Raw genomic sequence first — 144,179 nt, 5'->3', positions numbered from 1 at the left:
TCAGAATGGCTAAAATAAAAAACTCCAATGATAGCCTTTGCTGGAGAGGCTGTGGAGGAAGGGGAACCCTCATCCATTGCTGGTGGGAATGCAATCTTGTGCAACCACTTTGGAAATCGGTGTTTCGGTTTCTCAGGAAATTCGGGATCAACTTACCCATGGACCCAGCAATACCACTCCTGGGAACATACCCAAGAGATGCCCTATCATATGACAAGAGCATTTGTTCAACTATGTTCATAGCAGTATTATTTGTAATAGCCAGAACCTGGAAACAACCTAGATGCCCTTCAATGGAAGAATGGATGAAGAAAGTGTGAAATATCTACACATTAGAGTACTATGCTGCGGTAAAAAACAATGACTTCTCAAATTTTGCATGCAAATGGATGGAAATAGAAAACACTATCCTTAGTGAGGTAACCCAGACCCAAAAAGATGAACATGGGATGTACTCACTCATAATTGGGTTCTAGCCATAATCAAGGGTCACGGAGTCTACAATTGGTGATCCCAATGAAGCTAAGTAAGAAGGTGAACCAAAGGAAATGCATATAGTTTTCCTCTTGGCTAAGGGAAGTAGACCAAATTGCCGGGGAGAAAATTGAGATCTTGGGGGTGGGGTGGGATGGGGGTAAGGGGAGATGGGGAGAGAGGGGGGATAGGGGGAGAATAGGGGGAGCTTGGAGAGGTGGAGTATTGGGATGAAGGAAGGTTGGATGGGGGAGCACGGAAGCACGGTTCTTAGTTAAGGGAGCCACCTTAGGGTTGGCAAGAGACTTGAACCTAAAGTGGCTCCCAGATGCCCAAGCCGAGGTCTCCAGTTAGTTCCTTGGGCAGCTGAGGATGGGGAACCTGAAATGACCCTATCCTATAGCAATACTGACGAATATCTTGCATATCATCATAGAACCTTCATCTGGTTATGGATGGAGACAGAGACAGAGACCCACACTGGAGCACTGGACTGAGCTCCCAAGGTCCCAATGAGGAGCAGAAGGAGGGAGAACATGAGCAAAGAAGTGGATTGGGAGCTCACCAAGGCCAGCTGAACTGTGACTGAAAAAGCATGGGATAAAGCTGGACTCTCTGGGCATGGCGAACAATGAGGGCTGATGAGATTCCAAGGACAATGGCACGGGGTTTTGAACCTACGTAATGTGCTGGCGTTGTGGGAGCCTAGCCAGTTTGGATGTTCACCCTCCTAGAAATGGACGGAGAGGGGAGGACCTAGGACTTAGCACAGGGCAGGGAAATCTGACTGCTCTTTGTGCTGGAGAGGGAGGGGGAGAGGAGTTGGGGGAGGGGGAGAAGGGTGGGAGGAGGGGGAGAAGGGCGGGAGGAGGGGGAGGGAAATGGGAGGCTGGGAGGAGGAGGAAATTTGTTTTTTTTTCTTTTCTCAATAAAAAAAAAGAAAGAAAAAAAAAGAAGATAGATTGGAGAAAAGATGAGACTATGTGATAAAAAATACAAAAATTCATTGTATAAATATATGAAACTGTAAATATATATGAAAAAAAAAGAAAGAAAGTCATTAAGAGTCCGTAGGCAATCTCTCCTAATTTGTGCTTTTTGTGTCTTAATTTTTTGAAAACCTATTTTATAACCTAAATAATTAACAGAATCTCCCTTCTGAATCTTTTCAGGAGCGATTTGCTATCCCCATTTAGGTAAAAGTATCTTTATTTCTTCAAACAGTCTGTTCAAGGTGTCCATGTTTGAATCGGATAGCAAGATGTCGTCCATGTAATGGTATACTATAGATTTGGGAAATTTCTTGTGTATTATTTGCAATGACTGGTTCACAAAATATTGGCACAGGGAGGGGCTATTTAACATACCCTGGGGGAGGACAGTCCAGTGGTACCTCCTCGAAGGTTGAGAATTGTTATAAGTAGGCACTGTGAAGGCAAATTTTTCTCTATCTTCTTTTTGCAAAGGTATAGTGAAAAAACAATCCTTTAAATCAATAACTATGAGAGGCCATCCTTCTGGTAATAAAGAGGGCAAAGGAATTCCAGATTGCAGAGGGCCCATAGGTTGAATAACCTTGTTGATGGCCCTGAGATCTGTCACCATTCTCCATTTACCTGATTTTTTCTTAACCACAAATACAGGAGAATTCCAAGGGCTGGTAGATTCTTCTATATGTCCAGCATCTAATTGTTCTTGTACCAACTGTTCTAAAGCTTGTAACTTTTCCTCAGCTAAAGGCCAATGCTTTGTCCATATTGGTTTCTCAGTCAACCATTTTAGAGGCAAGGCTGTTGGTATCTCTGAAGGGACATGAATTGCTTGTTCTTGTACATCCCGAATGGCCGGTTTTCTCCGTTTGTAATATCTTTTAATATTATTCTCAGAAATATAGGCTCTAGAAGTAGCAGGAATGTTAATTTCAGTATTCCATTGTTGTAATAGGTCACGACCCCATAAATTCATTGTGATATTGGCTACATATGGCCTTAATTTTCCTTTTTGTCCCTCTGGCCCTATACATTCAACCCATCTTGTGCTCTGCCTTACTCGAGACAGGGTTCCAATTCCCAGGAGCTGAACATTTACATTCTGAAGAGGCCAATACGGATGCCAAGATTCTGGGGTATTGATACTTACATCCACACCTGTGTCCAGCAGGCCAGTAATAAAAATGCCATTTACACATACTCTCAGTTTAGGTCTTTGATCATTTATAGAAGTTTGCCAAAACACACATAACTTATCTTTCTGTTCATTATTGCTTGTAACAGTAGGCATGGGGCTTCCTACTTGTCCTGACAAGGCACGTTCTCTGCAGAAACTGGAAATGACTGAACCATGTTTGCCATGGGAGCCTGTGAGGCTCCCCCTCTCACGTTTCCCGTCTGTACCAGGTTGCCTTGTCTATCTCTTGTAGACCTGCATTCATTCGTCCAATGTCTGCATTTTCCACATCTTCTACATAAATCTGAAGGCTGAGTCCTCCTATTTCTGTTATTTCTAGAAGATGCATTATTATTATTATTTCTGAAAGAAACATTATTATTATTATTATTATTATTATTATTATTTCTGAAAATCCGTTGTCTTCAATTCCTTTTCATATGACCCATTTTGCCACAATTAAAACATTTGGTATTCTGGTGTCTCCTTTTACCATTGGAAATTGCTTCTTCTACCCATGCTTCAGTGCCATAATCAAATGTATCAACATTGAGTGTATGCAAGACCCATTCTTCCAAGGGCACTGATCTGAGCTTTAAAGGCCCCCAAATCCTTTTGCATTCCACATTTGCATTTTCATAAGCCAAAGACTCAATCATACGTCTTGCTTCTGGGTCAGATATCCCTATTTGTACAGCCTTAGTTAATCTTTGTAAAAAGTCACTAAAGGGTTCTCTCTGACCCTGTTTAACTATGACAAATGATTCCATTCTCTGTCCTGGGTCTTGTACCCTGTCCCAAGCCCTTAAGGCTGCTGTAGTACACATGGAGAGTATGTTTTCATCCAAATAAGCTTGTTCCTGAGGGTCGGAAAAGAGCCCTTCACCTAGAATTTGATCTAGGGAAATGTCAATTCCCTTCACTTTTTCCTGCTGTTCTAAGAGTCTAGCCTCTTGCCTGAATAAACATTTCCATTTCAATTGCAGTCCACTCTCAAGTACCACAGAGCTCAGCTGGAGCCAGTCCGAGGGGGTTGATCTGCTTGTTGTGGCCCAAGATCTTAGCATCTCTTTAACAAAAGAGGCTTGCATCACAAAAGTCTTGAGAGCCTGTTTTATTTCCTTGAGATCATTCATACGGACAGACTCCCATATATCCTCTTGATGACCCTCGGGTTTCTGCAACCAATCACCTTCTCTGTTGTTATTACTGGAAAGGCAGGTAGAGCTGTAGGTAGAGCTTTGTGGAAATTGTCCCAGAGAGATTTACCCACAGAAGTAGTTAAAATTTGCCTTTCTACCCTTTGCTCTACTTCATCAGAATTTAGAAATTCCTCAATCTTTTCAATTCTGTTCACCATTGCCTTCTGCAATGTCTGAATCTCCTGTCCAGAATTATGTTCCAAAGCCTCCATTGAAGATTCTAAAGTATGAAGTTTGTCCGTTAGAGATAATATCTCATCTTTGGACATAATTTTTATGGCATAAACTGTGCCTTCTTGTATTGACAATCTTTCCGTCAATCTGTCATAAGCTTTAGACAAAATCTGATTGTCACATTCAGCAGTTTTGATTCTCTCAGTTAATGTTTCATTTCCTACAGAAACGGACTGAAGCTTATGATGCAAATCAGCTGTTCCCTCTTCCATAGTAATGAATTTCTCCTTAATATCAGCCACTAATGTTTCAGTTCCTACATAAAGGGACTGAAGCTTACAATCCAGACCAGCTGTTCCCTCTTCCTTAGTAATGAATTTCTCCTTAACATCAGCCTGGAGAACTTCAAACTGATTCTTGAGAAGATTGTTGTCATTCTCAATTGTTTTTAAGCATTCAAGCTCTGCCTTAAGAATCCTGGATTTGTCTCGTAAAGACTTTATCATATTTCTATTATCAAACTATTTTGTGCCAATGAAAACTACGAATCCCAGAAGGATCCATAGATGTGGGGTGATAGACACTTCTTGTAAAATCTCCCACATGATACAATTAAAAAAAAACTGTTAAATTCTTGAACAGTAACGTGTTCAGACATTTTATTTATAAAAGAAAAATTTTTTACCTGCAATGATCGGTTCCTGCCAGTGGTGGTCTCTGTGTTTTTGGAGCCTGTCCTAGAACTAGCTCTTGTAGAACAGGCTGGCCTTGAACTCACAGAGATCTGCCTGTCTCTGCCTCCCAAGTGCTGGGATTAAAGGCGTGCACTACCACCGCCTGGCCAGCCTCAAACTCACAGAGTTCCACCTGCCTCTCCTTCCCAAGTGCTGGTGTCAAAAGCGTACGCCACTACTGCCCGTCCAAATCACTTTGTATCAGACCAAATCTGCCGCTGTGGCAGCTTTTGTTGCAAAACCGCAGGTACTTGAGCATCTGCTAATTCAGGCAGTGGGGTTCTGCTGCAAACTTAGCCAAGTCAGGCAGAATGGGCCTGTGTGGCCGAGTGTGTCTCGGACTCAGCACTGGGGCCGGAGTCACGAACTAAAAAACAGCACCCGGGAGGGTGCTGTGTTAGCTAGCAGGCTACCTGCTTGAGTCGGGGGCAAAATAGCCCCAATGTTGGATGCCAAAATGTAATGGCCTAAACGAATGCAGACAGATTGTAAAAATATATATATACAGCTTTAATGGCGAAATAGACTTATAGAACCACCATTCCCGCAGAGACCAGGAAAGCAGAAGAAGTGGCTGGGAGCACGCTGGCCAAATTTATAGGCAAACATTAGCCCAAGGTGAACACGCCCCCTAAGAGGCAGGACTTATCCCTATACTTGGCCAAAAGACAGTGTCCTGGGTAATGGAGGGGACCTAATTTTATATAATCAGAACAAGGTACAGCTTTACTCTGACTCTTTAATTTCATTGTTAGTAAGCATTTATAGACAGCACATATCCTAGGAAAGCTTATAAAATTCTAGAAATGAATTGTGAATTCTGTATCTGAAATAAATATCAACCACATAGTGGATGTAGAGAGTGCTGTGTATCTTGGCTGGCAAAATGGCTAAGGCCAAAGGAATTTACTACTAAGCCCTACAATTAAGATGAATTTTTGTGTCCCATATGATGGAAGGAGATAACTGATTCTCACCAGTTGTTCACTGACCACTACATACCTGTTATGGCATGCACATGTCTACACACATACACATATACATAGTGAAAATGAATAAATGTAGTAATAGGAGCGGCGGAATACATGGAAACTATATTCATTTAAACACTGCTTGGCCCATTAGTTCCAACCTCTTATTGGCTAACTCTTACATATTGATCTAACCCATTTCTAATATTCTGTGTAGCACCACGAGCTGGCTTACCAGGAAAGATCTTAACCTGTGTCTGTCTGGAGTGGGAGAATCATGGCGACTCACTGACTCGGCTTCTTTCTCCCAGCATTTTGTTCTGTCTACTCCACCTACCTAATTTTCTGTCCTATCAGGCCAAGCAGTTTTCTTTATTAATTAACCAATGAAAGCAACAGACAAATGACCATGACCCTCCTCCATCAAATAAATGCTATCACAAAAATTTGAAAAGCCTTAATATTTTTTGTTTTGTTTGTTTTGTTTGATAGGAACATTGGAACCTTCAGCCCCGCTTTCTGCTCTTACTACCTGGCTGCCACCATGATGTTTTGCTTCCTTGCAACCAAAGTAATGATCCCAACTGACCATGATCTGAAGCCTCTGGAACTGTGAGCCTGAATAAATTTCCTTAAGTGGGTTCTTCCAGATGATGGTCTAATGGTCTAAACCCAATGCATCCTTTCCCGGTCTCTTTCAGAAGAAAAACTCCTGCTGAATTACCATGAACTGAAGACCAAAGATTGATATCACTGAGAAACTCATGACACCAAATCTACTCTAGTCTCCTTGGGACTATGTAACCTCCACAGGCCTAAAACACATTGCCTAGCTTTCATATTTACCAAAGATTGAAATGTTTATTAATACATTGAATATTCTTTAAATTAACTTTAGTAAAGTCTGGAGCGATATCTTAGTCAGTACATGCTTACTACATACCCATGATGGCCTGAGTTAGATCCCAAGCACTCAAATAGAAGCCAGATACAAACACAGGTCTGTAATTCCAGAACTGAGGAGGAAGAAACAGGTGCATCCCAGAGACTTGCTGATCAACCACGATAACTAAATTGGTAACTCCAGATTCAGTGAGAGACCTCCCAAAAATATAAGGTTGACAGCAATTAGAGAAGACATCCAACAGCGACATTTGACCTCTACACAACTGAACATATTTGCATATCTTCTAGCACATGTATACACAAACACTTAAATTCAATATTGTTATGTATTCACTAAACATAGTTGTTTATAAGAGAATGTTTCATTTGGGCAGAAGCTTCTCTTTATCACTGCTACTGCTTCTTTGGCTGAGCTGGCAGAGGTGTAAAAGTATGAAGTTTAAAAAGTAGGGGCAGTTAAACTTCCAATACATCCCTATTGCTGGAAAAGCCTTAATCTTGTGTTACAAGACATATCTGATTATCTATCATATAGCCATTCAGATACATACATATTAGGGGAGATTTCCCAAAAGTACGAAGCATACTTGTGGTAGGATTTCATGGGGAAGTCACTCTGAGATAGAAGTAACCAAACGTTTCTTATGAAAACTATTAGGAATGCCCACTTAAGGAAAACTTCTCCCATGTTAACTGAGGAAGTTCCTACATCCCTTCAGGGCAGATTCCATTGTCTACCTCAGATCTCCCAATTTCCATGAAAAATTTCCTCATTCATTCAGCAAAAGTTTATTGTGTTTGATATTCTGTAAAGTATATTAAGATATAGGATATAGGGATAATCATGTAAAGTTAGCACCAAGAGAACACTGATGGCACCTGATAATTAGAGAAAAGTGTGTGTAATTAGGGCTAGGTCAGCATTAAAACGTCATGCAGACCCTTGCTATGGCAGTTACTCTGGAAGAGCTCATTAAAACTATATAAATTGATTAAATTTAATGAGCCTTACATTTCCATGAGCGTGACATTGTTTTTTTTTTATATGGCCTTATTCTTTGAGAAAGCTGTATACTTTGTTAAGTTCCAACAGAATGAGACCATCTGCACTTGTGCCTGTTGGTGAGCATTGGGCATGATCATGTTTAGCAGACACAGGGTTGGTTCCTCTCTTCAACTAGTGGTTTCTTGACTTCCTACTTTTGTTCTTCTGTCTGAGGTCTACTGCTTAGAGATATAGCTTTGAACTTATGTATAGAAATCTATGTGTCTTTGAAATAAACTTTGCTTGTTGGGGTGATGAATAAAGGTCTGCATATTAGTATCTTTTTTTTTGAAAATATACAATGCCAGGAAAGGGTAACTTGATCCTATGAACTACAATTCATTCAAGGAGATATGGAAAATCAAGAAGCCGAATATCCTCGCGTGATTGGCTCACTAGGTGAATTTCCAGATTTAAATAAAGATCACTTGAATGAGAACATGTGGTGAATTTTAGTTCATTCAGACCTTGCTGTAGCCACTGGATGAGAAAACATTAAGGCAAACAAGGAGAAAGACAACTGTTGTTACACTTTGACTGGAAATTGGTTGGTGAAAGAAAGCTTCAAGTGGAGCAAGTAGAATTGTGCCCCCCTATACTATAAGTTTAGGAGATAAACTTGACTTTTCATGAAATTTATTTGTGTTGAAGATGAGACAAAAGTTAGGTAAGCTACCAGTCACTGACAAAATTTTGATTATTTTGGGCCCTGTAATTACAAGATTGTGATAGACTTCCTTGGGTAGTTACAGCATGGTTGGTGTGTCTGAATTCTATTGTCATCAATGGTCCTGTCATTGCCAATGTATCTAGCCTTAAAGAAGGTATGCAGATTCCCCTGCTACAGGTGAGATGTTCAGTTGTTATCAGTCTCTTTAAAAACTATGTCTAAACCCCTTGGGATACTCTTCAAGGATGAGTTGGCCAGGCTACCCAGCAGATGAGGCATTGCCAGGGTGTCTCAATAATCTAGGAATAACCATGTCACAGATTTCCTGAGCTGTCTGGAACGTCTGCAACTTCTTCGTGTGTATTTCCTCCAAGGTGACTAAAGATGGGAGTGACAATGGAAACACCCATGTGCCATTTCCCACATCATCCAGAAAAGGGACAACTGGGAGTGTCACATCGTTATTTGCATACGTTTACATATAGCAACCCAGAGGGGCAGGAAACATACCTGACTTAAAAGCTGCCTGCATCCTTGGAGCCAGAGCACAGAAAGTAGAAAAGAGGGGACGACAATTGCTATTTGTTGGGGATCTGTTCGATGTCTGGTACTGTGCCTGGAACTTAATAATCACCTCATTTAATCTTCACAAACTAGCTGCAATGGAAGGACTGCTCCCATTTTATGGATGGAGAAAAGGAGACATAAACAGGGCAATTACTTTGGCCAAGTGTAGAGATAGATAGTAGATATGGCAATCTGCTATAGCCTATTGTCCACAGAATAGAAGCTGTGTAGACCTCCTAAAGAAACATGAGCTCTAGAGAAGAACATACCATGAAGCTGTCAACTGTCTAACTGCATTTGAGCTTATCTTTCAAACTTGTCACTTTTGCTGTTTCTACTAATCTTAAATTATTATACCAATATGTCATTCAGCTCCCTTTTTATATCCATACTAAACCAACTGCCTTACACTAGAATTCAAAACCTCAAGAAGTCAGAGCTTACTCACAACCTTTAAGACATTAATTATTACTAACACTGTTATCCACAATACAATTTTTATCTGGTAGATAAATTCACTCAATACTAATACAACACCGGTAGAGTTGAATTTTAGATGTCCCTTTGTGTACTTTATTAATATATACTTTATTGGCATATTTTTTTCCACCTTTTTTGCTCACATTGAAGAAGCTATATGTGCACATTCTTTGCATAGACTAGTGAGAATACACACACACACACACACACACACACACACACACACATTGTCAAATGGAACAGAGCATTTGCCAAGCATAATCAACCTGAGCAGACTATCCAGGTATGCATATAATCTATCATGCCCTGCCTACGATAGAGCAGACCACTACAATATAACCATAACAAATTGCAAAGTAGGATTCATAGATACATATGGTGATTACTTATTTTGATGTTATAATGAATGCAAAAACCTAAGAAGTGGAGGGGTGGAATTAGTGGAATAACAAATTAAATGTGTAAAACTTAGTTGGATGTGAAAGGACCTTATGAAATAGCTTAAGAATGACTGTTTGAAGACCACTCTGTCTAGGATGGGAGAGAACAGAAAGCAAAGAAAACTGTAAGATATTTTACATCCTAACCATTGATCTTTTATAAATATCTCTGGTTCTCTCTTCTAGAACCCCTTACTCTTAATGACAGAATGGGGAGGAAAATGATAACTATGTTGAAAAATATGACAAATATAATGGTACTTACTGGATAATGAACAGGTCTGAAAGGCTTTTGAGGAGGTCAAATGTGTAAACTAAAGTAAACATTTCTATATTTTAACACAGCCTATTATGCCACAGGCTATGTAGCCTTTCCATATTAGACATCTGAGCCAGCCCTTAGGCAACAAGGGTTACTGGTTATGGGAATAATCAGAAAGTTTCTCCCTCTAGAGGCTTTCCTAAAGACCATGACAGATCAGAGAAACTACATCTGAGTTGTAAACCAAGCTTCACAGTGAGAGTGTAGACAAAGCAGCAACACCGAAATTGCTTCATTTGTGCTAAGAAATTAAAGGCAGAAAATTAAATTTTTGGTGAAAGAAAATCTGCAGTAAATACCAGGTCATGAGAGTCTAATGTCACAGTGTCTCAAGGTTGTTTTGAAATCCATTATATATAAAACAATAAATAATGCAAATGAAAGGACAATAAATTAGGTGTTCTGAGGCAGGGCATTTCTCTTGATGATATACAGTTGAGATGGCTAGAGCAGTTTTCTCTAGTGTGTGGTACACAAATACTTGTTTCCTCAGAATGATAAAGTGGGGGACTGGATAGTAAATGACAATCCAGACATCAAATAGAATCTCACAGTTTTTGCACTCTTAGAATTTGCGTCCTTAGAAACTGTAGACTCTGAACTCAGAAGAAGTTATGGCATCAAATTTTTATCTAGTCATCTAGTCAATCAGTATGATGCTATGTGATTTGTGTTGAAAACTTCTTTGCTTTTTTTTTTTTAACCAAGACAGAACATTAGCTATAATGGGATAAAGGTTAGCACAAGATTTTTATACTGCCATAATTTTATGACAATTAATATACAATTTCTGTTATTTTGCTTCTTATCTCAAACACCTTTGTCTTTGAGCTCAACATTATAGGAAAAGGATAATTCAGTAGGCTAAAATATATTTGATAGTAACCAAAAATGAAAGATATTTGAAAAACTGGCATCATGAAGCAATTTACATTTTCATAAGAAAAATAATTTAGGAATATGTGCCTCATTTATATTCCAAATATTCTGATCAGATGAATGATTCTTTTTCATGAAAGAGCTATAAACATTAAACCATCACATGTACTTTCTGTCTCATTCTCATTTTAAGTGCAACAATTATATCATTTGGCAAATTATTAAATCTTCCAAAATAAAATTTGCAGGCCCATCTTGATTAGTTCATGAAAATGGGGTTTACTACAAGATTATGAAAGGGGGAGAGTTCCCTTCAAAACTTGACTTGTATTGAAAAGTTTCTGAGAACAAAATGAGCAAATTTTATGGAATGCAAATATAGCCATATCAGTCTTAGTTTTTCTTAAAGCATGTTTTTCTCCCTTCTGAGGGTTTCTACAGCATTTTGAGGGGTTTGTGGTTGAGTAGTGCACATAAATATAGGGGATGATTATACATCTAATGTCACATTTCATAATTTCCTTTAGCAAAGCAGCAGAAAAATCCAGCTCTAGAAAAGTTGCTTTATGTCCATTTGTTCTAAAATATTCTGTATGTGTTTTCCCAAAGGGAAGGAAAAGAGAGGGAAGATGATGCAATGGATCAATTTAACTAAGCAGTTGAATATAGTATTATTTAATTGAATTGAATTCAAAGCATTTGAAAGCATAGAAATGCATACAATTTGTTCAGAGCTCTAAGAGACCCTCTCCATTGTTTCTTTTCCTGGTAGAACATGGCCTTTCCTTTCCAGATACATGCATTGCTCATTAAGTGACAGATAAATGCCTTGAGACTGACTTAGGTGCAATCTTAAGGATGAACTGAAACTGGTAGAAACGAGGGATTGGAAAACATCTCTGCAAAAGCCCAGAGTGTAAGTACTTTTGGCTTTGTGGAACCATATAATATCTATCACAACTAATCATGTCTATATGTGTAGCAGCTGGGGAGAAAGTATCAACAGATGGGGGTAGTTATGTCCCTATGAGAGATTACAAAACTGAGTAGTGGGCATGATTTTCCCTGTGACTCCTGCTTTAAACTCAAGTGTTAAAATGATTGGGTCAGATATTTGGTGTAGGGATTCTTGGGTGGTACTCTCAGTGAACAGGAAAAGAAAGATATGCAAGAAATTTTTTTTCAATAATTGTGGGATATGGTATCCTGTATCTACCACACAGAAAAGACAAAACAGTGGCAGGTAAGAGATCTACTTGCCTGCCAGCTATACTGTTGCCACAGCCACCACTGGATTCTGTTCCTCTTGAGACCCATTCTTCCACCCAAAATTAGCCACCTCATCATCCTCCCTGTGGTCACCTTTTCCCTGCAACTCCAGGAGATCCCATAGGCAAAGGTACCACCCTTATTAGTCTCAAGAACAGGTAAAAAACTGGCCTCCAAGCTGAGCTGTCCCAATCCTCAGACCCTCAGCCCTAGGGCACAGTGAGTGCCCCTCCTCTTCCCATCTCACTATCAACAGGGAAGCTGGGTCCTGCCCCTAGACCTTGTGGAATTCCACTGTTCTGATACAGTCTCCATTAGCCATGGAGCATATGAGCATATAAGAGACCAGCCAGCTAGCTGAACTGCCACTAACCACTGGATTCTGTTCCCCCAAGACCCAGTCTGCTGCCCAACCACACCCACCTCATCATCTTCCCTGTAGTCAGACCTTTCCCACAATTCTAGCAGACTCCATAGGCAACATTAGTCCAGGATGTATCTAGGCACCCAAATCCCCATAAACCTTAGCTGAGATGTGCTATTGGACCTGAAGACCTTCCAGACACAAGAATTCTTGGCCATTTAGGCCAGAAGACAATAAAGGAAACAGAAAACAAAGGAACAAAACACCCACCCAACAAGCACAAGAATCGGCATCCAGACCTGTAATCATCCCAAATCCAGATGCCTAATCACCAGTGTAACAATGCATTCAATAACTGAAAGGGCAATACAGAACCACTAGAACCCAGAGATACTATGGCTGCAAGACATGAACATTCCAACATAGCTGAAGTGAAATAAAATGATCTAATCAATAACTTTATGAAGATGATATCCGTTTTTAAATAGAAAACGAAAAATTCCCTTAAGGAAAAGACAAACAAAAAATGGGAAAAATCAATAAATCCCTTAAGGAATGCAAAGAAAAGCAAGAAGAAACTACCCAGCAGATAAAGGAAGAGGTCCAAGACCTGAAAATTGATATAGAAGCAATAAAGAAAACACAAACTGATATAGGAGGGTCTAATATCTATCTGTTGCTTTCATTGGTTAACTAATAAAGAAACTGCTTGGCCTGATAGGTCAGAACATAGGTGGGTGGAGTAGACAGAACAGAATGCTGGGAAGAAGGGAAGTGAGGCAGTCGCCATGATTCTCTGACCCGAGACAGATGTAGGCTAGAATCCTTCCCGGTAGGCTACCACCTCGTGGTGCTATACAGATTATTAGAAATGGGTTAATCAAGATGTGAGAGTTAGCCAATAAGAGGCTAGAACTAATGGGCCAGGCAGTATTTAAAAAAATACAGTTTCCATGTAATTATTTTGGGGCATAAACTAGCCAGGTGGCTGGGTGGCAGGAACGCAGCCCGGTGCTCCTTCTACAACAAACAGAGCCAATTCCAGAAAAGAAAAATCTGGATAAGTAAATAAGAACTACAGATGCAAGCATCACCAACATAATACAAAAGATGGAAGGGAGAATCTCAGGCATTTAAGATATGGTAGAAGAAAAGTTTCATCAGTCAGCGAAAATGTTAAATCTAAAAGATTCCTAACACTAAACATCTAGGAAATCTGGAATACCATAAAAAACCCAAACCTGAGAATAATAGGAATAGAAGGATAAGAATCCCCACTCAAAGGCACAGAAAATATATTCAACAAAATCATAGAAGAAAACTTACCCAACCTTAAGAAGGACATGTCTATACAGTTACAAGAAGCTTACAGAACACCAAACAGACTGGATAAACAAAACAAAACAAAATAAAAAAATTCCCCTCACGACATAATAACTAAAACATTAAACATACAGAATAAAGAAAAAATATTTGGACCAGCAAAGGAAAAATACCAAGTAACATATAAAGGCAGGCCTATCAGAAGTATACATGACTACTAAATGAAGGCTTTAAAAGCCAGAAGAGCCTGAACTGATGTCTTGCTGACACCAAGAAACCACAGATGACAGCCCAGACTCCTACACTCAGCAAAACTTTCAATCATTATGATGGAGAAACCAAGATATTTAGACAAAATCAAGTTTGAACAATACCTATCTTACAAAGCCAGCACTATAGAAGGTACTAGAAGGAAAACTCCAACCAAAGGAAGTAAGCTGTACCCACAAAAATACACTCAATAGATAACACCAGTAAAATGCAAAGAAGGGAAACACACACACACACACACACACACACACACACACACACACGCAGATACACTACAACCACCACCACCAACAACAAAAAATAATAGGAATTAACAATCACTGGTAATTAATATCTCTAAATATTAATGGAGCCAACTCACCAATTAAAAGACACAGACTATAATAGAATGGATATGAAAGCAGAATCTATCCTTATGTTGCTTACAAGAAACACATTTCAACTTCAGAGACAAACAGTGCTTCAGAGTAAAGGAAAAGGTTTTTCAATCAAATGTATTGACCGAGGATTCTGTCCCACCAGGTCCTGCAGTTGTTCAGTCCCAAAGAAATACACAGAGGTCTGAACCAATCATAAACTGGTTGGCCTATTTGCTCAGATTTTTATTAACTCTTATAACTTATATTAGCCCATAATTCTTGTCTGTGTTAGCCACATGGCTTGGTACCTTTTTCAGCGAGGCAGTCACATCTTGCTTGCTCTGTGTCTGGCTTCCTCTGTGTCTGGATGACAACTACAGACTGACTCTTTCCTCTACCCAGAATTCTCCTGTTCTCATTGCTTTACTTCTACTTCCTACCTGGTTACTGGTCAATCAGCATTTTATTAAACAAGTACAAAAACCAAATCTTTTCAGGGTAAAACCTTTGTCCAGAGCACTTCCCTCCCTTCTTTTTTTTTTTCACATCGAAAACTCTAAATGGAATCTCCCTTGTTTAGCTTTTGTCCAGACCATTATCCATACAAATTGTAACCAACACTCTAAACAAAGAAAAATATCCATAATCCATTTTTTGGGAATGTGGGTGTAATTTTCTATACTGCTTCCTTTATTGGGGGTGCTGATAATCTTATGGAGACATAAAGAAAATTTTGAATTATGGTCAAGTCTTGACTGGAAGATTCTGTAAGGCTTGATCATCTATCTTAGCCGGCAGTCTTGAAACTGCACTGGATGTAGAACTCAGAGGAACTTCTAACAGAGGTCCACTGAAACGTCAGATCATCTGGGCCATTTGCTCCTATTAGAGATTTCTCAGGGGACATTTCAACCTCTTCTCTAATGCAACATATCTTTTGGCTTAAATTTTGAAGTCAAAGCATTTTTAAAATATGTACGTTAAATTAATTCAGCAACATTTATAATCAAATGTCTTTTAGCAGCTGTTGTTCATTTCTCAGCATTCAAACAATTCAAAGAGAAAATAATAACATACACTATCCAGAGTCTCTATCTATTTTCCATCTTTACATGGCTTTATATTAAACTCTATCTCTTTTATTTTTATTTTTTGGCATTTTGAGACAGGATTTCTCTGCGTATCTTTGGCTGTCCTGAAACTCACTCTGTAGACCAGGTTGTCCTTGAAATCACAGAGATTGGCCCACATCTGCCTCCCAAGTGCTGATATTAAATGTGTGGACCACCACACCTTGAACTCTGCCTCCCAAGTGTTGGGATTAAAGGTGTGTTGTCACCACACCCAACTACTCTCTTTCTTTCTCTTTTATTTTAAGGACTTTATCATTTTTATTTTCTCTCCCAAGCCTACATGTATTTTTAAACACACTGTAAACTCTTTAGAGGTTTTCTTTATCTGAATCTATTTTTACTGTATATCTCTTTTCTTCTAACCACATGAGTCTTTATTTTGCTAAGAAATATGGCTAGGATTAAAGCCGTAGTTTTGACAGCTGGATCTAACCCGTTCCTTAGCTTTCTGAGAGCCTAGCTTAATGGCGGAGGTACTGACTAAAGCCATGTTTATTGCTACAACTCTGTGGAGTTTCAAGGTCCCTAACACCATTAAGAAGCATGCTGTTGGAAATTCATAAACACCATTTAAGTGTTTGGAGGCAGGGACTCTTAAAAGAGCTGCAAAGTTTTGCAGCTAAAGCTGAGTCAGAAAGCCTCTCTTAAATCAGATGCAGTTGCCTCTAGCAAAGAGAGCAAACCCAAAAAATTGCTGCTACCAAGAAGCCATGCTTAATGCTATTATTTTGAGTCAAGAATTACTTCCCAAGCTCTCTCGGGTTTTCTGTGGATGCAATTGTCCACACGTTGAACACCAATTTTTTAGATGTGATGGCATACAAATTTAATCCCAACACAAATGGACCTAAGGATAAAATTGATGTAACTACCCTAATAGCTAATAAAATTGGCTTCAGGTCAAAATTAATCAAAAAATGAAGAACATTTCATATTCATCAAAGGAAAATCCCATCATAATGAAGTCTCAATTCTGAACATCTCTGCCACAAATACAAGGGCACACATATTTGTAAAACAAATATTACTAAAGCCTAAATCACACATAGAACCCTGCACATTAATAGTGCCAGACTTCAACACCCCTCTCACCAATGGACAGGTCTTTTAGACAGAAACTAAACAGAAAAATAATGGAACTAACAGATGCTATAACTCCAATGGTCTAAACAGACATCTATAGAACATTTTACCCAAATACAAAAGAATATACCTTCTTCTCAGCACCTCATGGAAACTTCTCTAAAACTGACCACATACTTTGTCAAGCAAACTTCAATAGAAACACAAGAAGGGAATAACCCCTGTATCTTATCTGATAACCATGTAATTACCATTATAACAACAAAACAAATTACAGAAAGCCCATAACCTCATGGAAACCAAACAGTGTTCAACTGAATCAAGGAAGAAATTAAGAAAGAAATGAAAGACTTCCTAGAATTCAATGAAAATGAATGCACAACATACCCTAACTTATGGAACACAATGAAAGCAGTGATAAAAGGAAATTTCATAGCATTAAATGCCCACATAAAGAATTTGGAAAAATCTCACACTAGGAAGTTAGCAACACACCTGAAATCTCTAGAACAAAAAGAAACAAACATATTCAAGAGGCGTAGATGAAATCAATAAAATAGAAACAAAGAGAACAATATAAAGAATCAATAAAACAGTTTGATGTTTGAGAAATAAAACCCTTATACAAACTAAAGAGCAGAGAGAGAATATTCAAATTAAGAAAATTACAAACAAAAAGGGGGACATAACAACAGACATACTTCAAAAACTCATAAAATATAAAATAAAAATATAATTTTATTGATAGGTACAATATACCAAAATTAAATCAAGAGTAAATTAACAATTTAAGTAGACCTATAGCCCTTAAGGAAATAGAAGCTGTCTTTAAAAGTCCCCCTGCCAAAAGCTTAAGATCAGAAAATTTCAGTGCAGAGTTCTACCAGACTTTCAAAGAAGAATTAATACTCCTCAAATTGTTCCATGCAATAGAAACGGGAGGAACATTGCCAAATTCTTTTTATGAGGCTATTGTCACCCTGATACCCACACCACCAAAAGATGCAACAAAGAAAGAGAATTACAGACAAGTTTCTCCCATGAACATTGATGCAAAAATATTCAATAAAATACTGGTAAACTGAATCCAAGAAAACATAAAAAAAGATTATTTACAGTAATACAGTTTACACCCCGGAGATGCAGGGATAATTTGACATACAAAAAATTTTCAATGTAATCTACCATATAAACAAACTGAAAGAAAAATGATTTTCTCATTGATTGGTGAAAGAGTCTTTGATAAAATCTAACAATTCTTCATGATAAAAATCTTGGAGAGATCATGGATACAGGAATGTCCTAAACATAATAAAAGCAATATACAGCAAGCTGACAGCCAACATTAAACTAAGTGGAGAGAAACTCAAAGCATTTTCCCTAAAATCAGGAACAAGACAAGGCTGTCCATTCTCTCATACCTATTTAATATAGTGCTTGAAGTTCTAACTAAAGCAATAAGACAGCAAAAATAGATAAAGGGGATACAAATTGGAAGAGAAGTCAAGGAATTGTTATTTGCAGATGATATGATACTGTACAACCCCCTCCCCCAAATCCCAAGGAACTCCTACAACTGATAAACACCTTCAATGATGTAGCTGGATACAAGATAAATTCGAAAAATATCAATAGCCCTCCTATATACAAATGGAGGAATGGAACATGGCCTGAGAAAGAAATGAGGGAAACAACGCCCTTTACAATAGCCAGAAATAATATAAAGTGTTTTGGGGTAGTTCTAGCCAAGCAAATAAAAGACCTGTATGACAAGAACTTTAAGTCGTTGAAGAAATACTGTAGAAAGTATCAGAAGATGGGAAGATCTCCCATGCTTATGGATCAGTAGTATTAGCATAGTAAAAATGGCTATTCTTTCTAAAACAGTGTACAGATTCAATGCAATCCCCATAAAACTCTAATACAATATTTTAACGATCTTGAAAGAAAAATATTCAGCTTCATATGGAAAAACCAAACCAAACAAACAAACAAAAAATTCAGGATAGTGTACCAGGCTTTCTTTTGAGAACCAAGCCACTCCCAAATCATGAGGAGATTTAATATTAGTAATAAAAACTCAACTATCTTACGCTCATTTTTTGCTAACTCTTATCACTTAATCTGTCTTGATCTCCATTTCTCCTCGTGGCTTTTTACCTTTCTTTCCTTCTGTATGTTCTACTTTTACTACTTCTCATGTCTGTCTGTCTGACATCTGCCTGGCTTCTGGCCCTGAGTGTCTCCCTCCTTCTCTCCTTTTTCTTCTCTCTGCCTGCCAGTCCTGCAAATCCCTCATGCCTAACTAGTGGCCACTCAACTTTTTTTGTTAGACCAATCAGGAGCCTTAGGTAGGCAAGGTGGAACAAATGCAACATATCTTTACATAATTAAAAAATGCATCACAAACAAATGTAGCACATCTTTTCACTATTAGCAAAGGCAGCAGAAGCAAAAGTGACATACCTTCAAATAGTTAAAGTGATATTCTGCAACATCTACAAAAGTAACACATCTTTACATAATTAAAATAATATTCCATAACAGGAGAGCTAAAGTAATCCTGTACAATAAAGAAACTTTTGGAGGTATCACCATCTCTGATTTCAAGCACTGTTACAGAACTGTAGTAATAAAAGTCATGGTATTGGCATATAAACAGACATGTGGATCAATGGAATTGAATCAAGACCCTGATCTAAATCCACAAAGCTATGAACACCTAATTTTTGACAAGGAGCCAAATTGTACAATGGAAAAAGACAGAATCTTCAACAAATGGTTCTGGTATAACTGGATGTTGGCATGTAGAAGAAAGCAAACATCCATATCTATTGCCCTGAACAAAACTTAAGTCCAAGTGGATCAAAGATCTTAACATAAAGCCAGTTACACTAACCCTGATAAAGAGAAAGTTAGAAGTAGTCTTGAATGCACAGGACACCAGCAACACAGACACTGAGATTGACAATAAATGGGGCCTCATGAAACTGAAAAGCTTCTGTAAGGAAAAGAACACTGTCAACAAGACAAAACAGCAGCCTACAGAGTGGGAAAAGATTCTCACCAACCCTACATCAAACAGAGGGCTGCTATCCAGAATATATAAACAACTCAAGAAACTAGACATCAAAAACCAAGAACCAAATAATCCAATTAAAAATGGCATACAGATCTAAACAGAGAATTCTCAATAGAAGAATCTCAAATGGCTATTAGAGAATTGTTCAACATCCTTAGCCATGAGGGAAATGCAAATCAAAAGGACACTGAGACTCCAACTTACACTTGTTAGAATAGCTAAGATAAAAACACTAATGACAATTTATGCCAGAGAGGATGCGGAGCAAGGGGAACACTTGTCCCCTGATGGTGGGAGTGTTAACTTGCACATCCCCTTTCTGATCAGAAACAGAGGAGTGGGTTGGGGAAGCAAGAGAAATGTGGGGGAAGGATTGGGAGGAGAGCTAAGTGTGGTCAGGATGTAAAATAAATGAATAAATAAATATTTAATTAATAAAAAAGAAATAAAGAAAAAGTGGCTGTTGGCCCCTAACTTTTGCTATTTACCTTTTGCAGTTTTCCTTATTAATCTATATTATAATTTCCTGTCTTTTCTAAATGATTTATGGATAGTCTCCACTTTCTAGTAGTCTGTTTCTGATACTCTAAAGTTAAAATACTATGATAAATTCATGTAGACATTAATTTTATATCGGGTTCTTTTCTCACAGATTATGTGTTTTATTTATGCTTCTTTCAATCTCTTACACTCATTCTAAGAGAAATATTGTCTGCCTGTGAAGACCCATAATAGACAATGTTTTTTAGATTGGTGTTGAGAAAAGTTTGAGGCATATGTTTGAGGCGGCTGAATATTCCTTTTCTGTAACCAATTGAAATGTAGTTACCCAATTTTATATCAGGTTACATCTCAGTAATTTTTGATTTTTAAAAGGTCTTTGTAGACTAGAGAAACTATTTTCCCCATCTTATTGTTTGATCTTCGAGTTGAGACTGTTTTCTCCAGTTTATTATTTGATTTCTGATTTTATTTACATGATTTTTACTTCGCAAAACTTTAGCATGCTCCTCACCAATCCTATCAATCAAAATTCAGAATTTTGCCTCCTAAGTTAATATGACGAAGCCTGGGCTTGCAAGAGGCAGAGGGGGAAGAGTTGAAGAGTCCAACATCAGGGATCTCATTGTTTTCTCCGATGAGTGAGTTTTATGAAGCTTGCAACTGAAAGACCCTAACTATGGCATAACTACATACATGTACACATACATGCATGAGAAAAATAGCAGGAATGCTATAAAAGAGCTGCAAATACCACAGAGGCCCAGAGACAACCAAATCATAATTGGAAAAGTTTTATTGCTTGATGGCATTGAAGCAAATCATTCAGGTTAGATTTTTTTGTAGCAGAGATGTGAGATAAGAACAGCATGACATGATGTTCACAGGTAGAAGATTCTAGGTTCAATTTGTGGATAGTGCAATACTGTAGCAGAGCCACGGGGTTTCCAAGGAAGAACATTGGGGGACTGTATGGAATCAGTGTAAAGAATCTTACTATTCCCTCACAGCAGAAACCTGGAAGGCATAGAAGAGTTCCCGACAGTGCATCTGGCATTTCCACCATCGCGGAAATGTCAGTGTTTGCTGTTCAGTGAAGTGATGGTAGCAGTCAGAAAGTGAATAAGTTGGGAACAGAGACATGCCAGCCACGTGGTAAAAGCTGCTTACCACACAGGCACATCCCTGGAAATGCAAGGAAATGGGAACAGGCATCAAATATCTGCTGTGGTCCTTGGAGGGAATATTGATGTAGTTATAAGGAATATTGATAAGCCACTGGGAGTAGTGGGCATAACACTTCTACCAAGTCTAAATAACAAAAGACATTACTAAAATTACGTTGATTTTGGTGGATCAGTTAACTGTGCATCTTTTTTTCGGCAAGGTTCCACGTTCAAATTTGGTAGGAAAACTCACCTAGATACACACTGATTAAAATCCCTATTATTCTCACCACCTCATCTCTGTTCCTCCTCTTCAGAGCCCTTAGAATTTCTTTTAGATGGGGTCTAACAAACATGTAGAGCAAATAATAATTTTAAGGAACTATAAATGATTTGTCAGCCCCCTGTACCCTCGGGCCTCTATTTGGCCTCATGTGGCAGTACTTACCCAAGGGAGAGTGGCTTCCAACAGGGTCCTTTAAGAACTAGAGTTGTTGGACAAATCCAGACAAGAATAAATGCATTCCAACAATTCAGTCCTGCACACCAGCTGTGTGCACTCAGTGTCACCATATTAAGGGAGGCAGATTCAAAGAAAGACACAGTCCAGGAGCTGAACATGTTCCCACTTTCTGAAGCCCACCATCTTCCAGAATAACTTATTCTATTCCACTCTTTTCAATCTCCTGCAGTTTGTCACTTCACAAATGATAGGAACTGGCTGTGATCTCAAACACTGCAGTAGCACAAAATTCTGGGGTTAATTCTCTATTTCGCTTGTCTTGATTAGATAATAATTAAATGTTTTGTTAGAAAACTATCCTTAATAAGCAACTAGATTAGAATAATTGTCTGCTCCTTGGATTTTGTGGAAAAATAGTGCTCACCCTTAAGAGCATAATACAATTAAAAAGGAGCTCAAAGTACTACTCAGACCAACCCCTATTCTTAGAGATTCTGATTTAATCAGTTGGAATTGAACCTGAGCATGGGTTTGTTTTAAAGTTCCCTTTAGATAGCTCTAAACTTTAGTCATCATGCAGAGAGACTACGCTATACTCTTAAGAAGGCTCAGTGAGTCACTCCGAGAAGACTGTATGTGTAAGGAATGATTTTATCCAACCCTATGGCTCACAGTGCTATCTGCTATTACCTGGTTTCTGCAATAGGTTTCTTGTATAGGGAAATGCTGGGTGAACTTGGGCAATGTGTTAGTTACTTTCCACATTATTGTAATAAAACAGATAACAAGAAGCAGCACAAAGGATGGATAGTTTTTATTGGTTTTTCAGATTGACAAAATATATTATGGTTAGGCAGAAAGGTACAGAATCATGAAAGAGCTTAGCCGTGTTGAGTCTACACTTAGGAGCAGACAGGAAGGAGGCTGGGCTAAGAACTCTCAAGGCCCGCATCTAGTGATGCACAACCATCTAGGCCAGTTGAGGTCTATGTGTCCAAATACAGGAGCCTATCAGAGATGTTTTACTTTCAAATCACAACCGGTGGCATATTGGGAGAAGCAAAAACACTGGGAGAAGTGGCCACTTTCATTATGTTTCTCTCTCTACTCCATGCAACAAAAGGATAATATACTCCATGAACTTAAAGGAAAGTGTATTTATGGAGTATGCAGAAGGATGGTGTAATGTAAAGTAGCTTTTGTAAAAATTACGTGGTTCTTTGGATTTCATGGTAGCAACCCACTTTAGATTCTAAAGGCTATCTATTTTGAATCTCTCTGCACCATGACTAGGGTTTAGAACCATCAAGGTGAACTTTAAAACTCAACCCATATGCAGGTTCAGTCCCAACTAATTAAATCAGAATCTCTAAGCATGGGGATTGGCCTGAGAATTACCTTAAACTCCTTGAGTAATTGTATTATGCACTTAAGCTATTTCCCATGTTTCATCTTTTAAAAAACTAGCCCCATGAAAAGTAAAACTGCTGATGAAAATCATGTCGAGGACAGCATCCCTTTCTGGCACACAGTCTCCTCTTTCATGCTGTTCAGCTTCTTGCTTCCTCCTGTCTGCCATCATTTTCTTTTAATTCTGTGTCCAGGAATTAACACTAGTTTGATTGTATGCTTTCCCTCATTTGCCTAGATCATCTTCCTTCTCTTCTTGTTCCATGAAAACTAATTGTCAGTCTGTGAGTCTGTGAGCATCTTCAATGGTGATTATACAAGGAAAACTGAGGTGCTAATTTTATAATCTCTTGTGATGTCATAATGTTTTATATGACTGAAAACCCAAGTAGGCCAATTTTTTAGCTACCCTTTGTCTGCTTTTGATGCCAATCTCTCTCTTGTTTGTTTTTTGGTTTTTTGAGACAGGGTTTCTCTGAGTAACAGACCTAGCTATCCTGAAACTAGTTCTTATAGACCATACTGGCCTCTAACTCAAAGAGATCCACCTGCCTCTGCTTCCTGAGTGCTGTGTTTAAAGGCATGTGCCACCACCGACCAGCCTGAACACAGTTCTTTACAACAAACACTTTAGAATCCTTCTATAACCCCCTTATAAGACCACAGAATTCAGCCCTCTCCATTAGGTATTTTTTTTTTAGCATATTTTTTTTATTGCGAAAAGAAGAAAAAAAAAACATAAACAAAAAACAAGTTTCCACCTCCTCCCAGCCTCCCATTTCCCTTCCCCTCCTCCCACCCTTCTCCCCCTCCTCCCACCCTTCTCCCCCTCCCCCCACTCCTCTCTCCCTCCCTCTCCAGTCCACAGAGCAGTCCGGGTTCCCTGCCCTGTGGTAAGTCCTAGGTCCTCCCCCCTCCGTCCATATCTAGGAAGGTGAACATCCAAACTGGCTAGGCTCCCACAAAGCCAGCACATTAAGTAGGATCAAAACCCCCTGCCATTGTCCTTGGTGTCTCATCAGCCCTCATTGTTCGCCATGTTCAGAGAGTCCGGTTTTATCCCATGCTTTTTCGGTCACAGTCCAGCTGGCCTTGGTGAGCTCCCCGTAGATCAGCTCCACTGTCTCAGTGGGTGGATGCACGCCTCGGGGTCCCGAATTCTTTGCTCATGTTCTCCCTCCTTCTGCTCCTCCTTGGGACCTTGGGAGCTCAGTCCAGTGCTCCTGTGTGGGTCTCTGTCTCTATCTCTATCCATCACCAGATGAAGATTCTATGATGATATGCAAGATATTCGTCAGTATTGCTCTAGGATAGGGTCATTTCAGGTTCCCAATCCTCAGCTGCCCAAGGAACTAACTGGGAACCTCATCTTGGGCACTAGGGAGCCCCTCTAGGGTCAACTCTCTTGCCCACCCTAAACTGGCTCCCTTAACTCAGAATTGTGGTTCCGTGCTCTCCTATCCACCTTTCCTTTATCCCAATTCTCCTGTTTCCCCAGGTCCCCCCTCCTTCCCTTCTACCTTTTCTCTCCCCATCTCCCCTTACCCCCATCCCACCCCACCCCCAAGATCCCATTTTCTTCCCGGAAATTTGGTCTACTTCCCTTAGCCAAGAGGACAACTATATGTTTTTCCTTGGGTTCACCTTCTTACTTAGCTTCTTTAGGTTCACCTATTGTAGCCTCCGTGGTCCTTATTTATGGCTAGAAACCAATTATGAGTGAGTACATCCCATATTCATCTTTTTGGGTCTGGGACAACTCACTCAGGATAGTGTTTTCTATTTCCATCCATTTGCATGCAAAATTCGAGAAGTCATTGTTTTTTACCGCAGCATAGTACTCTAGCGTGTATATATTCCATACTTTCTTCATCCATTCTTCCATTGAAGGGCATCTAGGTTGTTTCCAGGTTCTGGCTATTACAAATAATACTGCTATGAACATAGTTGAACAAATCTCCAAAATATATAGAGAACTCAAGAAACTAGACTTTAAAATGCTAATTAACCCAATTAAAAAATGGGGCACTGAACTGAACAGAGAATTCTCAACAGAAGAAGTTCAAATGGCCAAAAGACACTTAAGGTCGTGCTCAATTTCCTTAGCAATCAGGGAAATGCAAATCAAAACAACTTTGAGATATCATCTTACACCTGTCAGAATGGCTAAAGTCAAAAACACCAAGGATAACCTTTGCTGGAGAGGCTGTGGAGGAACGGGTACCCTCACCCATTGCTGGTGGGAATGCAATCTTGTGCAACCACGGTGGAAGTCAGTGTTTCGGTTTCTCAGGAAATTCGGGATCAACTTACCCCTGGACCCAGCAATACCACTCTTGGGAATATACCCAAGAGATGCTCTATCAAATGACAAAAGCATTTGTCCATTAGGTATTTTTATGTAAGTGCCTAGAAAGGATTTTTTTTCCATGTTAGGAACTTGAGCTGGATTAACTCCAGTGTAAGCATCAAAGAGAAGGGGTTGAAGCTGTGAAGTATACGGGATGAGATAGGACATATGAGCAAATTCTCACACTTCTGTTTTTAGGATCTTATTGGTCCTGTCCACTTCTTCACACATCCAACCTGTTTCAATTTGTTTACTCCTTGCATTGAAGTACTAAGGATGAATTTAAGGTCTGAAAACACTTAGACTAGACTGTTTTTCAGTTGATTCTCATAGCCAGTATGAATGAAGAGTTTGCAACTAAGTCCCCATTTAATTCATCTTTGTCTGTCTCTCTAGTATTTATCTGTCTATCTGTCATCTATCTGTCTGTCTGTCTGTCTGTCTGTCTGTCTATCTATCTACCTATTATCCATCCACACATCCACATATAGATGCATACACACACACACACACACACACACACACACATACACACACTTTTTTATATTTCTAGTAATGGAATCCAGGGCCTTGAGTATAACTGGGAAATATCTAGCACTGAGCTACATCCATAGCCTTCCATTTTCTTCAATTTTGTTTTGTTGTTTAAGTTCCCTTTGGTTCTAATCTCTTCTATTTCAGTGATTCTAGCTTTAAAGAATATTAGTTCTTCATGAGTGAGTCTTTCATAGTCAGGTGTGTGTGTGTGTGTGTGTGTGTGTGTGTGTGTGTGTGTATCTATAGTATTACCAGAGGATGAGAAAATGCAGAAGACTGTACCTTGATATTTGCCCAGACCTGCATGGTAAGGGACTCTGTAGACTTGGCTGGGTGCTCTGTCCTTGTCACTTCATGTAGTTTTACATTATAATAACTTGCCCTTACTCAAACTCTAAGAAAAATGAAAACAAACTTCATTTTAAGCAGATCATTTTTCCAAGTATTAACAATAGTAATTATCATAACAAGGTTATTTGTGATAAGTAATCACTTATTAATGAGTTGTCTTAGGATTTTCACTATCATTAAATGCTTTTTGAGGATATCCAGTCATGTTGTCATTCACAGGGTGTAAAAACCATGACAGAGAATTTAGTCTGCTGAATTGGAGTAGGGAGGGGCTTGCCATAAGGAGAAAACCTTTTACTTCAAATCTGTTAGAGTGAAGTCATCCTGAAGCCTACCTCTTTCCTATTAAGCTTATATTTATTAACTTTAAAAATATAAATGTTGAATATTCTAAGAATATTAGAAGGTACTCAAGATATTTTTAACATCTATTTGTTTCTTAATTTATGCACTTTATATATGGATTTCCCCATGAGTGTATGTGTTTATACATGCATGTGTGTGTATTCATATAGGTGGGAGATTCTCTTCTTCTACTGTGTAACTTCCAAAGATCAAACCCAATTACCAAGCTTGGTGGCAAGTGCCTTTAACTGCCAAGCCTTCTCTCTGTCCCACAGTATCAAAGAATATTTTTAAAGTAAATGCTAAAGAATATAAACATCCTGTTGTGTATTTTTAAAGACAAAACTTCTAATCAATAAAGTGTATAAGTAATATCAATTAGTTAGTAGTTGGCATATTTACAAGTGTGCTGATATGAGTCATTTTATTTGCTCCTCTCATCTATCTCAGGGCATAAAAAACTTTGTTTTGCTTGTTTGTCATAGAGGCCAAGAACAAATGACTTGAATATCACTATATGGTTCAAAAGGGAGGGATTTGAGCTATAGGGCAAAGTGTTCTAGTGCGACTCTCATGAAATTTTGTGATGCGATGTAAGGAAGTTTTGAGGATTGAGCACCAAGGGCTCTACACACTTCCACATGTACACACATACACACAGATACAAAACTCTCCCAGTAACAGGAAAAAAACACATTTGGAAGTTAACACTGAGACAATCCCAAATGCCTGTCCCTGTGACACCTAGATAAACCACTACATAAAAGAGTAACAGATGCCATCTTGTTTGGCATGAGGTCAAAAGGAAGAAGATATTCCTGATGACCAGGCAGTAGTCTTTAAGTATATACCATTAGTGTGACTGATTTCTCTCTCTCTCTCTCTCTCTCTCTCTCTCTCTCTCTCTCTCTCTTTCTCTCTCTCTTCCTTCTATTTTTTTTGACAGAGGTAGAAATCAGACTAAGTGCTTTGTATCTGCACTACCAATAAGTCGAAGCCCTCTGAAATCTTATCATTGTTAATAAACACAGGTGCTAATCTTCAAGGGCTACAGTATCACTGAGATGTAATGGTGTAATTCCAAGAAGAACAACTGAGGCCCATGGCGAATGTTTAAGTAAAGCTTTAGTGAGAGAGGGACAGAGGGCAGAGAGGTCAGAGACTCTTGACCTTTAGAAGTTGCTTTTCCTTAGGTTTTAGCAGCAATGGGTAACAGTCTGAGGGGCAAGCCTGGCTCAATGCCAGGATGTTTAAGAGTATAACCTAAAAGTAATTTTTGCATTTTAAACAGTTGGAGAAAATTAAAAAGAAGAATAACAATTTGTGACATTCCACATATCTCTCATCTCATCCTCTGTAGCATATTGGATCATTTCCATGCCCATTGGTTTATGTATTTTCTGTGGCCATTTCCAGACTGTGAAGGCAAAGATGAATAGTTATAAGTTGTTTCCATAGCCTAAAATATCTATTTTCTGGACTTCTACAGAAAATGTTTGCTGATCCCTAATATCTGGACTCTTTTTTTTCTCAATTGTAGGTCTACAACATGGAATATTGTCTAAACAATATAGTCTTCTAAGGTTTCCTAATGTTACTATTTGTTTTCAGCCTTCTACATACTTATATATTTCTAATCTTGTAGAGGGGAAAAGGGGATATGGTTCTAGATGCAAAGCTGGAGTGGTGAAGTGAAGAAAAGATGGAATTTAAAAGGCATTAAGGCTGTCCTGATACTGAAAGTGAACATATAAAAATAGTTGTCCAAGCTTGGAACTGAAGTCCTGAGATCAACTACCTATCAATCTTAAATGGGCAATTTTCTGTAGTATTACTCTGTCTTTCCAGGGTGGAAATACCCTGTTATCAGCTAAGATGTCCACCTGTCAAATTGCTATATTAAAATCCTACCCCACACTGTGATCATATTTGAAACAGGACTTAGGAGAGGTAATTAATCTTTTCATAGGGATATTATTCTCACCATAAGGATCCCATGTGATTTATGCCTTTATAAGTTGAGGTAGCTGGGAGCTTGATTTTCCTCTCTGCCATGCGAGGACACAGCAAGAAGCCCCTCCCTCCAAATGAGGCTGACCCCCTGACCCCTCCATCCTGAACTTCCAGATAGTAAACCTCTGTCGTTAAGTCATTCAATCTCTGGTATTTTGTTCTGGCAGCCTGAGCTAAATAATTAGGACCCAAGGCTGAGAAAAGAAAGGAGGGGTGCTTGTATTTATTCCCTTTGTATTTGATATGTTAGGTGGGAAGCCAGGAGAGAGAGCTCAGCACAAGAAGTCCTGCTCTTAGTGGTGGCATTAGAAGAGTAACACTACTTATGGTAGTGACAATAAGTGGTAGCAAAGGAGGATCCTAGCAGTAACAGCCAGGTGCTTGAGTACAAAATACCACACCCAAGTAAAGGTCATCACAAGTGCAGTCCTGGAAAAGCAGAGTATCTACTGAGGATTCAGAAGGCAGAACTCAGAAAGAAGGGATTAAATGGCATCTATTGGGCGAGCATGAGCAAGTTGGACCCTAAGCTAGCCAGTATTGTACCACACCTTTTGAATATGAAGGTATGATAATGGGATTCCCAAGACTAGGGACAGGGGGACTCATAGTCTTTCAGTTTGGGATTTGGGGGGCAGTGTTAGGTGTGGTGTCCTTTCTACAGTGTTTTGTACTGTGGAATGCCAGCCACGAATCTAGTGTTGCACTAATCAAATTACCACACGTGTTGTGGCCTGAAGCAAAACTGATCAGGTGACCACATGTAGGGGTGAAGTCTGGTAGGTTTAGCACAGAATTTGGAAGGCCAAAGCCAAGGTTTCAGACAGTATCAGTTTTGACTGGAAGGTCAAGGGAGGAATTGCTTCTGACCACATTCAGGCTATTTCAAACTCCAGTTCCCTCGGATGGCAGTACAGTGGTCCATCCGTCCACGCAGCTGCATTTCTTCCATCTCATCTTGTGGAGTCCATTTTCATATGACAGGTTAAGAGTAGAGAATGAAGTTTTTCTGCTGCTCCGAAAGTCTTTGAATTTCTTCTTTTCCTCTAAAAACCATAACAATGCCTGTGATTGGGTTGGATCCATCCAACAGTTCTGAAAAATCTATGTCAAAATCAACTTAGTGGTCATTAATTCTGCCCAGGCATGTCAATTGTGTCACACAGGGAGTTCTCAAGCATGATGCTTGGAGTCAGAGGCTTTGGGGATAGACATGTGGAATACAGTATGGGGGAAGGGGACATTTTTGTCTTTACAAAGGAAGAGAAGGACATGCTAAAGGCTACTTCTGAGAGATACAGGTTTCATGTCCCAAGAAAGTGATCAGAGAGTCTATCAGTGAGTGTTCCACTTATCCTGCTGTTGAATTAATGAACCTGAAGTCACTAGAGTCCTCAGGCTCCACCCAGGAACTTTTTCCAATTACAAATTTGAATGACCATAGATACAGTTTACTGATCTTCTTATCAGAAATCATTAGGAGAGCAACATTTAAATGAGGAAAAAGACCAGATTTCTATATGATTTACATAGTTTCTAAAGTATTTGCCATATTCAACGTTTTCCTCAAGACTCCAGGCATACTTGTATTTTCTTTTTAAAGTCATTGTCCATAATAAAAAATAAAACCCCACTGTCTTATCCTGTTAACGACCGGGCATGATTTTCGTAACTGTGGGATCGTTTTTTGTAATTCATTTGATATTTATTTTTTTAATCACTTTTAAATTTGCATGCATTTGATTTTATTCATTTTAGGATTTCTCATTATATTTACTTCATTGGTTTCAACACTTCCTGAAAACCTTTGGTTTATATGTACTTATCTTTAATTAATTTCAATTTCAAGGTTACTTAGAGCTTTGGAACACACTTGTTTCTTACCAACAACCTTCTGTGGTCTTCGATTATTTTTGATTGATTTGTTGTAGCTTTGCCTTCTCCAGTCTCAGTCAGTGTTCCTGCGCTTTGAAGGGGCTCTGCAAACATGGCCACTTTTACAAAAGAAGTCATTTAACTGGGGGCTTGCTTACTGTTTCAGAGGTTACTTCACTATCATCATGGTGGCAGCATGCAGGTGCGGTGCTGTAGGAGTAGGTGAGAATTCTATATCCTTGTCCATAGGCACAGTGAGGGAAGAAGAGAGAAAGAGAGAGGAGAGAGAGAGAGAGAGAGAGAGAGAGAGAGAGAGAGACAGAGAGAGACTGATTTGGGTTTGCCTTCGGCTTTCAAAAACTCAGAGCACACCCAAGTAACACACTTTCTTCCACAAGGCCATGCCTCCTAAGCCTCCTACTCCTTCTAATTCTATTAAAGAATTCTACTTCCTGGTGACAAAGTCTTCAAATATATGAGCCTATAGAAACCATTCTTATTCAACTCTGCAGTATTAATATGCAATATACAGATTGTGCCCTTGGCATCTCCCACTTTATAATGTAAACTTTAGCCTCTCTTTGTCTCTCATGGCTGCTTTGAAGTTGCTTTCTCCCTTCTTGTATTTTAAAAATATATTTCTAATTTAATTTTAGTTGCTCAACTTGAACTTAAAAATTTAAAACAATTGTTTTGACTTATCCATCCACATTTTTCTCTTTCCTTTATAATCAAGCTTTATATATATGTATATATATATACATATAAATATATATATATATATATTTACAGTTTTGCTTATTGTCTGAGTTAGGGTTTCTATTGCCATGAAGAGACACCATAACAGTAGCAACTGGGCAACTGGTAAAAGAAAACATTTCATTGGGCTGGTTTATGGTTTCAGAGGTTAATCCATTATCGTCATGGAGACAGGGAAGCTTGTAGGTGGACATGGCACTGGAGGCAGAGCTGAGAGACCTACATCTTGATCTGCAGGCAAGAGGAAGTGAACTAAGACTCTGGGGTGGCTTGAGCAAACATGAAACATCAAAGTCTGCCTCCTGAGTAACCCACTTCTTCTATCAAGTCCACACCTACTTGATCAAGGCCACCCCTCCTAATAGAGCTATTCCCTACCAGCTAAAGAGGGCCAATTACATTCAAACTACCATACTTATTATTTTATATCATAAATTCCTATCTTTTCTAGCAGGTATTTGAAGATTCTGCACCATTTCAAGGAGTCTGCTTCTGATATTCAAAGGTTAAAATCTCATGATCTAAAGTCATGCAGACATTGGTTATACATCAAATTCAGTTCTCAAAAGACATTTAGCCATCGTTTTTGATTTGTGCCTCTTTTAGCATCTTCTGCTCATTAGAATAGGAACATTGTCTCCTGATCTCCTGGTGAAGACCCATAATAGACAGTTATTCTCTAGATCTGAGGTGAGAAAAAAATGTTCATGTTTTTGAGGTGCCTTCATATAATTTTCTATTAATTTTTAAAGTGTTTTCCCCAATTTTATATCACATTATTTATCTGTTCTGTTTTGATTGTATCCTATAGATGTAGGTTGAATCTATGTTCTCCAGTTTATTATTCGATTTCTGATTTTGTTTACATGATTTTATTGCAGAAAATGCTAATGCACTTTTCATCAATCTTTTCTAAAGAGTTTGAATTTTGAAAGATAGCCTGATAGGTTTTCTTTAAACTCCACTCTAATGCGTGTGTAATTACAATTCATGGTTACTTTAGTGATATTTGATTTTTTCTAATGTAGAATGAATATCACGTCCTATAAGTATTCACAAAACTTTATTGACAATCCTGAGATGCCATGTCCTATCTGTTTGTCTAGCACAGTTATAAAATCTTTAGAGTACATTTTATTAGAAAACATGTAGGTAAATAAACTATGTCACATATATAGTACTTGTAAGAATCTGAACTGGTACAATTATAGTTGATAAATATGAATATCCAAGAATAGTACAAAGATGAAGGTATATATATGCATATGTGTGCATCTGCACATTTATATGTACCATGAATATACACACAATTGTATAGTCATATATGCATATATATTGAACATATGTATATATTGTCATAATTGCACACACATGTATTGAACATACAGTCATGATTATATACTCATATATTGTATACACATATATTCAATATATAATCATAATTGTATTAATATTTTAGTGTATATAGGAACAATTGTATGCATACATTAAACACATACATATATATAGTCATAATTGTACACACAGATATTGAATACATTACAAAGCAGCAGCAGCCATTAGTTTTTAAATTCTAGTTCTCTTTTAAAAGAACTATAACTTATTTGAGACATGGCTAACTCCCAATCTAAGAAAACAAAACTACAGAGTGAGTTTAGATTTTTTTCATGTGTCAGAGAGCAAAAAAAGTGTTAAAAATCAATATAATCATGAGAAAATAGAATGGAAGACATCTTGAAGAAGCAACCAATTGCGATAGTGAAGCAGCAAACTGAATCAAAGCAAATATTGTATGAACATATTGACAGACACATCTATGAGTTGGTAGTGATAAAAGCGAGACAGCATCTGTGGTTGTGCAAATTAAGGCACTTCTGCTCAGAGCTACATCAGCAAATTTAGAAGACACTGCAGAATTAGAAAACTCATCCTGAAATGTAAATACCAAAGCTTTCATATATAACATAGAAAAAATATAAAAATTTATTCAACTTATCTGACTTAATTTTATAAGGGAAAATAAACCTTTATTAATAGTTCCGTCTGGCAGCCAAGTCCTTAATAAAGCACTGAGAAAAACCCTGGAATCTTATCTATTCTTCAAGGTAACTTGCACGAACCCGTACAAAGAAACCAGTGTCTCAAAAAAAAAAAGACTGCAAGCACAAAGATTATAAGACTTCCAAATTATCAGAGATTAAAATAGTGTAACAATCAAAGGAAATATTTTGACATTCATTGAACCACATGATCTAAGAAATTGTGAAATACATTTTAGAACCACTATGGACATTTAGAAGATAGATGATAATGATAATTTTCTTTTATAGAATAATGCTTTTATTTTTAAGATGCATGATGAAATATTTAGGGATGAAATATATTGTTGCTGCTGCTGAATCATTTCCATATTGTTCACAGAAAGCCCAGTAATTTCAAGAAATATGTAAAGAACAGATGTGGCAAAATGCTAACACGCATTAAGGGTAACAGAATCTTCACATGTTTGTTGTGCCGATCATTCAATTGTACTGTGTTTTAGAATTTTCAAAATATGATCTGAAGAATAAAAAGTTAGGCACAGGTTGATATAACGAAGGTCTATGCCATCCACATTCCACTGAGCATTTCCCATTGTGTCAGTCAATGATTTGACGGATTAGGATCTTTCAAGTACAGTCACTCTTCCCTGTCTGTAGGTTATATACCCGTGGTTCCTAAAGAGCCAATTTATTAAGATGAAAGGCTTATTTTTGCTCTTGGTTTTAGGGGGTCCAAGGTTGATTTGCCTTGTTGCTTTTATGCCTGTGGCAAAGCAGAACAGTGTGGCAGTGGTATATGATTCTACAAAAGCATTTACTTCATAGAAAAGATAGAAAACAAAAGAGGAGAGTGCTGGATTCTACGATTCCTCTCAAGACAGAACTCTAATGACCACAGATCTCCATTAGACTTTACATTCTAAATGCTCTATGACCTTCAATAGTGTTTTTTTTCTAGTAGCAGACCTTTATGATGTGAATATTTGGGGAATATCTAACAACTAAGGATAGTATATGCAGATGTTTTTCTCATCATCTTTCCTAATCAATATAAAGTAGCAGATAGAAAGTTATCATATTGTATTAGGTGTAATCTGGAGATAATTACATGAAAGGATTATATAGATTCTGGGAAATGATACTTTGTGGATGTTCAACAACTGTGGCTTATAGTATTGGGTCATCCTAAAGGAGGTGTGAATCAAGTTGTACATGATTTACCATGACTTGAGCAGAACTGCCAACATATTCAGCAAAGAATTCAGTCAGATTTTATATAAAATTTATTTTGCACGCCCATTTCTGATGATATCCAGTTGTTGTTTAGTCTGCACCACAATTTCCTCTTGTTCTTTTTGTTAAACACTATAGCCTAAGTCACCTCTTAGAAGAGTGACACGCAGGCATTCCTTGAGCATTGAACAACAGATTTTGTCCTCTACCCCACACCACTGTTAGTTTCTCTTTAGTTCTGTGGCCTCTCTGCTTCCATATCTTTTTTTCTTTAATTTATTTTCATTTCTAATTTTTCCCTTGCCTCAAAGATCGCAGAAAGATTCATAAAAACAAACAGAACACAACAGAAAACCACCAGAGTTTATTAGTAAATAGAACTATTAAATTATTTTTAACTTTTAAGAACTTATATAGAAATTCATCCCATTTGCAAACTTTGATGAACTTTCACTAAAATGTCATAGGGGATACTGATAGTGCTTACATATTCATTTAAATGTATCTTGTAATTAAAAATACAAAAGTAAATGGGGTATGAAAGGTCTAAGATCACTGAGCCTATATAATTACCACCCCAACCCCCAACCTCATACCAGTTATAACCTCTCCTAATTGATGTCCTTAACTCTGAGGACAAACTTTGCTGTGAAAGAGGATATTGTCTTCTAGAATATTTCCAGCTTTTAAGAATCAGCAATAATGTAATAGCCAGAACCTAGAAACAACCTAGATGCCCTTCAATGGAAGAATGGATGAAGAAAGTATGGAATATATACATATTAGAGTACTACTGAGCAGTAAAAAACAATGACTTCTTGAATTTTGCATGCAAATGGATGGAAATAGAAAACACTATCCTGAGTGAGGTAAGCCAGACCCAAAAAGAGGAACATGGGATGTACTCACTCATATTTAGTTTCTAGCCATAAATAAAGGACATTGGGCCTATAATTCATGATCCTAGTGAAGCTAAATAAGAAGGTGAACCCCAAGAAAAACATATAGGCATCCTCCTGAATAATAACCTTCATCAGGCGATGAAAGGAGACAGAGACAGAGACCCACATTGGAGCACCGGACAGAAATCTCAAGGTCCAAATCAGAAGCAGATGGAGAGAGAGCAGGAGCAAGGAACTCAGGACCGCGAGGGGTGCACCACACTGAGACAATGGGGATGTTCTATCGGGAACTCACCAAGGCCAGCTGGCCTGGGTCTGAAAAAGCATGAGATAAAACCGGACTCGCTGAACATAGCAGTCATTGAGGACTACTGAGAAATCAAGAACAATGGTAATGGGTTTTTGATCCTACTTCATGTACTAGCTTTGTGGGAGCCTAGGCAGTTTGGATGCTCACCATACTAGACCTGGATGGAGGTGGGTGGTCCTTGGACTTCCCACAGGGCAGGGAACCCTGATTGCTCTTTGAGTTGATGAGGGAGGGGGACTTGTTTGGGGGTGGGAAATGGGAGGCAGTGGCGGGGAGGAGCCAGAAATCTTTAATAAGGAAATTTAAAAAAATAAATAAAAAATAAAAAAATTTAAAAAAAAAGAATATTTCCAGCTGTCATTGGGGCAATGCTCTTTCTATGGGATCTTATAAAACTAAAATGATGGTTATGTTTCAAGATTACTATCTTTATAATTGCAAATATTCTCTGAGTAGCAGATAGGGTTTTTCTGAAGCTCTTATCTAAAGTATGGCCAGAACGTTATAAGAAGGTACACCATCTTAGTTAGCGAAGTTAGAATCATTTCGAGCAGCTGGTACCTAAAACCAATTTTAAGTAGCCCTATCAGCATTATAACGTCATATCATATCAACCAGGTGGAATTGTTGTTGTCGGCCCCATCTTTTTCCTGGAAACTTCAAAGATTACTGCAGAAAAATTTATTGTTCATAGTGGGAAACTTAAACATTATTCACACAGACATATATTCAATGAAAGGTATAATAGAGACAAAAATAGGTATGGAGAGAAGTAAAATTTTGCCTAAATTCTTCGGGCACCAGATATAGACAGGTGCTATAAAGTAGCCACACTAGCTCAGAATGGAGTATAATAAGTAGTTCTTTATTGAGGGGTAGACTCACAGATGACAGTTCTCTGTATGAGCAGGAAACAGGATCCAAATCCACCATCAGAGAGAGAGGGAGGAAAGGAGAGAGAGAGAGAGAGAGAACACAAGCTTTACATCTACATTTATAGCATGAGAGACCACACCCAGGTGAACTGGTATCTTTTTTATTGTTTTTTTAAATATATTTTTTATTGAAAAAAAATTTCTGCCTCCTCCCAGCCTCCCATTTCCCTGCCCCTCCTCCCACTCCTCTCCCCCTCCCCCAACTCCTCTCTCCCTCCCTCTCCAGTCTGAAGAGCAGTAAGGGTTCCCTGCCCTGTGGAAAGTCCAAGGTCCCCCTCCCCAATCTAGGTCTAGGAAGGTGAGCATCCAAATTGGCTAGGATCCCACAAAGCCAGAACATGAAGTAGGATCAAAACCCAGTGCCATTGTCCTTGGTTTCTCATCAGCCCTCATTGTCCTCCATGTTCAGAGAGTCCGGTTTTATCCCATGCTTTTTCAGTCCCAGTCCAGCTGGCCTTGGTGAACTCCCAATAGATCGGACCCACTGTCTCAGTGGGTGGGTGCACCCCTCACGGTCCTGACTATGTATAACCCCAGCAGCACAGACATTAAGGGCAACATTGAATAAATGGGACCTACTGAAACTGAGAAGCTTCTGTAAAGCAAAGGACACTGTCACTAAGACAAAAAGCTACCTACTGACTGGGAGAAGATCTTCACCAACCCTGCAACTGACAAAGGGCTGATCTCCAAAATATATAAAGAACTCAAGAAACTAGACTTTAAATTGCTAATTAACCCAATTAAAAAATGGGGCACGGAACTGAACAGAGAATTCTCAAGAGAAGAAGTTCAAATGGCCAAAAGACACTTAAGGTCATGCTCAGCCTCCTTAGTGATCAGGGAAATGCAAATCAAAACAACTTTGAGATATCATCTTACACCTGTCAGAATGGCTAAAATCAAAAACACCAATGATAGCTTTTGCTGGAGGGGCTGTGGAGGAAGGGATACACTCATCCATTGCTGGTGGGAATGCAAACTTTTCTAACCACTTTGGAAATCAGTGTGGCGGTTTCTCAGGAAATTCGGGATCAACCTACCCTAGGACCCAGCAATACCACTCGTGGGAATATACCCAAGAGAGGCCTTATCATACAACAAAAGTATATGCTCGACTATGTTCATAGCAGCATTATTTGTAATAGCCAGAACCTGGAAACAACCGAGATGTCCTTCAATGGAAGATTGGATGAAGAAAGTTTGGAATATATACACATTAGAGTACTACTCAGTGGTAAAAAACAATGACATCTTGAATTTTGCATGCAAATGGATGGAAATAGAAAACACTATCCTGAGTGAGGTAACCCAGACCCAAAAAAGATGAACATGAGATGTACTCACTCATAATTGGTTTCTAGCCATAAATAAAGGACATTGAGTTTATAATTTGTGATCCTAAAGAAGCTAAATAAGAAGAACCTTCATCTGTCGATGGATGGAGACAGAAACAGAGACCCACATTGGAGCACCGGAATGAGCTCCTAAAGTCCCAATGAGGAGCAGAAGGAGGGAGAACGTGAACTGGTATCTTAAAGGTTGAAAAGTTCCCAAGCAGTGTTCCATACAAAATGTAACTAAACCTTGAAATATAGATGATGAGCTCATTGTTTTTATTTGAAAAACAATATGGGGGACTGCATTTCTACTGTTGGGGTGGAGAAATGGATGTCATTTTTGTGTGTTGTCAATTGTTTTAAGTGGAAATTATTCTTTTGAGCACACTGCTTCTGACAAGTTCACTGGGTGATTTCTTCAAGGTTTCTTGGTATTTATTTTGACCTATTATTGCATTTGTTTAAAGATCTAATGAGTCCTCATTTATGCTTATGAACACAAAAGTTCATTTTGTCAACTAAACATGGATTTTTTTTTACTGCAAGTATTGTACATGATGTAATCCAATAAAGTTAAACAGCAATTTTTAAATCAGCCAGGAGAAATCTATGTTCTGGTTTATTCCACAATGAGCCAGGCAATTTAAGAGAGAAAAGATGTTTCAGACTTATACAAGACTAAATTGAGTCTACCAGACCATGATTCCAAATTCAGAACCCTGAAAAATTCTGATTCTATTATCTGTAGACTTTAAATGTTTATTAAGGTCAAGAATCATGCAGTGTTAATTATAAGGTATTGAGACATGAACCTACACAATCTGCTACTGAGAATACAAGCGAAATGAAAGATTCTGTATGGTTGTAGATAAAGGGAAAAGTTTTGTTGAAGAAGTATCTCCCGAGTCTTGAAATAAAAAGGAACTGGTCTAAAACAGGGATGTTAAATGGAGGTTATGATGCCATGAGACACAGCATGTAAGGAAACTAGTTACAGGTAGACATTTGATGGTGGAAGGTGTAATTGGGTGGCTCTTCACAAAGCAGACGTCACACCCAGAATTTATTCAGTCTGCATTCGGATATGGACATCATTTCAAGAGGTGGCCTGGCTAGACATGAGGAATAGTCCTCACAAAACACTGCTGGAGACATTTAGATTGAGCTACTTTTATATGTCTCTGCAGTGTTCAAACTTCTTTGCTTCATTTTGGGGGTGCGTGAGTGGATTTTTAGCTTCTAATTGGTGGCTTGCTGAGGGTGTCCAAATGCCTAGAGAAATTGCTTCCTAGTGTGAAATCTACCTAACTTCAGGAAATAAGATATGAAATCTTAGGGAGTAATCTTTGATGAAGAAAAGAGGAGCTGCTAAGAAGCTAGAGAGGGATTTTACAAAATACAGTGGAGGCTGCTGTGTGAGATCCTGCTGTGTTGTAGGGAGCATGGACTTTATTTTTTTTTTTTTAAATCAAGAACTGTTGCCTTCAAATCCTGGACCTCCTCCTCCCTCAGAATGTTGATTTGAGACAGTTGCTTGAACACTCTGAGCCTCATGTTCTTTGCTCCTTTCTAAAATGGCACAAGATGCCTTGCAAGGCTGTCATGAGGATCATGTGAGGTAATGTTTACAGCAGGCATCTGACCCTTGCTGACTGCTTGGTTTCCACTAGTGGGCTAACTATGAACCAACTGTGTCATAATGTTTCCCTTTAAAAATGGAATACAAACACATCAAATTCTTTCCATGTTGCAGCTCCCTCTGTTTATCCTTGTGTATATTTCTCCAAGATGTTTATAATTTATCTGTCTCTCTAGGATCTTGAATAAAACTTTGTACCCAGGAAGAACCTAATAAGTTGTTATTTAAAAAAAAGTAATTTCCATTAGAATTTCTTTCAGATCTTACTTTGCTCCTAAACAGCTCTGAACCATGTCAGTATCACTGAGAAGTTTCTTCTGTATATTGAATTACCAATTTGAATTGATAATGTGTCAACTGTGAAAATATTACCCCTAATGACTTTATTAAATAAGCAAACACCAAGCATGTGGTTTGATGTATAAAAGAAATGGAGCATAAAAACTTCTGTTTTAAATAGACTTCTGTCTCCACTGATTCAGTCATTCTCATGCTCAGTGTGCTGTTCAGGTTATAACCACATTGCCCAAATTCTCAGTAACAGTTGGGTATTTGTAGCTTCACTTAAGGCCACCATAGACTTGTTTGCTTCCCAATCACATCATTCTCTTCTCCTCATATATGCATATCACTAATACAAATTATTTTTCTATTTCTAACTCTTCGGGTAGCCCTAGACATTGCTAGAATATTCAAAACAAGAGGAACGTTATTATTTGGTCTGTATAAAAAGAAATCTCTGATTTCCAAGGGTGGAAGCAAAATGACTGGAATCTGTCCCTTTGACATTTGCTCCACAGCTTGTATCAAAAACCAGAGCACCTCAGGAGGGCAAAGCCATCAAATGTAACTCCTTTAGCCAATGCTTCTGTTGTAGAGCAGGATCCTCCTTTCTCTGACTTGAGTGGAGTGATGCTACAAAAGAAAAACAAACCTTTTTAGTTGGTTCATTTGAGATGTTGATGGAAGTTCATTGCCCAAGGCACTTATATTTGATCTTGAAGAGGTTTTAATATTCTTAAAGTTTTTACTTCTCAACAATTTATTGAGATAATCAGATAACTCTTTAAAATAATAATAAAGACAGCAAGCTTTAAAAATCTTGTTCTTAAATCTTAATTTAAGGTTGGTGATTGGACTTAACCTGTATTTGTTGGTGGTTAGTAAGAGAAGCATTATGGGAGGAGGAGAACTTAAGTATTTTCTTTTAAGTTGGTGTAGCTAACTGGGGAATTGAGAATAGTAAGAAAGAAGTACTGGAGAGAAAGTTTTCAAACCTGCCTTGTCAGCAATAAAAGAAGATTAATAGTAGAGAAATGTACAGAAAAACAAAGAAGGTGAGTGCATTGCTTGCCAAGGTAGGGTGGGTAGCACTGTCAGCTCAAACGTAAAGATTTGTTTATTTTATTGGTATGAGTTTTTAAATTTCCTTTATGTATATGTGCCACATGTATGCTTGCTGCCATCAGAGGACAGAGGAAGATGACAAATTTGGAACTAGAGATACAGATGTTTGTGAGCTGCCGTGAGCATGCTGGGAACCACACACAGGTCCTCTGAAAGAGAAAGTGCTCTTAATCATACCCAGCCATTTCTCTAGCTCCAAAGTATTTGTTTTTAAGATTAGAAGTAATTCTCACAATCATAAGATTTTTTAAATTTCTATGTATTAAAGTCAAATATATAACCAGAATGATATTTTTCCTTGTTAAGTTATTGTTATATAGATCTCATTTTCAGATATTAGAAGATTTCCATTCCATTTGTTTATTGTTGGACATTTATAGGCTTCATGATCCTAAATATATCACATGGGTAAATACAGGTATGGGTAAAGCATTGTCTACACTTTGAAACATGTCTTCAGTTGTAGTCTGTAATGCACTACCTGAGTCAAAGTGAATAATACACCCCTTATTTCAGAAGCATATATGTCAATCTCAGGAGGCAACTGTGTTTTTTCTGTGGGTGTATGTATGTCTAAACCTCTCTTCCCTTTCATTTGGTGGTTCTTTCTTGCTAGGTCATTTTTAGCTGTCTGTTACTCTGAGTTTGTTCTATTATTTGTATCAAACCCCATTTATGTGTAGGATTTCAAAGCTCCTTCTGAAGGAAAGTAGATGGTAAAGTCAGAACTTCAGTGGCTTTTATGTGTCCTACAAGTTCTCAAATCCATTTTGTTGTTTGTTTGTTTAAGCTTCTCTTCAACATTCTCACATTCACTTTCTTTTTCCAAACAGTTTGTTTATGTTTTCATTTAAAGACCCACATCTTCCTTTTACATGCAGTGGCCCCTAGTAGCATTTCTGAGGCAGAGGCATGCTCTACTACCCTATGTTTTGATAACTGTGTTTGCCTTTTCAAGATCTGTGGTGAAAGTTGCCTGTCTCTCTTTCAAGCCTGTTTGCAAAAAAAGAGATACTGTTTTTAGTTAAGGGAAGGCTGTGCATTTAATCTCTTCATCTGGAACTTAATTCTTTTGCTAGCATTGCTTTTTCATTGGTTTGACTGCACTGAACTTGAGACCCCACCCTTCCCATTTCTGTGTATTTTCCTCATCGCTTCTCTTTGCTGCTGTTTCCCAGGTTCTCAGTTCTCTTGCGTATTTCTCCAACCTGGATGCTTTCTGTGGGTACTCAGAGAAGAGGGCAAGGAAGCCGTCATTATTATACTTCACGTCATGAAATCCCTTTTGCTACCCTTATCTGGGCTTGCCTCCCCCACCACTGTGCAACTACAGGTTGATTGACTGAAGCAAAAGTGGCAGAATTCAGCAGACAAAGGACTCTCTGCTCGCCATTTCTGTGAGCTGATTCGGAATGGTTGCCAAATCAATAAACTTTTAAAGTCATTTTCCCTTACTTAAGGAGCACTTAAAGCGACTGCATTTATTCTTTCTGATGAGTGGGAAAACACAATTTAATGAATTTACTTCCACAAAAGCTTGAGCTTTGAAAATGTTTACTATTCTCCCAGGAATGCTCTATGTTCTTAGAGAACCTCTGTCAAAATGAAACAAGAATTTAGGATATCGACTCAGCATGAGACTCACATTAACAACATGTTAGCTAGCATTTTTGTACCCAACTTCCATGCTGTTGTAACCTTCATGCTGACCCAAACATACAACTCTCACCTTGAAGGGAAGAAAGAGAATTTATTCTGTACCCAAATACAAGTTGGACATGACCCAGGGACACAGATTCAGGTTGTCCCAAATTCTGTGCTCCAAAGTAGTAACAATTCTCAAACTTTGTATGGTAATATTAAAAAAAAAAGTCATGAATCAACATACTTTCCTAATACATTAGTTAGGAAACACAACTATTTCTAGCATAAGTTGTTATCTGATAGTCTTAACTTTTTGGTTGATGGAAGCTGAAGGTCTGTTTATAGATTCCATTTGCTTAATGCTAATAAAGATGCTAGCTCACAAATAAATGTGGGTAATAAATATCTATTAAGAGGCCAATATAATACAAGGTATTTTGTAATTAGACACTGGACCTGCAATATTACAACTTCTCCAAAATTATTAAAGGTCTAACTAGCGCGTGGATAAGGAAATATCTCCTTTTTTTTCTTGGAATTTTCATCCACATCCTTAATCTATTACTTTAATTTTTACTATCACTCCAGGTTATAGACCCAGAATGAACCAGGTTTTCAATGTAGCCATTCATATAATTTCATCTCACCCATTGCATTTGTGGTAAAACTCAGAATTTGAGGGAGGACTATTATAATACAGTAAAAGGTTGATCAGCCTTCTTCTAGCATGCAGGACCACAGCCTAAGCACAGCACTGCCCACAGAGAGGTAAGCTCCCCACATCATCCATCAATTAAGAAAATAAGTCTGCTACAAGTTTGCCTACAGGCCAATCCCATGGACGGATCTCTCATTAAAGAGTTCTTCTTCCCAGAAGATCCCAACTTGTGACAAGTTTCCATAAAAACTAGCCAGCCTACTGGGACTATAGTCTCAAATTCTCAATTTAAAAATTGGTAGACATATTTCACATGTTTTTACATCTCTGGTCATAACAGGGCAAGGGAAACTGTCAGAGGCCATTGCTAGAAAGAAGGTTGAAAAGGAGAAAAGCATGAACCAGAAGTGGTTGTATGCTAAAAAGAAGGTTGTAAAGGAGAAAACCATGAACCAGAAGTGGTTGTAAACGGAGATTGCCTCTACATTTCCCAATCACCTGACAAAGATAATTACACAAGAACTATTTTAATTACAACACTGTTTGGCCAATGGCTTAGGCCCTTCCTACCTAGCTCTTATATCCTAAATTCACCAATTTCTATTAATCTATATATCATCACAAGGCTGTGTCCTACTGGTAAGGTTCCTACCTTCTTTCCCCTTTGGTGGCTACATGTCTCTCTGACTCCGCCTTCTTTCTCCCTGCATTCAGTTTAGTTTCCTGCCTAGCTATATTCCGTCCTGCCATAGGCCAAAGCAGCTTCTTTAGTAGACAATGGTAATCAAATATATTCACAGCATACAGAGGGGAATCCCACATCAAAACTGTTGGTCTGAGAACATGTGGTAATCTTTGCAAAATCTTGTAAGAGGTGTAACAACTATTTAAGAACTGTAGGTGCTACTTTGGGCGGGGAGTCTTTGCAAAATTCAGCATCACACCTTTGCAGGATGCCAGATCTTCTCTGTAAGTTTCCCCATCATATTCTTTCCTTTTTCTAAAGTGCATCTGCTCACCCCTTTGTTTTTATGAAAATCTTTCATCAAAGGACGTAAAACCTTGAGTGTAATTAACCTTTCTTCATGACTTCACGACAGGCCTAATTGATATCATGGTGGGGCATAGGATTATATGTAGCTAGACATCCTAACAGTTTGTTCTTTCTTATATTGTTGAAAGTGAGTTTGAGAAGATAGGACCTATACTGCTTATTTATCATTTATGGTACTTTTATTTTGGGATTATATGCTGCTTTTTGCCACAATCATCAGGACTTTGTTCTATTAGACACATCGATAAGTACCATATTGGCTTAACTGGAAGTTTTATGATTCAAGATTTCCTTATTGGGATTGTACGTCTTGGGGAAAAGTCAAAGAGATTGAAGCTAAACAACCAATTTTTGTTGTGAACCTGCTTGTGAAATAGAACTATCTGTTTTTTCTGTGCAGAGAACTTTGGAAGACCTGGTTATATAACAGATGGGAAAGGTCTGGAACGATCATGCACAGAACTTGTGGGAAAGTTTTACATCAGCTCAGGTATTAGACCAAAATGCACAGAACACAATCCAGCAGTATATTTAATACATTTTGTGTGTGTGTGTCCTTTGGTCACTTCTCCTCTCCTTTCCCTATCTGAGTAAACCTGAGAGGACTCTGCTTTCTAGATGAGAGTTGCATTTGTACAAAATGATATACTGTAGAAAGAAAGACGCTGTTGCTACGGAAAACAACATATTATGAGCAGTGTAGTACCTGCTCTTCTTTTGGAAATGGAAAGGGACAAATGAGAGCTGGGATTTTGCTTTGGAATCTATGAAACCACTTCACTGAATTCTACCCTTGGAAAATAAGGTGGTGGCAGTGGAGTTACAGTCACAGTGGATTCTGCATTAGACACTAGGAGAAGGAAATTGAAGGTGGAGAAGATGAATAGTGAGATTAACAATGAACAACTGGGATGAGATATTGAAATATTTTATGCCATTAAGCTACTGATTTATTCATTCAATAATATATTCCTAGTCAATGTGGTAAGGGACGCCCAGGGAAGCAATTCATTAGGAATCTCTGTATATGAACCACAAGACACTTTACCAACTTCATTAATTTCTTCAATGCCTCTCCCTGAAGACTTTGTGCAATAGACTCTTCCTCTTGCTCCAGGTAAGTTATTACTATGCTATTGCTTTTATTGTTTGGTTGCAACGCACAGTACTAAATAAAAATATGTAAATTTGAATCTAGACCAATAATCTGCTCCACCATCTTTCTTCCAGTGTGTCTTCCTGATAGCTACTTATTTTTTAAAAAGGAATATGTGCTTAACAAATCTTGACATTTGCGTTCAGTGCATGAATTAGCCATTTTGAGCACAGCTTTGATCTACATAGATGTTGTCTCAGCTCTGAGAGGCTGTGTGGAATGTGATTTGCCAAGGCCATTCTTAGCAGAACCAATGACCTAGAAAATTCCTTCTTGGCCCTTCTGGTCTTTGGTATGCTCTTACAGTGTTTCTCATCAGAGTGCTCAAGTGCATAGTAAAATACCACAATTTTATGTGAGGAGGAAAACATTAACATGAAAGTTTCCATGAGGTAAAGTTTCATTTTCCAGCTTAATAAATACACACACATGCATGCACATACGCATGTATGTACATACACACACACACACACACACACACACACAGACATGCCTACAGAGCACTAAATTTACTTTTTCTAAAGAAAAGACTTACGGGGTCAAAAGTGGTCAGAGGTTGGAAAAGTTTATGTAAATTTTTGTAAAGCAAGACTTGGACATTTGTTTACAGAAGCCATAAACCATGGCTTTGACATTCGGTCACATTTTTATTCAGAAATCTGAGTCAGACACTAAGATTTTCTTTCTTATCAGTAAGATGGAAAATTAAATAGGGCCTCCTATATAAACACACAAGATATTTAAATGAGACTATGTGGTATGAGTCGTGTATAGCCTTTCCCCATTACTATTAGCATCAGCATTATGTACCTGTCTATGTGGCGGGAGAGATTGCTCAATGGTTATGAGCATTACTGCTCTTGCAGAGGACCTTAATTTGGGTCTCAGGAGCCACATGGCAGTTCACAGCCATCTGAAACTTCAGATTTAGGGGCTCTGAATCCCACCTGTGGCCCCAACAGGCAACAGGTACACAGGAGATTTACACACATATGTGCTGCAGGGAAATACTCATTCATCCAAAATAAAAACTCGGAAATCTCTAAAAATATATGAATTTACAAAAAGAAGTGTTTTGCTTATGAATTCTTTCTTTACCTTCAAATTCTCCTTACTTTTTTTTTTCCTATTGCAGCAGAAAGGAATGATCTGTTCAGAAATGAAAACATAATGGATGATTCTAGAAGAGAGGTTTTTACCTCTTCAAAATATAGAGTCACGGGCAGGTTTCTTGTTCGTTGCTGTCCTCATGCCTTAGCAGTAAGACCTTGTGTTCTTAAGGATCTGTTGATGAGCACTGTTCCTAGTGCAAATGTTTTTTGTCTATTGTGTTGCTAACTCAGATCAATACTCATTAGATTTTTCTTAGAGACAAACACCTGCTTCCCACTAGGGGGCTACAAAAGGCAATAGGAGCAGTGTCTTGGCCTCCATTTTCACACATCACTGTCAGTCTATGTATATTTCTCCTTTTTTTTCCAAAAGTAATGATTTCCAGAGTATTAGCATATGTCTCAATCTCGAAATAGCCCATCACATTGTTGATAGATACCTCCTTTGCAATTAGGTAGATGTGTAAATAATACACGTAGCTGTCTAGGTTACAGGAGACCCTTCTAACCCCACAATGAGAAAAGAAACATGTGCAAAGGAGAAAAGAAAACACCTGCTACCATGAATTTAACACCTGCTTCATTTTGTTGAAGCCGCTTGGCTTTGATTTACACTGTTTTTGATTATGAGGCAGAGAGTGAAGTCCACTGTTGATATGAATAGCTCTTGGTACTATAATTGCTTCTTTCAAAGAAAAAGTAAACACACCTAAAAGATTTTCAAGTAGACACCAGAAATAGCAATAATAATTCCAACCATAAATTTCTTCATACACTTCAGGCTGATAGCATAAAATGTGCTCCAAATAATTTTGCTATAGATTGGAATAATTGTGACTACTTTCATCCCCAAAGCAGTGATTATAACTTATTTGGAGATCGTACCATCAACTCATCTTGTTACCCAGCTTGTATGATGTTTTCAGGGACATTCCAAGCAGGGGTATAATTTTTCCTGTACAGGAGTGAAGCTTTATTGATCTCATATTAAGGGACTGGAGGGCAGCTATTCTTGTCACTGTGGCCTGTCTCTGTCTGTGCTGGAATCAAACGTTGAGAGAATGGGGTTTGAAATGCCACTGGGAAATCTCAGCTGTCCGGAAATGTCTGTGTGAGAGAGGCAAATGGATTCAAGCAGGGCAGACAAGCTTCCCAAGTGTTTCTTGCTTGAAGAACACATAGGAAATGAAAGCATTAACTGGTGTAAATGAGAAAAGATTCAAAAATGTATGTGGTATAGTGATGATGCTTACTATATATGTTTATAAAGCAGACGTTAGAGAGTATACTTTAGTTTTAATTGGAAGAATATGTCCAAATGAAGACTTGACATTTTAAATGAAAAACTTCATCATGTGTCAGTGAACACAGTTATTATTTTATGTTATAGTGAGGTATTCTTTTCTTGAAATGACCACAAATAGTTTCCAAGAATTTTATATTATAATATCTTCCAAAAATTGATAGTAATAATTAGGAAACAATGTTCTTACATATAATTGATAAATCCTTTTAAGACTGTTATTAGCAACTCAAATTCACAGCCATGGAAATCAGGTTATCAAGAATACAACTTTTACCCAATTTCTTTCATTGACAAGTAAGATGTTAAAATTATGGTAACAATAAGAAGTATATTCTGATTATTAGAATGAGCCTCTTTTGTTAGAATAATTACCCCATGATAATCTGAATACCACTTAAAAGAAAAATATGGCCAGAGATATAGTCATTATGTAATAACTTAGTTATGATCAACAGCACAGAACTTTCCCCAGGAAGAATCTCTTCTCTTCTCTTCTCTTCTCTCTCTCTCTCTCTCTCTCTCTCTCTCTCTCTCTCTCTCTTCTTGCTAGAAATTAGATTGGTGCTTTGGATGGCTCTGAGCGTCCTGAGTAGTAATGGTGGATGTTTCAGTGATGGTCACCCCTTAGGTCTTAGCATGAGACACAGAACAAACAATGAGTACTGGCTATACTGTGTATTGTTTACTGTGGAGATAATGACCAGACCCCACTCTGCATAAAGTTTTCTTTGAGGAGTGGCACATGGAGAATTTCATAGTTTTATGTATTAACTGTGGCATGTCAACCAGCCCCACACTCATGTGATTGCTGCTCTGGGCCAGAGGGCATGTATGGATTTCACAGACCTAATATTATTCCTTTTCAGGACATGTAATTTGTCAACTTTTAATGAATACTTCCCTCAGGGTCTGTAAGAACTAATTGACCATGTGACAGCTTAAGATGGCACTGTAGCTTCCTTCCTTCCTGAAGAGCAGGGATGACTTTAGAAGAATATCTAACAATTATCTGATTAATTGTTGTGTTCCCCACACCTAATGAATAGAAGGAACTCAGTAAATATGTTCTGACTGAATAAGTGAGTAATGAAAGAAGCAAGGTTGATTCTAATTATTAAAACTAATCAGAGCCATGCAACTTGGAAAGAAGTGAATGACAGGAGTCATGGAAAAAATGACTAGCGGAGTAGTTTGATTTGTTAATTCAGTACATAATTGTTGAAGTTTTACAATATTCTAACACTCTTCAGAGCCCTGGAGATCTCATAATGAGCAGAAGTGTCAAACATTCATTGTGGAAAATAGTAAGAGGATAAATACATAATATGTGTTGGATACTTGTAAGAAGTTATATGAAAAACCACAACCAAATTTTGGAAGAAGACTTAGAAGAAGGAAGGAGTGAGCCTAAAGAGTATGCGGAGCAATTGTGTGCTTGGCAAAGGGAATAGAATACAGGCCTTGAGGTTGGAAAACATTCTTCTGTCTGAAAGGTGGTAAAGAGGCCACAGTCAGAAGGGGGATGCAACGAGACAGAAATGAACCAAGATGCCTAGAACCTTGGAGGTACAACATAAAGTTTTATTAAAAACTTTTGTTTTTAATAAAAGGGATATGAGAGATAATTGGAAAAGCAGAGTTGATAAGCAAACTCTAATACACTCTTACCTCTGACTGTATTATTCCATCTCCCAGGTTTAAAATTAGTCAAAAGGGAAGAGAGAAAAAAATCAAGAACAATAGTTATGAGGATTTGAAAGAAATAATTCACATAAGAAATGTTAATAACTGGAAGAAAGAAGCAGTCAAAGGCACTGGTGGGCCAATGATATTGGGTGTTATCTCAAGACCAGCTGGAGTAATGAGTGTCAGGCCATAGCCAAAGATTTCCTCTTCTATAACTTTTGGGAAGGATGTTTTTTTGTAATTGGAGGTTTTTCTCCTGCCCATCAGTTCCTGAATAACAACTCTGAGGCTTAATATTAATATTAATTACAAACTGTTGGAACAGTGGCTCAGGTTTATTACATATTTAAATTAGCCCATTTCTAATCATCTGAATATCACCATGTGCCCCATGGCTTATCTGCTAGCATCTTTCTGATTCTGTCTTCTTCCCCCCACCCACCGCTTGGATCTCCTGCCTAGCTATATTCTGCTTGACTATTGATCAAATCTGCTTCTTTATTAACTAATAGTAAAAAGACATACAGCATACAAAAGGGCATCCTAAATCAATGCTTCCTGGATTTTGAAGGAGCCGTTCCCAGAACAGACACAAGAAAAGTAGTCAAGTAGCTCAGGGGGAACTTTCTATTTGCAAGAACTGCCTTGATCATCCTTTAAGTCTGTTGACTCCTGACCGCTAATAAAAGGTGTCTAGTAGGTATCAGCTATCTTTAAAGATTTCACTGGGAAATTCAGAAGAATAAGAAAATTATTTCTTCCAAGTTCATACAGAGGGAGATTGCATCCACTGAAGAACCAACATGGAGGCAGATGTATGTGAGTCCCTTATTTTTACGTTAGAGTCTCCCTCACGTTGCTCCACTTCCTAGTGTTCACTCGAAGTCCATTTTTTCTATTCCTTAGTATTTACAGTTTATGAAATTTCCTTCTTATTGTCTTACATATCCTAATACAAATACACAAGTCCATTATTTTCTTACAGTTAACATATGTTCTGGAGGCTATCTTTTCCCTGTTGGTAAGGCTAAGCAGCCCAGCTATACAGGAAGGCCTGATTGGAACAGAAACAACACTGACTTTAGGTCCTATTGGTACTTCCAAATTCTATCATTATGGCCAATGCGTTTTCTTGGTACAAAAAACTCAGTTTGGAGGATGATTTGGGAGTTAAGGTTATAAAATCTAATGTCCCAAAATGCAAAGCAAAGTGCTTTGTACTTAATAATTACCTAGATAATGTTAGTTAAATGTATACATGCACAATAATAGTGTGAAATGAAATTGATATAAGTAAACCATGTAATAAATGGCAGAATATACTCTTCTTTGAATAATGAATCATGCTAATTTAATAAGAAATGCTTGCTTTCTTTGATTCAATTTATAACATAAACCTCAGGAATTTCTTAGTTAGGTGTTTACAAGTATGCTTAGTGGTTTTGTAATTTTGGCAAATATTCTAACCTTCCTGAGATCTCCCACTGCCTTTAGAAAATTCAAACAGCAGAAGAACTTCCCCTATTTTAACACCAAGCTTGCTGATAAAACCCCAAGGGATTGTTTTTATATTACCTGAAAATTTTACACAATAATGTATGTGTATATGTGTATTATATATTTGTGTATATATATATATATATATTTATGTATATGTGTTCATGAGTATATATGTATATTAAAGGAAGTTAAACCATCCAGGCTGACAATGTTCACTACAGGAACCATAGACTATCATAGCCTAAACTCATTACCGGGTATGAGAAACCTTTTTAGAAGGGGCTATACTTATAATTAAAACTGACTCTTCTTTTCCTGGAAGTTAAAACATGCTAATAGCTCCTCGGCTAGGGGTTGTACTTAATATCCAAGTTGACTTTCCATGCTGGCATTTTTTTTTTCTGATTTGTGATTGCCCTGAGTCTTCCATATTAATGTGAGAATAAGAAACATGAAAAGCAATCATTCTAGTGCCTCTCATGAGTAAGCATTTTATAAGGGCTTACTATTATTATAACCAACACTGAAACAGAAACAGGGGCTGTTCTAAGGCTAGGTGTTCTTCTGTTAGCATCTATCATCTTCAGGATGCTCTTTGTGTCCCCTGCTCTCTCACTGCCTGTGACCTGGTGGCTCAGCATCTTGTCAAATATGTAGTTCCTCTTTTCCTGAGGATCACTTTCCTTCAGAGTGACACTCTAAGCTCTTCTCTGTTCCTAAAAGTCCGTCTGTTTTGTTTCCATGCCCCATAATGTCATAAAATCACTTCTTTGAAAGAATTCTTTTCCTTTTCTAATAACAGTTGGTCTAAGGAAAAGGGAAAGAAGTGTGAGGAAGTAATGTCTGGCTCAAAGCTTTTGCTTTGTTTTGTACCAGGGGCATGAAGTTGGAGTGAGTTATTTGGATGAAACAATTCGGATATTTTCCTCTAAAAAGAAGCAACAAAAGGAGAATGAGAATGATTAGGGTCATAATTACCCAGAGCTCAATTCCCAGCTCAGGGCATATAATTATTTGCATGTGATAATTCTTCTTATCTCATGCCTTTGCAATTTTGAATGTGTAAGTGTTCATACATCCCCACATCTCTCTCTGTCTCTGTCTCTGTCTCTCTGTCTCTCTCTCTCTCTCTCTCTCTCTCTCTCTCTCTCTCTCTCTCTCTCTGTGTGTGTGTGTGTGTGTGTGTGTGAGTATGTATGTTTTCTTACTGTAGCAGCAAACCCTAGGGCCCATCCTGTTGGCTAATACATTACTTGGAAGTGTGATGAGCATCACAGACAGTTGCCAGATTTCAAGCCACTGCACATGATGTCCTCCATTTTGTTCATTAGGCTTCCTGGAGTTATATGATGTCTACTCTCATTCTTGGGTCCTGCTAGCATTAGTGTACTTATCTACAAGGTTCACTGACATGTTCTGTCCACCAGATTCACATGCATCACTTCGGTTTATTATGAATGGTTGCCAATTTCCATAACCAGCTAGTTGATTTCTCCACCATACCATAAAGAAATACTTTTTTTTTTTTTTGATTTTCGAGACAGGGTTTCTCTGTAGCTTTTTGGAACCTGTCCTGGAACTAGCTCTTCTAGACCAGGCTGGCCTCGAACTCACAGAGATCCGCCTGCCTCTGCCTCCCGAGTCCTGGGATTAAAGGCATACGCCACCACCGCCCGGCTCATAAAGAAATACTTTAACAATATTGTCTCCATGACACATAATTTCTCTGTTTTTGAACATTGCTAGAGTTTTGCTGTTGTTGCTGTTGTTTTGTTTTTAGATAGGCTCTTGCAATATAGTTCAAGCTGGACTGGCCTCAAACTCATAATTGGATTGATTCCACATCTAAGTGCTGCAATTACAGATATATGTGAACATATCTGTCACACTGAATATTTTCTCAGAGATACTTTACACAGAATTCCCCCCTTAGCCTTCAATGTTTACATTGATGTTTGTACATTTCCATAGAGTTACCCTTTATACCTTCAGACAAACCACATGAAAAGAAAAATTTTAATTAATTTTTCTATTCCTTATGCAAAGTCTGACTTCTGAGATAATGTATCTGTAATGTGGCTGGCAAGCAGTCTTGATTTGTATGTATGGTACCCCTTTCTTTACTAGCCATTTATGAGGATGTGCACATGCCTACCTTCTCAGTGTTATTAGAAATGATCCCAGGGATGCCCTTTGCCCGATACATCAAGTGTTTTCTCCTTTGCTCCACCATCACTGCAAAGCTATTGGATGAGAATTCCAACACTTGGGACACAGTGTGAACATTAAATCTCTTTAGTGAAACCAATTTAAAAAATTGATCCAGCCTACATCGGGGCATGCTCCTTGTGATCTGAGGATATCTGACTTCATCCATTTGATCCCTCACTGCTCAAATGCATCCTGTTTCCACAACTGTAGTTTAAAAGGCAAGTGATTTGTATCCATCAGCTTGGCAGTGACAACAGGGCTAAATCCATCATTTGGTATTACGTAGTCTTCCTGCACAGGCTGCCAAGTGCCTTCCAAAGCCACCGAAATTGATGGTAACAATTCTCCACATTCTTCATTCGTGGTTTACACCATGACTCTCTTCACTCTGTATCTCACAGGAGACTAAATCCAGTTTGTTCAGTGTTTGGCTTGATAGTACCAGTCTATTTCATTTTTGAAGTTTTATCTTGGGAAAAACTTTTCTTACATTTGTGAATTAATTCAACTACCTACAGATAGGCATATTTCCCTTTTAGGTTTCCGTTGCCTCTTATGATTAACCTGACTGAGAAAGATCTATGACAATATGGCATTGTTGAAAGATCCCAGTGTGTCTATTTAGCTCCTGATCTGATTATCTCCCTGCTGGGTTTTATTTTCTGAAGTCTCATCCTTCTAATAAGCTGCTAAATAATTCAGAGCCAACTCTGTTTGCTTCACTGTGTTCTAGAAACCATTCTGGAGGCCCCACATCAGGTAGTACCTGATTTGCTACCAGGACAAAGCTGACCATGTAGAGAGGAAGCAGAAATGCCTGAGTATCCAGCACTAAGGGCACCTTTACCCATGCATTCATTAAAACAAATACTAATCATGGCATTGTGGTACTGATGGAGATTGACTGTTCACTTTCATCAAGAACACTGTACAGCTGAGAGAGATGGGGCGAGTGGAGAGCAGAAAGGGAGGAGCTACTGAGATTAATGAAGGCAGGCTATCAAACAGGGATATTTCCCAGGTATATTATTCACTCCTTTTAAATAACATTAAATATTCATATTGTGTGAAATTGACCATTCTTGTTCTTTTCTTTTTTTATATTTAAATTACATGCCCTCCTTTCCTTCCCGCCCTCGTGTGTGTGTGTGTGTGTGTGTGTGTGTGTGAGAGAGAGAGAGAGAGAGAGAGAGAGAGAGAGCATAAACATGGCATTTTGAACCCTTGAAGTCAAAAGACAACTTGCAGAAGTCAATTCTTCTACCATGTGGGTTCATTAAACGCTTGCTGTCAGACTTGTAAGTGATTTTACCCAAAGAACCATTTATCTCAACTGCCCTCCTCTTCACCCTCTGTAGGAGGAAGACTACTTTTTCATTTCCTGTTGGCGATGGCGTATTTGATAGGTACACTAAAATAACCAGACGAGCTCAAAACAACAGATATAATTTAATAATTGAAAATGGGAAACTCACACTACCAGAGGAAATCCAAAGTCCATATGGGCCAGGCCATCACTGCGCGTGCAGAGAGAGAGCCCGCACACCTCTCTACCCTCATTTATCTATCTACCTGGCTCCAGGTGGCCACACCCAAGCCAGATGTGATTGGCTGAGCTTCCCCATCATCTCCCCCTTTTGTCTAAACAAGATCGAACCAAACCCAATACAACTATATACAATAGGAATAGATACCAAATATAAAATTACAAGCAATAAGCAATATTAAGCAAGAAACACATAACAAAAGTTTTCCTAAGCATTTTATCTCAAGGAGTCTAAAAAATGTATTGAAATTAAGTTTAGCTAAATTATGAGGAGGGTAAATACAATGATCTAATCTTCAACTCCATCAAAGATATGAGAAGGGAATTAATATTACTTGAGTAAACAGGAAGTACAATTGAGAAACTTCCAAAATGTGCAACAAATGACAGAGACAACTGACTACCTGGGCAATCACCCAAGGTCATTTGCAATGTTGAGTCAACCAACTTTGGCTAAGGCCTAACGTAACTGACATACCATTTTCAAAGACAATAAACTTTTCAGAACTATCTTACCCTGTCTTGACAGGATATGACAGTCCTGTTTTATCTATTTATGGATACTCTGTATCTCTGTCAGTGGTCGAGGTATGGGCTTTTCTTTGCCCAAAGGCCAGTTCTGCCAAGAAGAAGACAAGCTCCAAGTGGAGTGTCTTTGGTGCTCAACAATCTCTTGAGAATAGATCAGTGTTGCTAGGAGCAATTGTGTCTCACTACCACAGAACTCTAAATTAGCTTAAATGCCATTTTCTACATCTCTTTGAAGAGGTTGAAGATTATATTATCTATACTGAATGTAATCTCTATGTATCTAAATAACCTGGTTAGCCTAACTATAAATATGACAGACATAGATGACTATTGATCTACAATTCTTAATATCTATCTAACTTAAAGACTAAGACAACAAACAACTCTGCAATAAATAAGAACAATGGCCTTCAAAAGTAAACAAAGTATAAGTATCTTGATCAGAGGTAGAAATGTACACTGCAATATGATAAATATGTATCAATACAATATACATCAATACATAAAAATGTTTTAAACAGAGGTAGAAGCATACTCACATACAATATTCAATATAATTTAACTTTGTATCAATATACAAGAATCAATACCAATATAATTGTCTAAAAACAATAACTCACAAATACCAATCTATTATCCCATCACCAATTATCCCTCTTCTTTTTTTCAAGAATACCCCTGAGCCTATAAAATACCTCCCCCATCCCTCAACCACATACCAATTATAACCAACCCCTAAATGATGTCGCTAAACCTGAGGGCAAACTCTGCTGGGAGAGGGGACATTGTCCTCTAAAATTGCTTCCAGCTGTCATGGGGGTGATGTTTTTCCTAGGGGGTCCTGTGAAAGTAAATGATGGTTAAATTCCAAGATTAATATTTGGTATGGTAAAATTGCAAATAGTCTCTGAGTGTTTCATGGAGGTCTGGCCAGAATGTTGTAAAAGATATGCACCATTTCAGCTAACCAAGTTGGAACTGTCTTGTGCAGCTGGTACCAAAAAACAGGTCTTGTAGTAGCACTATCAGCATCATGACTCTATATTAACCAGGTGGAGTTGTTGTTGTGGGGCCCCATCTTCTTCCTGGAAACTTCAAAGATTACTGTGGGAAAATTTATTGTTTCTTATGGGAAACTTAAGCATTATCTATAAAGACATATACAGACATATATATTCAGTGAAAGGTATGATAAAGACAGAAACAGATATGAGGAAAGGCAAAGAAAGTTGATAAATTATTATTAGTAGTATCATTATTTTTCTTTGTTGATAAATTATTATTATTAGTATCATTATTTTTCTTTTGTCCCATATCATGGCTCTTGACATGAGACAGAAACTCTGGGATTTCTCTTAACAACAGACTTGGAACTGGACAAAGCCTGCAACGTGGGCAGGGGTACAGGGTGGATAGTGCGCGTAGACTCTCCTATCTAAGCCCAAATCAGCTGAATGCTGCCCTGCTGCAGCTGGCCAGCACTGCAAGGGACTCTGAAAGCCCCACATATCAGGATGGGGAAGTGTGGCTGCGAGGCATGCAAATGGCGCAGCTCATAGTGGCCCCAATGTTCGGCGCCAAGTATTGGTGATGGTGTATTTGATAGGTATGCTAAAATAACCAGACCAGCTCAAAACAACAGATATAATTTAATAATTGAAAACAGGGAACTCATGCTACCAGAGAAAATCCAAAGTCCAAATGGGCCAGGCGATGACCACGTGCAGAGAGCCCATGCACCCTTCCCTCCCCATTTATCTATCTATGTGGCTCCAGGTGGCCACACCCAAGCCAGATGTGATTGGCTGAGTTTCCCCATCAATTTTCCGGCCATCCAGACCTGAATAATCTCACAGAAATTACATTAATTACAACATTGTTTGGCCAATGTCTCAGGCATATTTCTAGCTAGCTCTTACATCTTAAATTAATCCATTTTTATTAATCTATGTATCACCACGAGGCTGTGGCCTCCCAGTAAGATTCTGGCATTCTGGTGTCTTTCTACTTCAGCAGCTATGCGGCATCTTCCTGACTCTGCCAACTCACTCTATATATCTCTGTTCATATAACACACCTGGCTTTACTCTGCTTAGCTATTGGCCAAAACAGTTTTATTCATTAACCAATAAAAGCATCACATATAAAGGTGGACATTCCACATAATTTTCCCTTTTATGTCTAAATAAAAAGGAAGGTTTTAACTTTAACATAACAAAATTATACATAACAAAACAGTTATCAAGCAAGAATTATAGTTACTATACTTAGTCCATTTACAATTTGGCAAATTAAAGAAAATACTCTATCATCTATTCTATCTTTGTGAGTCTAAAGTTTCATATTTAATTTATCTTTTATCATAAATAAGTAAAACTATAACTATAACCATTTATTCTTCAACTCCATCAAAAAACTCAGAAAAATAAGATATTACCTTAGTAAACAATGAGTGCAGTGTAAGCAATTTCTAACGTTCTAGAATTGATAGAGACATCTCGCTGACTGAATAGTCATCCAAAGTTCTTCTGTACCATTGGGGCATCCATCTTCAGCCTACAGGCCCATTATATCCAGCAGACTTTTCCATGAAGCAAGAAATCTAGAGATGTGTTCTGTCTTATAACGGCAAAGTTCATAAGTTGCTTTCTTATGTGTCCTGCAGAATGTCTGGCACAACCTCTCTGAAGTAATTGCTGTCACGAAAAGCAGACGTGTCTCCCTGTCTAGAAAAGTCTAAGTTCTTAACACATTTTAAATGTCATATTTTGTAAGTCTTTGAAAGATTTGAAGACTAACTATTAATTTGAAATATATCTTATACATCTAGACAACCTATCTAACATGACTACAGTTGGAATATTATTGATGACTATCAATTAATAAACATAGTACCTTAAATAAGTGCAGATACATATATACAGTATAACAAAATCAACCTTAAATTTGTAACAATAAAGCAAAATCAATACCAATGCAAAGCGTTCATCTTCATATCTTATCCCCCTTATTTTTTTAAATTGACTGTGACCATTAATCACTTACAATCAACCCCTTTAAATGAAAATAAACATTTATAAACAGTAATTTGGAGAATTTGGCATTGTTCTCTCCAAAATGCTTCCTGCTGCTTGTTTGGTGAAGTATTTTTAAGGTTCATGCAGACCTTTTGGCCAGGGGAGGAGTCTTGTTTCATCAAACCACATTAGTCTGGAAGGAATCCATAGGCTCTCATCTTTTGTAGAAACTAAAGCAGAACCTCTTTTCAATGCAACATTATCCTTAGACCCAAATTTTGAAGTCTAGTGTTCTATATCCTGGAGCCAGAGTCATTTGTTCTTGCTGCCAGTATGAACTAGGAAGCTGTTCCTTAAAAAAGCCCCACCTCTGCTCACTGCTAGAAAACAGAGCCAGTGTGGAAAAAAAGATGTGACTACCAAGAAACTCCAGTTGTCTCATGCTTTTGTGGGTCTGGAAGCCCCTTTTTGAAAGATTTTTGAGGCTTTATGTGGATGTACCTCACCACACATTGGTAGCCATTTTGTACGGGGAGACTGTTCTTTCATTTCCTGGCCACCCAGACCTGAATTATAACACAGAAACTACATTAATTACAACACTGTTGGACAATGTCTCAGGTGAATTTCTACCTAGCTCTTGCATCTTAAATTAACCCATTTCTATTAATCTGTATATTGCCACAGGCTGTGGCCTACTTTCTGCCTGGCTTTACTCTGCTAAGGCATTGGCCCAAACAGTTTTATTCATTAACCAATAAAAGCATATCATATACAGAAGGACATTCCACATCAACCCTCCTTCTGGTTCCTCCTCACCCTCTTCTTCCTCTGAACACTTATGTATGATGATGTCATAAACAAAGAGTAATGGCACAGGCTTCAATCTGTTCTTGAGGCAGTAGTTGAACTTTAACTTGCTCTTGATTTCTGTATTTCAAAATTTGATTCTCAATTTCCTTCCCTATAGATTTTCACCTTTAGCATTAAATGTGAGCATGATATTCTACAGAAGCTACTCAACCAACTCTTGTAATTGCATGAGGTTGGTTCCATTTAATTAACCCCTTATATATGTCTCTATAATATCATCTCTCTTGCTGGTGAATCGTTAATTAAGCCTGCTGATATAGTAGTCATTATGGTAACTACATGTAAGAAATTAGAGAAAAATGGATTGAGGAAAGCTATTACATGTAGAAAGAAGTAGTAAGCTGTTAAGTTATAAACTCAAATACACTTAGTAATAACACAAGTATCATAGTCTAATGTTTTCTATTAAAAGGATAAGAAGATTGAACTTAATTCAAGAACACAAAACTTAATAATAGATAGTATCCATAGAAGACACATTTGTAATATATAAAATGTAAAGGCTTAAGGTCAAAATGGAAAGTCAAACACTACATATATTTACATAAAGAGAGTTCTATTGATGTGATTACATCAGATAAAATAGATACTGAAGCAAAAATAGTTCAAAAATATCTTCACTAGAGGTAAAGGGAGACATTGTATAATGAAAAAAGTTTTGTTTAGGATTTTGTTAATTAAAGTTTTGAGGTCATTAATAAATTTGTAATATAATTCAAGAAAAATAGAAAAGTTCATAATCATGCTAGCAGATTTCAACATTGTTCTAATTATAACTCAAGGATAACTGACAAGTATGGATACTTGCTCAGGCAATTCTGAACAGCATACAACCTGTTTTACATATACAGACCCCTCTACCCAACAATCTAGAGATACATAGTCACTTAAATATGTTTATATAGACATTTAAAGAAATTGACAATTTGCTACTCCATTCCCTCCATGTCACAAAAATGAAACAGAAATTTTATTAAAATTATTTTATGGCTAAAATATAATGTAAGTAAGGATAAAAAGTAATCCTAAAATATATGGAACTACATAAACATTGTTAAATAACTCATGGATTAAAGGAAATTCACAATAAGATTTAGATACCATATTCAATCAAAACAAAAATTATTAAATGCCAGAAGTATGGACTTCTGGATTCATATCTTCATTAAGAAATTGATAGCAAATAAATAAGGGATATTGATAGTAAATAGAAGAAAGGGCAGTAATGGAAAAGAGTTTATAAAATCTGCATAACTTAATCATATAATACAGATTTGAAAAGTGGGAGATCATTAGGATTATTAAAGATCTTTTAGTTATGGATTTGAATATAGTTTAGTACTATCATACTCAATGCCCTGGGCTCCAGTGTGTAAAAACACATAGAAATATACAGTATATACATATGTACATACTTGTGACATATACACAAATACACAGACATGCACATATATACATATGTACATACTCATGTCACACACATTATACATGCAAGCACATATATACACATGTACATACACGTGACACAGAAATACATAGACACACACATGTATGTGCACATATATATGACACACACATGCATATACATACACAAAACTAGAGAGGTATAGACAGAGACAGAGGCAAGAAAAAGATCAAAGTTAACATAATATTATGAAAAACTTAATATTAACAAATACTAACTAATATGAGAATTCCTTCTGTCTATATGTTGCTTTTATTGGTTAATGAATAGAGAAACTGCTATGGGCCTATAGCGGGACAGAACAGAGCTAGTTGGGGTAAACTAAATTGAATGCTGGGAAAAAGAAGGCAGAGTCAGAGAGAAGCCATGTAGTCACTACTGGAGACAGACACACTGAAACTTTGCTGGTAGGCCATGACCCCGTGGTGATGCACAGATTAATGGAGATGGGTTAGTTTAGGATATAAGAAGTTTGATATACACTTTAGCCATTGGTCAAAGAATGTTGTAAATGATATAGTTTCTGAGTGATTATTTCATGGTCTAGGTAGCCGGGAATTAGGAAGCAGCTTCCTATTACAGATTGGTGCTCCAAGTGTAGCCAGGAAGGAAAAAATAGATAGGTGGAGTCAGGGAGATGCCATGTAGCTCCAGAGGGGAAAGATGTGAAATGCCAGCTGGAACCTTGCTGGTAGTCCATAAGCTTTGTGGTAAAATATAAAATAATAAAAATTGGTCAATACTAGATGTGAGAGCTAGCTAGCAATATGCTTAAGTGATTGGCCAAAGAGTGATTTAAATAATATAGTTTCTGAGTGATTATTTAGGGTCTAATTGGCTGGGAATGAACAGAGTGGGTCTTCCCCCAACAAATTGGTGCCTACTACAACTAACTTTTAGGGAAAATGAACATAATTCAAGAAGGTGCAAATTCACTCTGACACAATTATAAGTAAATATGTGAATAAATTTTAAAAAAAAACTAACATTAGAGGCAGGCAAATCTCTGTGAGTTAGAGGGCAGCCTAGTCTACAAGACCTAGTTCCAGAACAGGCTCCAAAGCTACAAAGAACCCTGTCTCGAAAAACCAAAACCAACCAAGCAACCAAACAAAGTCCCAACATTAATTAAAATGTATGAACATCCTCCATTTCACATGCAGAGGTTTCAATGATTTTTCTGTGATTGTATAACATCTTTTAGGAAGAAAAAATAATCCATTTTAGCATAAATGCTTCCTGCACAGAAAATGATATAAATTTCTCATCTCAAAGTTTGAAGAAAGTTTAAGCTAGGTTGTAAAATCTAGGAAATTTTAAAATGTGAAAAGATTACAGAATGATTTGCTATGAACATAAGTATTAGGGCCCTAAAGAAGGAATTCAAAATTATGCACAAATAATAGTGCACAACTATACTTTATTTCAGTGTATTAGGATGGATGAGAACATATCAATAGTGTAGCTTATCACATAGGTATAATGAAGAAGGTAAGTCACAGGATGACCTGATTAGATACAGAAAAAGCATTTGCTACAATTCAGTATCTAGTTATACTTAAAATTCCACTTACTAGGGAAACAATACTATGTAATGAGATAAGTCTTTGCAGAAATTTTACAGTTATATTAAACATTAAAACAAAGAATGTGTCCTTAATTGCAAAATACAGAAGAATATATTTTACCATTGCCACTTAAATATAACAAGCAAAGAAGATAAATGTGCAATTATTTGGAAAGCAAATATAGACCTGCAGAGTAAAAACAGTTACACAAAACTTAATGTCACTTTACAACTAGCAACTTAGCAGAACCTTTTAATATTTTTTTCTTTTCATTTTCATTGAAAACAATTTTGCAATAAATTCTAATCACACTTTTCCTCTCCCCAACTCCTCCCTGATTTTTCTTAATTCTTTATTAACCCAATTTCACATCCTTCCTTCATTTTTCTCTTTAAAAAAATAAACAAACCTACCAAAAATTTAACCACAAAATTCTCTCTCTCTCCGTCTCTGTCTCCTGCCTCTTCCCACTTCCCCTGCCAAACACACACCCTGAATTGGAAACCAAACTTATGTTAATAGAGCAAAACATCAATAAGACAAAAACTGACTAAATAAAACAATATGAGGCAAAAAATTTACAAAGTTTTCATTGATTATGTTTAGTATACAATCTTAAAGTTGAAAACATCAAATATTTGTGAAGATATGTAGCAAAATAACACTCATAAATGGATGGTTGTGACAGGGAAAGACAACAGCTACCCAAGAAAGGAGCTTTGCACCATTTGGAAGATTATAAATACATGTGGTTATGATTTCCTAACAATTCTACTCATAATAGTGCATATAAATGTCAGGAGTATTGGAGCAGAATAGAAAGCCTGTTTATTACAACCAAAATTGGAAATATCCAAATGTATGTCAAATTAGAATTAATAAATTCTTTATTATTAATACTATCAATGCCAGATTCTAGGATAGGAAGATATCTTCATCAATAACCAAATCTTTTGAATGTAGATTGAGAGAAAGGAGATAAAGACAAACAAACAAACCCTCTATGGCTCTATTTACATACTTTTCAAATACAGAAAACAAGCTACGTTGTTTGTGAGGTCCACACTAAGATAATGAAGAGGTATTAAGTAAGGCAAGCACAGCAGATTTCCCAGTTGTTAGCAGTATACAAACAACTGAGGAGATGAATACAACAATCTCAAGGGCTTCTGAATGTCTCACATTGTTGGGGACTCTAAAGATGGTTACCTTTACTTTCAGTTAAGTTGTACATTTATCTTTTGGGATTTTCTGTATGCTTGTTACTTGTGACATGTAACAAAATGGGCATGGATCCCATCGATCAGACCCTGTAAGCTGTAAGTCCCACACCAGTCCCAAGCTCCATATCCCCCACAAACTCAGAGGAACTCTGAAACACAGGTTGCAAATTCACAGAGAGGGCCAAGAAGTGAGTGACCACCCACCCGGTTGGACACCCTACTCTCTAGGCCCTCCATACCCCGGGCCACATCCCCATCAGCCTCAGTCTCTCTAGACAGCCAGCAGGCAAGTTTCCTGCAGGTAGGTAGGTCCAATATCCCATCCCATTGATCGGATCCTGTAAGCTATAAGTCCCACTCTATTCTCGCGCCCCACCCCACAACCTCAAAGGAGCTCTGAAACAAGGCTGCAAATTCACAGAGAGGACCAAGAGGTGAGTGACTACCCACGTGGTAGGATACTCCACTCTCTACGACCTCCATACTGGAGCAAAATCCCGGGTACTCGCACACCTGCTTCAGTTTCTCTAGGCAGCCAGAAGGCAAATTTCCTCAGGTAGCCTGATCCAACACTCCCACCTATCCACCAGATCCTGTAAGCTACAAGTCCTACTCTATCTATTTGACAGGAAATAATCAAATTGAGGGCTGAAATCAATAAAATATAAACAAAGAAAACAATCTAAAGAATCAATGAAACAAAGAGCTAATTCTTTGAGAAAATCAAGATAGACAAACCTTTATTCATACTAATCAAAAGGCAGAGAGAGAACATCCAAATGAACAAAATCAGAAATAAATAGGGGAACATAACAATAGACACTAAGGAAATCCAGAGAATCATTAGGTCATACTACAGAAACTTGTACTCCACAAACCTGGAAAATATAAAAGAAATGGACAATTTTCTGGATAGGTACCAAACAACAACATAAAATCAAGATTAGTGAACAATTGAAATAGACCTATAACCTGCAAGGAAATAGCAACTGCCATCAAAAGTCTTTCACCAAAAACAAAACAAAACAAAACAAACAACAACAACAACAACAAAAATCCCCACAGGGCCAGATGGTTTCAGTGCAGAATTTTACCAGAACATCAAAAAAAAAAAAAAAAAAAGAGAGAGAGAGAGATATTACCTATATTCCTTAAATTGTTCCACACAATAGAAACAGAAAGAACATTGCCAACTTATTTCTATGAGACTACAGTTACCCTGATACCAAAACCACACAAAGACTCAACCAAGATAGAGAATTACAGACCAGTCTCACTCGTGAACATAGATGCAAAAATACTCAATAAAATACTGGCAAAATGAATCCAGGAACATCATCCACCATGATCAAGTTGACTTCATCCCAGAGATGCAAAGATGTGCAACATAGAAAAATCTATCAGTGTAATCCACCATATAAATAAACGTAAAGAAGAAAACCATATAATTGTCTCATTAAATGCTGAAAAAGCATTTGACAAAATTCAACACCCCTCTATGATACAGGTTTTGGAGAGATCAGGTATACAGGAACATTTCTAAACATAAGAGAAATATACAGCAAGCCAACAGTCAACATCAAATTAAATGGAGAAAAACTCAAAGTGATTCCACTAAAATAAGAACAAGACAAGGCTATCTTCTCTTTCCATATCTATTCAACATAGTCCTTAATGATCTGGCTAGAGCAATAAGACAACAAAAGGAGATCAAGCAGATTCAAATTGGAAAGTAAAAAGTCAAATTTTGGCTAATTGCAGATGATATGATAGTATACATAAGTGACCCCAAAAACTCATTGAGGAAACTCTGATATTGATAAATACCTTCAGTAATGTTGCAGGATACAAGAGCAACTCAAAAAATTCAGTAGCCCTCCTATATACAAATGATAAAGAAGCTGAGAAAGAAATCAAAGAAACATCACCATTCACAATAGCCACTAATAACATAAAATATCTTGGGGTAACACTAACTGAAGAATTGAAAGACCTGTTAAACAAGCACTTTAAGTCTTTGAAGAAAAATTCAAAGAAGATATGAGAAAATTGGAAAGAATCCATGCTCTTGTATACGTAGGATCAACATAATAAAAATGGCGATCCTATCAATAGCAATATGTAGATTCAATACAATTTCCATCAAAATCCCAACACAATTCTTCACAAACCTTCAAAAAACAATACTTAACTTCATATGGAAAAAAACAAAAAAATCCAGAATAGCCAAAACAATCCTGTACAATAAAGGAATTTCCAGAGGCATTACCAACCTAGACATCAAGCTCTAAGCTAGAGCCATAGTAATGAAAACAGCTTGGTATTGCCATAAAAACAGTCAGGTTGAGCAATGGAATTGATTGAAGACCCGGATATTAATCCACACACCTATGAACACTTGATTTTTGACAAAGAAGCTAAAATTTGCAATGGGAAAAAGAAAGCATCTCCAATGAATGGTGCTGGTATAACTGAATGTCAACGTTTAGAAGAATGAAAACAGATCCATATCTATCACCATGTACAAAACTCAAGTTCAAATGAATTAAAGATCTCATTATAAATCTGACCACACTGAACCTGATAGAAGAGAAAGTGGGAAGTAGCCTTCAATGTGTGGGTACAGAAGACAACTACATAAATATAATCCCAGTAGCATAGACACTGACAGCAATAATAAATAAACTGGACCTCCTGAAACTGAGAAGCTTCTGTAAAGCAAATTACACAGTCAATAAGACAAAAAGGCAGTCTCCTGAATGGGAAAAGATCTTACCAATTCCATATCAGATGGAGGACTGATCTCCAAAATAAATAAAGAACTCAAGAAATTAGACATCAAAATTCCAAATAATCCAATTAGAAAATGGAGTACAGAACTAAACAGAGAATTCTCAACAGAAGAATCTCAAATGGTTGAGAGACACTTAAGGAAATGTTTATCATCCTTAGCTCTCAGGAAAATGTAAACCAAAATGATTCTGAGATACTGTCTTATACCAGTCAGAATGGCTAAGATCAAAAACAGCAATGACAGCTAATGTTGGAGAGGATGTGTTGTAAGGGGAACACTCATCTACTGCTTGTGGGAATGCAAACTTGTATGACCACTTTGGAAATCAGTATAGCAGTTTTGCAGAAAATTGGGAATTAACTTACCTCAGGACCCATCAATAGTACTCTTGGGCATATATCCAAAGGATACTCAATCATACTACAAAGACATTTGTTCAGCTATGTTCACAGCAGCAATATTTGTAATAGCGAGAACCTAGAAACAACCTAGATGCTCCTCAACCAAAGAATGAATAAAGAAAATGTGGTACATTTACACAGTGGAATACTACTCAGAGGTAAAAAACAATGATATTTTGAAATTTGCATGCAAATGAATGGAACTAGAAACAACCATCATGAGTGAGGTTACCCAGATTCAGAAAGATGAACATGGTATGTACTCAATTATAAGTAGATACTAACCTTAAATCAAAGGATAATGAGCCTATAGTCCATAAACCTAGAGAAGCTAAGTAACAAAGTGAACCCTGAGAAAAACATATATAGAAGTGGAAAATAGACAAGATCGCATGACAAAATTGGAAGCATTGGGGTTGGGGGAGAAGGGAGGGTGGAAAGGTAGAGAGGAGGGGAAAAGAGGAGGGGGAAGAGAACTTGAAGGAACGGGATAGTCGAGATAGAGAGGAAGGACAGAGATGACAGCAAGAAAGGAGATGTTTTGATTGAGTGAGCCATTATGCAGCTAGCAAGAAACATGACACAGAATTTCCCAGGAATCCACAAGGATGACCCCATCTAAGACCCTAAGCTATAGAGGAGAGGGTCCCCAAACTTGCCTTGCCCTGTAGTCAGATTGATGAATATCTTATATGTCACCATAGAACCTTCATGAAGCAACTGATGGAAACAGAGGCAGAGACCAGTAGCTGAGCACTGGGCTGAGCTCCCAAGTCCAGCTGAAGAGTGGGAGGAGTGAGAATGTGAGTAATGAAGGTCAAGTCATGATAGGGACACCCACTGAAACAGTTTACCTGAGCTAATGGGAGCTTACCAATTCCAGCCCGATAGGGAAGGAACCGGCATAGGACCAAACTAGACCCTCCGAATATGGGTGACAGTTGTATGACTGGGGCAGACTGAGGGGCCACTGATAGTGGTACCAAGATTCATCTCTACTGTTTGTACTGGCTTTTGGGAACCCATTCTCTTTAAATGGATACCTTGCTCTGCCTAGATATAGTAGGGAGGGCCTTAGGCTTTCTCCGAAGCAGTGTGTTTTACCCTCTCTGAGGAGTGAATGGGGACTGAGGTGAGGGAGGAAGGTGGAGGGAATGGGAGAAGGGGAGGGAGTGGGAACAGGGATTAGTATGTGAAATTAAAAAAAAAAGATAGTTTGTTTTCTTTTTTAAAAAATTAATTAAAAATCAAAATAGGCATCATAGAAAAGAAAAATAAATAACAATTGGTCAAGTAGAATAAACCTCAAAATCTCAGCCTTAGGGGGTAGGATATGATTATTGACAGTTAGAGAGGGTTAGAAAAGCGTTAGAGAGGGTTGGCAAAGCCATGATATTTAGAACATAAGCAGAGAATAGTAGGATTTCATTGAATAGAAGTAAGAAACTGAATTTTTCAGCCTTGTATTTTGGCTATATCCACTGGTTCTCAACTTGGCTTGAAGTTTTAGTACTTTTCTAGAAATGGATAACTAGTGTGTTGAAGCTCTTTCTGGATATAAAAGCTTCAACCCTAGTGTGTTTTAGTGATGAGGCCTCAATAATTCCCTGTTGGTTGAACTTACTAAGTTATAAGATCTCTGTAGATATTGTATACATTTTTTCTTTGGCATAGGAATATAAATTATTCGAAATAGGACATTTCACTAAATACAGGAATTGGGCTGGGGACTATCTCAATAGATAATGCTTGGTGTTTCAGCAAGAAGTCCTGAATTCAGATCCCTAGTGTAAAACCCAGCTACGTTGCATTCCTTCTGCTTTGGAGGTAAAGAAAAAAATATTTTTGGAGCTCACTGGTCAAACTGTTTTTCCTAACTGGTGACCCCAAGTTCAGTGTGGAATGTTATCTTAAGAAATAAAAGTGGAAAGCAATAAAAAAAGAAATCTCACATTAAAGTCTGGTCTGACCCTAACCCTAACCCCTGGACTAACCACAGTCTGACCCCAGGACACATGTACATACCTCACATTGGTGAACCCACACACATAACTGCACATTTACATATATTATTCACTCCACTAAAAATTTTCAGAATTATATTTGTAACTTGTACTGCTTTTCAAAGAAGTATAATTAAATGTGGATACTGTAGATGCATATATTATGCAGAATAATAACCGGGAATAATACTTTTAGTGAAATTCAGGATGAAGTAATTTTACCATAAACATGACTAACTGAACACATGACATCCTATCAAAATAAATAAGCAATCAAAAGCCATAACCTATGTGAATTTTTGCCTAATTATTTAGAAAATTACTTATATTTTTCATCTTCTATTACAGATGCATTTTGATTGATTAGAAAATAGTTTTGAGTCTATCCCTGAAACATTCATGCAGTAAATGACTTCAAACCAGTTATTAACCAGCGGTGTTCCAATTTTAACTCCACTCTGACAGTTTTCTAAATAAGAGATGCATGAAAATACACAGTAATTCAGAACCTTAGAGTAGTATTTATAATATGCAAATGCATCAATATTACTGGAATGTTAATGAAATACAGAGACGGGACCTAAAGTAAAATTAACAAAGCACTGTTAAGCTTAAATTAGCTTTGTTATATTATCTTAACAATCACTGAATTTCCCTCTGTCAGTAATTATAGTGGATATGGTAACATAAATATGTTTTGTATTTGGAACTTCATATGCATGGTTGCAGATAGTTTAAATCAGTATTTCTTCTTATAATGTAAATATAAGGTAATAGTTGAAGGAAAAGAAAACTAACTAAGGCAAAGAATTATCATATAGAACTACAGGTAATTTAGAATCACTTACAAAAACATATAACTTTATCCAATTTATTTAAAATCTGCCATTATGTTTGAACATAATCACGTCTAAAAGACACATTATATGTAATGGTATCATATTGTCACATTGTCCACATGAACGTCTAAATCAGTAAGCTCCAAAAAAGACCAGAGTTTTTAATTCCTAAGGAGCATTAGCTCATTACCTAAAGGAATATTCAATAGTTTCTACACAACTTCATTCTGAATATATGTTTCCTGAGCTGAATTATTCTATTCCTGGTTGTATGTCAGCAGAGGGAAACTCAAATCTTACTACTACTTACTATCCGGGTGTGTTCTAAAATGTTAGATCTCTTATAGTTTCTTTAGTTATCATTCCCAAGTATCTGTGAAAATTAGTGGAACTCCATGCTAATGCCCCCTAAGCTGGAAGACAAATCTTTGCACAGCTTACAGTTGTGCTTTGAGTTTTAATGTACTCTGTGATTTCAAAGCATCCCTCCTATAAATGCTGACCTATTATTCTTTGATTCTGTGCTCTGTGCTTTCCTTTGTGATTAGAGTTATAGAATTGTGATTATCCTTTCTCTTCACCCATATGTTATACTGTTTTTTATTTTAAATTAAATTAAAGTTTAATTTAAAAACTAACTTTTGATCATTACTCTCTAAAGCAAATGAGTAGTAATATTCTGGTACTTTTTTTCTCTACATTGAGCAATATTTCCTTAAGGTCAGTTAATGTAATCAGAGCTCGCCAACGCTAAATCTTCTAAAGTCAAAAACAATCCTCGTGGGGCTTGTTTCTCTTGCAGAGGATCCAGGATTTGGGTCCCAGTACCCACATGGTGGCTCACGTCTGTTAACTCTAGTTCCTGATGATCTGTTGCCCTGTTCTGGTCCTGGTGGGCACAAGGTACCCACATGTGGGTAGGCAAATATTCATGCAAACAAAATAAAAAGAAATAAGTCTTCAAAACAGAAACAAAACCTGTAGTAATGTTTCCTTTGTCTTTTAATAAATAAAACTTGCTTGAATATCAAAGCATAAAACAGTCCCACTGGTCAGCCTTAGAGATCAGGCAGTGTAACACAAACCGTTAATCCCAGTAGTCACACTAGTTGCCATAGAAACCAGACAGGGCCTGTCTTTGCTCCCAGTGGCGCATGCCTTTAACCCTAGCCTTAGAGAGGAATATGAGACAGGAGAAGACAGCTCGCAGACAGTCTTATTCTAAGATTCCTAGAGGCAGGATCTCTATTTTTGGACTGATGTAGGGGAAGTGAGAGGCTGTGGATTCATTCTGAGTTAAGAAAAATGAAGTTTATTCAAGGAAAGTCCCCCTGAAAAATCTCCAATAGGAGCAGATGGCCCAGATGATCCAATGTTTTAGAGCACCTCTGTTTCAGTTTCTTGAGTTCTACATACTGCTTCAAGAAAAACCAATCATCCTTTTGTATTTTGGCACAAAGCCTGTTTTGCAGATGCCCATCCATCTTGACCTGACTTTTTGGATGCAAGTGAAGAGGGTTAAGAAATAAGATTTCTCTGGGTAGCCACATCTGTCCTGGAACTCTCTAGGTAGATCAGGCTGACATTGAACTCAGAAATTCACCTGTCTCTACCTTCCAAGTGTTGGGATTAAAGACATGGACTATCATTGACCGGCCTGGCACTGACATGACTTTTCTCCTCCTCCTCCCCCTCCTCTCATTTCCTCCTCCTTTTCCTTCTCCTTCTTCCTCCTTCTTCATTAGAGACCTGACATCATAAGAATTCAATCACTGATAAAATCACACTTGAAGGTAGTTCTGATTTATGTTCAATGCACCACTTACCACTTACTTGTACTAGACAAGGATGTACCAATAATCTCCAATCACTGAACCAAAGTATAATTATGGTTTTCATTAGTTATGTTTTCTAGATATAGTGGTTTCAGTGGTAATAGGTTGACATGACTTTTGCATTTTCTTCACCAAAAATTCCAGAAGTAGTGTTTAATCTTCATTTCAACTTCTTATAGCAAAGAGAAAAGAACACCCTAGGAAAACTTTATATTATCATCATATCATCATCATAATCATCATCACCCGTCCAGATATAGCTATCCTCCTGGTTATGGGAAGTAGACAAGATTGCCGGGCAAAAAATTGGGATCTTGGGGGTGGAGTGGGAGGGGGATAAGGGGAGATGGGGAGAGAAAGTGAGAAGGAGAGGATGGGGGGAACTTGGGGAAACGGGATGATTGGGATAAAGGAAGGTTGGATAGGGGAGCAGGGAAGCACATATCTTAATTAAGGGAGCCATCTTAGGGTTGGCAAGAGACTTGGACCTAGAGGGGCTCCCAGGTGCCCAGGGCGATGTCCCCAGTTAGTTCCTGGGGCAGCTGAGGATAGGGAACCTGAAATGACCCTATTCTGATGTGGGAGTGTCATATATCAATCTGTTGATTTCATTGGTTAAGTAATAAACAAACTGCTTAGCTCATAGCTTAGAACATAGGTGGGTGGAGTAAACAGAACAGAATGCTGGGAGGAAGAGGAAGTGAGCTCTGAGACACCATCCTCTCCTCTCCTGGGCAGACACACGCGATGAAGCTCCGACCCAGGATGGACATAGGCTAGAATCTTCCTGGTAAGCGCACCTTGGGGTGCTACACACAGATAATTAGAAATGGGCTAAATTAATATGTGAGAATTAGCCTAGAAGAGAACGGGTCAAGCAGTGTTTAAAAGAATACAGTTTCTGTGTAATTATTTCGGGTAAAGCTAGCCGTGGGGGTGGCCAGGTGCCTGGGATGCAGCCCCGCCGCTCCTATTACTACACTATCCTATAGCCATGCTGATGAATATCTTGCATATCACCATAGAACCTTCATCTGGCGATGGATGGAGATAGAGACAGAGACCCACACTGGAGCACTGGACTGAGCTCCCAAGGTCCCAATGAGGAGCAGAAGGAGGGAGAACATGAGCAAAGAAGTCAGGACCACAAGGGGTGCACCCACCCACGGAGACAGTGGGGCTGATCTATTGGGAACTCACCAAGGCCAGCTGGACTGTGACTGAAAGAGCATGGGATAAAACCGGACTCTCTGAATATGGCAGAAAATGAGGGTTGATGAGAAGCCAAGGACAATGGCACTGGGTCTTGATCCTACTTCATGTTCTGGCTTTGTGGGAGCCTAGCCAGTTTGGATGTTCACCTTCCTAGACCAGGATGGAGGGGGGAGGACTTTGGACTTTCCACAGGGCAGGGAACCCTGACTGCTCTTCAGACTGGAGAGGGAGGGGGAGTGGATTGGGGGGAGGGGGAGAGGAGTGGGAGTAGGGGGAGGGAAATGGGAGTCTGGGAGGAGGCAGAAATTTTTTTCTTCAATAAAAAAAGTAATAATAATAAAATAAAATAAAAATAATCATCATCACCATTGTCATCATTTGATATTTCATTAATTAATTTTTTTCTTGGTTTCACACACAAAAAAGGTGTTTTTGAAACATTCAGAACCATGAATGAATTTTCTGGCCATAGTAATTTTATGAAGCACACACCGGGGAAGAACAACTCTGGGAAGAAGCAAAGCATTTAATTTGTGTGTGTGCTTCATGCACAATTTTTCCTACAATTTGCATTTTATGGAATGTTATAGATATAATAGTGTTAATTTACACTGTTGTTAGGCAGGGAGTGAGGTTAGCAGTTTTAGTGTTGTCATTAGGAACATGTTTAAGGTTAGAGATTTACATTAGCCTTTCTGTAGTTTCCCTAAAGAGCACATGCCAAATAACATTGAATCATATCATGTTGCATGGATGAGGAAGACAGAGTATTAACATGCAATTATACACAATAGCAAGCTGTTTTCTTTCCAGTACCACTTACCAACATACTACAAACAAGTGCATGAGTATTGAAAACCAAGTAGAAGCATTGTCAGTAAGAACCTATGTGTTAGACACATGATGGCCAGTTAAATGATTAATGTCGTTTCCTTAGAATTTGTAATGTGTCGTAGAGGTCAGTCACTGAAAATGATAACAAATGGAAATTCATAAGTATTTTGATAAATATTCTAAAGAAACAGTCCAAGACCAGCTGGCCTGGGTCTGAAAAAGCATGGGATAAAACCAGACTCGCTGAACATAGTGGACAATGAGGACTACTGAGAACTCAAGAACAATGGCACTGGGTTTTGATCCTACTTCATGTTCTGGCTTTGTTGGAGCCTAGGCAGTTTGGATGCTCACTTTACTAGACCTGGATGGAGGGTGGTCCTTGGACTTCCCACAGGGCAGGGAACCCTGATTGCTCTTCGGGCTGACGAGGGAGGGGGACTTGACCGGGGGAGGGGGAGGGAAATGGGAGGCGGCTGGTGGGGAGGAGGCAGAAATCTTTAATAAATAATTAAAAAAATAAAAATAAAAAAGAAACAGTACAGTAAGATCATACAGCCAAAAATTGCCACTTAGACTCAGATGCAAGGTCACTTTCCCTTAGGAAGGATGTCTTGCGATGAGAGAGAATATGCAGGAGTAGGCACCAATGTGTAAATTTGTACTAGAAAGGCATAGACACAAACATCTGAAAGGCCCCATGTCTGGTGCTGAAGTTTTCTTCAGAGTACAGATATCTAACTTGTGCCTTGTCTCAAGTGATTGAAGATTACGAACGAGGACACCAATGAGGTTGTTTGGGTGGGACTACTTCAAGCAGCATGGGCATAAGTAAAGATGAATAAAGGGATAAAGTGAGATTTAAGAAGAATTCAAATGTGATCCTTTGATGTGGGATTCCCCTCTGTATATGCTATGAATATGTTTTTATTACCATTGGTTATTAAAGAAGCTGTTTTGGTCAATGACATTGTAGAGTAAAGCCAGGCAGGAAATCCAAACAGAGATATAGAGAGAAAGTAAGTGGATCTAGGGATATGCCATGTAGCCACCAAACGCCTGCCAGACTCTTACCAGTAAGCCATAGCCTTGTGCCAATACACAGATTAGGAGAAATGGGTTAAATTAAGATGTAAGAGTTAGCTAGAAATATGTCTAAGCTATTGGCCAAAGAGTGTTGTAATTAATACTGTTTCTGTGTTATTATTTGGGTCTGGGCAGCTGGTAAATGAATAAGCAGTCTTTGCCTACAACCCCTATGTTGTAGACTTGCACAAGTAAATTAGTAATGACTCAATTCAGTGAGTTATAGAAGAATAAAGAAATTAAATAATCAGATTGAGCTTTTTCAGAGTTAATGTTAAAACTGTATCTCGCCAATGTTAAATTTGGGTTCTGTTTGTTCGTTGGTTGGTTTGTTTTTGTTTTATGAGACAGGGTTTTTTTTTTGTATATAGAGCTTTAGCTGCTCTGAAACTAACTCTTTAGATCAGACTGGTCTTGAATTTAGAGATCCACTTGATTCTACCTCTTGAGTGCTGTGATTTAAGGCATTCACCACCAATACCTGAAAAATTTGGGGATTTAATAACACAACCAGAGCTTAAGATGAGAAAGATGCTTCTCAGAAGCATCCAGTCTTCAGGGTAGGTTACCAAGAACTCAAACACAGTCACAATGGATAAGTGTTTGAAGAGGTTTGTAACAGTTTACAGAATACAAGGAGGCAAGGTAGGAGAATGAGAGTATAGGATCCAATTGAAGAGATTATGGAAAAATTAAAATAATGCTCAAAGCAAATATAAAGATAAAAAATATGAATCAAAAATTTCATTGGATTGAACAATTCAACTTATTAATTAATTTGCAAAAGTATTTTGAGATGGTAAATAAAGTACAATTTAGATCAAAATTGATGAAGAGAGAACAAAAATCAGTATGAAATTCATTAAAAATGGTAAAAGTAGAAGCTACTAATTATCCAGCAAAGTTAGAACTGAATATACAGCCAAGAAAAATGAAGTCAAGACATTGAAGAGACATCTAGATACCTTTATCCATTGCAGTACCATCCACAGCAACCAAGATATGGAAATTAAGTGCCATTCAGTTAGTGAATGGATACAGAAAGTAGGGTACACATATACAAATGGAACACTATTGGGCCACAGGAAGAATGAAACACTGTTGTTTGTGGCAAATATATGAAAATGGAGAAGATTGTCCTAAGTGAATTGAACCCAACATGGAAAGACAGATACCATATATTCTTTTCTACATGTAAAGCTAAAAATACATCTTGAAGTAGAAGAGTGAAATAGGAATTACTAGAGATTTGGAGGTATGAAGGATAAATGGAATATGGTTAATGAATTCAAAACACTGTTGAATAAAAGTAATGAGTTTCAGAATTCTATAGTAAGTAGTTTCTTGTACTAAGTAGTAAGTATGTATCTTGTTCACAATAGCTCAGGGTTAGAGTTTGGGCTACTGTCAATGTAAGATTCTTTACTATATCTTTTATGACAAATTGAAAGAGCTTACTTTAGCTTGTTGGAACCCATTCCTTAAGATGGGATGCCATGCTCAGACATAATGCTTGTGGTATGGGTTTGGAGTAGATGGGGTGTAGGGTAGGAGGAGGCAAGGGGGAGGTAGAGGAAGGATTTGGAGGGGAACTGTGACTGGAATGTAAAATGAAATTTAAAAATCAGAAAGAGCTTACTATCTGCAACAATAAAGGATGATAGTAAGGGACTTGGGAGATTGTTCAGTGGTTAAGAGAACTTGTTGCTTTCCCAGAGAATATGAGTTTTATTCCCAGCACCCATATTAGATGGTTCACAGAGATCTTTAACTCCAACGGCAGAGAATCCAAGTCTTCTGGCTTCCCCAGACACCTTCACTCATCTGCACACAAACACACACACACACACACACACACACACACACACACAGATACAATTAAAAATAGAACTAAATATTTAAGAAAGAAATGATTGGAGGATTTTGTGATTGTTCTGATTTGGTCAGTATATATTGAAATAACATAAATACGTATTATGTATATGTATTTATTACATGCCAATTCAAAACAAAAATAAAAAATGGTATTTAAAACAGCTTATATTTTAAATTAAAAATCATAGTGTTATCAGGGCAGTTAGATATCTCAGTAGGTAAACGCACCTGCTGCCAAGACTGATGACTTGCATCCCAATCTCAGAACCTACATACTGTAAGTAGAGAACTAAGTCATCCAAGTTGTTATCTTATCCCCATGCTCACACTGGTGTGCATACATTGGCCCCCAATAAATAAATATATGAATATGTTTTAGAACTTTTCGTGTTCAGAATAATGAAAACCTAGCCCTATGCATGCACACATACATACATATACACAGGTATATGTATGTATATGTATAATTATACTTATACATGATAATATATTATTGTTATTTGAACAATTAAAATCATAATTGAGGGATCTTAATGTTTTCTTTGATAGAATACACTCAATGAATTTCTCTAAGAATTTCCATTTCCTCATATCACAAAGAGCATTGTCAATTTAGTGAAAGTGTGATTAGCTAAGGAAGTGTCATTTCATGAATAATTTACCTCAGGCTACTTCCCCCTGATGTTAGTATTTCAATCAACATCTTCAAGAAGAAGAAAGGGTGCTCTGGATCCAGTTTAATCTACTTCGGAGAGAGATTATTGTGATTCCTTTCATGTAAAATAATGAAAGAGTTAGGGTTTGTGGTGACACTAAAGATGAGATACCTGTGGTATTATGTATGCTCTGGGGGAATTTTCAGGAAGAAAACCTCATAGGTGCAAGCCAAAGTAAATAACCTGGGCTGGTTAATTTATATAAGGGATGTGCTTAAATGTTTTAAAGAAGAACACAGACTATTGAGGCTGCCACATTGCAAACACTGAGCCCGATTCCTCATTCATGGCAGTAAGATTCATAGATTATGAGTGAATTTCAGGCTCTAGAAGGATGCTATGGGAAGCTCTCGAGGCACATATTTAAAAACTCTTCCTAAAGAAGACCTAAGAGAATCTTTATTGACACTGATTCCATACAAGAGAATCTTCCAGTTTTCTTTGGTGACTAAAATCTAGAGTAATTATAATGATCGGCACTCTGTCTGCATCTAAAGTCAGAGTTCTCTCAGCTAAGGAAACTGCTGGTTTTAGGGTCCCGTTGTCAGAGCTTCTTGGGAAATATTTAAAAAAGAAAGACAGTAATTTTGATCACTTGAAAACTGTTCATGGAGTTATTCTATGCCTCTATTTTCATCACCATATGGATGTATTTATCTGCATTAAACAAATTTTGTGTGCTAGAATCCTGGACCAGAATGACAATTTTAGAATTCAGTTATGTGGCATGCATTTGATTAACTTGACAATAAAAACAGCAAATAGCTTGTAGATATGGAATTGCCTATGTCTCTTGCAAAAAATGAAAGGTTTGACTAACTACCTTTTCTATTGGATCAAATTGTAATTTTGACTATGTCACTTTTGAGTACATCAAAGGGCATTATTTATATACTGAAACTCTTGGTATGTTTTCATAGGATGGAACTAGAAAAGAATGATCTTGCTGGAAAATATCAGCTCTTGATTTTAAAAAGTACTCAAGAGTTTACTTATTCATATTGTTATAGATTTAAATTCTAGCTCTCCTGAAGATGAGGCATAATGAGATATATTGCAACAAGATATATATATCAAAGTCAAGAATTGAAAATGAAATTTGATCATCATCTGGATCTATACTGGTGAAAGCCCTGAAAGTATATAACAAATCCAAGTAAAAACACAATGAAAATGTAGAATACACCCAGACTTCCTAGAGTTATTATGTGTTGTAATAAGAACGGCGGGGCTGTGTCCCCGCACCCGGACGCCCTCACGGCTAGCTTTACCCAAAATAATTACATGGAAACTGTATTTTTTTAAACACTGCCTGGCCCATTAGTTTCAATTTCTTATTGGCTAGCTCTTACATATCGATCTAACCCATTTCTAATAATCTGTGTAGCTCCACGAGCTGGCTTACCAGGAAAGATCTTAACCTGCATCTGTCTGGAGTGGGAGAATTAAGGGGACTCTCTGACTCAGCTTCTTTCTCCCAGCATTCTGTTCTGTTTACTCCACCTACCTAATTTTCTGTCCTATTAAAGGGCCAGGTCAGTCTCTTTATTTAACCAATGAAATTAACACAAAACAGAAGACTCTCCCCCATCAATTATGGAAAGACAGAATGGAAAATATCTCAACCACAAGTTTTACACTGTTACATGTTAATGTGTTTTAGATACTGATTAGATAAATTACACCGTACTAACATCTCTCCCTTTTCCTTTTCAGTGTTATTTCTGAAATATGCACACAGCTTATATACTGTTTCTCTTGGAAATCACTGCTTCAAATGAGCTTCTCAGTTCACAGACCAGAGAACAACTATTTACTAATTGATTAGATTTGCACACTATTGATATGCATGCCATGCTGCATTTGAGCAGGGCTTCAATATGTTTGATATGCATTGTAATATTTGATATTATAGCAACCTAGTGAGGAATATAGATTAGGAACTAGAAATTTCATTTTATGGAGAAAGCACAGAAATTTAAGTAGATTGGTGAAGGTCATATGTGTAAAAAGTGGAAAGCATGAGCATCGTTTTTCCTGAGTCCTAGTCATGTGGTTTATTGCTACCAGCCATTATGAATACAGGAATTACAGTATGTAAAACAACATTGTGTTGTTGTTTTTACTTGTTGGGAACGAAGCATCAGTAAGAGAAAATTCAGTGACATTTTGTCAGTTCCCTAACTTTATAACCACCATTAGTTATTTTTAACATGCCATAAAAGCAGTAAAAAAAAAAAAAGAAACAAACCAAAAAACTATACGACACACAAGCTTCAATAAATCTCTTGATAGAGCGAACAAAGGTTTTTTGAGGGTAGTAACTTTGAGCAGTTGATGAAAATTATAACCACTGGATTTCTCTAAAATATGAATATCTGTTAATACTTCAGGAACAACATGACCTGGAAATCTCCAGGAACAGGTGTAGAGATTCACAATGTATTCTAGATGGATGGCCCCCAGTTCTACTACCATGACAGAGGGTAACCTCTACCTCTCCCTTACTTGATACTAGACTTGATAATTATAGAATTCCTTTCTATCGTCCATTACTCATGCATTGTTTATTGTCCTATTCCTGTGACTCTCATAATTGAAAGCAATTCAATTATTATTAGATAATGTTGTCACTTGTTTCCCACCAAGAGGAGAACCCTATGTGTTTCTTCCAACTCCTGATTTTACTATTTTTATATGCTTGTTGAGTACATTCTACTTGCCCCAGCTTATTAAAGCTACTTATATTCTTTCTCTTATGGAGCACATTTAATATGCTTCATTCTTTTGAATAATGCATAGTTCCCTACTGACTATTTTGTAGTGAGACGTGACATGTGTTAGCTTGCTTCCCAGGGTCCTGCTTGAGCAGTTCCTTACCCGCTGTTCCTACTTGTTTTTTATTACAATTTGACTTCAGATCCCTGCATAATTCTAGGTGTCTTTACTGTTAACAATGAAACTGCTTTGGCTCTCAAAAATCTGTCACTTCCCCTTTGAGTGTATGTGTAACTCTTACTCAAACATGTGAGTTTGCCTCTGCCACCTGAGATTTATTGAATCAAAATCATTAGGAACAGGATATGTGTGTTCTCGGTACAATGTGGCACCATTTACCTCAAAACCAAAACACATATATTTGTAGTGGATTATCTATATGTATTAGTAGTGTAGTGAGGTTAGATCATTTACTGTTCTAACACTCAAATTTTCTAATCTAACCAGAAATAGCAATGCTGTGTCCATTAAAAGAATGTTATGTGGGTTAAACAAGGTAATAGCTATATGATGTCTATAAAACTTTAAACATAGTAATCACTTTGGAAGTGTGGATTAAACACATAAATCAGAATTTTCCATATTATTTGTGGAAAGATAAAACATGTTTTGGGAACCCCAAGGATTAAAAAGGTTCTATGATATTTGTTCCTTTTCACGTTAAGATTCTGTCCTTTCTTCTTCAACAGGTACATTCCCATCCCCAAGGGGTGCTATCAAGGACATATTGACGTCATTTTCAACTGTCACATTATTGGCAGGGGTGTGAGATGAAAGATATTAGATAGTTCAGTGGGAGGGCAATCTTGCACATCAAGTAAATGTCCCAAAGAACCTTCACCATGTTTGAAGTAGAAATCCTGTTCCTAAATATTTAAAGCCAAGATCTAACTAAAAGTCCTCCTCGTTGAAAATTAAAGGTTTTTCATTTGCTTGTTTGTACATTTGTGTTACAATTCTAATGCATACTAAATTCTTTCTTGAGTGTAATTAGCCAAATAGCAAAGAGAAATTGTGCTCTCCTCTGAAGTGCTAACAACCACCTGCTCTGAAATCATCTCTCACAGCTATGTCACTCCTGATTTTCATCCACTATCCAACAACTGCAGTTGTTACAGGTAGGGCCAGCATCTGGTTATACTGCATTTTCTCTTGTTGTTTGCAAGTGATGTGCTCAATCAGTTTTATTTTGAGACATATACTATTGCATTATAAATTATTTTGCTATATTCGTCCTTCTTTTCATGGGAAATTAGGTGGTGCATTAATATCTCTGATATTATGTTCACTTAATTTTATCATCCATTGATTTAATTTTATTATAATTATGATTGGAGTATCCAAAGAGTTTGCTAATTTAAGTGATGGGATAGGCTTGAGTTTCAAAATCCCACAAAATAAATTTGTGGAAATTTTTATCCATAAACAACATTTTATGATTTCAGAATATGCATGGCAGTTTTGCTAAATTAGTATTTGATTACTCCTGGATATTCTTGTATTTTTGTGTGAATTAATGGAAGTATGTTTTGTTTTGCCAGGAAGGTTTTACATTCTTTACAGGAGGAAAATGTTGCCTTGATTCCTTTTGAATCTGTTCACAACCAGCATGCAATAAGTGCTGGTGACAGCCCAACTGAGACTTGAAGTGAAGCAGGAAAATTCAGAAAGTGGAGTCAGAAGTTAAGGTAAATTGAAAATAGAGTGCTTGGAAATGTGAGTTCTCAGGGAGGAAGCCTTCAAAGCTAAAGGACACAGGGAGACAGAGGACACCTGCTGGGCTGTAATAGCAAGTGTGATGCCCAGGCAAAGGCAAAGTTTAGCTGTAAGACAGATTCAACTGTACAAAGCCCTGGTTGTACTCAGCCCAGGCAGCAAAAATTCACAACTGTGTAACATGGAATCCTGGTGTTTTTCTGTGTGGACAGAAAACATCAGTCCTAAAAAAATCTTAAAATTGTGTATCTGTTGCTATGTTTCACACACGTCTGCAAATGAAATTTCACTTACAGTTTTATAGCGGTTCCTTTGAAAGATCAAACAGGAAGAAATGTAGACAATGAGACAGTTGCCTTTCAGTTCAATATATTGTCCTAAACAGTCAGCATGTGATTGCTGCAGTACTAATTTTAAATCACTAGACTTGTAATGTAAAGATCAACAATATTAACTGTGGCTGAAATTTCATGAAATAAGTATTCTATTTTTGCCCTTTTTATATGAAAAAGTATACATATATATGTATATATAAAGATATGTCTGTCATATGCACATATTTATATGTATTAATAAAATGTGTGAATTGTATATTATGTCATTCTTTGTAAAGGAAAACTCTAAATTATAGAATTTTCTATATCTGTTAGGACAGATGTTTAAAATATAGGGAAAGCCATACAACTGTCACCCACATTCAGAGGGCCTCGTTTGGTCCTATGCTGGTTCCCTCACTGTCAGGCTGGAGTTGGAAGGCTTCGATTAGCTGTTTCAGTGGATGTCTCCACCATGATCTTGACCCCTTTGCTTATATTCTCACTCCTCCCTCTCTTTCACAGTTGTATGGCTGGGGCAGCCTACAGGGCCATGGGCAGTGAGACCAGGATTTATTCCTACTGCTTGTTCTGGCTTTTTGGAACTCATTCTCTCGGGAGGGATACCTTGTTCAGACTAGATATAGTGGGGAGGTCCTTGATCCTGCCACAAAACAATGTAATAGACTTTGTTGATTCTCCATGGGAAGCTTTATCCTCTCTGAGGAGTGGATGGAGGGTGAGAAGGGGTTATGGGAGAAGGTGGGGAGAGCAGAAGGAAGGGGGGGAGTGAGAAATGGATATGGCATGTAAAATGAGAAAAGATAGTTTTTTAAAAAATAAAATAAAAAATAAATAAAATACAGGGACATAAACTTTTCTGACAAATGAAGTTTAAAATAAAAATTTACTCCAAATTGTAAATGTTATTAGACAAAAATATGAAATGGTTAAATAATAATAATGCCCATTGGAATAAAATGGATATGAGTTATGGAGAAGGAATAATCAATGATGCATAAAAACTGACACATATATATATGTATGTATATATATACATACATATATATATATATACCACTTAAAATACTATCATTAAAACAATTAAAATACTTCATTGTGTAAATGTACCACATTTTCTTTATCCATTTTTTGGTTGAGTGGCATCTATATTGTTTTCAGGTTCTGGCTATTACAAATAATGCTGTTATAAACCCAGCTGAGCAAATGTCCTTGTGATATAAGTATACATCCTTTGGGTATATACCCAAAAGTGGTATTGCTAGGTCTTCAGGTATATTGATTCCTAATTTTCTGAGAAATTGCTATACTGATTTCCACAGCTGCTATACAAGTTCACACTCTCACCAGTAATGGAGAAGTATTTCCCTTACTCCACATTCTCTCCAGCATAAGTTGTCATTTTTTTTTATTTTAGTCATTTTGATCAGGGTAAGATAGTATCTCAGAATTGTTTTGATTTGAATTTCCCTGATAGCTAAGAATGTTGAGCATTTCATTAAGTGTCTTTTGCCCATTTGTGATTCTTTTGTTGAGAATTCTCTGTTTAGATCTGTACCCTATTTACTTATTTATTAATTTGTTTGTTTATTTGGTTCGTTTTTCAAGACAGGGTTTCACTGTAGCTATTGAGCCTGTCCCCAACTAGCTCTTGTAGACCAGGCTGGCCTCAAACTCATAGAAATTCACCTGCCTCTGCCTCTCAGTACAGCAATTAAAGGCATGCACTACCACTGCCTGGGTTGTACCCCATTTTTAAATTGGACTATTTGGTAGTTTGATGTATAGTTTCTTGAGTTATTTGTAGATTTTGGAGATCAGTCTTCTGTCAAATGTGGGGTTGGTGATGATTTTTTCCCATTCTATGGGCAGCCATTTTGTCTTGTTGACCATGTCCTTTGCTTTACAGAAGTTTCTCAGTTTCAGAAGGTTCCACATATTAATTGTTGCTCTCAGTATCTGTGCTTTTTATGAAGTGGTCTCCTGTGCAAATGTGTTCAATGGTACTCTTATTTTCTCTTTTATGGGGTGAATTGTGAATGAATTTGAGCGAATGCACCACTCAGAGGCAAAAATAATGTCATCTTTAAATTTGCAGGCAAAAGAGTAGAAATAGAGAAAAAAATCCTGAGTGAGGTAACCCAGACCCAGAAAGACAAATAGAGTATGCACCCACTCATAAGTGGATACCAGACATAGAACAAAGAATAACCAGCCTACAGCCCACAAACCCAGAGAAGCTAGAACTCTTATCCAGAAATAGATGAAAGCAGATGCAGAGACTCAAAATTAACCACTGAGCCAAGCTCTTGAAAGACAATTGAAATGAGGGAGGATCAATAATATTAACAAAGAGGTCAAGACCATGATGGGGAAACCCACAGAATCAGCTGACCTGAGCTAGTGGGAGGTTCCAGACTGACAACTGGGGAACCTACATGGAACCTCAGTATTCGGGGTCACTGGCAGTGGGACTTTGTGGAGCCCATTCCCTTTGGAGCAATATCTTGCTCCGTCAAGGCATGGGGTAATGGGGAGGACCTTAGTTCTACCTCAAGGAGGTCATGGAACATATTTAGTTGACTTCCCAGGGGAGGCCCTACCCTCTCTGAGGAGTAGATGGTGACTGGGGTGTGGAGAAGGTAAGGGAAGCAGGAAGAGAGGAGTGAGGGGAAAATGGGATTGGTAAGTAAAAATAAATGAATTAAATTAATTATAAAAATCAACTAAAACCAATAAAAGTTAGGGAAAAGTAAACAATAAAGGAGAATATTTTTCACTACACATTTTATATAATGTGCATTTTAAATAGTATGTGTATTATATTTTTAAAATAAAAGTTTACTTGATAAAAAGAAACAATAGATATAATAGAAAATTATTAATAACAATAATTAAAACTCTGAATTTTAGAGAAAATTCTGTATGACATGGTTGTGTTCAATGAATTTTCCCTTTATCTCACTTGCTCATTTGAATCAGCAAGGGCTCACTGATTGTTTCCTATATGTAGCATGTTTAAATATTTTTAAAATATGAGACCAGATAATGTGCTCCTTTTTACAAGACCAATATGCGTGGACACATATTAGTGAATGAGATAATGCACAGGTACAGAAATGTTGATTTTAGTTTTGAATCATATTTCTTTAAATCAAAGCATTCAAGTTGTTAAAGACAGCATTTGATAATGTCTTAATCCTTCATGCATAATGTTAATATTATGTCTTTAAGAGGAATAAAAAGAAATGCATTTAAAACATAAATATTTAAGATTATTTTAAAGCAATAAGACAAACCATATAAAAATAACAGAAAGTAATTTTGAGATATGTTAGAAAACAGTCGAATGTATCATAGGAAAAGAAGAAAAATCCAACAGAAAACCTCCAGTGAAAGAATAATAAATTATTTCTTCAAAGTGCTAATCTTTCCAGTTTAAATAAGCCAGTTTCTATAAAAAATAGCCCTCTCTATTTTAAATATTTTAATGTTAATTATCTTTATTTTTCTGAAAGTCTTATTTCTGGTCTCACAATTATTTCCATCAATGACTAGGGTATCTTATATAATAAATTTATGTCAGATAATATTGATATTTTAAATCACAATTTGAACATCATATATAATTTGCTCTTTTTCGTGGTTGATTTTATATGAGGGAAACATTAGACATATGTAATACTGTGACCAGTTGAAATGTTTTATATAGGAAATTTATAATGAGACTGAAACAGCACATTGACAGACATAGAGACTCTTTCTCTTTCATGCACACACACACATACACACACAATCAAATGCACACACTCACACAGAAACACACACACAAAGAGAAACACAACCCCTAAGGACTTTTTATTTGCTTCATTTTATTGCTGTGAGCCACATCTGTATTAATTCTTTCTGAGTTTTAACAATTCATCTCTCTATGCTCTCACAACTTAGAGACTGCATCTCTACTGTTGCCAAATTCATAAACAAATTTGGGTGACTTTCAAAATATAATTATTTAGTACATGTAAAATAAATTTCACCGTATTCATTCGCTTTCTGTCTTTTAAAAATTTGTCTCATTGATGAAGTTTTTGATTACCCTGCCCATATTGTCAGTCAACCCTTTTTATTATACCATTTGGAGAATGTCATATTTCTAAGAAAAATTATGTTGAAATATTGTAGAATTTATCTGTATTGGTTTATCTTATCAGATAAGCTTTGAATATCTCCTTGCCTTCTACAGTTATTTCATTATATTAGAGATTAAAAACTTGGCTGACACAGGAGCACTGGACTGAGCTCCCAAGGTCCCAAGGAGGAGCAGAAGGAGGGAGAACATGAGCAAAGAATTCGGGACCACGAGGCGTGCATCCACCCACGGAGACAGTGGAGCTGATCTACGGGGAGCTCACCAAGGCCAGCTGGACTGTGACCGAAAAAGCATGGGATAAAACCGGACTCTCTGAACATGGCGAACAATGAGGGCTGATGAGACACCAAGGACAATGGCAGGGGGTTTTGATCCTACTTAATGTGCTGGCTTTGTGGGAGCCTAGCCAGTTTGGATGTTCACCTTCCTAGATATGGACGGAGAGGGGAGGACCTAGGACTTACCACATGGCAGGGAACCCGGACTGTTCTGTGGACTGGAGAGGGAGGGGAGGGGAGAGGAGTGGGGGGGAGGGGGAGAAGGGTGGGAGGAGGGGGAGAAGGGTGGGGGGGAGGGGGAGAAGGGTGGGAGGAGGGGGAGAAGGGTGGGAGGAGGGGAAGGGAAATGGGAGGCTGGGAGGAGGTGGAAACTTGTTTTTTTGTTTATGTTTTTTTTTTCTTCTTTTCGCAATAAAAAAATATAGAAAAAAATGAAGAGGACATGAAAGGAAAATTAGAGCTAGAAAAGTTTGAAAAATTAATAAAATTCATGAAGTTGAATAAAAAAAAACTTGGCTGAAATTCTTATCAAAATAGTTTTAAGACTTGGCATTTCCCTGCAGTTCAACTTAGTTACAAAGCCATTCTATTATATGGTCTTATATTTAGCTCGATTGTTCTAGCTTCTTTATACTTTAGCTGCTTTTTTAGCAGAGAGTTAATCTGGCAGTCACTTGACTCAATCATTTGAGCATGAGCTGTACTTTCAGGTTCTATATGCTGAGCACTTGTAGAACTCAGTGTTCAGAAAGGCTTGATCTTGCTTTGTGACCTACAACCACAACAACAAGATCCAAAGAGGGCACACCTCTAATATACACACGAATACATCTCACACTATTTGATCAAACAAGTAACAATCAAGAGGGTCAAAAATTCACCATCTCAATCCGGAGCATGATTATTATTCAACTAAAACATGTTGAAACATCATTATGGTATAAAAGAACTATTAAATATCTTTTTTGTTGTTGTTTTGTTTTTTGTTTTTCGAGACAGGGTTTCTCTGTGGCTTTGGAGCCTGTCGTGGAACTAGCTCTCTAGACCAGGCTGGTCTCGAACTCACAGAGATCCGCCTACCTCTGCCTCCCGAGTGCTGGGATTAAAGGCGTGCGCCATTAAATATCTTTAGTTATATAATTTTCCCTCTTTCACACCACTCTGGATACTGACTTAGTAGACAATTTTAAGGTAGCATTTATATATATAAAATAATATAATATTTGATTACAATACTTATTATATTATAATTATTATAATACTTATAATAATTAGCCAGATATCAGTAGAATATATCAGAAAGCATTAATTAAAGAATTTGGGAGACAAAAACTACTTCCTAGGGGATGGCTCAACAATTTCTCACCCTGCTGTCTGTAGCATCTTCCCAAATAAGCTAAATAATAGATGAGCAGTCCAAAGCCTCTTGAAATACTTTGCTTATATCTATGTATCTAGTGGAGAAGTCTTAGATTTTATCCTGATATTTTGACTTCTCTTTCTGTGTGTGCTTGGTGATTAAAGTGTGTCTTTGTCCTGGGAGAACTGTAACTGGTGTTTAGTGGATGGTCAGAGTCATCTGGATTTCTAGAATGTCAACATTGGATATGAAAAATTCTGGATTTTTGGTGGAAAATTTTCAGGTTACAGGGTATCCATAACCTCTTGGATTTCCCCTACTTTCTTCCTTTCATTTCAGTTGCTCCAAGCTGGGACTGACATTCTACACCAAATAACTGTTTCTTGAATGCCTCTTTATCCCCTCCCCTTTGTGTCACTAAATTCCAATCCATTTGAATACAGGACACAATGACCTAGGTTTGTCATTCAACTCTAGAATCTTCCTTCTTTCACATTCTATTCTGTAGCTTATATATCCTAGATTACTTTCTTGCACAATGTTCTCTGCTTTCTTTTCAGTCCTTCTTCCTAGTTTTATTGTTCATCTCTGATGACTCCATTTTTTAATTCAAGTGACACTGTATTTGAAACACAGAGATCTGGAATTGTCTTTTCAGTTGTTGAAATTTTATTTTATTGCATATTAAACTATGTGAATGATAATGAGGATTTGTGAATTGATTCTTTCCCTGGAGATCTAAATATAATTGAATTAGGAGTTCCATTATGGGAACAGTTATTATAGTGAAGAGAACATTGAAGGTGGTGAAAATGTAGAAACTAAAGATTTTGTTCTTAGGAAAACAGCACACTTGGTATATGGGCCATTAACTACTTTAATAGAACAAAGTACTTTTTCATGTAATTCTTTTTTATCTGTTTTTCAGTAGAGGTGAGTATTTTGTTGAAGGTTCTGTAGTGTTCCCTCCGGTTTTAAGCATTTTCAGATTCAGAAGTGCCTTTCTATGTCTTCTTATTCAATTACAATGTGCTGTAATGTTTGAGAGAGAATTCATTGCAAGTATTCAGTTCTGACTTACTGAAATTCCTTGCTTAACTATTTTTCTGTAATTAAGAACATTTTAAATGTGGTTTTGTACTCAAAGGCTAATTTTGTCTAAAGTTCATTTGGCCTGTGATTTACTTTGAATGGCTTATATTTTGTTTTCTTCTTACAATTTGAAAAAAAAAAAGCTGCCAGTGAATGGAGTTCCTTATTTTCTACATTTTCTTTCCAGATATTGACACCTGTGAACTTGAAGCGACAAGGGTGACTTTTGAGACTGTGTATCTGTGGTAGAAACAAAATGTGTGATATATTGTTTCCTCTTAGTTTTCATTTGAACTCCAAGGCTGTGAATTCAGAGGCCAGAAACAAGTTTTTCCACAATTTTTGGAGAACCACAAAGATTTCACACATTGTCATTCTTAACGTTTCTAAAATGACACCTTTTAAAATTCTGGTACAATTTAACTTATAATAAAAAAGGCATTGTGAAGCATAGTATAATATAATCACCTGATCCTCAAAAACCTAGAAATAAATAATAAATAAATTCATTATATTTCCTTGTGTGGTCACCATAGTACAAGAAAATGTTATATCCCACTCAAAATAACAGATTTTCTATAGAATGAAGAGTACAACAATAAAACCCTCAAAGAAAAGAGAAATTCACTTATAAAAATATACTTCAACAAATGGTATTGGCAGGCATGCATTTTATGAATGGAAGAATTTTCAAAGTGTCTGCTAAGACCATGGGTGGTACAGTATCCCCAACAAGGCACATAACTGAGAAATGCCAGAACAAAAGAGACAAAGGTTTTTAAGTTTCCAAAGGAAGAAGAAAAAATATGTCATGTATAAAAACATTAATTTCACAGTTGAGAATAAATTAACTCATGTAAGTAAGGAATAGTATTATTAATGAAATAAGAATTTTGTGCCTTAGAGTGGCCCAGTAGCTAGGCTGGCCTGAGTTTAAAAATGGGAGACCATCAGTGAGTGTGATAATCTTGGTGGTATGAGCTGAAATGATATGAGGAGTAGTACCTACTTAAGTACTAGGTAAATCCAAGACAAAATGAGAAGCAGAGCAAAGAATAAATAAGCGTCTAACTATTGCAAAGGAAGGTGGCATTTAGTTCAAGACACACTAAGGAAAAGGCATGTTTCTCTCTCTCTCTCTCTCTCTCTCTCTCTCTCTCTCTCTCTCTCTGTGTGTGTGTGTGTGTGTGTGTATGTGTCTCTGTGTGTATATACAAGTGTACATGTGCATTCATTCATGTGTGTTCAAGAATGTAGGTTGACAGTACTTTTTGTTAAATCACAGAATCCCTTGAAAGAATGATTAAGAAGTGAACTTTTTGGGCTTCAAAAAGATGCATTGCCAGGACATATTTAAAAGAAAAATGAGGGGCAGGAGAAGAGAGACGAGAATGAGGAGGTGGAGTGACTGACTTAAGACTAACAGTGAGCCATCCAGAGCAAGTAGAAAACTTTGATACCTCAAAGTGAGGCTCCAGGGACTCTGAGGATGAAAAAGCAAGCAAAAAGCTTCAGCTAGAATAGAAAGAAAAGGAAAGAAAGAGGAGAATGAAAGTGAAGTCGAAATGGGCAGAGACAGGCAGTAGCTTTCAGGATGAGCTGGTGTTTAAGTGAGCCTTCCAGACCAAGGGTGAGATGCAGAAGATGGAGTGATGTCAGGCAAACTGAATATGGAAAGTGTTTTAGACTGTGCTTAGTTCATCACTGCCCTTGGCCAGGTAGAAGATAAAACAGTTAAAGTTTCAGATCACTTTTTCTCAGAATTGATTGGTGATACAGGTAAGTTTAGTGGAAAAAAAAAAGAGGGGCTATTCTAGACATTATTTTCAGATGGGTTGTGGTTTGTCTCTGCATCTCTGGACCTTTCTGGAATTTAAGACTTCCACCATCGCTGTTAAACACATGCCCCAGCAGAGCTCAGCTGCGCACTCAATCTCCCTTCAGTGCTTTGTTCTAGCTGATGCTTCATTATGTTTTTAAATCCCCTCAAACATAAACCATTTCTATAAACACAAGATGTGACAGAAATGTAATAAAGGCCCCATGACATAAAGTGCTGTCAGGAAAACACCCAATTAGTCTCTCAGCCAATGAATGTGCTCAGAATCCAGTGCTAGGTGGCAATCTTCAAGGCTAATTTTGAAATATCTGCTGATCCAGGAGGTTTGGCAGCATATCATTTAAGAAGAAACCACTGGAGTTAGGCGAGATGACTTGGTAGATAAAACCGATGATCAAAGTTCAATCTTTGGGACCATAAAATGGAACAAAAGCAAAAAATGACTCCTGAAATTTTTCTCCTGACTTTTTTTCACATATACGTTTTTGCGTGTGTGAATGGGAATGCACTCAGACATGTACACACTCGTGCACACACAAACATATACAAAGTAGGTGCTGTAATTTAAAAAATAATGCCATGTGACAGAAAGACACCACCTAACAAGGCTCACATGGAGGGTTTTTTTTGCTGGGGGAAAGGGATGAAACAAAGAGGGGAGGGAAGGGAGAGTCTGGCCTCTGGTGACAGAAGTGAAGGAAGAAGAAAGACAGAGAGAGATGCGGGGGGGGGGGGAGGTGGGCAAGGAAAACTTTTCAAAGGGAATACAGTGAATGTGCACAGGAAGAGCTCTTAGTGACTGCAGCTGAGGATGTATCCTGTCAGAACCTCAAGAACAGGCCAGCGCAGATGCCTAAATACTAACATTCCTTCCTTTTGTTTATTGTAAAAAGGTGAGGAATTAGAAAGGGGTAACAGCTGAGGAGGGGATGAGGATTCCCTGTTCTCAACACTACTTCCTGTTGACCTGGGGAGGTGCATTGTTCATATTTAGGGAACCTGAGAAAGCAGGGATGCTGGCCACATCCTGGAGTAGCTGGCTGTTTCACTTCACTGTCCAGGCTCTGTGGAACCATCACTGCTTGGACCTGGCAAAATGCTGTTTCAAGTGAATCCTGTTGGGGTCCAAGAAAAGTCCCAAAAGAAGACCAATAGCCACATATGCAATAACAAGAGCACTTTACTAATTCCAAGGTTGGGGTGGAACTTGACGGCCCCCAAAGAAGGCCACAAGCTCCTTTGAAGTGGAGTTAGGGAAATTCTAGAGAGGAAGGAGTAATCTTGGGCTGATTGGTGAGGGATGATAAATATGGGGGCTGATTGGCAGAAGGTCCTAGTGGTTAGGGGCCCGCCAGCAACAGTTTAGGGAAAGCTATCTACAGGTACCAGGAGACTGAGGGGAGCCTGATGAACATGCAAAGAGACTCTGGGGGCCTACTGAGCCAGCAAAAGGACCACGGGGTGATGTGGCATTCTCCTCTATATGCTGTGAATACCATTGATTAGTAAAGAAGCTACGTTGGGCCTATTGATAGTGCAGAATAGGGCAAGGTGTGTATCTAAGTAGATAAGGGAGGACAGAGTTGGTGGAGTCAAAGAGACACTATGGAGCTTTCTCAGAAGACAGACACATTGTAACCTTGCTGGTAAACCACGAGCCTTGTGGTAAAATATAAAATAATGGAAATGAGTTAATTTAAGACATAAGAGCTAGCTAGCAATATGCTTAACCTATTGGCCAAACTGTATTGCAAATAATATAGTTTCTGAGAAATTGTTTCAGGTCTGGGCATCCAGGGACGAACAAGTAGCCTCTGCCAACAGGTTGGTGCCCACTTCTGACACCAACAGAATGGTGTACCAATATGTGCCAGCTAAATCCACATAGATCTTGGAAAGAAATTCTAGACACAGAAACCTCCAAAGTTTAGCTGCATTTTTTTTTTCAGATAGACTCTGTTTGTTGGCAGCAAGCAGAGGCATGGCTTCTTTAAGAGAGGTCTTCCTGAATCAGCATTAGCAGCAAAAACCATGTGGTCTCAGAATAGTGGTTTTCTGGTTCATGATAACTGCACAAACAGCTCTGGCTCTTTCAGGAGGGCAAGTACTTGAATGGGGTTTATGAGCGGCATGCTACTAGTTGCTTAATGGTGAAACAGACCTGCTGTAACCCTGGAGCTGGGGCAGCATGCATGGCTCTCAGCAACAACAAAAATGCCTCTGCCATGGTGAAGTGGGTTGAGTTAACAGGCAGAACCATGGAGATGGTCCTAGCCATGCCTGCTTAGTATTAAAAAATTACAGATATGCACACAATAAAGACAAATCCAGATGGAAAAGACCTCTAAATGGTTCAAGGTGTTGGATAAATGTACATAGACTTGGGAGAGAGAAAGAATTATAAAAAGAAGTAAATGGTTGTTAAAAAGTAAACTCTTTAAAAAGAAAGAGATAGAGTACAGACAGTCATAGATTAAAGGAGTAAGATAATAAAATAAATAATATACCTATAGAAAAAATAATAAAGTAACAAAAGAAGCCACATAAAGATGGAATATACACAAAGAGTCTGGGTTATGTATATTATTGTGTTTTCTTTGAATTTCTTGTCTACAGAGAGATATTTGCTTCTTGATACTGCTAAGTTAAATCAACATATATATTTTAAAGTTATCTTGACCCTCAAACATTCGTTCTAAGGATATGTTGTTTTAGAAAAGAGGTTCTGCGTTTGTTTCCACAGAGAATGTGAACCTGTGGAGTCCTATAAGACAAATATGGTTTGATGGATCAAGACCCCCAAAAGGTCTCTCTCCATGAACCCTCCAAAAGAAAATACTTCACCCAACAAAAAGCAAAAGGTGGTTTGAGAAAACTACGCCCAAATTCCCAATATTGTTTATAAATGTTTATTTACATTATATACATCATATAGAGATGAATGCATTAGTAAGGATGTTGATTTTTTGATACAAATTAAAGGTCAATTTTGTTACATGTATATTTCTCCTTTTGATTAAGTTATTGTGTTTGTACAGCTCATTTGAAAATGTGATTTATAATTAAGAAATACATGTTAATAGATAGTAACCTACAATCAAATTTATTATCATATTAGTTGAGTTTTCTAGATGTACAGAAATATATTTCAGATGGATAGTCATTCTTCAAACCTTTCAAAGATTAACAATATGGCTTTTAAAAATTTATAAGAACTTACGACTTTTCATGACAATGAGACACATCTTCTGCTGGTTGCACCAATCTACTTTAAGAAGATAATGGGAATTGAAGAGGATCCTCATGGAGTTGGTTAGTCATTTGGGCAAGAAACTGCTCTTTCCTGGAGTGTTTTATGTTATGCTGTATGAACTGTACATGCAGGACACACAGAAAAAAATGACTGCTGAAGTTGCTTAAAGAAGGTGATACAGTCCTTCATGTTCCCTGCTTCATGAAAGTGTCTGTCAGAAATTTTTAGAACACAGAAGAGAGTGACTAACAAATTGTCAATATAGGTAGAACTGTCTTTGAAATTTCCTGCTTCATGAAAAAGTCTGCCAGATATTATGGGTCTATAGGATGAAGATGAATGATCCAATGACACAGAAGAACTTTAGGTGACTGTCCTGGCAGCAAGATGTCTCTGTTAATTCTCGAGTTTTGGAGGTTGCTTACAATTGCACTTCCAGTTTACTTAGATAGTATTATATCCTTATAGAGTCTTTGATGGAATTGAAGAATAGATAGTTATATAGATATAGTTATAGTTTTCATTTGTTATGATAAAAGATATGTAATCTTGCAATGTTAAAGTTAAAACCTTCCTTTTTATTTAAAAAGAAAAGGGGAGGTGATATGGGATTCCTCTCTTATGCTGTGAATACCAATTGGTTAATAAAAAGTTGCTTTGGGCCTATTGCAGCACAGAATAGGGCAAGGTGGGAATTCCAAGCAGATTGAGTAAGGGAGTGTAGGAGGAGTCCAAGAGAAGCCTTGGAGCTGCTGCAGGAGACAGACTGCAACCGTGTGGGTAAACCATGGACCTCATGGTAAAATATCAAATAATGTAAATGGGTTAATTTAAGATAAAAGAGCTAGCTAGCAATACACTTAAGCTATTGGCTAAATAGTATTGCAAATAATATAGTTTTTTAGTGATTATTTCAGTTCTGGGCAGCCAGGAACGAACCAACAGCCTCCACCAACAATGGGGTGCCTGCTGAGCTAGCAGAAGTCTGTGGCTTTTCTGAGGACTGTCTGTTGAGCTTTGTCCCATTTTATTGAACTGAAACTAAGGCTTAGATTTCTGACAGGCTACGAGGAGAGCCTGTTCTTTCAACACCGCCACCTAACACTCAGTTCTCTCAGACCAAGGCAACTCCCTAGAGCTTAAATCACCTGATCCTTTTCCATCATAACAGCATCACCCATATACTCTCCTTCTATCCAATATACCTAGAAACACAGGTGGTTAATTACTGAGGGAAGCCATTGTAGTTAGTACCCCTGGGATACTGCTGGTTTTCGTCATCCTTACATGTTTGATCATCTTGCACCTGCTAGCTCAGCAGGCACTCTATTGTTGGTGGAGGCTGTTGGTTCGTTCCTGGCTGCCCAGAACTGAAATAATCACTAAAAACTATATTATTTGCAATACTATTTAGCCAATAGCTTAAGTGTATTGCTAGCTAGCTCTTTTATCTTAAATTAACCCATTTACATTAGTTGATATTTTACCATGAAGTCCATGGTTTACCAACAACTAGTTGTCCTGCAACAATAGCTGATTATCACTGTGTCTCCAAAAAACATCCTAGTGGGAGTGAGGTAGTATAAACAATGATGCAGTCCCCATGAGTGGAGCAGAGAAGTATGATCCCAGGGTTTGCAATTCCTAGTGTTCCAGGAATTCAGAGAGGGTCAATTTTGAGACAGGCTCAGGCCACCCAGTGAGTCATCACAAAAAAATGCAGGGGCCAGTAGCCCTGGGTTCAAGGTAGTCATGGTTGCTTGCTACCAGGTCTTAACCAGTTCAAAAGCCCGTGTACGAGAGAGGAGTCCTCACTGTGAGAAACAGCCAGAGATGGGAAAGGAGTTGGGGCGCACTAACTAAGCCAGTGTTGAATACAGAATTCCAGCAATCCAGAGAAGCAAGGCTAACTTATGTGATCTGGGTTCCAGGGCTCCAGCACACCTCAAACTGCTTGCAGGCATGAGGAAGCCCCAAAATTTCCTTGTTAGAAAACAAATGTAGCGATTTAAAAAATGGCACAGGAGAGATGATCACATGTTTTTTTTTTAAATTGGAGAAAGGGAATGAGAAAAAAGGGTAGGGGAAAGGGGAGACTGGCCTCTAGAGACAATAGTGGCAGAAGAGAAGGGAAGGGCGAAGAGAGAGAGAGAGAGAGAGAGAGAGAGAGAGAGAGAGAGGAAGAAGAAGAAGGAGGAGGAGGAGGAGGGAGGGAGGGAGAGAAGAGAGAGAGAGAGAGAGAGAGAGAGAGAGAGAGAGAGAGCAGAGGTGGGCAAGGTCAACCTTTTAATTTAATTTAATTTAATTTATTTATTAAAGATTTCTGCCTCCTCCCCGCCACCGCCTCCCATTTCCTTCCCCCTCTCCCAATCAAGTCTCCCTCCCTCATCAGCCCGAAGAGCAATCAAGGTTTCCTGCCCTGTGGAAAATCCAAGGACCACCCACATCCATCCAGGTCTAGTAAGGTGAGCATCCAAACTGCCTAGGCTCCCACAAAGCCAGTATGTGCAGTAGGATCAAAACCCAGTGCCATTGTTCTTGAGTTCTCAGTAGTCCTCATGGTCCACTATGTTCAGCGAGTCCAGTTTTATCCCAGGCTTTTTCAGACCCAGGCCAGCTGGCATTGGTGAGTTCCCGATAGAATATCCCCATTGTCTCAGTGTGTGGGTGCACCCTTCGTGGTCCTGAGTTCCTTGCTCGTGCTCTCTCTCCTTCTGCTCCTGATTTGGACCTTAGGGTTTCAGTCTGGTGCTTCAATGTGGGTCTCTGTCTCTGTCTCCTTTCATCGACTGATGAAGGTTAATATCCAGGAAGGATGCTTATATGTTTTTCTTTGGGTTCACCTTCTAATTTAGCTTCTCTAGGATCACGAATAGGCTCAATGTCCTTTATTTATGGCTAGAAACCAAATATGAGTGAGTACATCCCATGTTCCTCTTTTTGCGTCTGGCTTACCTCACTCAGGATAGTGTTTTCTATTTCCGTCCATTTGCATGCAGGGAAATGCAAATCAAGACAAGTTTAAGATACCATCTTACACCTGTCAGAATGGCTAAAACAAAAAACACCAATGATAGCCTTTGCTGGAGAGGTTGTGCAGAAAGGGGTACACTCATCCATTGCTGGTGGGAATGCAAACTTGTGCAACCACTTTGGAAAGCAGTGTGGTGGTTTCTCAGGAAATTCGGGATCAATCTACCCCTGGAACCAGCAATACCACTCTTGGGAATATACCCAAGAGATGCCCTCTCATACAACAAAAGTATAGGCTCAACTATGTTTATAGCAGCATTATTTGTAATAGCCTGGTCCTGGAAACAACCTAGATGCCCCTCAATGGAAGAATGGATGAAGAAAGTATGGAATATATACACATTAGAGTACTACCCACCTTTTAAAAAGAAACATAGTGAATTTACACAGGAGGTGCTCTTAGTGGTTGCAGCTGAGGACGTAACCCATCAGGACCCCAAGGGCAGGCCGGTACAGATGCCTGAATACTAACAGCAGGAATTAAAACAGGATTTGGGATTGAGTCTTTTTGTTCTCTGTCCTTTCTCAGAACATAAACACTTTGTGAACATAACTGACTGCTCTCTTCCAATTGTCCAGAGGTATTCTTTTGTATCATCTAGGCTGTAGTCATATATTATGAAATACAGAGTATTCCACTTTGTATTGGCTCCTCATCTCATGACCCATGTGAGAGTAACTGGAAATAATATTTTAGAAATTTAGTTATGCAGAAAAAGTTATAAAGAAAATAAAATGTGACTTAGAAAGCCTTTGAGGAGAAAGAAATGACAAGCATAATTCTAAATGAACAATGGGAAGGTAAAAGTTGTGGAGAAGTAAGAGAGTAGCACATGCATGAAAGAGAAATAATAAATTAGATATTGAGATAAGGAGCTCTTTACAAAAAGAGACTTCAGTTTGGAAGGCATTCCGCCTTTCCCTGTGGTTGAGCCTATTGTTTTCAAAGTCACTGATGAGATTTAACATACACTATCACTACTTTAAATAGATTCAAGTCTGCATAACCTTGGCGCTGCTAATCTGTTCATATTGTACCATCTGTTTTGCATGCTTCCTAACTTAATCTGCATATCTCAGAAATTGATTCAAGTTACAAGCTCCTTCAGGAAGCAATATGCTACTATTGTGTCGCAGAAACGATGATAGCCAACAGTCTGCAAACATCAATCTAAAAGGATGACATGAAACAAACACAAGGTAGTCAGGTGACTTAAATGCAGTCATATCACAATTACTAACTTAGTCGGTGACATTGAACAAAGCGTGAGAACACTTTAGGGTTCATTTTTTTTTTCATGCATAAAATAAATTAGGCACAACTACAAAATGCCTTCAAGGTTCTCTTTAAAATATAATCTCCTTATTGGAAAAAGAATTGATAATGCCAATTTAGGGAAAGAGACATCAGATCAAGCCTGTTCCCCTGACTTTCGATATGTGCATTAGAAACTCCTTCACAAGAGCAATAAATAAAGAACTGGTCTTAGTAGAAGTACAGCTAGAGAAAACCAAGACAGACTGGAATTTAAAGGCCCTGTGTTTTAGAAAAGGACATGACAAGTGAAAAGTTAACATGTTTAAATGTATTCATAATCACAAAATTATAAATATAAGAAACTTTTGTTGTTGTTAGAGGAGGGGAGAGAGACAAGGATGGAGAAGGGGAGAGGATTATAAAAACAAAGGTATGTGCCGGTCTCAAGCAGCATTTATGATACAAATATTACATGAAGATTACAGAAAAATTAATTGGTCATACTATGCCCAAATGTTCCATCGGAAAGTGGCATGAGAATGCTATCAAAAAGGATAGATTTCAATGACAAATTGATTTCTAAGGTTAATGACTGAGCACCAGCAGCTGTGTCAGGAACCCTCTTACAGTTCAGGATAAGATTGGGATGACTGCTGTACCTAGACCTGCCAGAACAGCTAGTAGGTTCTTGACCTTTAGGGTGTGAGACAGCAGCTGTTCGACTATTCTACCATATTGTTAAAGTCAATTTAATCAATATTTTAAAATATATGCTAATGCATATGATCTTAAGAGTCTCCTTAAGCAGAATACTAGTCATATAATTTTTTTTTTTTTTGGTTTTTCGAGACAGGGTTTCTCTGTGGTTTTGGAGCCTGTCCTGGAAATAGCTCTTGTAGACCAGGCTAGTCTTGAACTCACAGAGATCCGCCTGCCTCTGCCTCCCAAGTGCTGGGATTAAAGGCGTGCGCCACCACCGCCCGGCGTCATATAAAATTTTTATTCCTATTTTGTGTTGGAAGGAGCTGTTTGTTGGTTCACGTCTGCTCAGCCCCGAAGTAATAACACAAAAACTTTATTAATTATGTCACTGCTTGGCCTCTTATCTCTAGCATTGTATTGCCTAGCTGTTACATATTAATTTAACCCATTTCTATTAATCTGTGTATCAGCAAATGGCTGTGGCTTACTGGCTAAAGTTTCAGTACGTCTGTCTCTGGCAGCGGCTCCATGGCTTCTTTCTGACTCTGCCCTTTTTTCTCCCAACTTCAGTTCAGTTCTCCCTACCTACCTAACTTGTGTCCTATCAATAGGCTGAGGCAGTTTTCTTTATTAATTAATGAATCAGATTCACAACATACAGAAGGGAATCCCACATCCCCTCTGCATATACTTCTCATGTTTTGTTCTCTCATTTAATGTGTGATTTCCCTCTGTATGCTGTGATTACCATTAATGAATAAAGAACTGCTTTGAGCCTATAGCAGAGCAGGGCAGGGCAGAGCAGAGCTAGGTGGGGAAAACTAAATGGAATGCTGGGAGAAAGAAGGGTAGAGTCATAGAGACACCATGCAGCTCTGTTGGAGACAGACACAAGAACTTTAGCTGGTTAGCTACAGTCATGTGGTAATACACAGATTAATAGAAATGGGTTAAATTAATATGTAAGAGTTAGCCAATAAGATGCTAGAGCTAATGGGCCAAGCACTGATTTAATTAATACAGTTTCTGTGTGATTATTTCAGGAGTCTGAAACAAGCAAACAGCCTGCTTGTTTAATTGGTTCAAACCTAACTCATCACATATCCACAAATGTGTTCCAATTTATAGTGATCTACATATATAACTTCCATTTTTCATTGTCTTAGGATTTTTCTTGCTGAGATAAAAGATAATAACCAAAATTAACTTCGGGGAGAACAAGATTTATTGTACCTTATAACTCCCAGGTTATACTCAGCTGCTGAGTGAAGTCATTGCAAGAACTCAAGGCAGAAACCTGGAGGCAGGAACTAAAGCAGAAGCTATGGAGGAACCCTGCTTATAGCCTTTCTCAGTAGCCTGTTCACTCAGTAACTCGAGATGTAAAATATACTATAACTAGTTTAGATAGATTAAAATCTGCAAAACCTTAATGCTGTTAATATTTTTGGGGGTGGCACCCCCAACCCCTGGGCAGGGCCACACATGTCAGTCATTAATCAAGGAAAAGCCCTATCGACTTGCCTACAGTCTAGCTGGTAGAATCATTTTCTCAGTTGTTGTTCCTCTTTTCAGTTATGTCTAGGCATGTGTCAACCTGACAAAAATCAACTAGCAGAGGCATTCAGTAAGGAGCATGCTGCAAATGTTGCATGTTTATCCGTTTCCTACTACAGTACACGATAGGATGGTTTCTTGTGGTGGACAATAGCAATGAGCCTCAGGTCAGGTACATAATCACATCCCATACTCCAGGACTGGGAACTGATAAACTGTGAGTGCTCAGTTAAGGTAGGTATGTCAGGTTATAACCCATTGTTAAACCCATATAGGTAAAATCCCATAGTGTATATTTGCCTAAGTGGGCAACTGTTTAAAAATTTCTTTATAAGTGAAATGAAATATTTTTATCTTAAGCTTGTCCATTCAATTTGATGCCATTTTCCACTGTTATCCACAATTCTAGATCATTTCAATCCATGTGTATGAGAAATTGTCTTTAATATTTTCCTGGTACACATTTTCTGGCAAACCACAAAGGTTTGGTTGTATGAAAATGTCTTTATGACATAATTTGCAGAAGATATCATCACTGATTTCATTTTAGCCAGACATTTATTTAATAATTTTAAAGATATAATTTAACTGATGCTGTCTCACTGAAATTTCATAATTCTGACTTTTAAACTCACTGCGCAAATCTATGTACTATATATTTTTGTCTTTATTAATAGTTTTCAGTAACTTAATTGTAATCTTCATGAATGAGGTTTTATTCATTTGTCCTGACTAGTGTTTTTTGATCTTTGTCTGTGAGTTCTTAGTTTTCATTAACCTTGGAAAATTTTAGTAATTTGAAATCTTTAATTTCTTCAAACATTATTCTCTTTTTGTAACATATAAATTCCTATTTGTTATAAATTAATAACTGTAAAATCACCAAGATTAGTCTACTTTGGAGAAATATTTCTTTTATACCAAGTTCTCCTCCTACTACTACTTTTCCTCCTCCTCCTCCTCCTCCTCCTCCTCCTCCTCCTCCTCCTCCTCCTCCTCAATCTTTTTCTCTTCCTCCTCTTTCTCCTTTTTTCTCATTCTTTTTCTGTCTCCTTCTCCTCCTTCTTCTCCCTCTGCTTCTGTTGCTTTTCTTGGAGGGGGCAGCAATTTCACTGTTTCATTGTTACTTCTCCAAGTTCACAGCTGTTTCTTTCTACAGTATCTTAGTTTCTATTTATTATTCTCAGGGATCAGTTCATTTCGGTTACTTTTATTTTATTTCTGAACTTGTATTTCATTTTCTTATTTTGTTTTCTATTCACTTTCTTACTATGTTTATTTTTAATCTTCTAGCATACTACTTGTATTAATATTAATAGATTTAGAATTATTTTCTTCAAATTTTGCCATATTTAACATTTTTTCTTTTTCTTTTTTAGATTTTTGAACAGGGTTTCCCTGTGTAGCAGCTCTAACTGTCCTAGAACTCACTCTTTTGACCAGACTGGCCTCAGACTCACAGTAATCCACCTGCCTCTGCCTCAGATTACTGGAATTACAGGCATGGGCCATCACTGCCTGGCTCAATTCTTTATATGCCTCTGTTGGTCTATTTCCCCTTTTTATTTTAGGTTGTGTTTTCTGTCTGATTTTTACCTGAGATTCAACGTTTCTGAATATCAATTGTGAATCAAAAGAATCACAGTATCCTTGTAGTATGCTGATAAAACATGGACTTTTACCTTCTACCTGAAAAATTAAGATTCTTATTTGTTTTTGCTAAATGTCTGAGTCCAGATTCTTTACTGGAGTCCAAGAATGAAATACCAAGTAGCAGACATTTTTTTCTTGTATAAACAGATAAATAAAATACAGGTACAAAATTAGTGGAAAGAGAGCATACCTATCAGTGATCACTGGATGAATCCTATCTTCTCAGCACAGTTCTGGAGATTGTCTAATATCTTCTAGCCCTAGGTCCTTGGTATGTGGTGCTGACTATACATGCAAAGCCTTCAGAGAGCATACCATTTGCTTTTTGCAAAGCTCTTTACCTTGAATGGCCTTTCAGCTTCTCTCAGTTACAGATGATGTTGATTTCAGCAAATGCAAATTCCTTTAACAACAATAAATTTTTTTTCTCACATTGGTTTTTGCTTAAAGACAAAATAAAATAAAACAGGTCCCCACTTCACATTTCACAGATTCGTGAGAGCTGGAGTCATTGAAGAAGCTAAAATCCGTGTGGATTTCAGGGCCATAATGGAAGAGTAGATGAAATGCTGAATGTTAAGAAATTCATCTCCTGACTGAGACGTTGAACTATAGTGATTACATCTTTGGGTATGTATCTTGATATCCTCTGACCTACCTTAGAATTTAATTAATACTTGTCAGGAAAGTCAAACGAAATCAGTGCTGGTATCTATAGGTGTTGGAGAACTCTGAGGAACTCGAGTTAGAAGGACCGATTTACAAATGTTGGAGAACTCTTTGATGAATTTGAAGTGTTCAATGGACTGATTTTAGTCCTTATTTTTCTGTTAAATAACTATGTGATCTGAAGTGAGTCTACGTGGTAATTCCTGCTCCTATGTATTAACACCGGAGCTAAGCAAAGGCTCTTATGTTTTCTTAGAGTTTTATTTTTCTCAACTCTGTAAGTTTTAAATTAGGAGAATAAAGTTTAGAAAGTTAGAAATAAGCATGACTGGTCTGGATTAATGTTCCACCCAGACCCTGATCAGTGCAGACAATGACCGTAGGGAATAAACCGTGAGTGGATATAATTTTTCATCTTGACATCAAGCTTAGAGGTAGAGAGTGCATCAGCTCTTCATGTTCCCTACTGTGGTATATAAATTCACCCAATTCCCTTAAAATCACTTGCACTTCAAGTCAGTGTGGACCTCTTGGGTGTTAAATGTTTTCCAAGACCATAATCTTTGTAGTGAGCAACATTTCGCTTGTTTTCATCCTATGTTACCTTGCTCAGTTCAAAACAGAATCTGCTTTCTTAGAAGACCAGGGAATTGAAAGTTAAGTCTGTGTTTATTTCAATCATGTCTGTCTTTACTTATTCACACTTCAGAGAAGGGGATCTGAATGGCATCCTTTGATACCTGTTTTCCCATGTAGAAGTGTTTTATGCTATTCATTCTCTTCCTGCAGTGCTTGGCCTTCTTCTTTTTGAACCTCTGTGATCACCTTAGTTTTCTTCTTCTGGAATTTTATCAGTTCTCTTATGCATTCCTGTCAGTCCAGTAACAAAAAAAAATGCTAAAAGGATTTCATAGGGAGAAGCAGAAGTGGAGAACATTTCAATTTAAAATCCCTTTCTAAAGTTTCACCCCTTGCTAGGAGTTTGGTTGACAGAAGCACAATGAATCTATGCCACACTCATCTTGTCTACTTGAAATTAGCTCTTAAATGAGTCTCAGATGTGCTATATCTCTGTCTCTTTCCTTCTTTGCCCCCTTCTGTCCTTTTTAATTATTATCATAAGTAAGTCAGCCATTTGTTTAATGTCTTGTTATACCTAAGCTATTGTAATAAAATGCCCTGTTTCTGGGTAACTTATTAACAACAAAAGAGAATTTCTCACAGTTTTAGAGGCTGAAATCCAAGATGATTATGCCAGTATGATGACATTGAGACACATAGACCACAGATTGTTGACTTTTGACTGTGTTGTCATGTGGTAGGGTGAAGACCTCACTGATGACTTTCTATAAAGGTAATGGTCCTGTCTTCATAATTAAATCATCTCCCCAAACCTACACATCCAGGTAGGGTAGAGAAGGGTATTCAACACTCTAAGACACTGTTTATCAATTGTCCTAATATATTGTCCTTCCATATGGCTCCTCATGTTGTGCTGACCCGTAACCATAACATTAATTCTATTGTCACTTCATAACTGTTGTTTTGCTACTGTGATGAGTCTTCATGTAAATATATGTGCTTTCCGATGGTCCTAGGCAAGCCCCTTGAAAGGGTCCTTCCATACCCTGCTTTGTGATTGATTGAGACCCATAGATTGAGAGCCCCTTCATCTTAATCTAGTGAATAGCCTGGTGTGGTACTTCATGGCTATATTCCCAGCACCTGAGATACTAAAGCAGAAAAATTACTAAATCTAAGGACAGTTTGTCCTCATACAGTCAGGAGTCAAGGATAATTCTTTTTATTGCTAAAAAAGCAGTCACAACCTACACCCATGTGCATATGGGCAACATTAAACGAACTCAGAGGGCTATAAAAATTTAATTGGCACCTTATAAGTAATGATTCAATATACATAATTGTTTGTATACTGTGAGTAAATCAATGTTATTCTCTATGTTCTGCAAGAACAAAAGAGATATCATCAATGTTGTTTATTAAATTTCTTTTACCTGAGCTCATTTATATTTATGATGATTTTTTAGTATCTTCAGAATAATACCATACATTAAATTACTTTTGCAAAGACCTCTAGAGACCTCATAGTTAGCGGTTTTCTCTTTTTTGAGAAATTCTAGAATTGATCAGAGGTTCTCAAGTTAATGTAAAGGAAGGAAAATCCTATGAAATTGAATAAAACAATTTTGTGATAAATCTCATTTGAAATACTCATTTGCAATTGAAATATAAATTCATTTGAGAAGTCAGTGTTGATGAACATGCTTTCCATGTTAATAAATCATCAATTAGCTAATTCTATAATTGTACATGGTCTGCTGAGCACTGAATGTCCTCAGTGGAAAATGCTCTATGTTCCTTCTCAGGGGCTGTCAAGGGGAAACGAAGTAATTACTGTTAATGGTACTTCACTTGCCAAATACTGTAAGTAGGGAACCCAGTCACTTATAATTCTAGACACAGATACTTTTTCTTGAATTAGATAACAACCAGAGGCTTACAGAATGTTGAAATGCTTATTTAAAATCATCTATACAGTATACACACACACCCCTACCCACTCATTCACATATACTCACATATACACACACTTACACACCCACACATACATAACTCACACTCTCACACCTACACACACATGAGAGAGAGAGAGAGAGAGAGAGAGAGAGAGAGAGAAGGAGGGAGGGAGATAGATAGATAGATATAGAGAGAAATATATGCATCATCTTATGTCAAATCATACCAGGTAAGGAAAAGAATATATGCTCAATTATTTTGGAAGAAATGATAAAAAAAATTATAAGCCCATTACTCCCATTCTTCATCCATTTTTCTCTTAGGAACAAATATCCCAAATCAACTTTCTGCATCAAGAATGTGTGTGTGTGTGTGTGTGTGTGTGTGTTTCTTTGTCTCCTCTAACTTTGTATTTCCTTAAAATGTCCTTTGCTTCTGATATATTTCCAGCCTTGTTTAGGGCTGTTTATGCCTTCTTTATCAGGAATGTGTTTGAATTTGCTGTTCCTTAACACTAGTTGAAATGTGTGCACCTCTGCCTTTGCCCCACCTTCCAGGAAAATTTTCTAGCAAGGTTTTCTTCATTTTTTTTTTAAAGGATGGTCTATTTGTTAAACTGTATTGAACACAGCTTCCTGTCAACTGTTTCATGTGAAATTTTCTTCCAATTGCTTGGTGTAATAAGTTCAAATGTTACTTTCCATATATCTGGCTTTCCCTTTGAAACCATTCAGTAGTATCAGAGTGATTTCCTGAACTGTGCTCAGACATTCTGGTATCTTCCCACATACCCCAGACTTGTGACTTGCTGAATGTTCTAACTCTCACTTCATTTTTTTTTTTTCAACAGACTTAAGGACTAGCAAAAGTATTTACAGCCATGATTGGATTTGCAGGAGGATGATGTCATGTAGGATGTAGCAAGTCAACATACATCTCCAAGGCAGAAGCCTTATGTGAACACAAGCCAGGAGAGTTCATATGAACTTCATTCATACCCCCAACACATTATCAGTTGTGTTCTTGAACCTTCCTCTTGGTTGTCATCTGACAGCTTGTATGGCTCACGTTAAAATCTTATCTCTGTTTCATGGAGGAAGAATTAAATTAAGATTAACATAAAATTAAATTTATATTGAGACTAAATCCCAGCCCCCATCAGTTTTCCCACAAATCTTTTGGTATTATTAGATATTAAACAGCACATAAAAGAATCATGTTTTAAATCCTGGGCTCTTTGTCTCAACACCATTTTCTCTGTCTCTCGCCCTGTTCTTTCCTGTCCCAAAGGAGAAACCAGACAACTTTATTTCCTCTGCAGATAAACATAATAAAATCAGTCTTTCCCTATTGTGCCCCTTAAAGTTTTTTTTTTTTCTTTTGGAAAAGCACGTTCAGGGTTGGGGAATTAGCATAGGTGGTATTTGCCTAGCATTCACAAACACCTGATTTTTATCCCTGGAACTAGCAGCCCATCAGGCCAAGCATAGTGATACACAAATATAATACGAACACTTCGGAGATGATAGTAGAAGAACCAAAAATTAAGAGTTATGCTTTACCAGTACATAATGACTTTGAGGCTACTCTGAAATACATATGAAACCCTATAAAAACAAAGAACATGCTTATTAATTTATGCTGAACAAACATATTCCTATAAGAAAAAAATAATAGAGTTGCAAGATAATCTCCCTTTATCCAGGAATAATTCTCTTTATGTTTATATAAGAATATGTGGTAGGTGGGAGGGCGGCTTTGGGGAACATGGGGAAAGAGTTGATGTGTCTCCTGTGGAGTATTAGGATGAAGATGTGCCAACAAAGTGGGCAAACATAATAGGATTCTAGCAGGGGAGACTGGAAGGCTTTGGAGATTATAATGTTCTTGAAGAACAAAAGAACAAGATGGCTCTGACAGAAACAATAGGGGAGGAGAAGAAGACTGGGAAATGTAAGATAGGTAGAGAGGCCCGCTGCCTCTGCACGTATACGTATCTTCAAGTGTCTTTGAGGGATTTGGATAAGCTGTAAAGCTGTTCCAAAAAAGCTTTTCCCTCCTTAAAATTTCTACTTCAGGCTGCAAGTGTGAATTTGAAACACTGTAGAACACAGTAACTAAGCAACAGAGATGAAGTACTACGCCAAGAAACAGTGGCATTTTATTTAATATTTCACGACAGTGCACAATGCGTGTAGGACTATGCGTAACATCTAGTAACACGGCCTCACTTCTGAAATATATCCATGTATATGGAGTCTTCATCACCCAATAAGTGTTTGCTCAAGCAGCCACAATAAAAAAAAAATCCCCTTTCTTTCTTCCTATGAAAACCAAGGGTAAATTATTCATAATCTAACTTAATTTTAAAAGTGCTTCTGTGTCGAACTCATTTAAAAATTAGGGGAAATTATAAATTATGAAGAACACAGAAAACTGCAGATATCTTGATGAAGAGTGGATAGAAGACTCCAGGGTATGCCTTCTCCCTGTCCATCTTTCTCCTTCCATTCCATTTTGCTGCACAAACCTTTTAGTGTCCAACTTTTGCCACTCTGTGCTGAGCACTGGGGCCAATTGTCCCCAGCAGGACTGTGTACGGATCATCTGAGAAAGGGTTGTTCTCGTGGTGTCTAGGCTAAGCTTCTCATATACTCAAGAGAGAGATAAAGTTGCAATATCTCATATTAGGTGGAAATTTGAAAAATAAAAGATATAAATGTGAGTTTAGAAATGCCTTTGAATGCTTCAATGATGATCTATAGTTAACTTTTAAATAAATAATTTATTAAAATGTGTTAAGCCTGTAAATTCAAATAATAGTTTTGAAACAATGTGTAAAGCATGCCAAAATACCAGCAGTCATGCTGAATTGTGATGGCTAACTGAATAAACTCAAAGAGAATATGTTAAATCTTTTTATGTAATCATTCCCATGTATTACCTTAATTTATCATATTTTGCAACTACACAAAATATTATAGAAAAAAAAACAAGGGAAGCAGTTAGCAGTTTTACATAGAGGCTTCATGAAGATTTTCATGCTAAAAGAAATTCCTCAGACCAAGCCAAAGAAAGCCAAGGAAGGATTGTTGAAGGTTTCTGTGGAGATGACATTTCAGAAAGATCAACAAGCTTTCTGCAAAGACAAAGCTGCTCAGGCCTGTGTTAAAACCTGCCTTTTGGGGGTAAATTAAAGTTAAAGGTACGTGCTATAATCTGTTCAGTAAACGCTAAAGGTAAAATAATCCTAGTAACAACATCAGTAGGAGATAAAAATGAAATAAATAAAAGCATCGATTCACCACCTTGTATGATACTTTGTAGGTGGCCTGGGAGTAGAAACCAAGGAAGAGCTGTAGGATCCAGGACAAATACAACAATCACAAATGAAGCACAGGCTAGATTTTTTTCTTTTGTTTTGTTATTTTTTTCTAAATTAAAATATGATTATATTCTACTCCACTGACTCTTCTTCTACCTCTCTGAAATCTTCAGCTGCTCTCTCTCTCTCAAATGCATGGTCTCCTTTTCTTTAACCATCATTGTTCCATTGACATATAAACAAATATATAAATGCAACCTTTGGGTACGCTTAGTGTTGTTCGCATGTTTCAAGAGCTGGTCATTGGGTATGGGATAGCCAGTCAGGGAGCTCATCCCTGAGGAACACTGTCTTAGTTAGGGTTTCTATTGCTGTGAAGGGGCACCATGATCATGGAAACACTTATAACTGAAAACATTTAATTGGGTGGCTTACAGTTTCAGAAGTTCAGTCCATTATTATCAAGATGCGACCTGGTATCATGCAGACAGACATGATGTTGGAGAGGTAGATAGAACTTCTACATCTTGCACAGGCAACAGAAAGTGTACTCAGACACTGGGTAGTATCTTGATAAGAGAAGACATCAAAACCTGCCCCACAGTGACACATACCCTCCAACAAGGCCACAACTACTCCAACAAAGCTACACCTCCTAAGAATTCTATTAAAAAACTGAATATTGTAATAAAGTATTTTTCCAGATCAGTTAAAAATTTTCATATTTCATTAGAATTGGGTTATAATTATTTGTAAATAGAATAATAAGCCGATTTGAGTCTATGTGACAAAGTGTCCCAAGTTACTAAATAATATTCAAAGAAAAGAGCAGCAAGTTTTACTTTTGAATACTTTGAAATTTCTTATTAAGCTGTGTATACAGGGTGTCTGATGGGAAAAGGCACAGAAACAGGTCAAAAAGTAAACTTTGGAAATATACTCAATAGTATAAAGGCCATTTGAAAAAGAAACAAATCATTTCAAATGAGAAATAGAAAGTCTTTTTTTTTTTTAGCAAATGATGTTGAATCAACTTGACAGTGGACAAAAACCACAGAAAGGAAAAGAATGTTAATCCACATTATATACAGACGCCAATTTGAGTGCCATTAAGCACTCACTGTAACATCAAGGTAAAAATACCAATGCTTGAGAAAAGTTCATTGAGAAAAGAACAGGACCTAGACACAGACTGTGCACATTTTGAAAAAAAGTTAAAGGAACAACTAATGGTTGTATATCTAAATGCAAAACTTGTCAGATTACTATAAGAGAACGGGAAAAAAAGCAAAAAAAAAAATCTAAATTTCCTCGAATCTGACAATGACTTTTTACTTACAACTCTAAAGGTGCATTTCATGAAATAAATTGATAAAATGAACTTTATTAAAATGTCAAACTTTGACCCTACTGAGGTCATTGACAGTCAAGAGACAAAAAAGAAAAAAAAGAAAGAAACAAAGAAAAAGAAAGAAGAAAACAACCAAGTAGAGATATATATTGAAAATATGACATAAGAAATTTTAACCCAAATATATATACATAGTCTTGAAGAAATTTTAACCCAAATATATATATATAGTCTTTGAAGTCAACTTTAGTAAATGACCTGATTAAAAAAGGACTACAAAGTGTGTGTTCAAATTGAGAAATGAAATAAATACACATATTGTATCCAAAACGAAGAATTCAGTAAATATTGTGAATTAGTACTTTGATAAATAAACATATCAGTAAAGAAGTAATAACTCTAAGTTGGGGGAGTTCCCTCACCTGTAAAGTACTTGAGTGTAAGTGTGAAGATGCAGGGTTAATTCCAATCACCCATACAGAAAAGCCAGTCATAGAGGTACAGGGGTCTGTAACCCCAGTGCTCTGGGGTGGAGTGGAGACAAGTGCATTGCTGCAGCTACCTTAGCCGAGTCAACAGCTCTCATGTTCAGGAGGACCCTGTGTTCAAAACTCAATGCCAAGTTTGGCCATCATATCTGTATGAATATACAGGAACAAGCACATGGGCATGTATCAACACTCACATGTATGCATAGACACACAAAGAGATTTCAACTCTGTCTTATGAAATAATTTTGTTTGATTGTGCAAAGAAATAGAGAGAAGAGAAAATCATCATCAAGTGACAGAGAAGTATTTGCCACAGCTAAATTCTTCTAGTGGACACTAAAGTTATTGCATAAATGTGTAAACAGAAATGACATCTGTGTGTTCTCATAAGGTCTTCACTCCAAAATCATTTCCAAAGCAAACGACATTAGCTTTACAGGGAGAACTCATGGCGGGTACTACTTTAATTTATTAATGCTAAAATCACCAGCAATTCAGGTCATTGTCATGTGTCCCTGATACAATAGACAGAGGTGGTTCTGTCCCTCTGGGGTAGCATTGTCATTATGCACAGAATAAATTCATATTCATAATGATGGAACATTAGACAAACTGACATTGGAGGACATTCTAAGAAACATATGAGCAATAATTCTATGACCTTTGAAAGGTATGATCTAGGAAAAAGGAGTGAGTACTAACTGTCTCCTACTTGAGGACACTCACGTGCCTGAGAACAGTGATATGGCTGAGATCTTTGATTAGTTTTTAGTTTAGAAAAATTACATTGGTGGAAAGAATGGTAAAGACCTGTATGTTATTATATTAAGGTTATTATAGTATTTGTAATAATATGCTGCAGTTGTGTAAGATAATGATAGGGAAATGCAGATACCAGCTCTACAGGAAATCTCTGGACTACAGCTTTAACTCTTCTGTAAACTATAATATAATCTCGGAGAAATATATGTCAACAATGGCAGTCATACTTCCCAAGAATCAGCTGTCCATATATCCTTGGGCATACTAATTTCTCTATGCATATGTCTATTTTTATCAGTGGGACCTGGTACATACAATATACATGCCTGTTCTGAAGAAAGGAGCTAGAGTTTCAACTGGGTGGTGTGGGTCATATGAAATCTGGTCTTATAAACTGACTAAAAATTTATCATTATTTTTGTTAAGAATTATTCCCTGTAAGCACTTAGGCTTGCTTCTCTGTGGTAAAATGTTGCATTTATATGGGTTTTGAATATTAGCTGCAGTTACTTTGATGACAAGTAAAATCACCAGCTATAGACCTTCTAAAGGTTAAGTTTCATGTTCCAATTAGTGAAAGACAACTGGTAGATGGATCCCCAAATCAAATTAATACAGGAGTTGTCTACTCTATTTAATTATGAGCCAAGTTTAAATAATCTTAATAGTAAGAATTCTACTCTGAGATTTTAAGAACAAAACCAACTGAATTTCAAAGCCTCTATTCAGCATCACAAGGCTCTGAGATTTATTCAGAGAACAAATTCCTTTTAATTGAAAAACTGTCTCTGTGTATATGATGAGTGCTCATATTTGTTTGCCTACACTATCATGTGAAGGTCAGAGGTAGATGTGGGAGTGCTTTTTACTGTTCCTTTGCTCCTCGTTTCTTTGATACAAAGACTCTCGATGACGTTTAAGCTCACTGGCTACAATGGCTGGGCAGTGAGCTCCAGGTATCTGCCTGACACCCCTTCCCATTCTGTGCTAAAATTATAGCCATACATGATCACAGCCAACATTTTGTTTAGACATGGAAGATGAACCATCTTCCCATCTCAAAGAACAATCAGGATACCTAAAGCGTGCACCAGACATCTCAGGTTGCTAAATAAAACTAAAGATGGGAAACAAACAAACAAACAAACAAAACACGCATCAAGTAAAATAAATATAGTGAGTATCAGAGAAGGTAGCCCTTAGGTAAACATTTTTCTGAACTGCAAATAGAAGCAAACACGACCTTCAAGTAAAATGCAGCTGATTCTCAAGGTCGTATCTTCAGAAATGTTATTTAAAGATACGTAATGTTTATTCTTTTTTCATGTTCCCTTTGCCATTTTCAGCGGTGTCAACTAACGATCAAATATGCCCATTATCTTTTTCTTGTGGTTGTTTTCCAGCCAGAAAAATGAAAACATGGTGCAAAAGTCAGAGATAAATTTTCACTCCATGTTCTAAGGCTATAAATTTTTCTTTATACAATGATTTGCACTGTTGATAAACACAGTGTTCTGTCAAATGTTGGTAGGAGTGTTTCCACTGTTCATTGGCAATGTTGTAGTGCCAGATAGCAAAATGGCATGCAGAAATATGGGAACTTTGTGCCTACAGTTTTAAAAGACATTCAATTGTCCTGTGAGAAAGACCTGCCCTCAGGCTATAGAAAAGCATGGTCCATTAGCTTCCTAAGAGCCACTAAGGGTATTTAAATTTACTGAAAGCTTAGAAGCAAATGCAATGCCAAGTGGCATTACTTGCTGGCCCTCAAACAGTTTACTTCCCTGCTAAATTTATTAACTAGGTTTGATGTCTTACATATTTCATTCATGTCACTTAAGGCTGGTTTTGTAACAATGCAAAATGAAAGGGCAAGTACTTCCAAAACGACACTGAACACAAAAGTACCTTTTTTTGCTCTTTAATACTTAAGGAAACTTGGCCAGTTCTTGCTCTACTACGAGATGCATCACAGGGTGCTTTATTTGAGTTCTTTCTGATTTTTCATCTATGATCATGAACTTCCCTCTTAGAACTGCTTTAATTGTACACTACAGGCTTCAGGATATTGTCTTTTTATTAATTTCCCATCCGATTTCTTTCCCAACGTAGTGATCGTAAAACCATGTATTATTCAGTTTCCATATTTGCAAAGATTCTGAGGTCTCTCTTGCTGTTGGTTTCTGTGTGTATTCCATTATCCCGTGATAAAACACAAGAAACAATTTCAAATTTTTCATATTTGTGAAGATTTTCTTTATATCCTAAAATATCTCCTTTGGAGAACATTCCATGGGCTGCTGTATTCTGCAGCTGTTAGGTTGAGTATTTTGTACATTCCACAACGTTAATTTGGTCTGTAGTGCCATTTTTTTGTTTTGTTTTGTTTTAGGGGAGAGGGTTTTTCTGTGGCTTTGGAGCCTGTCCTGGAACTTGCTCTGTAGACCAGGCTGACTTCAAACTCACAAAAAAATGATTGCTTCCACCTCTAGAGTCCTGGGATTAAAGGTATGCACCACCACGGCCTAGCACCATTTAATTCGTATGCCTCTTCTTTTCTATTTTGCCTAAATGACATATCTATAAGTAAAAGGGTTGTACTAATGTTACCCACTTTTATAAATTGAGGTCAATTTGAGTCTTTATGTCTAGTAATATTTACCTTGGGAAACTGAGTGTAGCATTATTCTGTTTGCATGTACTTATAATTGTTATATAGAGTTGATGGATTTAAAAATTTGTCAATCTTCAGACCTTTCTTGTTTCTTCTAAGTAATGTTGGTTTCAATTCTGCTCTGTCATATGTGGATATAGCAATATCTTGCTTTCATTAGTGTTTTTATTTGTTTGCAGTAACGTTTTTGATCCTATTAATTTCAACCTGTGTTTGTCTTTTCCAGGGAGGCACATCTCTTGCAGGCAGTCCTAAACTAGGTGGTGTTTTTAGCTCAGTTTCCCAAGATGAATGCTTCAATTGGAGAATTGAGACTACTAACATTCAGAATTATTAAAGGTGTGTACTAATTCCTTTCACTGGTCTTCCTTGTAATGTTTGATTATTTTCTAATCCCCATGAGATTTCTACTTTTTAGTGATATTTAATTTTTTTCTGTATTGTCCTGGCTGTGCTTATCTTCCTCTTTCATGTAGCAGAGAAGTTTTAAATATCTCCTGAAATGAAGGCTTATTAACATCATTCCACAATCTTCTGGTTTATGAAAGAGTTTGGTGGTGTTTTCATCAGTTTGCTTCTCTGAATGGTTTAGTGTTTCTCTCTTGCAGTTTTCAACAATTTTTCTTTATTTGATGCACTTAATGTTTTAGTTATACAATGGTGTGGGAAGAATCATTTCTGGTCATATTTGTTTGGGGTTCTAAATGTCTCCCTTGAACTGGTTGTTTACTACTTGGGATTTTTCTCTTTTTGCTTGATTAAGTATTTTTTTTTTTAGTTTGCACCTCAGAATATAGAGGACAAAATTTAAAATATAGGTATGAAAATGACTTCCTGAACAGGATTCTTCTAGCTCAAGCTATAAATAGGATTGAAAAAAAAAAGAAATACAAAAAACTAAAACCTTGTGTACAATAACAGAAATGATAAAGTAAGGAGATACCTCAGAGAGTAGGAAAATTTCTGATTTTCTGAGTAGAACTATTTCTGATAAGGGAGTAATGCCCAGAACATATAAATGACACACACAAATGCCAACAGAACAAATAGCCCAATTAGTGATGGTCAAATAAACAGAACCCTTTTTAGATGAAGATACAAAGTTGTTAATAAACACATAAAAATATTCAATCTTGATAGTCATTTGAAAAAGCAAATCAAAAATTATATTAATATTCATAAAGAAAATAAATTAAACAAACATGTTGTGAAGATGTACAATCAAAGAGAACCTAGCTTCCCTGCTATGAGAATGTGAATTGTATAGCTGCTAAGGAACTTCTTCATAAAATTGAAAATAGAAATCCTATTTGGCTCAGATACCCCATTCCTGAATCAAAGAATCAAAGGCAGCGTGCAATAGAAATATTTGTCAGCCATAAATTGTAGAACTATTCACAATTGCCTCAATATGGAATGGAGATTAAATGCTCCTTACTGAAAGAATGATTGATGAAAATGGAATATATGTATATATATATATTACATATATATATATAGAAATACATATATAATGAGTATTTATATATAATGAGAAGGGAGGGTAACTGCAGTTGTGATATAATATGTAAGAGAATATATTTTAAAAAAGAATAAAATTGTTTGGAGATTAAGGATTGTGAAATGCTTATTCCTGAATGGAACATTTATAGCACAATTTCTTATTCCAAGGATGGAGGATCATCTTTGAAGATGGAGCAGAAAGATCGTTAAGAATCAAAGACAGTAGTTGGATACAAAACAGTTTTCTATGCACATTAGAACAATGCATATGTGAGGTGATAGCAGCTGGGACTACATTCATTAAAAACCTGCACGATGATGAGCTAGGCAAAAATCTCAGCACAGAGCGGGGCAGTAGTAAGGAAATTCCACCCATAGCTGAAGAGATTTCACAATTGATGGCTATTGGGAGCAGAAGAGTCAGCTTTCTTCAGCAGACCTCAGAGACTCCTCATATTGCAATCGATGGTCCTACAACCATGCTCATACAAATAGCATAAAGGGATCTTACTGGTTTTATAATGAAATTGGGGAGTGGATAGACAAGGAAAGGTGAGAGAATCGGGAGGGGTAGCCTTGATCAAAACATATTACATGCACACATGGAATTCTTAAACAATTTTTAAAAGAGTAAACTTGTTATATTTTAAGTAAAATGCATGAAACTAGAGATCATCTTCTTAAACTAAATAAGCCAGATTTAAAAGGACGTGTATCACATTTTTCTCATACGTGGATTTGAAAAACATCCAAATATATTACATCGATCCAGTGTGAACAGTGTGGGAGGCAGCTTTGTATGCTGCTGAGCAAAGTGCAAACCATCTCAATAATCCAGCAAATGAAGTTATCATGAATAGTGTGGTAGACACAGGTTTTTCTCATACTTGCCTTTTAACTATGTGGATGCTCTAAATGGTGATATAGATACTTAGTGGTGTGTTTTAAATCAATGAGGACTTATTGTCATTTTTAAAATGAATTTTAACGTGAGTTACTTGAAGCACTAATGGTTCCCTCGTTGCATTAAAAGTTGTTTTGTGTTTAGAGATTGAAAATCGACTTCGAAAATAATGATGTTTACAAAATGGTATGATGAGCCAAGGAAGCTCATAGTGAACGTTTAAAGAGTGGACAGAGTCCTGAGTAAATATGTACTGTTGACATTTGCAGGGCCATGTCAAGGACCAATGCCACAGACTCACAGTAATTTGGAAGAGCCACCCCCCCCCCCCCCCAAAGTGGATCAGAGGAATGAAAAGGCCTTCCTCTGGTCTGAATGCGAATGTTGATAGTGTGCAAATATGACTCTTTGTGAATGATTCACCCGTGTGTGCAAAATAGCAACCCCAGTTTTTCCTCCCAATATTTACATCCTGAAATTGTTAGCCTACAGACACCTACCAAAACTAGCTACCACCTCCCACTGTGCTGTAGAAAGTAAGCATGCTAAAGCTCCAGGTTGTAGTGTAGTTGGTATGCTCCATCAGAGTATGCAGAGCCCACTCCACTCTAAATTCACTGCAGTCTTATCTCTTTGTTTGTCCTTTCTTCATTCCCTTGCAGACCCTAGAGAGGGTTCTAGGCCCCAAGCCTTGCTGGATGCTGTAATATGGTTTGGATTAGTTTAAAAGAGATTTTGTTTGGGGCCTGTGCTAGTTAGCTTTAGGTCATTTTGGTCTCTTTCAGAAACAATTTAATGGATTGTATGTTTATTTGAAACATGTTTTGGTGATGGGCAGTCCATTAAGGCAAATAAGTCATAGCATCTAGGACTTTCCCATTCATACCTGTGGGAAAATATGGTCAGCTGGGTAATGTTTCAGGGGACCAGGAAGTAGGGAGAGCTTAGGCCAATGGGACTGGACCAAGATCTTCAGTGTTCAACCCTTACTTCCTCCTACTTCCTACTGCTAGCCTTCACCTTCTACAGGCTTTGCAACATAACAAGCTATCACCACCAACTGTGAACCAAGTGTTCAAACAGATAAACCTGTGGGGACAGCTAATTTTAAAATCACAACGAATCCATATCTTTATGCAGTCCTATTTTATTATAAGAACATAAAGAGTCCAGGAGGCATTCAAAGAAATCAAACAAACATCATGATGATTAACATTATTAAGACCATACTGAGGTTCCTAAGTGCTGGTTGAATAACCCATGAAGAGTTGCTCGTGCCCATTTTCCATTTCCTCTCACTTCTCTCTTGTCTTTCATTTCATTTTCTTAAATTATTTCCTGTAAACTTTCCTGCAGTCCCTACTTTCCCTTTTTACTTTTTCAAAATTATGTTGTAGACCCAGGTATAATTACCACTTTATCTGCTTCAAAAAAGGCAAAAGATTGTAAAATACTGACAATACCTTGAGGGGGTCAACCATCAAATCTCAGAGAGAAGATTGTAAATTGTTTAAATTTAATTAGAGGATAATGTGCCTTCTTTATTATGCTCCTTGCCCCACTTATTGCTCTTGGCTGGCATTATAAATAATTGCTTGTTGTTGTCCACTCACAAATATTTACTAAGTATTTAAATAAATGATGAGCACAATTTTACTTAGACATATTTATTGTTGCTACCATACTCTTTTAGATGCGGCAGTGCTAAATCTACGCAAGTGAAGGTGAAACATACCTGTGGTGCCAGCCATTGTTCTTCAGTGCTGAGCTCCAGGTGGCTCAGTTAGCATAGACCTCTCTCCAGCTGAGCCCGGACTAGTCCTCTGCATTTTCCCCAATGCAACATTTTTAGAAAATAAAATGAACTCATTAGATTTTGAATTTCTAGTGTAGCCTGTCTGCCATTCTTTCTCCTAACTGAAATGAGTTAAAATAATGACAAATCAATATCTTTGTGGCTCTGGTTTGCATTGAGGATGCTGATTAAGATGCAGGCTAAGCACGAGATTTACAGGAGGTGTTCTCTCTTGTCCACTCCCTTCTCTGGCAAGGCTGAATCCACTTTCTGGTTTTCTGTTAATTTTCAAAATACATGAACTCTTTGCCTGAAAATATGTTATCAAGACTAACTCAGCTTTGATTTAAAATGTGCCTTCTCTTCAAAGCCTTCGCTGGCAATCAAATTTTCAGGTATCTCAGACAAAAACTGGCATCCAGAGGTTCTGAAGAGGAAAACTCACAGTACTGTTTGAGGCCAAACCCATCTCCTTGGAAGAGCAATGAGAGTTTGACAATAGTTTTAGACCAATGAACAGATTTGCCTCCTTCCAACAACTGTGGGTATCAGCTCCTTGGAAATTATGATCCCCTGTAGTAAGTTCCCCTCAGTCAGAAGACAAATGAGAGGGGACATATGAACAGGTAGTGGGAAGTATCTGCCGTGGGACAAAAAGGTGGCTATGATGTGGTTCTCTGGTATTAACTATTATCATGAATTAGCCATTCTTACTTCTTGCTGTCCCTTATGAGGAGAAAAATGCTTCACCATCTCTAATCTTCAACCTTAGAAACATAGGTACAATTTATTTTTCCAATAAACATATTTTGGCTTAAACACACTGAATAAATTCCATTGTAATGTTTTTGTTTGTTGGTGTATGATATAGTTGGATAGGCGAGATAATATTTTTTGAAATGGGATATATCAGAGGGGTTTTTAAAACTGAAAATCAGATCTTAGTCTAATTACTCTTTATTGTGTTAGATGACAAATAACTTGTGTGTGTGCGTGCGTGCGCACGCGAGTGTGCATGCGTGCTTTTCAAGTTCATGTGCGTTTGTGGGTGTGTCATGGATGTACTAATGCACAAGGAAGCCAGAAGACAACTTAGGATGTTTGTTTCATAGATGTCACCTGCCTTACTTTTTGATATAGAGCCCCTCACCAGTCAGCAATCTGCCTGCCTTTGCTTCTAGAACTGGAATTACAAGCAGACTCCACACACTTCGATTCCTATGTCAGTTCTGTCAGTTGTAGCTATTAGGAACAATTTTACTGACTGAGCCATCTCCTCAGTCTGAGAACGACTTTTTAAAATAAGTTAGAACTGATATTTATGGTACTTCTTGATATAGAACTGACCAAGTTATATAAAAAATAAAATAATTACTTCATATGTACGGGTGATGCCATTTGAAATATAGTAAGTGATGTATCTACTTAACGTAAAGACTAAATCATTTCAATCATAAAGAATTACACACATATATAGATTATATAAATAATTATGAATACACAAAGTACGGCTTGTCCTTATCTCCCTAAGTAGTACATAATTTATATCAAGTCATTTTTGACATTTTTTTTGCTCTGTTACTGCATTTTTCAGTCTTGTATTCCATTAAGCTCCCTTTAAGTGTATCCAGGAAGTTGTTTTGGAGTATATATAAGCCTCCAGAGTCACATTACAATGATTTGCTGATATCACTGCCACTATTGTGTTCTCTGCTTGGACAAGTGTCTTACCTAGGAAATTTTGTATAATATAGGCAATAAGCAATTACATTAGAGGCTGTTTTTATGATACATCTTGCAGTTATTGCTACATTATTTTTTAAGCATAGAGGTGATAGGTCATCCTCACTTCTTCATCATCTCTACTATGAGTATATTTTGCATTTTTTGAAAGTTCAAAATGTGAGCCATCAAAGGAACTATGTGGGCATCTCCCTGTCTTCTATTTAGAATGTCGATGTCACGTCTGAGGGTCCTGTGGATTACTTACTATAGCATTATTCCTCATAGATCTCCTGTGACCTCTATGTATAAAGGAGTCCCGAGTTACCCTGCTTCTACAAGCTTGGATAAAAGCTATTTCAGACTTGTAAAATTAATCACAAAATTGGTGATTAGACAGCTAATCGCACATTAATGCGTGCAGAGTATCGTGTGGGAAGAGTTTGCTTAGCCCGAAGCGTCTGCTCTTTCTTCTGTTGTGTGAGCACGGACCCAGCTATATCTGCACATTCACAAAACACCAAGCGCAGTGGAAGAGCAACCTCTTTCAGGCAGCTTTGACTTTTCATTTTGCTGTTTTTGAAATGACTCTCGGAAAATGAAAGATTAAAGGAGAGCAGCCTGTCAAGCAGCTGAAAGGATCTGCTTTGGCACCCAGCTTATAAATGCGAGATTCCAAACAAGAACCCAGGCTCTAACAGAAAACCAGGAGAAAGAGGCCACGAAATCCCTTTGTCCTGTGTACACAGAGGACTTGGCTTCTCGGTGGAGGAAACATGAACAGGATGACCTACTCTCGGCTTCAGATTGTGTCGAGAGGGTCAGATGGATGTTTAAACAGTAAGTGAATCTACCATCCTGATATGCTCTCATGCCCGTCGTTGCAAAAGAAAGCTGTAAGCGACAAAGGGAGAGGTTGTCCCAGGCCTCCTCTTTTACTATGGTTGCTCATGGGTTTCCACGCAAATTCATTTTGTAGACCAGAAAGGTACTTCCTGGGGTGGGTAATCGAGACTGCTGGGAGATGCCTAGGAGACGAACAAATAGTCCTCTGGGTGTGTCTATGAGGGTTTTCCTAGAGACCATGACGTTAGACTGCTAGGACCCTGACTTCGAAATGGTTTAATTTAATGGTGAATTCAAATATTTAATCAACCATTTGTGAAACTATGGGAGATGGTATCGTGCTGGAAGAAATGTGTTACTGGGGACATGCCCTTGCCCCTACGCTGTTCTTTTTTTTCTTATGTCGGGATCTCTGCCTGCCTTACTTAAGTAGTTTAGGCCATATACCAGGCCGCTATGGAGGGGCTGAAATCCTTGAAACTGAGAAATAAATAAATCCTTATGCTCTTACGTTATTCCGTGGAGTAATTTGCTTTTGGGGATAGACCTCTGTCTGCCACCAGGTATATTGGCTTTACTTTTGTGTCCAGTCACCTGTATTTCCACTGTCCTTTTAGGGCCACCTTTGCAAATAGAGTGTGTTAGGATTAGCAAGTGCTTCTTTTTTTTTTCCCCCTGAAGATCCTGATTACAGACTCTTTTGCATCTCACCCCATTGTACTTTAGACTGGCAGCCCTAACCTTGGAACATCTTCCTTTGACATCTGAGCCATTCTGCTTTACCCATGCTCTGTATCTTATCTTCCTCCTCACAAATGATGAGGTTCCACTTGCATCTATTTCTCATAGGCTGTTCCTCTTCTCGCAAACCAGAAATGGTTAGAAAGCCATTCTTAACCAGTAGGAAGTTTTCTCTTGTTCTGATACCCATTATAGCTTTTATTAGTACAATAGCAAAGTGTAATCTTGGGAAGTCATTATATTCACACCAACACATTCAAAAATAGCTTCCATGCAAAATGCTGAAGGCATCTTTTAATTATTATTGTTTTTTCTCATAAGTAGGAAAGGTAAATCCTATGATTGATCCTGTGCCTATGCCACACAAATATTTTAATTATGTGAACAATTTAAATTAGGGAGTAGCTAGCATAATTCAGGTTTTATAAGAATAAATACACTCTGGCAACTCAGCTTCCGTGGTAGTTTATATTTCTATTATTCTCTAATGACAAATATGTTCAATGAGAAATAGTGAAAATAATAACTAACTCTGAGAATGGAGACAATATCACTTTTTGCTTCCTTTATTATTGTAACCTTGAGAAACAACCTACAAGCTAGTTAGGGACACAACAGACCAAAGCCTTTCATCACTTGGAGTGTAGGATTAGACAAAGTGGGACTTATAATTTTTGAATAAGAATAAAAACAGAAATAACAAGATTATTATTATAATTATTGTAGCAAGTTACTTACTGACTGCAAAGCGAACTCCAAGCACTAAGGCAATTAATTGCTGCCCTCAACCAGTGGGAGGACCTGGGGGTGGGAAAAAATGATGTTTTCAGATAATTGGCACCCTGTCTGAAAACTCAAATAGTAATTGTCATGACACACACAAGCATGAATGTGTTTTGCTGACTGTGGTAAACTATCACTGATAAAATTCTGGGGCATGGTCTACTGATCAAGCACCTTATTTTCACTGTCATTGTCTTTATTGAAAATATTTTTTCATACAATATATTTGGTAATGGTTTACCCTCATTTTTCTCTTCCCAGATCCTTCCCACATCCCCACCCTTCCAATTCCATGCCTTCTTTCTCTCTCTCTCTCTCTCTCTCTCTCTCTCTCTCTCTCTTTTTTTGATTTTTCGAGACAGGGTTTCTCTGTAGCTTTTGGTTCCTGTCCTGGAACTAGCTCTTGTAGATCAGGCTGGCCTCGAACTCACAGAGATCTGCCTGCCTCTGCCTCCCGAGTGCTGGGATTAAAGGCGTGCGCCACCAACGCCCGGCTTCTCTCTCTCTCTTTAAAATTTTTATTTGTTTTATTTCACATGCATTGGTGTTTTGGCTGCATGTATGTATTTACAAATGTGTCAGATCTCCTGGAACTGAAGTTACAGACAGTTGTGGACAACTATGTGAGTGCTGGAAATTGGACCTGGGTCCTGTGGAAGAGCAGTCAGTACTCTTAACCACTGAGCCATCTTCCTAAACCCCTCCTTGAGAAAACAGGCAAATAAATAAACAAACAAGAATAAAAAAATGAGCAAATGAAACACAAGAGGAAACACACTTGCGCGTGCTCACACACACACACAAGTTGCATACTCTGCTGAAGAGAATGGGCTTCCCTAAAGAGAAGGAGGACTTGTTTTCTATTAAGGGTATGTGAGAAGCTGCACTCCCCTGCTAGAACCTCTAAACAAGCTCCCACTTACATTGTTAAATGACTCATTGGCACATTGGGTAGAAAATAAATAGTTCTTAGAAACAGATTAAACACTGTTTCAATAAATCTATTGTCTTTAGCTCAGAGCATCAATGGTTAACATCAATTATGAGTACTATAAATCGCTCCATTTCTTATATTTTCATCAAGGATTTTCAGCAACTTAGCTATATTTACCTAATGCCACTTTTAGTCAAATGGTGTGGCATCAGGACATCTAGGATACTCCAGGAGGATGGAAATGGTGTTGTTTGTGTTTTGCTTTTTAACTTTTGTTTGTTTGGCTTTGTTTCCTTACATATGTGATGTGCTTGTATGTGTGTATGTTCACACACATGTAGGATTTGAGTGTGTAGAAGTGCCCATGTATATGAGTGGGTATGCCTGTACAGGCCTGAAACTCATGTTGAGAGTCTTCTGCTGTTCCTACACTACTTATTGTGAAAGGTTCTCTCATCTGAAACCAGAGCTCACTATTCTGGTTAATCAAGTTAGTAAGCTTAATCCAGGGTCCCCTGTCTCTGAGCCATCCAATGTGGGAATTAGAAGCGGACTGCTATGCACACCTATATTTACATGGGTGCTGGGGATCCCAACCTTCACACTGGCCTGCGGATTCCTTTACCTGCCAGTCTACCTCCTTAGATCCCGTTTATGTTTTAAACCTGTTGTTTAGGAACTGAGTGGTGAGTTCTGCACTCAGCAATCTGTAGTATGCGGCTAAATGTTTAATTTTATGTCGAGGAGGAACAGGAACACCACGGGAAGTACTGGCTTGTCTGATCTTATGCCCGTGATTTTCTGGTGAATAGACCATGAACTATTCCCACCTCATCCATAATATCTTAGTCACCTCCATATGACCTGTCATGCGAGCATAAAAATGAATGAAGCACATATTCCTCCCCTGTCTTTGATGAGTGGAGCTTATCACTTGCTCCAGACTATCAAACTCTGAAATATAATGAGTGGCTTTGAATCTCTTGAATATTTGACTACATCCCTCCTTTACAAAGATGTTTGAAATCACCTTGATATCAAGTAACTGCATTTAAAGCCTGGAAATATTAAATCCCAGGAAATAAAAGCACCCATTTTTTGAGAGACACCAGTTTATAAACAAAGCACTTTCTTCAGCTACACACTTGGGCATTTCCTTGAAAGAAATAAATCTTCTAAAATTGGTGGTTTGTGAGATTTCTTTAGTCATATGGTTGACATATTTGACTTTATATATTATAAAATAGAAAATTTTGTGATTAAAATGTGACTGAATATGCAGTCTGTGCTCAATTTAAACAAACCCGTCATAAGAAATTATTTACTGTGCTCTCAGTTAAATAAAGAATTTGAAATTAAATCAGCAATGCAGGAGATAGTTATTCGCATGTTTTTCAGAGTGCAAAAACTCAGATGCCTTGCTGCCAAATATTTATCAGAAAATTGATGATGAGAAAATTGTTCTGAAGACTGCCAAGAGAATAGCTGTCAAAAGATTAATTGTAAAAAAGATGGAAGATTGCCTGAGGAATTAACCTTCCTCCCCCTATCTCTACTCCTGTCTGTGCGTGCACGTGTGTGTGTGTGTGTGTGTGTGTGTGTATGTACGTGTGTGTGTGTATGTTCATGTACGTGTGTGTGTGTGTGTGCATGTGTATGTTCAAATATTATTTTCAAAATGAAATTTACTAAATGGCATGGTGCATTTGAGAGCTAGTAAGGTATTCAAGCCTTTTTCATCATTAGCTTAATTTTGAAATATTCGATTTAACTATCTCCTGAACCCCAATCACAAATGTAAGTAGATGATCTTACTATCAGCCTCTACTTTAAATTACATTGCTTTCAAAACTTAAAGTATCACAGCACAGTTCTCTGAAGTGAATTCTTTCTGTTTCATTGGCTGTAGTTTGGAAATAGCCAATGCTCTTCATTGGGGAATGTCCAGAAAAGCCTCTGAGTTGGATTGCTAAATATACTCCAGGGTGTTCTGAGAACCTGATTTATTATGGGCACATTTTTATCTTTATGAGGGCCCATGTGAAGAATTTCCCTCAGGCCTCACTATCAAGAACAGATTTTTTTCCTTTGAAGAAAGAGTTATTATTATTCATTTTATCTTAAAATTCTTATGAGAATTATAAACTGAAGATTCATATATACTTTTACACTCTATACTAACTACCAAAAAAGCTTAAACTAAAATTCTTATTTGCCTCTTAAAAGTACTTCTAGATTTTTCCATATAACAGTGATATATATGTAGCTTTATTTTTTTATCGGTGCTTTATCTTAGCATCTTTAAATTTCCACCAAACTTTATGAACTGGTTTGACTGTATCTTTCTTTGTATCTATTTCTTTCTGAAATAGGATGCAGCTGATCTCCATGCCTTTGCTTACCAATACTATTCTAACATTTCCTGTAATAACATTTTATGTCTGTCTGAATAAACACATTTACTATCTTGTTTACAGCATTGATGTTCCGTAACTTAGGTTGGGATGTAGCTCAATAAACCTGTTATAAAATGAAAATATTATAGTCCAAAAGAGGTTATAATGTGCTAAATTATAAGGCATGTATTCCTGAGCATCCCTCCTGGGTATTTGTCTCCTCCCATGGTCACATGACCAATTGAGAGCTTTGAGTTATTCATCACAAGCCTGCAAATTTCAAAGATCAAAATTTAAAGTATTATTTCTCCTGATTACCCATCAGTGTTACAACAATGTAGGCAGACTAAAAGTTGAATCATTTAAATTGGAGATGGCCTGTAGACATGTTATCCAGTTTTCTGCTTTACCATAACAACATGCTAGTTGACTAGAGAAACAGGTATTGTTACATATTTTTAATACAATAATATTTCAAGTTGTACGTAATATCATAGTGTTATTCCACAAGAATATGGTGGTGATTATAGTACACCATGATAATAAATTGAGAAATGCTTCTTTGTAATGTGTCCAAGAAATTTAAGGATGGAATGGCCATTTATTAAGGTAAAGATGATAGTGGACACATGACGTTTGATATGAACATACCGTACAAGTTGTTTTTCTAAGAATGATTCCAGTGTTTTTCTTTTCTTTTTTTTAATCTTTTATTTATTTATTTATTTATTTATTTATTTGAGATTTCCGTCTCTTTCCTGCCACCGCCTCCCATTTCCCTCCCTCTCCTCCAATCAAGTCCCCCTCCCTCATCAGCCCAAAGAGCAATCAGGGTTCCCTGCCCTCTGGGAAGTCCAAGGACCACTCACCTCCATCCAGGTCTAGTAAGGTGAGCATCCAGACTGGATCAAAGAAAAACATCCCCTCGTCATATAACAATCAAAACACAAAATACACAGGTTAAAGAAAGAATACTAAGAGCTGCGAAGGAAAAAGGCCAAGTAACTTATAAAGGTAAACAAATCCAGTGTTTTTCGTAGTGACTCAGATATAAAAAAAAAAAAATGGCATAGCCTTGGACCGTTAGCCAAATGTTTCTCTCTTTTCTGAAGGACAATAAAGTTGTATCTAACTCTTAAAATCACAAGAAATCCGTGCTCATGAATCCATTATTAGATCCTTGATTGATACAGATAAATGAATTTACCTTGATGATGAGATTGGTTTCCCTTTGCATTTCTGATCATCATAGATAAAGAGGGCAGTAACAGGCCAGAGAAACAACATCATCTAAGTCCAGTTTGGAGAACCAATGAGTTTGGTGGAGTTACTTACAGGAACAATGATGGTTCAGGCAGCTACATAATTAAAAATCCATCCTATCGTGAATGGTGGTGACTCACAGAAGCTGTCTATTGGGTTCCTCGTACAACTTGCAGACATCTTATTTCATGGAAGAGTCTCCAGTCCACAGTAATTGTCTACAACTTATAAAATCTTTGGAGGGGTTCCTTGAGTCTTGGTTCCCTTTAGTTGCTAGTCTTTTACAACAGCTTTATACTAACCACTTCCCAAACACACTATTTTAAACTGTTTTCATCCATTTCCCCTGATCAAATTTTACTTTATTTTTCTTAAAACCAATCATCAGAATTTAGTATACTTAAAATTATTCCTTTCTTTATTAGTCTTTCTCTATAAACTACTATTAGACAACAAAGTTTATGAAAACAGGGATTTGAATATCTACCTTTTTTCATCACTGCATTAAAATTCCTTCAGTAATGCAGGGCAATGTGTTCAAGAAACATTTTTTTTCAATGATTTATTCAATAGAAGTATCTATGTGCATCAAAGCAGGGTGCCTTCCTTTTTTTTAAAAAAAAAAAATGTATGGCTGGAGAGATAGCTTAGCAGTTAAGAGTATTTGTCTTGCAGGGGTCCTGGATTTGATTTCAGTACCCTCATGCTGACTCACACCAATCTGAGATTCCAGTCATAGAGTTTCTAAACATCCTCCTTTGACTTCCCTGGCCACTAGGCATGCAATATGTAAACATACATATTTACTCAGGCATGTAAAATAAAATAAATCTAAAATCAATTGAAAATATCTTCTATTGTCCTCTGTCTAGTAGGGAAGAAGGTTGACAATATCTATGTTACAGAATTTAGAGCTTGCTTTTTTCTGACATCCCATATTCATGGCTTTAATTCTTTCATGATTGAAGACACTATATAGACTCAGCAGGTTTATTTAGGAATGCAGGCATATACATATATGCATGTAACAACAATTAGTAAACGATTTCATGAATTTTTAAGACAGCAAGGAGGGATGTATAGAAGTGTTCAGAAAGGAAATGGGAGGGAGGAATTATATAATTATAGTATACTCTCAAAACTAAAAGCAACTTTCTCAAACTGACGACATTTATGTAAACCTAGGCATGTACATTACATTTTCTGGATAACTTTAGGCTTCTAGGACAAAGAAACTCAAATTCATTGAGAATTCAGAAGAAAATATGCTATTGGAGATGCAGGGAGTCTCTGACACATTTGGAGTGGAAAGCCCCTTTAGACTCAGCCAGTTGTTGCTGGTTAGGTATGTGGCCTCAGGGTTATCAAGTCTTCAGGTTTCTAAAACAGGTTGAAAATTTATATTTCTATTTGAAACATCCCACTTTAATAGTTGTCTGTAAATGAAAAAAACATCAGTAAAATCATGTCAATAAAACGCACACACACAAGCGTATACACTAGTACGACAATGACAATGGGAACTATGACAGCAATTACTACTACTTTATTCGAAAGATCTCTGAGTGTTGTATTAGTTTCCTGAATCTCTTGCTTGGAACCATTGCTTTTAGGCTTGTGTATCTTCCCACAGTTAGCTTTGAATGTTTGTTAATAAGTTGTGGGAGAAAACGTCCTTTCCCTTCACTTGTGGCTATAGTGTTTCTAGTTTTTGGACAAATAGCAGTGAAAAACCTGGTCCAGAAATTCTGACAGCTCCTCTCTGCACATTTCTTTGATTGTCCAACAATACAAAGGCTACCTTCTCCTGATGAAGTTATTCTTTCCAGGAAAGATGAAGCTCTCCCACTAGCATCTGCTCTGTTCTCATCAACATAGTTCTAGATCACTTAATTTCTTGCCCATTATACAGTGAGTGTTTATTACATGGTATGTATGCTCTATGTTGAGTGTTACCAAGCTAGATTCCCAGCGACAAATGTTATTTGTTAAGACAGAGAATCAATATATTTTCTTTTCTTTAATGAAATCAAGAGCTTAATGTGGGATTGCATTGTACATAGCCAAAGTCATTTCCTCTTTTGAGTAGAAATTATTGTGGCCATGTGACCAGTTCTACCAAAAGAGGTCTTAAGGGCTGTTTGTCCTTTCTTGCTACAACTGCATGATGATTTTTTTTAAAGATTAAATCCAAAATAATGCCTTATTACAAACCTCTTTTTTTTTATTGAGAAAAGGAAAAAAAAGTTTCCCCCTCCTCCCAGCCTCCCATTTCTGTCCCCCTCCTCCCACCATTCTCCCCCTCCCCCCACACCTCTCCCCCTCCCTCTCCAGTTCAAAGAGCAGTCAGGGTTCCCTGCCCTGTGGAAAGTCCAAGGTCCTCCCCCCTCCGTCCATGTCTAGGAAGGTGAACATCCAAACTGGCTAGGCTTCCACAAAGCCAGAACATGAAGTAGGATCAAAACCCCGTGCCATTGTCCTTGGCTTCTCATCAGCCCTCATGTTCGCCATGTTCAGAGAGTCCGGTTTTATCCCATGCTTTTTCAGTCATAGTCCAGCTGGCCTTGGTGAGCTCCCAATAGATCAGCCTCACTGTCTCAGTGGGTGGGTGCACCCCTCGTGGTCCTGACTTCCTTGCTCATCTTTTCCCTCCTTCTGCTCCTCATTGGGACCTTGGGCGCTCAGTCCAGTGCTCCAGTGTGGGTCTCTGTCTCTATCTCCATCCATCACCAGATGAAGGTTCTATGGTGATATGTAAGATATTCGTCAGTATTGCTACAGGATAGGGTCATTTCAGGTTCCCTATCCTCATCTGCCCCCAAAACTAACTGGGGACATCACCTTGGGCTCCTGGGAGCCACTCTAGGTTCAAGTCTCTTGCCAGCCCTAAGGTGGCTCCCTTAACTAAGAACTGTGCTTCCGTGCTCCCCTATCCAGCCTTCCTTTATACCAATCATCCTGTTTCCCCAAGCTCCCCCCATCCTCCCCTTCTCACTTTTCTCTCCCCATATCCCCTTACCCCCAACCCACCCCACCCCCAAGATCCCACTTTCCCCCCTGGCAATTTTGTATACTTCCCATAGGCAAGAGGGTAACTATATGTTTTTCCTTGGGTTCACCTTCTTATTTAGCTTCTTTAGGTTCACCAACTGTAGACTCCATGACCCTTATTTATGGCTAGAAACCAATTATGAGTGAGTACATCCCATCTTTTTTTAAGGAAATAACAAGGTAAGAAATGGTCAAACTGGTAATAAGATGAACTTCATTTGATAACGTAAGATTCTTTGCCAGGAACTGGTGGTGAAGGTCAAATATTCATTTCATATTGCATTACAATAATGAAGAAGTACATAATGGAATGTGGCAAACACCTTAACTAAATTCATTTCTGTTCCATGACTTGTTATAGTTTATTGATATAAGGTACCAGTATAATATAGAAAATTGCCTAATACTTATGCTGGTCATTATGTTAAAATGCCTGCTGTGAAGATATGATTTTTAAAGAACAGAAAAACGTGTTAGATAAACATAGGCACGTAAGTTTGGTAAATCGAGGTTGGTATGCTGTTTTTCTTTCTCTAATATTCATCAACTATAATTTATTTTCTGTTGTCTAATACATCTGAGCTTCAGTTTTCTAGTTTTAAAAATTAGAACAAAAATTGCTAATCCATGGGTTCTTTTGGGGGATGAACGAAAAAAATTGATGCAGAAATGCCTCGGGAGACATGTAACCAACAGTTCACCTCTGAACAAACAAGGAGTAAATATTATCTTAGCATTAGATGAAGACAGGGCAATTAGAAGTGCATGAATACCATACTGATCTTGTGTTAGATTGCCAAGGATGTTATTCCCCTTTTATTCTATCTTCTTATTTTTTTCTGCAACATCAACTTAGCCATAGAATTTGATCTTTTGGGGGGAAGAGAGGTAATTCCTAATGCAGTTTTCTTCCTCCTGTGATGCCAGCAGCTTATCTTGTTACAGTACGCTAAGAAGCCAAACATGTCCTTAAGTCGTGGCTCCATTACAACAATACTTGTTTAAGGCATTGATGGTCATGCTATTATGTTTCAGGTCTTAAGCTGAGGGAAGAATTTTAGTGATTGAAGGAATATTAACAAACTATGTGGGAAGAGTGGGGAAATAGCAAAGTGGGTAAAACATTTGTCAGGCTGTGTGAGGACCCAGGTCTGAATATAAAACTGAATATGGTTGCACAATCTATAATCCAAGTCCTATGACAAGATGGGAGGCCAAGCCAGAAGACTCTTCTGAGTTCATGGGTCATCTATCCTGACAAAGAGAGATAAAAACAAAAATACCCTGTCTCAAGATGGAAGGTGTTGCCTTCTGACCTCCTCACCATCAACATACACATATTCACATACCTGTCACTCACATAACCACTCACACATACATGCCACACACATACCCACGCTTGCATAGATTCCACACACTTATCCACATATGCATAGACACCACTCACAAAACCACAATTACATATACAAGCTCATTCACATATAAACACACATATGGCACACACTACACAAGATAAAAAGTGATGTTAAGGAATATCAAGTACTATACAGGAGGAGGCAAAAGGGTCTGCATAACCACCGTTAATTACTGTGTTTGTTTCCACTTAAATCTTAAGTTTCCTTCGAAAGTAGGTTTTGTTTTGTTTTACCTACTGTGAACCCCTGTGTTTTGTTTAGGTAAGATACAGATACTCCTAGGTGTAACTTGACTATTTGTTCAGTATGATTAGGACATTAAGGTAGCTATTACATTATGTTTTTTTTAAAAGTTTAATTCATTGTTAATTCATTATTTTTTGAAATAGGGTGTTTCCGTTTAGCTTTGTTACCTGTCCTGGAACTAGCTCTTGTAGCCAGGCAGGCCTCGAACTCGCAGAGATCTGCCTGCTGATGCCTCCCACGTGATGAGATTAAAGGTGTGCTCCACCACTGCCCTGTGTTTTTTTTTTTTTTTTTTTTTTTTTTTTTTTTTTTTTTTTTAGTTTTCTTCCCTAGTGAAAGCGGAAGCTCACAGTTGTCGAGGAACACTTCCGCAGTATCATACCTCCCCACCCCTTTCACAAACTCACCTTCTTTAATTAATCTGGTTTCAGGGTTACTTATTATTTTTGACTTTAATTCTTTTCTTTGGTCGAAAATATTTGCTGAGTTCATTGAGTAATAGACAGTAACCTTTCGTCTTGTGTACATGACTTTTATAAGTTGGTCCAATTCTCTTCTCAAGATCCCTGTTCCCAACAACCAAAAGAACTGCCTGCCACTTGGTAGTCACCTTTCAAGTCCCGGAATTTCCAAAGGCTTGAAAACTGTGTTTCTACTTAATAACAAATAGCAATACTAGCATCTCCCTTACCAGGGCTATGCCTGACCTCGGCTATAAACATCTAGGGAGATGGGAGGAGTCGTCATCCACTGACCACCTCAAGCCCAACTCCACCTCTTGGAGTCTAGTATTTGTTAATTCCTGATCCTAATTGCTGATGGTTGAGCCAAGCTCAGGTTTTTCTGCCTTTGTTTTCTTGGGCTGGTTCTCACCATTCAGGCAAGTAAGTCCCATTTCTTCCGACAATGAGTTTGCCTGTTTGCTCCTTATTTTACTTAGATAGGAATAAAATATTGAGCAATGTTAATTTGTGTTTAACACTAAGCAATACCTAAACATGGCCTTTGGCAAAACTAAAGTCAGAAGTATTAAGAGTGCCCTTCACCTCCTGGGGAGGTGACCTTTCTTAATCTCTTTATCCTACACAGCATCTGTGAACTCTAACTGCCCCTGGTCACTCCATCTGGAGGTTTATTGGAAAGTATTCCACATGGAGATGTTAATGATAACTTTTTAACTCTTTTAGAATATTTGCATAATAAAAGAGAACTTGAGAAAGAAAGTTTTCAAAATTTTAAGGCTTTCTTCTTCCTCCTCTTACAATACTTTTAGAAAGCTTTCTCCCATACATTTTTATTCAAATGACTCAATGTATTAGGCAGATTTAAAAACAAAGGCACAAGGTAGTTGGAAATTATCAAAAATAATGTTGCTTTAATAAGATTTATTTTTGTAATTTTTCATTATGTTTATGTGTATTTGTTTGTGTAGTTATTTCTTTGGGGAGGGCAGGTGTCTTAGAGACCAGATGGGGGCATTGGATCCCTGAACCTGAAGCTACAGGAGGTTGTGAGTTACCCATGTGAGTGCTGGAAACTAAATTCCAGTAGCCTGCAAGAGTAGTTTGTGTTTTTAAACATAAATCATCTCTCCAACCCCAGTAGAAACTCCCAGGATTCTAACAGGTGGTCATAGTGGGGAGCCCTAGTAATGTAGAATTCAGAGACTGAATTGGCTATCTTCTATAACTAGCAACTTTCAGTGTTGGGGCTAGGATACCAATCCAACCTCAAAATCTTACACTTATAATCTGTCCTGTTTGCATGATATGCAGGGGCAGTGGAAGCCCAGAACTTGTGGGAGTAGCCAACCAATGACGGGTTGAATTTAAGGCCCACACTTCAAGAGGGAGCCCATGAATTAAGTCATCTAAATATATATTGTGCTTGTCAGCTTGGTGTTCTTGTGGGACTCCTAACAGTGGGAATGGGACTGTCTGAATCTTCTGCTGGCTTTAAGGACCATTTTTCTCCAGCCTTAATAAGAATGTATGTGCCTAGTCTTATTGTAACTTGTTATGCATGTTTGGTTGATATCCCTGGGAGGCTTTCTGTTTTCTGAAGGGAAATAAGAAGGATTGAATCTGAGGAGAAAGGGAGGTGGGGGAGTACTGGGAAGAGTGGAGGGAAGGAAGACTGCAGTTAGGATATGTTATATGAGAAAATAATAAATAGAAATACTAAAAGACAATAGAACAATAATAACAATAAAATAAATTTAATTGTATATATATATTAAAAAGAACATTAAAAATTGACAAGTGTAAAAAAGTAATACATAAACAGCCTCAATGTTTTTTAATGAACTGTAATTTTCTAAATATTGTAGAATTTTAGTGAACCATATATGACAATCTCATAGCTTTAACAATAGGTATTTTTCCATGAAAGAAGGTGTGCTAATTATTCTGAATGAAGAAATTTGCATGTAATTGTGTTTTGAATGTGTTCTTTTGCTGAAAGCATTGCAAATTGACAGAGTTTTGTAGCTAAAATCATTAAAGGAAGAAGGAGAGAGTGAGAGGGAGAGAGGGAGGATAGGGATAGAAGGAGGGAAGAAAACCTGGAAAGGGGAAGGAGATGAGAGGAGAGGGACAAGGAGAAATGGAAGGAAGGAAGGAAGGAAGGAAGGGACACTAGCATAGAAAATCGAAAGTGAAAACTAAATGCTCTTTTTTATCCAGAATAACTGATCTTCAACTTATAAACACTGTGGAATCTCTTACATTATGTGAGTCTATTTCTTTTTTTTCTTGTTCCTAATTTTTTTTTTATTTTTCCATTTAAAAATTTACACTTCCTCCCCTCCTCCCATTCCCCTCCCAAGGGGGCTCACCAAGGCCAGCTGGACTGTGACTGAAAATACATGGGATAAAACCGGATTCTCTGAACATGGTGAACAATGAGGGCTGATGAGAAGCCAAGGACAGTGGCATGGGGTTTTGTTCCTACTTCATGTTCTGGCTTTGTGGGAGCCTAGCCAGTTTGGATGTTCACCTTCCTAGACCTGGATGGAGGGGGAAGGACCTTGGACTTTCCACAGGGCAGGGAACCCTGACTGCTCTTTGGACTGGAGAGGGAGGGGGAGAGGTGTGGGGGGAGGGGGAGAGGGGCTGGAGGAGGGGGAGGGAAATGGGAGGCTGGGAGGAGGCAGAATTTTTTTTTTCAATAAAAAAATAAAATTTAAATAAAATTAAATAAAATTACACTTCCTCCCTTCCTCCCATTCCCCTCCCACTCCCCCTTCCCCTTACCCCTCCTCCCTCCTTTAGAGAGGGCAGGGAACCCTGCCCTGTGGGAAGTCCAAGCCCCCGCCCCCCCCCCCCCCCCAATCCAGGCCTAGGAAGTTTTGCATCCAAATGGACTAGGGTCCCAAAAAGCCAGTACATGCAGTAGAAACAAGTCCTGGTGCCTTTATCAATGCCTTCTCAGTCAGCCCCCATTTTCAGCCACATTCAGAGAGTCCGGTTTGATAGCATGCTCTTTCAGTCCCTGTGCAGCTGGATTTGGTGAGCTCCCATTAGAACAGGCTCACTGTCTCAGTAGGTGGTCCAACCCCTCTGGGGGCTCAGTCCGTTGTTCTGATGAGGGACTTTGTCTCTTTCTCCATCCATCGCCAGAGGAAGACTCTATGGTGATATTTGAGATAATCATCAGTGTGATGGTGGGGCAAGGCCAGTTCAGGCACCCTCTATTCTGCTGCCCAAGGACCTAGCTGGAAACATCCCCGTGGACACCTGGGATCCCCTCTAGAGCCAAGTCTCTTGCCAACCCTAAAATGGCTCCCTTAATGTAGATATCTTCCTCCCTGCTCCTGTATCTGCCCTTCCTCCATCTCCACCCTCCCACTCTCCCAAGCACTCTCCAGTCTTTCCCTTTTCCCTTCTTTCTCCCCCTCTCTCCTTCCCCCAACTTCACCACCACCCCCATGCTCCCAACTTTTGCCTGGAAATCTTGTTTGCTTCCAATTTCCAAGAGGTGAGTCTATTTCTGATGACTGAGAAATGGGTGGGAATTTCTGCTTCTGTTGCTCATTCATGGTTTTCAGTTAGGAGAAACAGATAGAATAATTAAGCCCACCCTGCCCAGGCACACAGCATGCTATGACCCACCACCACCCTACTTCAATGATTCTCTTGTCTCATAAAATCCCGGCTTTTAAATCTCCCACCTTTGGGGCATTCCTCATTAATTAATGTTATCCACTTAATACAAGAGCCTGAAAAACATCACCCCATAATTGCCTGCTTCATTCTGTCATCTAGATTGAAAATGCTCAAGCAATCCACATGGCCTCCACCTTTTCTTGTCCTAATCAAGTTGGCATTGTCTAGGAATACACAGAAGTCAAAGGGGAGCTGCTTTGCCCTGCTTCTTCCTGCTGAGAGAATAAATGACATGACAGGGAGATCATTTACTCCCTGCTCTTAGTCCCCTTATACTGTGGCCCCTCAGTAGGGAAATGACCAGTTACTGACACATCAAGAGACATGAGGATATTTTCCTGACAGAAACATCCGGTGCCTCATGTGTACCCCCTCTCTTAACAAAAGGTTAGGGAGAGGTTTTTTGAGAAAGAAATATTTTTTTAAGAAGAATTTTGTCCCTTGAGATTCCCCAGAGTCCTGTTCACTTGAGTGAGAACATAAAATCCAATTTTAACCAAGCCTTTGAATTTATATGTAAGTTATTTTATACTATTTATGAATTATGTAAACTTAAGGCATACTATGAGGTGTGTGTATGTGTGTGTGTGTGTGATAACATTTAACCCACTAAAATTGAAATGAATTAATGTTTAAAAGATCAGCTGTTTTTAAAGCTATCAAATTCCTTTAAACCCTCTAAAGTAGGTTTAAATTCTTTCATCCTCTGACTCTGCAAAGCCTTCCAAGGTGCAAAGTCAACTTAATTATCTCTGTACCCAATTCTGTCTTGGCAGAGTTGAAAAGCACTTTCCTATTAAAGATATATTTTTGCCACTCCTGATTTGGGGGCTGCGGCAGAATGTGAGCCTGAAATACATAATGACCTGGAGCTGTTCCCTCTTGCACCACTGAGAAAACATTTACTCCCGTGCAAGTTCTTGTTATGACAGCAATTCCTCATCTTTACACTCAAAATTCAGTTGGATTTCCTTGTTTTATGCTACATCTGTTGCATCTTACCAAATATTTGTCACCTAAATTGAATCTTGAGAACCTCAGAGAAATTATAGATGAATTGTTTCAAAACCCTCTCTCTTTAATTGAATGCAGGGTTGCTTTTCTACTTCTCACTGAATGCTTACACGCCTTTTGTGAATATGAAAATAGGCCTTGTTAGCACCATTTCTAAGAGCCACGATTGGTGTGCATGTGCAATGAAGTATGATCAAAATTTACAAAGTAAGGGATTGTATCAGTTTAAATTCCACCATGGAGGTTAGAGAAGTAAGATAAATAAGTCGGAATAATATCATTCATATGAAGAACTAAGAGAGTTGAAGATGTTGGGGCACTGGCTCGAATGGTGGTTGGGAGGAGTTGGGAGTAGGTTTGGAGATTCACTGGCCATGAGACATAAAATTTCAATTAAGAGGAAATTCAAGAATTATATTCTGCAGCATGGTGACTATAATTAATGACAACGATTGTACACTGAAAACTGCTTATGAAAATTTCAACTGTTCTTACTTAAAACAGGAAATGCACATGCTAACGAGCTCAATTTAGACATTCCACAATATGTACAATTTTCAGAATATTATTTGATTACAAATTCTTATTTATCAATTTAAAATAAATAAGAACTCTGATGGGAATCTGGATACCTCCCATATTTTGGTTTATTTATAAGATAAGGAGTCATCAGGTTCCATTAATTACATCTTCATGGATGAATATACATACCTATTGAGTCTGAAAAATTATCTTAACCTAAACCATGCTACAAATATGAGAACCCTATATCCTTGATTAGAGAAAGAAGAAAATAAAGACAGAGTATTGTCTGAGTATCAGCGTACAGCCATTGGTGGAGTACTAGACACAGCCTCCCTTTCTTTAAATGTGTGCTATTTATTGCAGAATGTATGCAAATCATGTGAGGTAGGCTGCTCCAACACCCCATCCCATCAATCAGACCCCGAAAGCTACAAGTCTCACTCTTTCCCCAAACCCTCCTATCCCCCTCTACCTCAGAGGAACTCTGAAACACGGTCTGTAACTACACAGACAGGACCAAAAAGTGAGGGACTACCCACCTGGTGGGACACCCCACTCTCTAGACCCTCCACACCAGGGCAAATGCCCAGGCCCCTCCCCGACCTGCCTCAGCTTCTCTAACCAGCCAGAAGGCAAGCTTCCTGCAGGTAGGCTGCTCCAAAACCCCCATCCCATTGATCAGACCCTGTTAGTTACAAGTCCCATTTCAACCCCAAACCCTCCTATCTCCACCACAACCTCAGAGGAACTCTGAAACACATGCTACAACTACACAGAGAGGTTGAAAAGAGAGTACTAATATAGGAACCATGAAGCGCAGTCTGTGGCTACACAGAAAGGACCAAGAGAGAAACAGGCTTTGATGGCAGAGTGGACCAAGAGACACCTCAGTGGCTTCCTGAGACACAGACAGTGACAGTACAGAGCAGACCAAGAACAGTTCCCAAAGACACAGACAGCCACTGCAAGGATTGGACCAAGAGGCAAAGACATTGCTGGCACCAAATGGAGGAAGAAATGGTTAGTAGGCACCAACGTAAGAATTCATTCAACAATCTAAAAAGGAGCATGGTAACACCAGAACCCAATGGTCATACAACAGAAAGACTTCATCATCAAAACCAGAAGAAACAGAAGAAAACTATTTTAAATATAACTTTATGAAGATGATGGAGACCTTTAAAGTTGAAATGAAAAATTCCCTTAAAGAAATGAAGGATAAGACAAAAAAAAAAGGAAAAAATATCAATAACTATCTCAAAGAAGCCCAAGAAAACCAAGAAAGAAAAATCAAACAGGGCAAGCAAACAGTTCAAAAAATTCAAGACTTAAAGACTGAAATAGAGGCAATAAAGAAACCACAAATTTAGGAAATTCTGGATATGGAAAATCTGGGTAAATGAATGGGAACTACAAAGGCAAGCATAACCAACAACATACAAGAGATGGAAAAGAAATTCTCAGGTGTTGAAGATACTATAGAGGAAATAGATTCATCAGTCAAAGAAAATATTAAATCCAACACATTCTTAACACAGAATACCCAGGAAATGACTCTAGCTCAAAGGTACAAAAGATATGTTCAACAAAATCATATAAGAAAACTTTCCTGACCTAAAGAAGGATATCCCTATGAAGGTACAAGAAGTTTACAGAACACCAGATAAACTGGACCAAAAAAATTCCCATGCCATATAATAATCAAAATGCAAAACATACAGAATAAAGAAAGAATATTAATGGTTGCAAAGGAAAAAGGTCAAGTAACACATAAAGGCAGATCTGTCAGAATTACACCTGACTTTTCAATAGAAAAAGCCAGAAGGTCCTTGACAGATGTGCTGCAGACACTAAGAGACCACAGATGCAAGCCTATACTACTATATCCAGCAAAGCTTCAATCACTGGTCATCAATATCTCTTAATATCAGTGCACTCAATTTACCTATAAAAAGATACAAGCTAAGTGAAAGAATACGAAAGCAAGATCGGTCCTTCTGCTGTATACAAGAAACACATCTCAACCTCAAAGACAAAAACTACCTCAAAGTAAAAGGTTAGAAAAAGATTTTCCAATCAAATGAACCTAAGAAGCAAGGTGGTATAGTTATCCTAATATCTAACAAAATAAATTTCAAATTAAATTTAATCAGAAGAAATGGAGGACACTTTATACTCATGACAGGAACTCCATCAAGATGAAGTCTTAATTTTTAATATCTATAACCCTAATACAAGAGCACCCACATATATAAAAGAAATATTACTGAAGCTTAAATCACACATCAAACCCATACACTAATATTAGGAGATTTCAACACCCCATTCTCCACAATGAACATGTTTATCCAGACAGAAACTTAACAGAGAAATAAGAGGACTCAAATGGACTTAACAGACATTTACAGAACATTGCACCCAAACACAAAAGAATATACCCTCTTCTCAGCACCTCATGGAACATTTTCTAAAATTGACCACATGCTGGGTAACAAAGCAAACCTCAACAGATTTCTAAAAATAGGAATAAATAAAATAATAATAAAAATAATAAAATAGGTATCTTATCAGATTACCATGGTTTAAAGTAAGCATTTAACAATGACACTAATTGAAGAAGGTCTACAAACTCATGGAAATTGAACAGTGCTCATTTACCACTAAATATAGCCATAACTTAGTCAAGTAAGATACAAGGAAAGAAATGAAAGACTTTCTAGAATTCAGTTAAAATGAAGGTACTATGTACCCAAACCTATGGGACACTGTAAAAACATGCTAAGAGGAAAGTTCATAGCACTAAGTGCCTACATAAAGAAAGTGGAGAAATTCTACACTAGTGACTTAACAGCTCGCCTGAAAGTTCTAAAACAAAAAGAAGCAGACTCACCCAGGAGGAATAGATAATAGGAAATAATCAAATTGAGGGCTGAAATCAACCAAATAGAAACAAAGAAAACAATACAAAGAATCAATAAAACAAAGAGCTGGTTCTTTGAGAAAATCAACAAAATAGACAAACTCTTATCCAAACTAAACAAAAGCATACAGAGAACATCCAGATTAACAAAATCAGAAATTGTTACCAGAGGTTTCTGTCCTGCCCAGTCCCGCAATCGTTCAGTTCCAAAAAAAAAAAAAAAAAAAAAAAACCAAAAAAACAAAAAACAAAAAAACCCCACCACACAAGAGGCCTACATTAACTATAAACTGGTTAGCCTATTAGTTCAAGCTTCTTATTAACTATTATAACTTATATTAGCCCATAATTCTTGTCTGTGTTAGCCACGTAGCTTAGTACCTATTATTAGCGAGGCATTCTCATCTTGCTTCCTTTACTTCTGGGTGATAGCTGTAGACTGTGATTTCCTTTTCTCAGAATTCTCCTGTTCTTGTCACCATGTCTCTACTTCCTACCTGGTAGCCCCACCTATTCTTCCTGTCTGGCTTCTGGCCAATCAGAGTTTTATTAGAGCAATACAACTGATACATCATTGTCCCACAATAAGAAATGAAAAGGGGAAATATCAACTGGATATCCAGAGAATCATTAGGTCATACTACAAAATCTTGTACTCCACAAAATTGGAAAATGTAAAAGAAATGGAAAATTTTCTGGATGGTTATCACATAAAAAAAAAAAAACTAAATCAAGACCAGGTGAACAATTGAAATAGACCTACAACCTGCGAGGAAATAGATGGTTGGGGGGGGGAGGGGTTGGGTTGGGGGAAAGGTGGAGGGAATAAGAGGAGGTGAGAGAGTAGGAACTGGGATTGGTATGTAAAATGAAAAAAGATAGTTTGTTTTCTTTTTTAAAAAAATAAAATAAAATAATACCCAGCTGATATTCTTGAAAAACATAATTTTTTAAAAAATGGGGCCATTGTGATGGCTCAGTGTGTAAAACAGTATTTGCCCCTCAGACCTGAATACGTGGGTTCAATCCCTCGACCACATGGTGGAAGAAAAGACAAACACCCAAAAGTTGTTCTCTGACCACCACACATATGCCATGCAATCACTCACATCACACATACTCACAAGGAAGAATAATAAACACAAATTTAAACAAAACCGAAAAAAACAGAAGTTTTATTCTTTTCATATTTGAATTTATCATTTAGATATAAATATTATGCATTTAAAAGCAAACATTAAATGTGTATTTGATCTCTAATATATTGCGAATAAAAAGGTGGCTGTATAGAAAATACTACTCAACAAGAGATGTCCTTCAGTTGTTGTGAGAATATATCGCAGAAGAAAATAGTCTTGGGCAATAAAACAAGCGGACTCTGCTAAATAGACTCTGTGACACAAAATATGTATTGCTGCCGAAGTAAATTAAATATGACTTAGGAGAGTGAGCTAAAGAGAAAATTTCTAGGACCAAGGGGCTAGAGCCTCTTCCAATAAATAAAATAAATCCTAACAAGCGCTCCTTTTCCCCTTCAGGCTTTTCCTATTAAAGTGATAGATGATTACAAAATGGATATGGAGATACATAAGCACGTAGATTGAAGAGGACTGAGGGAGGTTTCATGGCAGGTTGTTTTGATTCTTCAGACTTCAGGAAACCAAACTATTTTAGGATGAAGAATGAAACTTTAAACCAGAATAGCATATGATGAAAAGCAACAACAATACCTTTGAATCCATATTTCATTCTTTATGTTGTAGTCTGCATTCTCACAGCTGTCCTCCAAAGTTAGATGGATTTATAACCAACCCAAAGTCAACTCCTGAGAAGCCCTTTGCTGTCTGAGCCCAACTGTCCTCAGCAAGCCAGCTGGGATACAAGATACCCGGTTGGTTCATTATTCTGGAGGGGAAGAATATGACTATGCAGAAACATGAAGACTTTAGAAAAGAAGCCCTTGATGTAGTCACAGTCTTTCTCTCTCTTCCTATTGCTGGTGATAACTGGTCTCCCCCAAACTGCTTCATGGTTCCAGTGTCTATATCCTTACTCGTTGCGGAGCTCTGCTTCAAGGTCAGAGCGACAACCAGTTATCCCAAGGCTTTGTATGAGACCGTTAGTACCATTGCTGGACGTTAAGTCTGTAACCTCTCACCTTGGCCCACGTGTAGAAGACTTGTTTATGAGCCTGCCTGTGGTAGTGATGGGAAGGTATGGGGCCTTTGGCAGGGCCTACTTGAGGAAAGCTAAAGCTTTGGGTTGTGTCCAGGAAGACAGCTGGACTCTGTGGTGATTTGAATAAAACCTGCAGGAGGTATGTCTTTGTTGGAGTGGCTGTGACTTTGTTGAAGGAAGTGCATCACTAGGGGGTGGGCTTTCCTCAGAAGATCAAACCAGGCCTAGTAGCCTGGTCTTATCAAACCAGGCCTTCCTGCTGTCTGGAAATTCAGATGTAGTACCCACTGCTACACCTGGATACGAAATAGATATAAAGCAAATGGCTGTATATCTCATTACAGAGATACTTGCTCATCCATGTTCATTGCCAATGTATTAACAATATTTAGGAAATGGAATAAACTTAGATATTAATTGGCTGATGGGCAGATAATAAAAACATGGTACATCTATATAATGAATGATTATTTTTCTGTAAATAAAAACTTGATCATGAAATTTATATTACAGATTAACAGTAATATATATATATATATAAATAAACTGAGGTCTTTAAAAAAGGAATAGAGTAAAAAAAATTAAAAGACCTCAGTGTGTGTGTGTATATATATATATATATATATATATTAAATTAGTCTTAATTTATAATGTTCTAGTGCCTTAAAATCAATAAACAGATTTTTAAAACAATGTTGCTGAATCTAAACAATGTTGCAGTTTTTCTTACAAGTTGCTTTTCTCCTCCATTCCCCTGTGGCTATTCTAGTCTGAGTGGCTGAACATAACTTTGTGAAATTGAATTTTGGTTTATTCTTCATATAACATGATATTATGGTCATGGTCAGAAGAAAAGAGACATAAAGGCAGATTCTAGTAAAGGTGCCCTGGTCAGTTCTGTTATAGTTGTTATTGCTTCCAGTTGGCATATACCTGCAGATTTGCTTGTTTCAGTTTTAAAGACATCATTGTCTTTTGAGGTCTGTGGAGATGAACAGAAGTTCAAAAATGCCAGGGGTAGAGCTGTACATGCTAACAAGGTCAGGGATTCTGACAAGGGGCATAAGCAGACCTTGGTGACACAGAGACATATTATCTAGAGAGAATAGTTTTAGTATCAAGTACTCATTATGTGCAGCACTGAATGTTTCTGTATTTTTATCTCCTTGGTTTTAAAAACCATAGACATTTTCACTCTGACCATGAGTGCGGAGCACTGTGTCCCAGTGTAGACAAGAAAGTGGAGGAAACATAATGAAGTGTCTGTGAGAGTCTGGAAGTACAAATTGATGATAACAAATTTGATACAAAGAATATCATCTT

The sequence above is a fragment of the Microtus oregoni genome, unplaced genomic scaffold (genome assembly GCF_018167655.1).
Source record: "Microtus oregoni isolate MIOR12 unplaced genomic scaffold, Mior012 000036F_ref0000092, whole genome shotgun sequence".
Classification (NCBI taxonomy): domain Eukaryota; kingdom Metazoa; phylum Chordata; class Mammalia; order Rodentia; family Cricetidae; genus Microtus; species Microtus oregoni.
This window is presented reverse-complemented; position numbering follows the sequence as displayed.